At 35.8% G+C, this 144179-nt stretch overlaps 11 protein-coding genes and 3 long non-coding RNA genes across 19 annotated transcripts; 8 read left to right on the forward strand and 6 right to left on the reverse strand.

Moving 5' to 3' along the window:
* Nucleotides 1–7963: 7963 nt before the first annotated feature.
* LOC124452137 lies at nucleotides 7964–8671 on the reverse strand. Its single transcript, XM_047002726.1, has one exon. It carries the CDS (start codon nucleotides 8669–8671, stop codon nucleotides 7964–7966), a length of 708 nt encoding a protein of 235 aa, XP_046858682.1.
* A 3026-nt stretch (nucleotides 8672–11697) lies between these two features.
* LOC124451154 lies at nucleotides 11698–16617 on the forward strand. Its single transcript, XM_047001783.1, has 2 exons — nucleotides 11698–11795; nucleotides 14145–16617. The coding sequence occupies exon 2, from the start codon at nucleotides 14160–14162 to the stop codon at nucleotides 15465–15467; it is 1308 nt and encodes a 435-aa protein (XP_046857739.1). The 5' UTR covers nucleotides 11698–11795; nucleotides 14145–14159; the 3' UTR covers nucleotides 15468–16617.
* Nucleotides 16618–17070: 453 nt separating this feature from the next.
* Nucleotides 17071–24480, forward strand: LOC124451155. The gene is made up of 2 exons (XM_047001784.1): nucleotides 17071–17452; nucleotides 22018–24480. The coding sequence occupies exon 2, from the start codon at nucleotides 22033–22035 to the stop codon at nucleotides 23338–23340; it is 1308 nt and encodes a 435-aa protein (XP_046857740.1). The 5' UTR covers nucleotides 17071–17452; nucleotides 22018–22032; the 3' UTR covers nucleotides 23341–24480.
* An 8299-nt stretch (nucleotides 24481–32779) lies between these two features.
* LOC124451124 lies at nucleotides 32780–42476 on the forward strand. Of its 3 annotated transcripts, none has more exons than XM_047001757.1 (2): nucleotides 32780–34027; nucleotides 40637–42476. In XM_047001757.1, exon 2 carries the CDS (start codon nucleotides 40652–40654, stop codon nucleotides 41957–41959), a length of 1308 nt encoding a protein of 435 aa, XP_046857713.1. In that variant the 5' UTR covers nucleotides 32780–34027; nucleotides 40637–40651; the 3' UTR covers nucleotides 41960–42476. The 3 variants fall into 3 exon arrangements, with proteins under 3 accessions (XP_046857713.1, XP_046857711.1, XP_046857712.1); XM_047001755.1 differs by lacking the exon at nucleotides 32780–34027 and adding an exon at nucleotides 36818–39371; XM_047001756.1 differs by lacking the exon at nucleotides 32780–34027 and adding an exon at nucleotides 36818–39342.
* Nucleotides 42477–43650: 1174 nt separating this feature from the next.
* Nucleotides 43651–75032, forward strand: LOC124450710 (laminin subunit alpha-3-like). 4 transcript variants are annotated; one of them, XM_047001349.1, is made up of 35 exons: nucleotides 43651–43954; nucleotides 44911–45032; nucleotides 46422–46637; nucleotides 46752–46847; nucleotides 47924–47957; nucleotides 48615–48665; nucleotides 49336–49473; nucleotides 49609–49749; nucleotides 50712–50852; nucleotides 51165–51299; nucleotides 51925–52136; nucleotides 53074–53332; nucleotides 54125–54224; nucleotides 54514–54673; nucleotides 55194–55320; nucleotides 55480–55652; nucleotides 56534–56815; nucleotides 57063–57329; nucleotides 57924–58112; nucleotides 58837–59115; nucleotides 59810–60137; nucleotides 61058–61192; nucleotides 61422–61630; nucleotides 62121–62379; nucleotides 62773–62872; nucleotides 63437–63596; nucleotides 63694–63817; nucleotides 64085–64269; nucleotides 65056–65286; nucleotides 66007–66161; nucleotides 66247–66364; nucleotides 67780–68013; nucleotides 68422–68697; nucleotides 69542–69872; nucleotides 70298–70824. In XM_047001349.1, exons 1-34 carry the CDS (start codon nucleotides 43786–43788, stop codon nucleotides 69869–69871), a joined length of 6135 nt encoding a protein of 2044 aa, XP_046857305.1. In that variant the 5' UTR covers nucleotides 43651–43785; the 3' UTR covers nucleotide 69872; nucleotides 70298–70824. The 4 variants fall into 4 exon arrangements, with proteins under 4 accessions (XP_046857305.1, XP_046857304.1, XP_046857306.1 ...); XM_047001348.1 differs by lacking the exon at nucleotides 70298–70824 and adding an exon at nucleotides 74824–75032 and having other exon boundaries at nucleotides 43652–43954; XM_047001350.1 differs by lacking the exon at nucleotides 70298–70824 and having other exon boundaries at nucleotides 43652–43954; nucleotides 67780–67992; nucleotides 69542–70188.
* On the reverse strand, nucleotides 70051–71718 carry LOC124452138 (tetratricopeptide repeat protein 28-like). Its single transcript, XM_047002727.1, has 2 exons — nucleotides 71268–71718; nucleotides 70051–70931 (listed from the first exon to the last, which is right to left on the reverse strand). Exons 1-2 carry the CDS (start codon nucleotides 71716–71718, stop codon nucleotides 70861–70863), a joined length of 522 nt encoding a protein of 173 aa, XP_046858683.1. The 3' UTR covers nucleotides 70051–70860.
* LOC124450712 lies at nucleotides 72359–74193 on the reverse strand. Its single transcript, XR_006950180.1, has 2 exons — nucleotides 74025–74193; nucleotides 72359–72845 (listed from the first exon to the last, which is right to left on the reverse strand). It is a non-coding gene; the product is annotated as an uncharacterized LOC124450712 (long non-coding RNA).
* A 6157-nt stretch (nucleotides 75033–81189) lies between the features above and the next one.
* On the reverse strand, nucleotides 81190–89215 carry LOC124450414 (ras-related protein Rab-10-like). The gene is made up of 8 exons (XM_047001072.1): nucleotides 88946–89215; nucleotides 88371–88428; nucleotides 88233–88293; nucleotides 87256–87339; nucleotides 82448–82537; nucleotides 81995–82066; nucleotides 81850–81915; nucleotides 81190–81423 (listed from the first exon to the last, which is right to left on the reverse strand). Exons 1-8 carry the CDS (start codon nucleotides 89061–89063, stop codon nucleotides 81361–81363), a joined length of 612 nt encoding a protein of 203 aa, XP_046857028.1. The 5' UTR covers nucleotides 89064–89215; the 3' UTR covers nucleotides 81190–81360.
* Nucleotides 89216–89443: 228 nt separating this feature from the next.
* Nucleotides 89444–91866, reverse strand: LOC124450413 (ras-related protein Rab-8A-like). Its single transcript, XM_047001070.1, has 7 exons — nucleotides 91586–91866; nucleotides 91386–91446; nucleotides 90885–90945; nucleotides 90397–90474; nucleotides 90215–90304; nucleotides 90019–90135; nucleotides 89444–89858 (listed from the first exon to the last, which is right to left on the reverse strand). The coding sequence occupies exons 1-7, from the start codon at nucleotides 91707–91709 to the stop codon at nucleotides 89769–89771; spliced, it is 621 nt and encodes a 206-aa protein (XP_046857026.1). The 5' UTR covers nucleotides 91710–91866; the 3' UTR covers nucleotides 89444–89768.
* Nucleotides 91867–92944: 1078 nt separating this feature from the next.
* LOC124452139 lies at nucleotides 92945–99962 on the forward strand. Its single transcript, XM_047002728.1, has 4 exons — nucleotides 92945–93297; nucleotides 99373–99585; nucleotides 99748–99786; nucleotides 99938–99962. The coding sequence occupies exons 1-4, from the start codon at nucleotides 93020–93022 to the stop codon at nucleotides 99960–99962; spliced, it is 555 nt and encodes a 184-aa protein (XP_046858684.1). The 5' UTR covers nucleotides 92945–93019.
* LOC124450415 lies at nucleotides 93444–96717 on the forward strand. The gene is made up of 4 exons (XR_006949970.1): nucleotides 93444–93553; nucleotides 93787–93895; nucleotides 94582–94663; nucleotides 95304–96717. It is a non-coding gene; the product is annotated as an uncharacterized LOC124450415 (long non-coding RNA).
* An 8933-nt stretch (nucleotides 99963–108895) lies between the features above and the next one.
* Nucleotides 108896–109506, reverse strand: LOC124450416. Its single transcript, XR_006949971.1, has 2 exons — nucleotides 109474–109506; nucleotides 108896–109321 (listed from the first exon to the last, which is right to left on the reverse strand). It is a non-coding gene; the product is annotated as an uncharacterized LOC124450416 (long non-coding RNA).
* Nucleotides 109507–112956: 3450 nt separating this feature from the next.
* Nucleotides 112957–117516, forward strand: LOC124451289 (protein FAM189A1-like). Its single transcript, XM_047001911.1, has 4 exons — nucleotides 112957–113295; nucleotides 114339–114395; nucleotides 114720–115049; nucleotides 116150–117516. The coding sequence occupies exons 1-4, from the start codon at nucleotides 113116–113118 to the stop codon at nucleotides 117005–117007; spliced, it is 1425 nt and encodes a 474-aa protein (XP_046857867.1). The 5' UTR covers nucleotides 112957–113115; the 3' UTR covers nucleotides 117008–117516.
* Nucleotides 117517–121804: 4288 nt separating this feature from the next.
* On the forward strand, nucleotides 121805–137537 carry LOC124452141 (glutamyl aminopeptidase-like). Its single transcript, XM_047002729.1, has 22 exons — nucleotides 121805–122301; nucleotides 124868–125176; nucleotides 125613–125793; nucleotides 126530–126809; nucleotides 127471–127591; nucleotides 128003–128157; nucleotides 128631–128744; nucleotides 129053–129187; nucleotides 129574–129639; nucleotides 129800–129865; nucleotides 130531–130599; nucleotides 130630–130709; nucleotides 131237–131340; nucleotides 131651–131793; nucleotides 132780–132835; nucleotides 133225–133375; nucleotides 133472–133545; nucleotides 133722–133826; nucleotides 134356–134526; nucleotides 135921–136064; nucleotides 136401–136485; nucleotides 136821–137537. The coding sequence occupies exons 1-22, from the start codon at nucleotides 122073–122075 to the stop codon at nucleotides 136968–136970; spliced, it is 2988 nt and encodes a 995-aa protein (XP_046858685.1). The 5' UTR covers nucleotides 121805–122072; the 3' UTR covers nucleotides 136971–137537.
* Nucleotides 137538–144179: the final 6642 nt, after the last annotated feature.

A 144179-nucleotide genomic window follows, 5' to 3' on the forward strand; every position in this document is an offset into this window, starting at 1 on the left:
GCTCTATCAGAGCTTTAATTAGTCTGGTTCACTTGAAGTAAAATTGCTGACAAGTTAATTGTTTCTCTCTGTAGCTAGAGTAAAAAATCGGGCTGGCCACGCTACTGCACCCAAGGCAAGCATTTACCCAGCAGAACTGTAGCTTGATCGACTATTTTGGCTGTAATCGAAAAACACTAATTTCACCCGCCATTTTCTTGTGGTTATCTCGACCCAACATGAAAAGCAAACCACTTCTGAGCTTTTACGTTTATTCAATATTCTGCACATTATCAACTGCTATGTTACTTAGGTACACTAGATATGATATTTTGGACAGAATAGCTGATGTTATAAGATTAAAATGATGATAATGCAGAGTACCACTTTCTTTTTCTTTGTATGCAAACTCAACCTCCCGTATTTTATTTTTTAAAGTAAAATGCAAACAATTTTATCATAACTTAACAAGCAAATAAAAGATATTAAAGTCAATTCAATCTAAAAAAATTGAAAACCTTAAAACAATTAGCAAACTTAAAGTGGTTATATCACGAATTTTAGCCCCCCTTTTTTATGAGCTTAATTGAAAATTTGGATTATTTGAAGAACTATGACATGTCGCTGGACTTAAACAGATAAATATAAGTTGCTTAATTTTGCCTCCAAAGTCGGGTACTATTTGCGAATTTTTTACGACGCCATATTGATACTTGTGACGTAGATAGTTGAACACGTCTGTTTCCGTCAATATAATATTATATTATTGAAGGTGATTTTGTTGTCGTTTTTCTTGTCTTAAAAACAAATAATGACAGTATTTTCAATAAAATATTAAAAAACAAGTTGTCCGGAAAGTATGGCCTCAAATCAGTGCTCAGATAATTCGAATTCGATGTCTGAATGCGTATCTGATTCGAGCTCGGAATCCGTGGGTTATGTCGAGCATTTAAACGACTTCGCATATGACGATGAACCGCTAGCAGAAGATGGTGATGAAGTGCATACTCCAGATGATCCCGATGGAATTCTCCCTGCGACATTAGAACAACGAAGTGATAGCGTAATTCCACTTGGTGAATGGTAAGTTGTTGTTTTCTCCTGTTTGTAATATACATAAAGTTACTTTATAAACCAGAATGCTCCCACTTTTCAGGTGTAATTGTCAATGCTGTCATACCGATTTGTTAGAAGGCGCTTTAGAGTACAGATGCTGTAAGGAAATAGGACCAGCTTTGCAGAAAATGACATTCGATGGCAGCATTGAGAAAATATCATGCATAACACAGCATGCCAAATTTGGGCCTTTAGTTCATGAGGCTGTCCTTGAAAACGTCGGGCCACTATTGAGAGATAGGAATGGACGTGCTTATCGCCGCCAAGCATCACAATCATTAAATATGTAAGATTGTAAATTGTATGAGAAACAATGTTATAATCAACATTGTTTCATCAACAATAATTAGTCCAACCTTTTTATTTACTTCAGGTACTTGAGAGCTGTGGCATACAGATGGTTGATGCGATGGTTTTGTGGGTCTATGGGATGGGAGAATACTCGGCCTTTACCTGCTTGTGTTTACCACTTTATTCGGAAAGCATATCCAAGTGGCAACACAAAAGGTTACATACCATCAGAGGGGCGATGATGGAATAGTCTTTTAACTTGTGCACTGTAGAGACTGTTGACCTTCTTTGCTTAGTTTGGAATGGTCAGGAAATATGCCTAGATGAAAACCAAATAGGAGATACCTGGATGCACTATATAAGTTGACATGCAGTTTAATGGTTTAAACAAGAGTAAACAATAAAAACAAATTGGTGCAACTACTGAGAGGTTAAGCTGAAAGAATTAAATGAAAGAATATCTTTTCTTCAATGTCAGTCTGGGAAAAAAGACAAAAGAAAAAATATATGGAATTAAATCATAGCATAAATGTAAAAATGGAAAATAGCAAGCCGTTCAAATGGCGAATCGTTTGCTTCCCCAGTGCATACTTAAACATGCTCAGCTTCATCACTAGTAGATGGTACTTCCTCATTGAGAGAACATGTTTCCTTCAGCGATGGCTTATGGAGAGTATGTCGAATAATCTACAAAACTTATATCGAATTTACATATGACAAAAGAAAAATTAACATAAACAAGCGTAAACTTACTTGTCTTCGCTTTCGATCGGTTATTTCGTCCTGTAATGGTTCAGGAATCCCAGCCACGTCAATGGTTGGGATAGCATCTTTCTTCAACCTTTTGAGCTTGACTTGCACGCTCAAAGTAAGGTCAAAACAAGAATCTTCAAAATGCGCAGAACACAGACACGAGGTAGAGGAAGCCTTAAAACCCGGTCTATGTTTACGCACAAAATTTACCCATTTTCTAAGTCTTTGCGGCTCTGTTTCTTTTTTAGGAAACAGATACATCGACATTCCTTCGGTTTTTGAATCATTGGCGCAACTAATTTGATTAGGTCCGCCAGCAACACAGCGTTTTCCTCCGCGTTTCTTATTAAGATTACTAGTAGAATACGCCATGTTGATATATGTGTTCAACTTTCTACGTCACAAGTCATTAGCATACCGATCAAAAAGTTCGCCAAAAAAATGCTGAAAATCGTGACTTTGAACGTCCGTAAAATCACTTTCACCAATCCAATTTCAATTATAATTGCAGATTTAAAATCACTGAAACAAGGTCTTTCAATTTAGCAAATAAAAAAGGGGGGAGGCTAAAATTCGTGATATAACCACTTTAAGCATACTGTGACATGTTCACGTAAAATCATCTTGAAGAAATGTAACTATCAAATCAATTTATGTTGAAGGAATATACTTTTATCATTGCATGCGCAGCGCAAGATCGAAATAATTTTGATAATTATTCGCATAATAATCCATCATACAAGTTAAAGCGAATATTGCAGGTGTTTCTGTGAAGAACAGATGGATGCAGCCATCTACCCGAGATCTCGTTTCAAAATGAGTGCCAGTACAAAAGCCCTAGGTCAACCAGCTAATAAGAACTCTTCACGAGCTTTAAGTTAGGTTCTCTAAGAGCTATAAGTTACGTTGTCCACAAGCTATGAGTTACGTTCTCCACAAGCTATAAGTTACGTTCTCCACAAGCTATAAGGCTCTCGATTTGGTTCTTTTGAGAACTCTAAGAACTTTCTGAGTAGTTATATTTCTTTTGATAAGTGTCCATCGTATATTTCTTTTGATATTTCTAACCTTGCATCATAGTCTGACTCGTGTGCCCAGCGGAATTTTAACGCCAGACATAATTCTTGCTATTAGTTTCCTACAAATGCAGCAGACCGTTAAAAATTATGGATGGAGAAAATATAAATCATTTGTTCAGGTTGTGTTTCGATGATTCGATCTACAGCCTGAAATACAAAATATTTTGAACATTGGAAAATATATATGTATTCTTGTATGAAGTATTATCATGACAAAGTACATACGCCAGAACTAGTTACAGAGATTACACATTGTTACTAAAAGTTTACATGTATTGTTAATATGTTATTTACCCACTTGAGGAGGTTAATACTTCGACCAGCAATATTCTTTCGTTTTTTGAGTGAATATCTCTGTCGAGTTGTTGTGAGCTTGCCTTCACTTTCAATGCACACACAGAGGAGGTCGTTATAGTCACGACGAAATATATTAAACATGTTGAATACTTGCGCTACAATTTGCAAATGACGAAAAACTCGCAAATGTTTACCGCACTGTTCGCACACTAGAGCTTGCTGCTTAAATGCACTCTGCCACGAATGATATTTTACTACATATGCTAAAACAGGCTAAATGATCAAAGCTAATAAGATAGAAGTTTAATTTCTATAAACAGCTGTCATATTGAACGTGTGCGTTTTTTTCACACACACACAGTGAAGAATAAAAGTGCATGTTAAGACACGTTTACAATTATACCTAAGCATTTTCCTCTTGCTGAAGATGCTTTACTTGACGATAGAAATGTTCTTGTAAACTACGGTTCTTGTGCTCACGACAATTGCAAACAGCACAACCTTTGTATATCATTCACCAGAAATACTTCGAAAACGAGTTAAAAATGGAATTGGTTTTTAACTAATCTCATGCATGCTTGCAGGCATCAAAGTTTTGTTTACAACCAATCAGATGTCTTGAATTTATGTCTGGCAAGAATCATGAACATGCACAATGGGTCACGTCTGCAATTAGAGTACCTTTTTCTTTATTTTTGTAATACTTATACGTCTACTTTGTCTAATTTTAAGTCCACCTTTATGTCTCCTTTCATATCTATTTTTTGCTTTCCTTCATGTCTATCTTTGCACGCAATTTTCGTTTACTTGTTTGTCTACCCTTTAGTCTACTACTTTGTCTACCTTTGTGTCTACGATCTTGTCTATTTGTCCACCTACATGTCTTTTTTTACCTTTTTGTCTTTATTTTTCTTTTATGTTCACCTTTATGTCTACATTAATGTATCCTTTTTATGCCCATCTTTATGTGTGTAGATAAAATTTTAATTTTGTCATACCTTTATTTCTAACTTTATGTCTACCTTAGTGTCTACCTTTATGTCTACCTTCATGTCTACCTTTCTCTTTATCTTTATATCTACCTTTTTTCTATGTTTGTGTTTAATTTTATATCTACTTTTTTTCTGTCTTTGTGCGTACTTTTTGTTTATCTTTATGTCTACATTCTTGTCTACTTATGATCTTTTGGTCTTTTGATTTATCTTTGTGTCTACATTCTTGTCTCTTAATGTCCTTATTCTTGTCTACATGATACCTTTATGTCTACATTTATGTCTAACATGTTGAAGTAAGAGTTTGACTTCAAGTATACACAAAGAACAACCTTTCGAAATAAGGCTTTACTCAACACTAAATAAAAAAACTACTTAATGTCTCTTTATAAATAATTATCTCAGACTAGGCGCGGTTACTAAGGTGGGTGTAATAATCATGTAATGATTACTTCATGTAATAATCACTACAATCACCCTCTCCTATTTGAAATAACTATAATCCAAATTAAATAATCTAAATAAGACTGGTCCTGCCCGATTGTCCTTTTTTTTTATATATCATGTATATGTCAGGCGGTCGGGTTGTTTCTTTTCTCTCTGCGAGCGGCGTAACGGTAGTGTCTGTTGTGAAGACGACTGATCAGGTAGAGCGGGATCCTCTAGTAGTGAGTTCCCTTCTCTTTCCTTCTTTGGCGAACTATTATTTAGTTTCCTAGCGTCTTTTGTGGCCAAAGGAGGTGGACGTGGGTCGTCTACAGTATTATCTTTATAAGGCGATAGTGGTAGCGGTTTCTCGCATAACTTCTCTTTTTCCTCAGCTTGTGGAGCGAGGAACTTAGTGGCTACGGTATCTTCTCTTCCATCAGGAAATTTTACATGCGCATACTGAGGATTTGCTTCGATTAGCTCTACTTCATCGACAGATGGGTCATACTTAGATTGTTTTACTTGACGCTTCAACAGTACCAGTCCAGGTTTGGATAGCCACGTTGGTATGGAAGTTCCACTCGTCGATCTTCGTTGGTGGATAAAGAGGCGTTCATGCGGTGTTACATTAGTAGCGGTGCACAACAGAGATCTGATGGAATGAAGAGCATCATGCAAAACTTCTTGCCAGCAGCTGGTCGGTAGTCCTCGCGTCTTCATCGCGAGGAAATAGTCTTCCATAGAGTGCCGTTCAAACGTTCTACTTGGCCGTTCCCTTCTGGGTTATATGGTGTGGTTCGGCTTGACGAGATTCCTTTCTGGAGGAGAAAGTCTTTAACTTTTGCACTCATAAAGCCAGAACCTCTATCCGAATGTATGTAAGCAGGCATACCGAAAATTGAAAACAATTCGCAGAGACAATTTATAATTGACTCCGCGCTAACGTCTTTACAAGCGAAAGCAAAAGGAAATCTTGAATATTCATCTATTATAGTAAGAAGAAACTTATTATGATTAGTTGTCGGCAATGGTCCTTTGAAGTCCAAACTAAGTCTCTCGAAGGGTTGAGTCGCTTTTACTAAATGGAAATTTTCTGTTTTGTAATATTGAGGCTTACTTTCCCTGCATATCTTGCAGGACTGTGTCATGAGCTTAATTTCATCCATAGAGAACGGGAGATTACGGTTTTTTACAAAATGTGCCATCCGCGTTATTCCTGGGTGACACAAGGATTCATGAAGCTCTATCAGCTTATCGGAGGTCATGCTCATTGCTCTTATCCTAGAAAATGTATCCGCTGGTACATTCTCTTCTCCTGCTCTGTAGATTATATCAAAATCGTAAGTGGATAGTTCCATCCTCCATCTCATTATCTTATCGTTCTTAATTTTGCTCTTTTGCTTGGTGTCAAACATGTAAGCTACTGACTTCTGATCGGTAATTAACATAAAATGCTTACCCGTAAGGTAGTGTCTCCACTTCCTCACGGCTTCTACGATAGCCGCTGCTTCTTTCTCCACTGAAGCGTGCTTAAGTTCTGATCCGCTTAACATCCTCGAAAAGAACGCAACTGGGCGACCGTTTTGGTTGAGAGTGGCTGAAAGAGCAAACTCGGAAGCGTCTGTTTCCACCTGAAAGGGCTGTGCTTCGTCAACAGCTTGGACCACAGATTTTTCGACATCGGACTTAAGTAGATTAAATGAAGTAAGAGCATTTCCTACCATTGGGAATACAGTATTCTGTGTCAGTGGTCTTACTTTTGCTGCAAAGTCTTTGATCCATTGAGAATAGTAAGAAAAGAGACCCACAATCCGTTTCTGTTCTTTTAAATCACGGGGGACAGGTAACTCTCGCAGAGGTCTCAATCGTGCCGGGTCCGGCTTTATTTCTCCATTAGCGATTATACTACCGAGGATGCAAATACTGGTTGTTGAGAAGGAGCATTTGTCTTGATTAAACGTCAAATTTCGCTTTCTAGCTGCTTGAAGGAACTTTTCGAGATTTATGTCATGCTGGGCTTGGTCCCGGCCACAAATCGTGATGTTGTCAAGATACACAAACGTGTCTTCTAGACATTCTTTAGCGATAAAGTTGTCCATCATTCTTTGGAAAGCTGCTGCTCCATTCGTTACTCCAAATGGTACTCGACGGAATTGGTACAAACGCTGGTTAGCTTCGAAAGCAGTATATTTCTTTTCTTCTTTTTGAATTGGGACTTGATGATACGCACTTTTCAAATCAACGGTGCTGAAAACTTTGTACTGAGCGATTTTAGAGACGATATCATCTATTCTAGGCAAAGGATAAGCATTCAGGTGTGTGAATCTATTTATAGTTTGCGAGTAGTCAATCACTAATCTTTTTTTTTGTCGATCGTTTCTAGTTACGACCACTTGTGCTCTCCACGGTGATTCACTCGGTTCAATTATACCTTCATCTAGAAGCCTTTGTACTTCAGTTGTAATAAATTCTTTGTCTTCTCGGCTATATTTCCTTGATTTAATAGCTATCGGTTTACAACCCTCTGTTAAATGTTGGAACAAAAGTGGGGGGTCTAGGTTCAAAGCTGTTAAACTGCAAAGTTTCAAAGGAGGGGCAGAACCCCCGTACTGGATAGTGACACTTTCGTGCTGGGCTTGCCAAGTTTGCCCTAGAATAACATGAGTACACAGATTGGGCAGAATATATAGCTTAACCTGAGAATACAACCGGCCTTTTAACGTGATATCACTAAGACAATATCCTTGCATTTTTGTGGAATAATTACTTGTAGCCATCGTAACTTTTTCTTTGGTCTGATGAACTGTCAATGAAAGTTGCTCAACCAAATCAGGATGTATGAAGCAATGAGTACTTTCTGAATCTACCAGAGCTGTAACAGTTCTTTCTTTTAAACGAATGTCAATACATGAACTTAGTAATGACTCCCCCATTGCAGCTAGAGTTATGTGAGCTGATTGCGTTAAATTAGAGACTACTGCTGAAGAACGGCAAACTCTTTGGTAGTGCCCTCTTTTTTTACATTTATTACAAATAGCTTCTTTCGCAGGGCATAATGACCGGGGTGTTGCTTATTACCACAAAGAAGCACTTAGCGGAACGTGAAGTGGAGGCTAAATACCTCTCGCTTAGTCCTTCTTCATTATTTTCGTCATGTCCGTTAGATGCCGTAACAGCAGCGCTTGTGAAGGGATTCGAATTGTATGTCTCCGATGATTTTTGTGCCAAATCCCAAGCTCGAGCTTGATCAACTGCCGTTTGTAAATCCAACTGTTTATTCTCCAGTAAACGTTGTCGAATGCTTCCCGACAATAGACCACTAATGAAAGCATCCCGAATTGCTTCATCCCGATATTGAGCAGCAGAGACTTGACGAAAATTGCAGTCTTTACTTAGGTGTTTCAGTTCTTGTAGGTATTCGTCAAGGGTTTCGCCTGCTTGTTGTTTCCGTGTTGCAAATTTATGCCGAGCAAAAATCTCGTTCGGAGGCTTGACATATAAGGTTTTCAGCGTAGTGATGGCTTCATCGTAGGTTTCAGTATCACAGAACAGTTGATAAACATCAGAGGTGACATAATTCGCCAGAATGTGTAGTTTATTTATTCGGGTATCAGGAATGGACGGTATTGCATCGATGAAGTTCTCAAATGTCGCGAGCCAGTGCGTCCGGCGTTTTGCAGCGCCTTGGGCGTTCGGAATAACATCAAACCGTTCAGGTCTCAAAACTTTATCCATAGGTATAAGGAGTAGTGTTGAGTAAATTGAAGTAAGAGTTTGACTTCAAGTATACACAAAGAACAACCTTTCGAAATAAGGCTTTACTCAACACTAAATAAAAAAACTACTTAATGTCTCTTTATAAATAATTATCTCAGACTAGGCGCGGTTACTAAGGTGGGTGTAATAATCATGTAATGATTACTTCATGTAATAATCACTACACATGTCCGCCTTCATGTCTAATTTTTTGATACTTTTCTTTCTTTCTTTGGGCCTATACATTTGTCTACGTTTGAGTAGACCTTTGTGTTCACATTTATTGTCTACTTTTACGTCTACCTTTTTGTCTACCTTTGTGATACCTACATGTGTACTGCCTCTACCTTAAGTCTGTCTTTGTGTCGGCTTTTGTGTTTTCTATTTGTTTACATTTTTGTTTACCTTTGTGTCTATCTGATATCTATATACATTGAATTTAAATTTTAGTAAACGGTAAAGTTTGAATGGCGTATTGAGAGGTCATTGTGAAAGAACACGTTATTAAGTGCGCATGAGTTAGCCTTAATACTTCAACAAAACCGAACTTTGGGATCAAAATTACGTGGAATAGCCAGTCAAATGACATCATTCACCATAAGAACGTTCTTTCCAATTGGTATAGCAAACATTCAAATCTCTAAAGGCTATTCATGCTTGAAAAGTATATTAAACCATCTCAAGCTTTATAAGTGCATCAACAGTAATTCTACTTCATCATTGGTCTGTTCACTAAGAAGTCACGTGATACAGAGCGAGGGAAATCAGAGTGCTCAGTCCGTGTGTTTGGTTTCTAAAAATAATTCCGTCAGAAAATAGCAGGAACTGAAAAAAATACTAATATCGTTCTCTCAGATGAGGAAGACGAATCTTCAATGAATGTGAATAATGAAATAGTCTCTGGTATTTCTCTGCTGAATACAAAGATTGATGTATGCGAATCGCTGTCTACGGCAGAACCTGCCAAAAAAAGACACCCAACAGTAGACGATTATGAATTGACTAGTCAAGAATGTGGTCAAGAATCAGATGCCGATGAACTGCTGTACCAGCTGACGAATAAACGATAAAAAGTTGTTAATAACGACAACAACGAAGGGAACGTCTCTGAACATATCGATCAATCCGAAGACTCTCTGCAAGAGGAAATTGCACAGGCTATCATGAACGACGATGAAAAAGCTGCTGCAGAATTCTCAGAACAATTGGTCAAATTTATAAATTCTCGTTGATTGACTAAGCTGGAGTTTAGCGAGAAACTTGATTCTTCACTTACGTCCGGTTAACTGCGAGCGATTCATCACCACCAAAGTGAACCCAGAAATCCGGGTATTTATTTATTACTGAACACTTACACCATTTTTAGTACTGTTCTATTTACACTACAAGGTGCAGTTAATAAAAGGCGTACAACGTTAAAACTTAAGTACATTAACATAACTCTATATTGAGAAATGCGTAACTTCCTAAGTGTGTAACAGTCCGACTGAAAATCTGGTGTCTAATATCTGTAATCTTCATACACATGACATTAAGTTCCGTAGTTTTGAGGTGCTTGATCAAATATGGCCATTTAAATTTCCGACAACCATCCAAAATTTTCTGACAGACACATATCCAAGCGTAGCCTCCCAACCCCCTCTTTAGTTACGATACTCTTGACTGGTCAGAAAAGTGAGGGAGGACAAGGCCACTGGTCTGATTGTTGTTCCATTTTGTCCCATAAAAATTTTATGGCCCTCCTTATTGAACATGCTTATGCAATATCCAGTGCTTTTACCAAAGGCAACAGAGCACATTGATTCAGCACAGCGATCCACAAGCAAGACACCCATTGATTAATGAACTGGATTTATTATGTTGTCACTTGTCAGGAGTCACCTCCTCAACCAAGGCATTTCTGAAAGGGCTTCAGGGATTATCTTAGCGACATGGCGCTACGGCAAACAAAAACAATATCACACATACTTACGTTTGGAAAAGTTCTGCTGTTGGAGGAAAATGATCCAGTTTGTGCAACTTTGGAATGGCATTGAATTCCTTTCAACTGAATGTCAACGAGGTTTACCATACACTGCTTTAAATACCATTAAAAGTCTAATTTCTATAGTCAGTTTTCCTCATGATCAATCATTCGGCAGCCATCCATTAGATTCAAGATATCTAAGAGGTGTTTTTTTAACTCCGACCTTCTCTTCCGAAACATCGAGTGACATGGAATGTTTTTGCTGTATTAAACTATTTCGGAACAAAGAAGTTGAAAGCTTTATCACTCAAGACTGTTATGTTAGTTGTTTTATTAAGTGGCCGAAGATGCCGAACAAAACAGGCACTCACATTTAGTGGAATGCACAATTGAATGACAAATTTTACGTTTGAGGTTAATGAGACGTTAAAGATCTCTAAACCTGGAAAGCATATTCAACCATTAGTTTTTAAAACATACCCAGGTGATGAGCTGCTGTATGTGGTGACCTGTCTCAAAGAATATTTACTTATGACAAACCTGGTGAGAGACAACAATGAGAAACTTTGGCTTAGTTTTAACAAACCATACAAACCAGTAAAGGAAAACACTGTCGCACGATGGCTTGAACATGTTATTAGCTGTAACGGGGAATGCTGGAATTGATAAAACCTGTTTCAGTGCACATAGCACTCGTTTTACATTTACATCTGCAGCAGCAGGTACAAATCTCTCTGATATTATAATGTATTCAGCCGGATGGGCCAATGAAACTACTTTCAGTAGATTTTTTAAGAAACGTATCGAACAAGCTGAACAACCTCACTTTGAAGAACATTTGTTATCTTCTCAGATTATGAAAAAGTAAAAAGTATGCATGCCACATTTTTATTGTATGAGTTGATTCACTCCTTTCAAAAATCCTTGTTGAAAAGTGAATGCTCTATATCCGGCGCTTTATCGTAAGTGACTTTTTTGTTCCTGACCAATGACTCGTAGAATGCAAATCAAACTTCACCTTAAAGGCATACACGTAAGCCTTGCTTCATTTTTAAATTATCCGTCACGGCGTCAGAGGCTATGTGAAGATATGGAATGAATATATCCTGAGAAGTTTCTGGGCCAGTTGTGTCACAGGTGTGCTAAGAGTTTTTTGAAACTTTTGTGTTATTTGCATTCTACCTATGTTTAGTGTGAGCAAGATTATTGCAATAATATTATAGCTTACAATATCATTGCTCGTTAAAGCCATTGGCTTGGAACGCTCAAAATTCAACAACAAAACATTGAACTTAAAACTCTTTTGATGCTTGCTCTTTTAGCAACTGTTATAACAATTTTGATAACAATTGCAGCCGGGTGTGATAAGATTTCTATTTAAGTTTACTCAGTCTATGATGAAATTTAGGCAGAGGCGTAAGTAGAACGTTAGTTGGGGTGTGTATATTCATATATTCAATTGTGCCCTACTGATTTCTTTCGAAATTTGAATTGCATTCAAAAGAAAACAGCAGGGCACAACGAAATATATGAATATGCACCCCAAATTAACATTCTAGTTACACCTCTGAATTTAGTATATCCATCAAAAATTTCACACATCTTAAGCTACATAGTTATATTTCCAACAGTAAAGAATATATTTCGGCATATTGTATGCCATCTTTAATGCAAAGTGAATAGGAAGTTTACATTGATACAAGATAATATATATCGTGTGTTGTCTGACAAGAGTGGACAAGAATAGATTACTTATTCATAATTATTTACAACACCTTATTCACTTGTAAACAGCTGTGCATAACTAGTCTCTATACTTCCGTTTCTATCACGAACGGAACTCATTAAATAACTTTTTAACTACAGGTTTACAAAAAATGTTTTTACTGACACCCCTCCCCCCCGAAATAAACAACTCAGATCTATCAAATTCTATTTACAAGATATAATATAGCATAACTTTAATAAAAATAACTCTCTTTTTCTCCCAATTAAGCGTCGCACTAAAGTTACTCAGATGCGGGGAAGTGGTGCGTAATAACTTTTCTGGATTATGAGTGCGGCGCTTAAACGATTATATATTATTCAGCTATATATTTTAACACCAATCTAGAGGACATACAAGCTTTTTACACACAAACAAAACCAAGATGTCGATGTCTGAAAACGTCTTCACTTCAATCAGTAAATGTACCGTTTGGATATCTAAATGTTTTGCCTTCTTGTTCAAATGTCCGTGCTGAATTAAACATTTTTCTGGGTAACTCGGCCTTATGTTTCACAAGAGCACGAAAAAAGACTGAAATAGAAACGTCTCTTGCTTGGGGCAAGTTTAATCGTCATTCGCATTTTCCAAACCTGAAAGAAAAGCAGTTTGAAAACTCGTCTAAAAAATTTTAGGTGAAGTCAATATAGTTATCGATGGATTTGTTTACTGATTGCTTGAATGCGCAACATTACACATATAGTAAAACATGTGTATACAGTAAGCGAGTTACGAATGACGTTCATGTGCTCTTCTCTTCTCTGACTTTTTGAGACGACACAGCTTTTCACTGCTGCTGTATAATTGCCGCATTGTTGCAACAAGATTTCAGCACACTGTAAAAATGATTGGTTAAAATAACCATATGATTGGTTAAAATAAACATAAAAATATTGGTTGAAGTGGTTAAATGCATCTGAGGTAGCCAATTTTAATGGTCCTTTTAACCAGTCAGTTTTTAGAGTACATGATTGCTGGGCATTGTGGCCACTGTGGAGCAGTAATCAGCACAGATCAACGTATTTTTATAATTAATTATTCATATAGGGTCACACTGTTGCTCGGGTGCGATATTGAAATGATTTAGATATTTGCTTGCGGTATCGTTGCCACATGAGTCTTGTATGTAAACATAATATAACTTATTATGTTATTCCTGATGGCGTTTGAATGCTCATACAGCCGGATGATTCAACCTTCAAAAGGTGAACTGGAACCAGAAACACTATAATATATGAGCTGTTTTTGTCATTCGGTTGTTTGAACATAGTAATTAAACTTGGTTGGTTTTAAGGTCATACTTCCTCTACTACATATTGCGATGAAAGATTGTTTATCTACCTAGAGAATGTTTATCATTTTGGATACTACTATTGATTTTTCTCTAAAGAAAGCACACTCGCACTCGCTGCGACAGTAGTGTAGAATTTTAGTGAGAATGTTCGTTATTCCCAGAGTTTGAAACAATTTGCAATTATCAGATTAAATATGGGTTTACTTGAACGCTTCCATAGAGGTGGAACAAAGTTCAGTCTACTATGTATGGTGTTTATTTTGATTGCGTATGCACCATGTTTCTGATGTAAGCACTATCTTAAGAGCACCTTATTTTTGTCTATTTAAACAAAAAATTCAGTGCACTTGACACGTTGATAAAGTCTTGTCTGACCGTTTTGGTATTCGCTTTCACTCTTATGAATTACTTTAACAATTTGTTACAGGGATCTCTATACATTATGTTCAAAGCTGGATGGATGCACCTCTCCCCGATTGTGTTTGTTTTTGCTCGATCTTTCATAGACGGATGTGAAATATACTTGATATTACCGACAGCTTGGTATTACATGAAGTCAATAGGTCAAACAGAGAGATATTTGGCAGTCGTTTTAATCTCGTTCAATGTCGCTGCTGTTGTCATGACTCCGCTGTTTGGGCTCGTCGGTGATCGCCTTGGTCACGTGAAACTTTTGATCATTACTAGTTTTATGATGAAGGTTTTGGGCAATCTGTTTTATTGCATTAGAGAATTTCCCGTATTTCCACTTCTAGGGCGAGTTTTGGCCGGAATGGGTGAAGGCTCAAACGGTCTTGTATTCCGCTACGTTGCGTTAAACACATCTAAAGATGAACGAGTTAAAATGTTTGTTCTTCTTGATGGCGCATATTGCCTAGGGAGCTCATTTGGCCCTGCTATCGGGAGCGTCATAACCTTTAAGGCAACTTTCATGGGATTGAAAATCGATGCAGGAAATTCACCAGGCATTATTTTGTTCTGCGTCTGGTCTGTTTTCCTGGTATGGTCCTTCTTTTTGCCTGGCAATTTAGACGAGAAAGTGGTATCTGACCACGTTGATTCTTTAGCTTCGAGTGATTGTGCAAAACATGACGAAACAATAACGGAAAAATACATGACACAAAATCGAGAAGTTACCAATAAAGAATGGCAGCACTGCAACTCGGAAGTGATTTGCTTGTTTTACTTGATATTTTGCAGCGAGTTCTTTTCCAGTACGGCTTCTTTTTCAACACCACTTCTTGCCGAAGAAGTGTTAAAACTCAAACTTATTCATGTAAAATTATACTTCCTCAATAGCTCACTTCTGAATTTTGTTTTCTATGCTGCAACATACATCGCTTCGAATCGTTTCGATGAAAGGAGAATCGTCACGTTTTTTATAACGATTCAAATAATCGCCTTGTCGTTGCTGACATCACTTGCATTAACGTGGACCCATTTCTCGTACATTCAATATTATATTCTTTTGTTTTACGTAACGCTCGGCTCTCCATACATTATATTTGTTCTTAGTTGCTCGTTACTGTCTAAAATCACCGATCTGAAGAACGCTGGGTTATTTCAAGATATATCGCTTGCGACCGTTCATTCTTCAATCGTCATTAGTCGAATATTAGCAAGCTTTGTCTTTACACAACCTGGAATGGTGTATTTCAGTGTTTGTCTTGTTGTTTTGTGGCTCTTTGGTGCTGTATGGTATGCTTTGGCGTTTGAAAACTCAAGCAAAAAAATGCGCATGCTACGTTGATCCTTTAAGATTCTTAATTACCAAATAAATGCATCGCCGGAGGACCTGGTTTTTTATGCACATTCGTAATTGTTGTGCAAGGAAATGTGAACTAAATGAAATTGGAAAACCTCTCTTGGTGACTAGCATACTTTTCCCGGAAACAATTCGTCACTCTTTCAAAAGACATTTCTTTGGAATATGTTTGACATTTTTAACATTAGAGCACTTTTTTAGTTAGTCGATGCAACCCATGTCAAATTACAGACCCATGAATGATAGGCAACTCATGATTTGGACACAAGAGTTTTAAGCGCACAACGACTGAATTTAAGACATGGACTTTTGTAGCTGATGATGCAAAGTCGTTTATGATGAATATATGGACGACGTGAGGAACTCAAAGTTTCAACATTAGATCATTTTTCATGAATGAAAAGCACAAAAAGGAAGTATGTTTGACAATAATTTTTCGTCACTGCAATCTGTTGATAAAGAATAAAATAGCATTTGTAATGTTCTGATAAATCATTAAACGGATGAGTAATCACAAAAATCAAAGTATAGCTGCAAGAAAAATCTCGTCATTGATGCTTAGGAGACGCCGGTTTTCTGCCAAGTTGTCTAAAAGCAAGCTCCCTCCTGTTTTCCCAGAAAGTGACCAATCGCCTTAGAAAAACATTGCACAGACATAGCAAATCAAATAGTCGTTACAACGTCAATATGAGTGAAAAAACAAAGATCGTTTTTACTTGCATTTTCATACATTGATTATTGTCAAGTGACGTCATATAGAAAGCTGATCGATGACATTTTGTCGCTGGATTTATCTCATACAATCAATTGTGTGAACTTTTCATAGTTTTCTTATTCGGTTTATGTTTTTCAGTAACAGTGAATGCAGCTCAAAGACTTAACTTTTTAAACAAATCAGTGATATGAATGCAGACTAGCTTGAAATATCATCCCAACTGCCGAAAATGCTACATTCAGTTTTTTTGGTAATTCCAACAGAAAGATTTGAAAACTCTCAATAAAAGTACATTTTCTATGATGAAAATAACGAGAGATAGAACGATCTCTTTACGTAGACGGCTTTTGTATTTCTGGCATTTGTGAATCGTGTAACCTTACCTAGCAAATTTTAGTAAACACGTGCCTTGAATATTAATACAGCAATGTGCTGTTCGTCCCTATTCATTATGGTTGCATCCAATTTAAGCTGTCTGTGTTGATTACTTTCATACTACACTATCGGGTCTTCGAGTTAGATAGCCCTTCAAAGTAATTTTATAGGTTGTTATTGTCAATTTACTTTGACTGTGCCATGATGTGTGAGAGTAATACAGTCAACTTTATTATAGTAGATTATTTTTTTAGATAGCGCATGCTTTGTTGCAGTATTGTAACATGATATTTTACGTGTGAGATACGCCAGCTTGCTGCGAATGTCTATTCCAAAAGCATAATCAATTGCATCGATATCTTTTTATTATTGTTTCTCCTGTTGTTTTATGTTGTCACAGTCGTAAACAAAAACACTTCGTGACAGAACATGGCGCTTTGTAAAGGCCGAACTACTCTCATCCCTTTTCTCGTACGGGTTGAAGAATACTTGAAATATAAAAACTCTTCCTAAATTTGCGCTTGTCAACATCATTATAAGTGCGCTCCATTCATATTCCCATTAATTACGCACATTCCGTTCTATGGAAATTAGACAAGAGGTCAATCCTTCATCATTTCCTGACTAAATATTGCGCGCGTCGGGAGTGCCTGCATAACCGCATGAAGAACTGGCTATACTTTCAATAAACGTCGTTGAACCTCGAAAGATTTACTCTACCAAGTCAACATAAAGAGCTGATCATGTTTGCGCTACGTGTATTGCGCAGCCTCGTCGCAATTTATTCCATTGAAGCGCTCGCGTCGATTACGTGTGCCGAATCCCATTTGAAAAGTGGTAAAAACATTTGAAACATTTCATGCAAGTTGTAAATTAAACAGTAAGTGATTACATTATACGATGTTTTACGTTTCATCTTTTCCCTTTGAATTCTGTTGTTGATTGCGCATTGCACGATGGTGTATAGTCATCTGTGTTTATATCTTAGCACCTGACATATCTTTCAATGCGGAAATGTAACAACAAAGTGAAGTTTGCTTAATATACTTTTCAAGTTTTTTTAAAGGTCAGCAAATTTTTCATATAAAACAGTGCAGTTTGAATTTCGTTCATTAAATGTCTCCAGTTGATGTGAGAACACCAGAAAACAGTTTATAAAACAAGGCTTGTTTTATACACATTGTTTCGTTGTGTAAATTAATTTTGACCAAATAGACAAACCGTTTAATCTACTCCTAATTCACTGCTCAATAGACCTTTTCAAGGTTATCGCAGCCATATTGCAGGGGGTGCAAAAACATTGGGCCGAGCGCGCGGTCACGCATGGCGTCCATATAAATTACTAATAAATGCGCAAAAATTACCCTTATACATATTGGCCATTTCTTTCAAAAATATTTCTCAAACTCGTCCATTTGAATAGTTAAATTATTATTTGCGATTTTTATACACGTGAGTCCAATTTTGTGGTAATCAAAAAGCGGAAAGTTAAAGAAAACATTTGTTTTCTTTGAACAACGTGACCGTCGTTTGAGCGATGTTCTTGAGTTCGTAACACACGCACATGTCTACAGCAAAGTCAGCAAGTATCACGAGGAACTATTCTACGGCAAACTCTTATTAGTATTTCCAATTATTTGTAAAGTGACATTGCTATTTTTATTATTATGTATGGCGACTTAACAGCCAGAAGAAGAAACAGCCAAGTATTCAAATGCACACTTAAAACTGTTAGTCGATGGCAGGCCGGTGTGAAACCTTACATCATACTCTCTCGTCAACTGTTCAAATTCCAAATGGACCAGGAGTAAAGATGCCTCAGATTTTGCTGGATTTCCATCAAAACTTGAATCAGAATACTCGGTGTCATAGGATTGATGAGGACGCTTTGATGTCGTCCATGTTTCTCCTCCTTTACGTTTAAGCGGAGTCCTCGATTGCTCGTACTCTGATAGCGTAATAAAAACCGAAGGATAATCCGTTCCGCGGTTATTTGGGATTCTTCTTACCAAGGGAAAATAATTTGAGCAAACTAAAGTACCTTGTGCACCAGGCTTTGGGTTAAACTCATCGGCTCTGCTGTTGGCAATTTGTTTTCGCCAAATTTCAGCAAGTACTTGATCTTTGGGCCACTAATGAAAAACTGAATTTTCTACGTGAGACCTCTTAACTTAATAATAGGGATAGCGTTTATCATTATCGCAATATCCAACTGCACAAAGCGCATATTTTACCATTTCGGCTATGACTGCTCACGGCTACTCGGCTAGTTTAGGTTTTAGTTTGACTTGGCTTATGAGATCCGCACATTTGCGAACTCAAGAACATATCGCTCAAACGACGGTCAAGTTGTCCAAAAAAAACAAATGTTTTCTTTAACTTTCCGCTTTTTGATTACCACAAAATTACCACAAAAGCTAATAAGATAGAAGTTTAATTTCTATAAACAGCTGTCATATTGAACGTGTGCGTTTTTTTCCCACACACACAGTGAAGAATAAAAGGGCATGTTAAGACAAGTTTACAATTATACCTAAGCATTTTCCTCTTGCTGATGATGCTTTACTTGACGATAGAAATGTTCTTGTAAACTACGGTTCTTGTGCTCACGACAATTGCAAACAGCACAACCTTTGTACATCATTCACCAGCAATACTTCGAAAACGAGCATAAAGTGGAAATGGTTTTTAACTAATCGCATGCATGCTTGCAGGCATTCAAAAGTTTTGTTTACAACCAATCAGATGTCTTGAATTTATGTCTGGCAAGAATCATGAACATGCACAATGGGTCACGTCTGCAATTAGATTACCTTTTTCTTTATTTTTGTGATACTTATACGTCTACTTTGTCTAGTTTTAAGTCCACCTTCATGTCTACTTTCATATCTATTTTTTCTATACGCATATGTTTAGCTACGTTTTTACTTTCCTTCATGTCTATCTCTGCATGCAATTTTCGCTTACTTTTTCGTCTACCCTTTAGTCTACTATTTTGTCTACCTTTGTGTCTACAATCTTGTCTATTTGTCCACCTATATGTCTTCTTTTTTTTACCTTTTTGTCTTTATTTTTCTTTTATGTTCACCATTATGTCTACATTAATGTCTGCTTTTTATGCCCATTTTTATGTGTGTAGACAAAATTTTAATTTTGTGATACCTTTATTTCTAACTTTATGTCTACCTTAGTGTCTACCTTTATGTCTACCTTCATATCTACCTTTCTCTTTATCTTTATATCTACCTTTTTTGTATCTTTGTGTTTACTTTTATATCTACTGTATCTGTCTTTGTGCGTACTTTTTGTATATCTTTATGTCTACATTCTTGTCTCTTAATGTCTTTATTCTTGTCTACATGATATCTTTATGTCTACATTTATAACATTTTTTATACTTTTCTTTCTTTTTTTGTATACTTTTGTTTTTGTGTTTACTTTTATTGTCTATCTGTCTTTTTATGCCCACCTTTTTGTCCACCTTAGTGATACCTATATGTGTACTGTCTCTACCTTAAGTCTGTCATGAAGGTAACGCATGCGCACTGAATAACGTGTTCTTTCACAATGACCTCTCAATACGCCATTCAGACTTTACCGTTTGCTAAAATTTAAATTCAATGTATATAGATATCAGATAGACACAAAGGTGGACAAAAAGGTGGGCATAAAAAGACAGATAGACAATAAAAGTAAACACAAAAGTCTACACAAACGTAGACAAAAGTATACGCACAAAGAAAGAAAGAAAAGTATCAAAAAATTAGACATGAAGGCGGCTATGTTAGACATAAATGTAGATATCACGAACGGAACTCATTAAATAAATTTTTAACTACAGGTTTACAAAGAATGTTTTACTGACCCCCCCTGAAATAAACAACTCAGATCTATCAAATTCTATTAACAAGATATAATATAGCATAACTTTAATAAAAATAACTCTCTTTTTCTCCCAATTAAGCGTCGCACTAAAGTTACTCAGATGCGGGGAAGTGGTGCGTAATAACTTTTCTGGATGAGTGCGGCGCTTAAATGATTATATATTATTCAGCTATATATTTTAACACCAATCTAGAGGACATACAAGCTTTTTACACACAAACAAAACCAAGATGTCGATGTCTGAAAACGTCTTCACTTCAATCAGTAAATGTACCATTTGGAAATCTAAATGTTTTGCCTTCTTGTTCAAATGTCCGTGCTGAATTAAACATTTTTCTGGGTAACTCGGCCTTATGTTTCACAAGAGCACGAAAAAAGACTGAAATAGAAACGTCTCTTGCTTGGGGCAAGTTTAATCGTCATTCGCATTTTCCAAACCTGAAAGAAAAGCAGTTTGAAAACTCGTCTAAAAAATTTTAGGTGAAGTCAATATAGTTATCGATGGATTTGTTTACTGATTGCTTGAATGCGCAACATTACACATATAGTAAAACATGTGTATACAGTAAGCGAGTTACGAATGACGTTCATGTGCTCTTCTCTTCTCTGACTTTTTGAGACGACACAGCTTTTCACTGCTGCTGTATAATTGCCGCATTGTTGCAACAAGATTTCAGCACACTGTAAAAATGATTGGTTAAAATAACCATATGATTGGTTAAAATAAACATAAAAATATTGGTTGAAGTGGTTAAATGCATCTGAGGTAGCCAATTTTAATGGTACTTTTAACCAGTCAGTTTTTAGAGTACATGATTGCTGGGCATTGTGGCCACTGTGGAGCAGTAATCAGCACAGATCAACGTATTTTTATAATTAATTATTCATATAGGGTCACACTGTTGCTCGGGTGCGATATTGAAATGATTTAGATATTTGCTTGCGGTATCGTTGCCACATGAGTCTTGTATGTAAACATAATATAACTTATTATGTTATTCCTGATGGCGTTTGAATGCTCATACAGCCGGATGATTCAACCTTCAAAAGGTGAACTGGAACCAGAAACACTATAACATATTAGCTGTGTTTGTCATTCGGTTGTTTGAACATAGTAATTAAACTTGGTTGGTTTTAAGGTCATACTTCCTCTACTGCATATTGCCATGAAAGATTGTTTATCTACCTAGAGAATGTTTATCATTTTGGATACTACTATTGATTTTTCTCTAAAGAAAGCACACTCGCTGCGACAGTAGTGTAGAATTTTAGTGAGAATGTTCGTTATTCCCAGAGTTTGAAACAATTTGCAATTATCAGATTAAATATGGGTTTACTTGAACGCTTCCATAGAGGTGGAACAAAGTTCAGTCTACTATGTATGGTGTTTATTTTGATTGCGTATGCACCATGTTACTGATGTAAGCACTATCTTAAGAGCACCTTATTTTTGTCTATTTAAACAAAAAATTCAGTGCACTTGACACGTTGATAAAGTCTTGTCTGACCGTTTTGGTATTCGCTTTCACTCTTATGAATTACTTTAACAATTTGTTACAGGGATCTCTATACATTATGTTCAAAGCTGGATGGATGCACCTCTCCCCGATTGTGTTTGTTTTTGCTCGATCTTTCATAGACGGATGTGAAATATACTTGATATTACCGACAGCTTGGTATTACATGAAGTCAATAGGTCAAACAGAGAGATATTTGGCAGTCGTTTTAATCGCGTTCAATGTTGCTGCTGTTGTCATGACTCCGCTGTTTGGGCTCGTCGGTGATCGCCTTGGTCACGTGAAACTTTTGATCATTACTAGTTTTATGATGAAGGTTTTGGGCAATATGTTCTATTGCATTAGAGAATTTCCCGTGTTTCCACTTCTAGGGCGAGTTTTGGCCGGAATGGGTGATGGCTCAAACGGTCTTGTATTCCGCTACGTTGCGTTAAACACATCTAAAGATGAACGAGTTAAAATGTTTGTTCTTCTTGATGGCGCGTATTGCCTAGGGAGCTCATTTGGCCCTGCTATCGGGAGCGTAATAACCTTTAAGGCAACTTTCATGGGATTGAAAATCGATGCAGGAAATTCACCAGGTATTATTTTGTTCTGCGTCTGGTCTGTTTTCCTGGTATGGTCCTTCTTTTTGCCTGGCAATTTAGACGAGAAAGTGGTATCTGACCACGTTGATTCTTTAGTTTCGAGTGATTGTGCAAAACATGACGAAACAATAACGGAAAAATACATGACACAAAATCGAGAAGTTACCAATAAAAAATGGCAGCACTGCAACTCGGAGGTGGTTTGCTTGTTTTACTTGATATTTTGCAGCGAGTTCTTTTCCAGTACGGCTTTTTTTTCAACACCACTTCTTGCCGAAGAAGTGTTAAAACTCAAACTTATTCATATAAAATTATACTTCCTCAATAGCTCACTTCTGAACTTTGTTTTCTTTACTGCAACATACATCGCTTCGAATCGTTTCGATGAAAGGAGAATCGTCACGTTTTTTATAACGATTCAAATAATCGCCTTGTCGTTGCTGACATCACTTGCATTAACGTGGACCCATTTCTCGTACATTCAATATTATATTCTTTTGTTTTACGTAACGCTCGGCTCTCCATACATTATATTTGTTCTTAGTTGCTCGTTACTGTCTAAATTCACCGATCCGAAGAACGCTGGGTTATTTCAAGGTATATCGCTTGCGACCGTTCATTCTTCAATCGTCATTAGTCAAATATTAGCAAGCTTTGTCTTTACACAAACTGGAATGGTGTATTTCAGTGTTTGTCTTATTTTTTTGTGGCTCTTTGGGGCTGTATGGTATGCTTTTGCGTTTGAAAACTCAAGCAAAAAAATGCGCATGCTACGTTGATCCTTTAAGATTCTTAATTACCAAATAAATGCATCGCCGGAGGACCTGGTTTTCTATGCACATTCGTAACTGTTTTGCAAGGAAATGTGAACTAAATGAAATTTGAAAACCTCTCTTGGTTTTCCCGGAAACAATTCGTCACTCCTTCAAAAGACATTTGTTTGGAAAATGTCTGACATTTTTAACATTAGAGCACTTTTTTAGTTAGTCGATGCAACCCATGTCAAATTACAGACCCATGAATGATAGGCAACTCATGATTTGGACGCAAGAGTTTTAAGCGCACAACGACTGAATTTAAGACATGGACTTTTGTAGCTGATGATGCAAAGTCGTTTATGATGAATATATGGACGACGTGAGGAACTCAAAGTTTCAACATTAGATCATTTTTCATGAATGAAAAGCACAAAAAGGAACTATGTTTGACAATTATTTTTCGTCACTGCAATCTGTTGATAAAGAATAAAATAGCATTTGTAATGTTCTGATAAATCATTAAACGGATGAGTAATCACAAAAATCAAAGTATAGCTGCAAGAAAAATCTCGTCATTGATGCTTAGGAGACGCCGGTTTTCTGCCAAGTTGTCTAAAAGTAAGCTCCCTCCTGTTTTCCCAGAAAGTGACCAATCGCCTTAGAAAAACATTGCACAGACATAGCAAATCAAATAGTCGTTACAACGTCAATATGAGTGAAAAAAACAAACATCGTTTTTACTTGAATTTTCATACATTGATTATTGTCAAGTGACGTCATATAGAAAGCTGATCGATGACATTTTGTCGCTGGATTTATCTCATACAATCAATTGTGTGAACTTTTCATAGTTTTCTTATTTGGTTTATGTTTTTCAGTAACAGTGAATGCAGCTCAAAGACTTAACTTTTTAAACAAATCAGTGATATGAATACAGACTAGCTTGAAATATCATCCCAACTGCCGAAAATGCTACATTCAGTTTTTTTGGTAATTCCAACAGAAAGATTTAAAAACTCTCAATAAAAGTACATTTTCTATGATGAAAATAACGAGAGATAGAACGATCTCTTTAACGTAGACGGCTTTTGTATTTCTGGCATTTGTGAATCATGTAACCTTACCTAGCAAATTTTAGTAAACATGTGCCTTGAATATTAATACAACAATGTGCTGTTAGTCCCTATTCATTATGGTTGCATCAAATAGACCTTTTCAAGGTTATCGCAGCCATATTGCAGGGGGTGCAAAAACATTGGGCCGAGCGCGCGGTCACGCATGGCGTCTATATAAATTACTAATAAATGCGCAAAAATTACCCTTATACATATTGGCCATTTCTTTCAAAAATATTTCTCAAACTCGTTCATTTTAATAGTTAAATTATTATTTGCGATTTTTTATACACGTGAGTCCAATTTTGTGGTAATCAAAAAGCGGAAAGTTAAAGAAAACATTTGTTTTCTTTGAACAACTTGATCGTCGTTTGAGCGATGTTCTTGAGTTCGTAACACACGCACATGTCTACAGCAAAGTCAGCAAGTATCACGAGGAACTATTCTACGGCAAACTCTTATTAGTATTTCCAATTATTTGTAAAGTGACATTGCTATTTTTATTATTATGTATGGCGGACTTAACAGCCAGAAGAAGAAACAGCCAAGTATTCAAATACACACTTAAAACTGTTAGTCGATGGCAGGCCGGTGTGAAACCTTACATCATACTCTCTCGTCAACTGTTCAAATTCCAAATGGACAAGGAATAAAGATGCCTCAGATTTTGCTGGATTTCCATCAAAACTTGAATCAGAATACTCGGTGTCATAGGATTGATGAGGACGCTTTGATGTCGTCCATGTTTCTCCTCCTTTACGTTTAAGCGGAGTCCTCGATTGCTCGTACTCTGATAGCGTAATAAAAACCGAAGGATAATCCGTTCCGCGGTTATTTGGGATTCTTCTTACCAAGGGAAAATAATTTGAGCAAACTAAAGTACCTTGTGCACTAGGCTTTGGGTTAAAGTCATCGGCTCTGCTGTTTGCAATTTGTTTTCGCCAAATTTCAGCAAGTGCTTGATCTTTGGGCCACTAATGAAAAACTGAATTTTCTACGTGAGACCTCTTAACTTAATAATAGGGATAGCGTTTATCATTATCGCAATATCCAACTGCACAACGCGCATTTTTTACCATTTCGGCTATGACTGCTCACGGCTACTCGGCTAGTTTAGGTTTTAGTTTGACTTGGCTTATGAGATCCGCACATTTGCGAACTCAAGAACATCGCTCAAACGACGATCAAGTTGTCCAAAAAAAACAAATGTTTTCTTTACCTTTCCGCTTTTTGATTACCACAAAATTACCACAAAAGCTAATAAGATAGAAGTTTAATTTCTATAAACAGCTGTCATATTGAACGTGTGCGTTTTTTTCCCACACACACAGTGAAGAATAAAAGGGCATGTTAAGACAAGTTTACAATTATACCTAAGCATTTTCCTCTTGCTGATGATGCTTTACTTGACGATAGAAATGTTCTTGTAAACTACGGTTCTTGTGCTCACGACAATTGCAAACAGCACAACCTTTGTACATCATTCACCAGCAATACTTCGAAAACGAGCATAAAGTGGAAATGGTTTTTTAACTAATCGCATGCATGCTTGCAGGCATTCAAAAGTTTTGTTTACAACCAATCAGATGTCTTGAATTTATGTCTGGCAAGAATCATGAACATGCACAATGGGTCACGTCTGCAATTAGATTACCTTTTTCTTTATTTTTGTGATACTTATACGTCTACTTTGTCTAGTTTTAAGTCCACCTTCATGTCTACTTTCATATCTATTTTTTTCTATACGCATATGTTTAGCTACGTTTTTGCTTTCCTTCATGTCTATCTCTGCATGCAATTTTCGCTTACTTTTTCGTCTACCCTTTAGTCTACTATTTTGTCTACCTTTGTGTCTACGATCTTGTCTATTTGTCCACCTATATGTCTTCTTTTTTGTCTTTATTTTTCTTTTATGTTCACCTTTATGTCTACATTAATGTCTGCTTTTTATGCCCATCTTTATGTGTGTAGACAAAATTTTAATTTTGTGATACCTTTATTTCTAACTTTATGTCTACCTTAGTGTCTACCTTTATGTCTACCTTCATATCTACCTTTCTCTTTATCTTTATATCTACCTTTTTTGTATCTTTGTGTTTACTTTTATATCTACTGTATCTGTCTTTGTGCGTACTTTTTGTATATCTTTATGTCTACATTCTTGTCTCTTAATGTCTTTATTCTTGTCTACATGATATCTTTATGTCTACATTTATGTCTAACATAGCCGCCTTCATGTCTAATTTTTTGATACTTTTCTTTCTTTCTTTGTGCGTATACTTTTGTCTACGTTTGTGTAGGCCTTTGTGTTTACTTTTATTGTATACTTTTATGCCTACCTTTTTGTCCACCTTAGTGATACCTATATGCGTACTGTCTCTACCTTAAGTCTGTCTTTGTGTCGGCTTTTGTGTTTTCTATTTGTTTACTTTTTTGTTTACCTTTGTGTCTATCTGATATCTATATACATTGAATTTAAATTTTAGTGAACGGTAAAGTCTGAATGGCGTATTGAGAGGTCATTGTGAAAGAACACGTTATTCAGTGCGCATGCGTTACCTTCATACTTGAACAAAACCGAACTTTGGGATCAAAATTACGTGGAATAGCCAGTCAAATGACATCATTCACCATAAGAACGTTCTTTCCAATTGGTATAGCAAACATTCAAAACTCCAAAGGCTACTCATGCTTGAAATGTATATTAAAACATCTCAAGCTTTATAAGTGCATCAACAGTAATTCTACTTCATCATTGGTCAGTTCACTAAGAAGTCACGTGATAAAGAGCGAGGGAAATCAGAGCGCTCAGTCCGTGTGTTTGGTTTGCAAAAAAAAAATTCTGTCAAAAAATGGCTGGAACTGAAAAAATACTAATATCGCTCTCTCAGAAGAGGAAGACGAATCTTCAATGAATGTGAACAATGAAATACTCTCTGGTATTTCTCTGCTGAATGCAAATAAGATTGATGTATGCGAATCGCTTTCTACGGCAGAACCTGTCAGAAAGAGACAACTAGCAGTAGACGATGATGAATTGACTAGTCAAAAATGTGGTCAAGAAGCAGATGCAGATGAACTGCTGTACCAGCTGACGAATAAACGATGAAAAGTTGTTAATAACGACAACAACGAAGGGAACGTCTCTGAACATATCGATCAACCCGAAGACTCTCTGCAAGAGGAAATTGCACAGGCTATCATGAACGACGATGAAAAAGCTGCTGCAGAATTCTTAGAACAATTGGTCAAATTTATAAATTCTCGTTGATTGACTAAGCTGGAATTTTGCGAGAAACTTGATTCTTCACTTACGTCCGGTTAACTGCGAGCGATTCATCACCACCAAAGTCAACCCAGAAATCCGGGTATTTATTTATTACTGAACACTTAAACCATTTTTTAGTACTGTTCGATTTACACTACAAGCTGCAGTTAATGAAAGATGTACAACGTTAAAACTTAAGTACATTAACGTAACTCTATATTGAGAAATGCGTAACTTCCGAAATGTTTAACAGTCCGACAGAAAATCTCGTGTCGAATATCTGTAATCTTCAAACACATAACATTAAAATCCGTAGTTTTGAGGTGCTTGCATCAACTATGGCCATTTAAATTTCCGACCACCATCCAAAATTTTCCGACAGACACATATCCAAGCGTGGCCTCCCAACCCCACCTTTAGTTACGATACTCTTGACTGGTCAGAAAAGTGAGGGAGGACAAAGCCACTGGTCTGATTGTTGTTCCATTTTGACCCACAAAAATTTTGTGGCCCTCCTTATTGAACATGCTTATGCAATATCCAGTGCTTTTACCAAAGGCAACAGAACACATTGATTCAGCACAGCGATCCACAAGCAAGACACCCATTGATTAACAAACTGGATTTATTATGTTGCCACTTGTCAGGAGTCACCTCCTCAACCGATTAATTTCTGAAGGGGCTACAGGGATTATCTTAGCGTCATGGCGCCACGGCACACAAAAACAGTATTACACATACTTACAACGATTGGAAAAGTTCTGCTGTTGGAGGAAAATAATCCAGTTTGTGCAACTTTGGAATGGCATTGAATTCCTTTTAACTGAATGTCAACGAGGTTTATCACACAGTGCTTTAAATACCATTAGAATTCCAATTCCTACAGTCAGTTTTCCTCATGATCAATCATTTGGCAGCCATCCATTAGATTCAAGATATCTAAGAGGTGTTTTTTAACTCCGATCTTCTCTTCTAAAACATCGAATGACATGGAATGTTTTTGCTGTATTAAACTATTTAGGAACAATGGGCCCAACAATGCACTCACATTAAAAGTGGAATGCAACAACTGAATGACGAAATTTTACGCTTGAGGTTAATAAGATATTAAAGATCTCTAAATCTGGAAAGCATATTCAACCATTAGTTTTTAAAACATACTCAGCTGATGAAGAATATTTACTTATGACAAACCTGGTGAGAGACAGTAATGAGAAACTTCGGCTTAGTTTCAACAAACCATACAAACCTGTAAAGAAAAACACTGTCGCACGATGGCTTGAACTTGTTAGCTGTAATGAGGAATGCTGGAATTGATAAAACCTGTTTCAGTACACATAGCACTCGTTTTACATTTACATCTGCAGCAGCAGGTACAAATCGATGGATGGGCCAATGAAACTACTTTCAGTAGATTTTATAAGAAACGTATAGAACAAGATGAACAACCTGATTTTGAAAACGTTTGTTATCTTCTCGGATTATGAAAAAGTATATATCCCACATTATTATTGTATGAGCTGATTCATTCCTTTCAAAAATCCGAAAAGTGAATGCTCTATATCTCGCGCTTTATCGCACGTGACTTCTTTGTTCCTGACTACTGACTCGTGGAATTCAAATCAAACTTCACCTTAAAGGCATACACGTGAGCCTTGTTTAAATTATAAATTATCCGTCACGGAGTCACAGGCTATGTGAAGATATGGAATGAATATATTCTGAGAAGTTTCTGGGCCATTTGTGTCACAGGTGTGCTAAGAGTTTTTTGCAACTTTTGGGTGAGCAAGATTATTGCAATAATATTATAGCTCACAATATCATTGCTAGTTAAAGCCATTGACTCGGAACGCTCAAAAATCAACAACAAAACATTGAACTTAAAATTCTTTTCATGCTTGCTCCTTTAGCAATTGTTACAACAATTTTGATAACAATTGCAGCCAGGTATGATAAGAATCGTTTACGAAGGTGTGATAAGATGGATTCGTTTACTGATTGCTTGAATGCGCAACATTACACATATAGTAAAATATGTGTATACAGTAAGCGAGTTGCGAATGACGTTCATGTGCTCTTCTCTTCTCTGACTTTTTGAGACGACACAGCTTTTCACTGCTGCTGTATGATTGCCGCATTGTTGCAACAAGATTTCAGCACACTGTAAAAATGATTGGTTAAAATAAACATATGATTGGTTAAAGTAAACATAAAAATATTGGTTGAAGTGGTTAAATGCATCTGAGGTAGCCAATTTTAATGGTTATTTTAACCAGTCAGTTTTTACAGTACATGATTGCTGGGCAGTGTGGCCACTGTGGAGCAGTAATCAGCACAGATCAACGTATTTTTATAATTAATTATTCATATAGGGTCACACTGTTGCTCGGGTGCGATATTGAAATGATTTAGATATTTGCTTGCGGTATCGTTGCCACATGAGTCTTGTATGTAAACATAATATAACTTATTATGTTATTCCTGATGGCGTTTGAATGCTCATACAGCCGGATGATTCAACCTTCAAAAGGTGAACTGGAACCAGAAACACTATAACATATGAGCTGTTTTTGTCATTCGGTTGTTTGAACATAGTAATTAAACTTGGTTGGTTTTAAGGTCATACTTCCTCTACTGCATATTGCCATGAAAGATTGTTTATCTACCTAGAGAATGTTTATCATTTTGGATACTACTATTGATTTTTCTCTAAAGAAAGCACACTCGCACTCGCTGCGACAGTAGTGTAGAATTTTAGTGAGAATGTTCGTTATTCCCAGAGTTTGAAACAATTTGCCATTATCAGATTAAATATGGGTTTACTTGAACGCTTCCATAGAGGTGGAACAAAGTTCAGTCTACTATGTATGGTTTTTATTTTGATTGCGTATGCACCATGTTTCTGATGTAAGCACTATCTTAAGAGCACCTTATTTTTGTCTATTTAAACAAAAAATTCAGTGCAGTTGACACTTTGATAAAGTCTTGTCTGACCGTTTTGGTATTCGCTTTCACTCTTATGAATTACTTTAACAATTTGTTACAGGGATCTCTATACATTATGTTCAAAGCTGGATGGATGCACCTCTTCCCGATTGTGTTTGTTTTTGCTCGATCTTTCATAGACGGATGTGAAATATACTTCATATTACCGACAGCTTGGTATTACATGAAGTCATTAGGTCAAACAGAGAGATTTGGCAGTCGTTTTAATCTCGTTCAATGTCGCTGCTGTTGTCATGACTCCGCTGTTTGGGCTCGTCGGTGATCGCCTTGGTCACGTGAAACTTTTGATCATTACTAGTTTTATGATGAAGGTTTTGGGTAATCTGTTCTATTGCATTAGAGAATTTCCCGTGTTTCCACTTCTAGGGCGAGTTTTGGCCGGAATGGGCGATGGTTCAAACGGTCTTCTATTCCGCTACATTGCGTTAAACACATCTAAAGATAAACGAGTTAAAATGTTTGTTCTTCTTGATGGCGCGTATTGCCTAGGGAGCTCATTTGGCCCTGCTATCGGGAGCGTCATAACCTTTAAGGCAACTTTCATGGGATTGAAAATCGATGCAGGAAATTCACCAGGCATTATTTTGTTCTGCATCTGGTCTGTTTTCCTGGTGTGGTCCTTCTTTTTGCCTGGCAATTTAGACGAGAAAGTGGTATCTGACCACGTTGATTCTTTCGCTTCGAGTGACAGTGCACAACACGACGATACAATCACGGAAAGTTACGTGGCACAAAATCGAGAAGTTACCAATAATGAATGGCAGCACTGCAACTCCAAGGTGATTTGCTTGTTTTACTTGATATTTTGCAGCGAGTTCTTTTCCAGTACGGCTTCTTTTCAACACCACTTCTTGCCGAAGAAGTGTTAAAACTCAAACTTATTCATGTAAAATTATACTTCCTCAATAGCTCATTTCTGAACTTTGTTTTCTTTACTGCAACATACATCGCTTCGAATCGTTTCGATGAAAGGAGAATCGTCACGTTTTTTATAACGATTCAAATAATCGCCTTGTCGTTGCTGACATCACTTGCATTAACGTGGACCCATTTCTCGTACATTCAATATTATATTCTTTTGTTTTACGTAACGCTCGGCTCTCCACACATAATATTTGTTCTTGGTTGCTCGTTACTGTCTAAAATCACCGATCCGAAGAACGCTGGGTTATTTCAAGGTATATCGCTTGCGACCGTTCATTCTTCAATCGTCATTAGTCGAATATTAGCAAGCTTTGTCTTTACACAAACTGGAATGGTGTATTTCAGTGTTTGTCTTGTTGTTTTGTGGCTCTTTGGTGCTGTATGGTATGTTTTTGCGTTTGAAAACTCAAGCAAAAATGCGCATGCCACGTTGATCCTTTAAGATTCTTAATTACCAAATCGATGGAGGACCTGGTTTTCTATGCACATTCGTAACTGTTTTGCAAGGAAATGTGAACTAAATGAAATTTGAAAACCTCTCTTGGTTTTCCCGGAAACAATTCGTCACTCCTTCAAAAGACATTTTTATTTGGAAAATGTTTGACATTTTTAACATTAGAGCACTTTTTTAGTTAGTCGATGCAACCCATGTCAAATTACAGACCCATGAATGATAGACAACTCATGGTTTGGACACAAGAGTTTTAAGCGCACAACGACTGAATTTAAGACATGGACTTTTGTAGCTGATGATGCAAAGTCGTTTATGATGAATATATGGACGACGCGAGGAACTCAAAGTTTCAACATTAGATCATTTTTCATGAATGAAAAGCACAAAAAGGAAGTATGTTTGACAATAATTTTTCGCCACTGCAATCTGTTGATAAAGAATAAAATAGCATTTGTAATGTTCTGATAAATCATTAAACGGATGAGTAATCACAAAAATCAAAGTATAGCTGCAAGAAAAATCTCGTCATTGATGCTTAGGAGACGCCGGTTTTCTGCCAAGTTGTCTAAAAGCAAGCTCCCTCCTGTTTTCCCAGAAAGTGACCAATCGCCTTAGAAAACATTGCACAGACATAGCAAATCAAATAGTCGTTACAACGTCAATATGAGTGAAAAACAAAGATCGTTTTACTTGCATTTTCATACATTGATTATTGTCAAGTGACGTCATATAGAAAGCTGATCGATGACATTTTGTCGCTGGATTTATCTCATACAATCAATTGTGTGAACTTTTCATAGTTTTCTTATTCGGTTTATGTTTTTCAGTAACAGTGAATGCAGCTCAAAGACTTAACTTTTTAAACAAATCAGTGATATGAATGCAGACTAGCTTGAAATATCATCCCAACTGCCGAAAATGCTACATTCAGTTTTTTTGGTAATTCCAACAGAAAGATTTAAAAACTCTCAATAAAAGTACATTTTCTATGATGAAAATAACGAGAGATAGAACGATCTCTTTACGTAGACGGCTTTTGTATTTCTGGCATTTGTGAATCGTGTAACATTACTTAGCAAATTTTAGTAAACAAGTGCCTTGAATATTAATACAGCAATGTGCTGTTCGTCCCTATTCATTATGGTTGCATCTAATTTAAGCTGTCTGTGTTGATTACTTTCATACTACACTATCGGGTCTTCGAGTTAGATAGCCCTTCAAAGTAATTTTATAGGTTGTTATTGTCAATTTACTTTGACTGTGCCATGATGTGTGAGAGTAATACAGTCAACTTTATCATAGTAGATTATTTTTTTCGATAGCGCATGCTTTGTTGCAGTATTGTAACATGAGATTTTACGTGTGAGATACGCCAGCTTGCTGCGAATGTCTATTCCAAAAGCATAATCAATTGCATCGATATCTTTTTATTATTGTTTCTCCTGTTGTTTTATGTTGTCACAGTCGTAAACAAAAACACTTCGTGACAGAACATGGCGCTTTGTAAAGGCCGAACTACTCTCATCACTTTTCTCGTACGGGTTGAAGAATACTTGAAATATAAAAACTCTTTCTAAATTTGCGCTCGTCAGCGTCATTATAAGTGCGCTCCATTCATATTTCCATTAATTACGCACATTCCGTTCTATGGAAATTAGACCAGAGGTCAATCCTTCATCATTTCCTGACTAAATATTGCGCGTCGGGAGTGCCTGCATAACCGCATGAAGAACTGGCTATACCTTCAATAAACGTCGTTGAACCTCGAAAGATTACTCTACCAAGTCAACATAAAGAGCTGATCATGTTTGCGCTACGGGTATTGCGCAGGCTCGTCGCAATTTATTCCATTGAAGCGCTTGCGTCGATTACGTGTGCCGAATCCCATTTGAAAAGTGGTAAAAACATTTGAAACATTTCATGCAAGTTGTAAATTAAACAGTAAGTGATTACATTATACGATGTCTTACGTTTCATCTTTTTCCTTTGAATTCTGTTGTTGATTGCGCATTGCTTGATGGTGTAAGTCATCTCTGTTTATATCTGAGCACCTGACATATCTTTCAATGCGGAAATGTAACAACAAAGCGAAGTTTGCTTAATATACTTTTCAAGTTTTTTAAAGGTCAGCAAATTTTTCATGTAAAACAGTGCAGTTTGAGTTTCGTTCATTAAATGTCTCCAGTTGATGTGAGAACACCAGAAAACAGTTTATAAAACAAGGCTTGTTTTATACACATTGTTTCGTTGTGTAAATTAATTTTGACCAAATAGACAAACCGTTTAATCTACTCCTAATTCACTGCTCAATAGACCTTTTCAAGGTTATCGCAACCATATTGCAGGGGGTGCAAAAACATTGGGCCGAGCGCGCGGTCACGCATGGCGTCCATATAAATTACTAATAAATGCGTAAAAATTACCCTGATACATATTGGCCATTTCTTTCAAAAATATTTCTCAAACTTGTCCATTTGAATAGTTAAATTATTATTTGCGATTTTTTATACACGTGAGTCCAATTTTGTGGTAATCAAAAAGCGGAAAGTTAAAGAAAACATTTGTTTTCTTTGAACAACTTGACCGTCGTTTGAGCGATGTTCTTGAGTTCGTAACACACGCACATGTCTACAGCAAAGTCAGCAAGTATCACGAGGAACTATTCTACGGCAAACTCCTATTAGTATTTCCAATTATTTGTAAAGTGACATTGCTATTTTTATTATTATGTATGGCGACTTAACAGCCAGAAGAAGAAACAGCCAAGTATTCAAATGCACACTTAAAACTGTTAGTCGATGGCAGGCCGGTGTGAAACCTTACATCATACTCTCTCGTCAACTGTTCAAATTCCAAATGGACAAGGAGTAAAGATGCCTCAGATTTTGCTGGATTTCCATAAAAACTTGAATCAGAATACTCGGTGTCATAGGATTGATGAGGACGCTTTGATGTCGTCCATGTTTCTCCTCCTTTACGTTTAAGCGGAGTCCTCGATTGCTCGTAATAAAAACCGAAGGATAATCCGTTCCGCGGTTATTTGGGATTCTTCTTACCAAGGGAAAATAATTTGAGCAAACTAAAGTACCTTGTGCACCAGGCTTTGGGTTAAAGTCATCGGATCTGCTGTTGGCAATTTGTTTTCGCCAAATTTCAGCAAGTGCTTGATCTTTGGGCCACTAATGAAAAACTGAATTTTCTACGTGAGACCTCTTAACTTAATAATAGAGATAGCGTTTATCATTATCGCAATATCCAACTGCACAAAGCGCATTTTTTACCATTTCGGCTATGACTGCTCACGGCTACTCGGCTAGTTTAGGTTTTAGTTTGACTTGGCTTATGAGATCCGCACATTTGCGAACTCAAGAACATATCGCTCAAACGACGGTCAAGTTGTTCAAAAAAAACAAATGTTTTCTTTAACTTTCCGCTTTTTGATTACCACAAAATTACCACAAAAGCTAATAAGATAGAAGTTTAATTTCTATAAACAGCTGTCATATTGAACGTGTGCGTTTTTTTCCCACACACACAGTGAAGAATAAAAGTGCATGTTAAGACAAGTTTACAATTATACCTAAGCATTTTCCTCTTGCTGATGATGCTTTACTTGACGATAGAAATGTTCTTGTAAACTACGGTTCTTGTGCTCACGACAATTGCAAACAGCACAACCTTTGTACATCATTCACCAGCAATACTTCGAAAACGAGCATAAAGTGGAAATGGTTTTTAACTAATCGCATGCATGCTTGCAGGCATTCAAAAGTTTTGTTTACAACCAATCAGATGTCTTGAATTTATGTCTGGCAAGAATCATGAACATGCACAATGGGTCACGTCTGCAATTAGATTACCTTTTTCTTTATTTTTGTGATACTTATACGTCTACTTTGTCTAGTTTTAAGTCCACTTTCATGTCTACTTTCATATCTATTTTTTTCTATACGCATATGTTTAGCTACGTTTTTGCTTTCCTTCATGTCTATCTCTGCATGCAATTTTCGCTTACTTTTTCGTCTACCCTTTAGTCTACTATTTTGTCTACATTTGTGTCTACGATCTTGTCTATTTGTCCACCTATATGTCTTCTTTTTTTTACCTTTTTGTCTTTATTTTTCTTTTATGTTCACCTTTATGTCTACATTAATGTCTGCTTTTTATGCCCATCTTTATGTGTGTAGACAAAATTTTAATTTTGTGATACCTTTATTTCTAACTTTATGTCTACCTTAGTGTCTACCTTTATGTCTACCTTCATATCTACCTTCATATCTACCTTTCTCTTTATCTTTATATCTACCTTTTTTGTATCTTTGTGTTTACTTTTATATCTACTGTATCTGTCTTTGTGCGTACTTTTTGTTTATCTTTATGTCTACATTCTTGTCTCTTAATGTCTTTATTCTTGTCTACATGATATCTTTATGTCTACATTTATGTCTAACATAGCCGCCTTCTTGTCTAATTTTTTGATACTTTTCTTTCTTTCTTTGGGCGTATACTTTTGTCTACGTTTGTGTAGACCTTTGTGTTTACTTTTATTGTCTACTTTTATGCCTACCTTTTTGTCCACCTTAGTGATACCTATATGCGTACTGTCTCTACCTTAAGTCTGTCTTTGTGTCGGCTTTTGTGTTTTCTATTTGTTTACTTTTTTGTTTACCTTTTTGTCTATCTTATATCTATATACATTGAATTTAAATTTTAGTACGGTAAGGCAAACGGTAAAGTCTGAATGGCGTATTGAGAGGTCATTGTGAAAGAACACGTTATTCAGTGCGCATGCGTTACCTTCATACTTGAATAAAACCGAACTTTGGGATCAAAATTACGTGGAATAGCCAGTCAAATGACATCATTCACCATAAGAACGTTCTTTCCAATTGGTATAGCAAACATTCAAAACTCCAAAGGCTACTCATGCTTGAAATGTATATTAAAACATCTCAAGCTTTATAAGTGCATCAACGGTAATTCTACTTCATCATTGGTCAGTTCACTAAGAAGTCACGTGATAAAGAGCGAGGGAAATCAGAGCGCTCAGTCCGTGTGTTTGGTTTGCAAAAAAAAAATTCTGTCAAAAAATGGCTGGAACTGAAAAAATACTAATATCGCTCTCTCAGAAGAGGAAGACGAATCTTCAATGAATGTGAACAATGAAATACTCTCTGGTATTTCTCTGCTGAATGCAAATAAGATTGATGTATGCGAATCGCTTTCTACGGCAGAACCTGTCAGAAAAAGACAACTAGCAGTAGACGATGATGAATTGACTAGTCAAAAATGTGGTCAAGAAGCAGATGCCGATGAACTGCTGTACCAGCTGACGAATAAACGATGAAAAGTTGTTAATAACGACAACAACGAAGGGAACGTCTCTGAACATATCGATCAACCCGAAGACTCTCTGCAAGAGGAAATTGCACAGGCTATCATGAACGACGATGAAAAAGCTGCTGCAGAATTCTCAGAACAATTGGTCAAATTTATAAATTCTCGTTGATTGACTAAGCTGGAATTTTGCGAGAAACTTGATTCTTCACTTACGTCCGGTTAACTGCGAACGATTCATCACCACCAAAGTGAACCCAGAAATCCGGGTATTTATTTATTACTGAACACTTAAACCGTTTTTTAGTACTGTTCGATTTACACTACAAGCTGCAGTTAATGAAAGATGTACAACGTTGAAACTTAAGTACATTAACGTAACTCTATATTGCGAAATGCGTAACTTCCGAAATGTTTAACAGTCCGACAGAAAATCTCGTGTCGAATATCTGTAATATTCAAACACATGACATTAAAATCCGTAGTTTTGAGGTGCTTGCATCAACTATGGCCATTTAAATTTCCGACCACCATCCAAAATTTTCCGACAGACACATATCCAAGCGTGGCCTCCCAACCCCACCTTTAGTTACGATACTCTTGACTGGTCAGAAAAGTGAGGGAGGACAAAGCCACTGGTCTGATTGTTGTTCCATTTTGACCCACAAAAATTTTGTGGCCCTCCTTATTGAACATGCTTATGCAATATCCAGTGCTTTTACCAAAGGCAACAGAACACATTGATTCTGCACAGCGATCCACAAGCAAGACACCCATTGATTAACAAACTGGATTTATTATGTTGCCACTTGTCAGGAGTCACCTCCTCAACCGATTAATTTCTGAAGGGGCTACAGGGATTATCTTAGCGTCATGGCGCCACGGCACACAAAAACAATATCGCACATACTTACAACGATTGGAAAAGTTCTGCTGTTGGAGGAAAATAATCCAGTTTGTGCAACTTTGGAATGGCATTAAATTCCTTTTAACTGAATGTCAACGAGGTTTATCACACAGTGCTTTAAATACCATTAGAATTCCAATTCCTACAGTCAGTTTTCCTCATGATCAATCATTTGGCAGCCATCCATTAGATTCAAGATATCTAAGAGGTGTTTTTTAACTCCGACCTTCTCTTCTAAAACATCGAATGACATGGAATGTTTTTGCTGTATTAAACTATTTAGGAACAATGGGCCCAACAATGCACTCACATTAAGTGGAATGCAACAATTGAATGACGAAATTTTACGCTTGAGGTTAATAAGATATTAAAGATCTCTAAATCTGGAAAGCATATTCAACCATTAGTTTTTAAAACATACTCAGCTGATGAAGAATACTTACTTATGACAAACCTGGTGAGAGACAGTAATGAGAAACTTCGGCTTAGTTTCAACAAACCATACAAACCTGTAAAGAAAAACACTGTCGCACGATGGCTTGAACTTGTTAGCTGTAATGAGGAATGCTGGAATTGATAAAACCTGTTTCAGTACACATAGCACTCGTTTTACATTTACATCTGCAGCAGCAGGTACAAATCGATGGATGGGCCAATGAAACTACTTTCAGTAGATTTTATAAGAAACGTATAGAACAAGATGAACAACCTGATTTTGAAAACGTTTGTTATCTTCTCGGATTATGAAAAAGTATATATCCCACATTATTATTGTATGAGCTGATTCATTCCTTTCAAAAATCCGAAAAGTGAATGCTCTATATCTCGCGCTTTATCGCACGTGACTTCTTTGTTCCTGACTACTGACTCGTGGAATTCAAATCAAACTTCACCTTAAAGGCATACACGTGAGCCTTGTTTAAATTATAAATTATCCGTCACGGAGTCACAGGCTATGTGAAGATATGGAATGAATATATTCTGAGAAGTTTCTGGGCCATTTGTGTCACAGGTGTGCTAAGAGTTTTTTGCAACTTTTGGGTGAGCAAGATTATTGCAATAATATTATAGCTCACAATATCATTGCTAGTTAAAGCCATTGACTCGGAACGCTCAAAAATCAACAACAAAACATTGAACTTAAAATTCTTTTCATGCTTGCTCCTTTAGCAATTGTTACAACAATTTTGATAACAATTGCAGCCAGGTATGATAAGAATCGTTTACGAAGGTGTGATAAGATGGATTCGTTTACTGATTGCTTGAATGCGCAACATTACACATATAGTAAAATATGTGTATACAGTAAGCGAGTTGCGAATGACGTTCATGTGCTCTTCTCTTCTCTGACTTTTTGAGACGACACAGCTTTTCACTGCTGCTGTATGATTGCCGCATTGTTGCAACAAGATTTCAGCACACTGTAAAAATGATTGGTTAAAATAAACATATGATTGGTTAAAGTAAACATAAAAATATTGGTTGAAGTGGTTAAATGCATCTGAGGTAGCCAATTTTAATGGTTATTTTAACCAGTCAGTTTTTACAGTACATGATTGCTGGGCAGTGTGGCCACTGTGGAGCAGTAATCAGCACAGATCAACGTATTTTTATAATTAATTATTCATATAGGGTCACACTGTTGCTCGGGTGCGATATTGAAATGATTTAGATATTTGCTTGCGGTATCGTTGCCACATGAGTCTTGTATGTAAACATAATATAACTTATTATGTTATTCCTGATGGCGTTTGAATGCTCATACAGCCGGATGATTCAACCTTCAAAAGGTGAACTGGAACCAGAAACACTATAACATATGAGCTGTTTTTGTCATTCGGTTGTTTGAACATAGTAATTAAACTTGGTTGGTTTTAAGGTCATACTTCCTCTACTGCATATTGCCATGAAAGATTGTTTATCTACCTAGAGAATGTTTATCATTTTGGATACTACTATTGATTTTTCTCTAAAGAAAGCACACTCGCACTCGCTGCGACAGTAGTGTAGAATTTTAGTGAGAATGTTCGTTATTCCCAGATTTTGAAACAATTTGCAATTATCAGATTAAATATGGGTTTACTTGAACGCTTCCATAGAGGTGGAACAAAGTTCAGTCTACTATGTATGGTTTTTATTTTGATTGCGTATGCACCATGTTTCTGATGTAAGCACTATCTTAAGAGCACCTTATTTTTGTCTATTTAAACAAAAAATTCAGTGCAGTTGACACTTTGATAAAGTCTTGTCTGACCGTTTTGGTATTCGCTTTCACTCTTATGAATTACTTTAACAATTTGTTACAGGGATCTCTATACATTATGTTCAAAGCTGGATGGATGCACCTCTTCCCGATTGTGTTTGTTTTTGCTCGATCTTTCATAGACGGATGTGAAATATACTTCATATTACCGACAGCTTGGTATTACATGAAGTCATTAGGTCAAACAGAGAGATATTTGGCAGTCGTTTTAATCTCGTTCAATGTCGCTGCTGTTGTCATGACTCCGCTGTTTGGGCTCGTCGGTGATCGCCTTGGTCACGTGAAACTTTTGATCATTACTAGTTTTATGATGAAGGTTTTGGGTAATCTGTTCTATTGCATTAGAGAATTTCCCGTGTTTCCACTTCTAGGGCGAGTTTTGGCCGGAATGGGCGATGGTTCAAACGGTCTTCTATTCCGCTACATTGCGTTAAACACATCTAAAGATAAACGAGTTAAAATGTTTGTTCTTCTTGATGGTGCGTATTGCCTAGGGAGCTCATTTGGCCCTGCTATCGGGAGCGTCATAACCTTTAAGGCAACTTTCATGGGATTGAAAATCGATGCAGGAAATTCACCAGGCATTATTTTGTTCTGCATCTGGTCTGTTTTCCTGGTGTGGTCCTTCTTTTTGCCTGGCAATTTAGACGAGAAAGTGGTATCTGACCACGTTGATTCTTTCGCTTCGAGTGACAGTGCACAACACGACGATACAATCACGGAAAGTTACGTGGCACAAAATCGAGAAGTTACCAATAATGAATGGCAGCACTGCAACTCCAAGGTGATTTGCTTGTTTTACTTGATATTTTGCAGCGAGTTCTTTTCCAGTACGGCTTCTTTTTCAACACCACTTCTTGCCGAAGAAGTGTTAAAACTCAAACTTATTCATGTAAAATTATACTTCCTCAATAGCTCATTTCTGAACTTTGTTTTCTTTACTGCAACATACATCGCTTCGAATCGTTTCGATGAAAGGAGAATCGTCACGTTTTTTATAACGATTCAAATAATCGCCTTGTCGTTGCTGACATCACTTGCATTAACGTGGACCCATTTCTCGTACATTCAATATTATATTCTTTTGTTTTACGTAACGCTCGGCTCTCCACACATAATATTTGTTCTTGGTTGCTCGTTACTGTCTAAAATCACCGATCCGAAGAACGCTGGGTTATTTCAAGGTATATCGCTTGCGACCGTTCATTCTTCAATCGTCATTAGTCGAATATTAGCAAGCTTTGTCTTTACACAAACTGGAATGGTGTATTTCAGTGTTTGTCTTGTTGTTTTGTGGCTCTTTGGTGCTGTATGGTATGTTTTTGCGTTTGAAAACTCAAGCAAAAAAATGCGCATGCCACGTTGATCCTTTAAGATTCTTAATTACCAAATCGATGGAGGACCTGGTTTTCTATGCACATTCGTAACTGTTTTGCAAGGAAATGTGAACTAAATGAAATTTGAAAACCTCTCTTGGTTTTCCCGGAAACAATTCGTCACTCCTTCAAAAGACATTTTTATTTGGAAAATGTTTGACATTTTTAACATTAGAGCACTTTTTTAGTTAGTCGATGCAACCCATGTCAAATTACAGACCCATGAATGATAGACAACTCATGGTTTGGACACAAGAGTTTTAAGCGCACAACGACTGAATTTAAGACATGGACTTTTGTAGCTGATGATGCAAAGTCGTTTATGATGAATATATGGACGACGTGAGGAACTCAAAGTTTCAACATTAGATCATTTTTCATGAATGAAAAGCACAAAACGGAATTATGTTTGACAATTATTTTTCGTCACTGCAATCTGTTGATAAAGAATAAAATAGCATTAATTATGTTCTGACAAATCATTAAAAGAATGAGTAATCACAAAAATCAAAGTATAGCTGCATAAAAAACTCGTCACTGAAGCTTAGGAGTCGCCGGTTTTCTGCCAAGTTGTCTAAGAGCAAGCTCCCCCTGTTTCTCCAGAAAGTGACCAATCACCCTAGAAAACATCGCACAGACATAGCAAATCAAATAGTCGTTACAACGTCAATATGAGTGAAAAAAACAAACATCGTTTTTACTTGCATTTTCATACATTGATTATTGTCAAGTGACGTCATATAGAAAGCTGATCGATGACATTTTGTAGCTGGATTTATTTCATACAATCAATTGTGTGAACTTTTCATAGTTTTCTTATTTGGTTTATGTTTTTCAGTAACAGTGAATGCAGCTCAAAGACTTAACTTTTTAAACAAATCAATGATATGAATACAGACTAGCTTGAAATATCATCCCAACTTCCGAAAATGCTCCATTCAGTTTTTTTGGTAATCCCAACAGAAAGATTTAAGAACTCTCAATAAAAGTACATTTCCTATAATGAAAATAACGAGAGATAGAACGATCTCTTTAACGTAGACGGCTTTTGTATTTCTGGCATTTGTGAATCGTGTAACCTTACCTAGCAAATTTTAGTAAACACGTGCCTTCAATATTAATACAACAATGTGCTGTTCGTCCCTATTCATTATGGTTGCATCTAATTTATGCTGTCTGTGTTGATTACTTTCATACTACACTATCGGGTCTTGGAGTTAGACAGCCCTTCAGAGTAATTTTCTAGGTTGTTATTGTCAATTTACTTTGACTGTGCCATGATGTGTGAGAGTAATACAGTCAACTTTATCATAGTAGATTATTTTTCTCGATAGCGCATGCTTTGTTGCAGTATTGTAACATGAGATTTTACGTGTGAGATACGCCAGCTTGCTGCGAATGTCTATTCCAAAAGCATACTCAATTGCATCGATATCTTTTTATTATTGTTTCTCCTGTTGTTTTATGTTGTCACAGTCGTAAACAAAAACACTTCGTGACAGAACATGGCGCTTTGTAAAGGCCAACTACTCTCATCACTTTTCTCGTACGGGTTGAAGAATACTTGAAATATAAAAATTCTTCCTAAATTTGCGCTCGTCAGCGTCATTATAAGTGCGCTCCATTCATATTTCCATTAATTACGCACATTCCGTTCTATGGAAATTAGACCAGAGGTCAATCCTTCATCATTTCCTGACTAAATATTGCGCGTCGGGAGTGCCTGCATAACCGCATGAAGAACTGGCTATACCTTCAATAAACGTCGTTGAACCTCGAAAGATTTACTCTACCAAGTCAACATAAAGAGCTGATCATGTTTGCGCTATGGGTTTTGCGCAGCCTCGTCGCAATTTATTCCATTGAAGCGCTTGCGTCAATTACGTGTGCCGAATCCCATTTGAAAAGTGGTAAAAACGCATTTTTAACGCCGCTAATATCAAAGTTAACCTGTGAAACATTTCATGCAAGTTGTAAATTAAACAGTAAGTGATTACATTATGCAATGTTTTACGTTTCATCTTTTCCCCCTTTGAATTCTGTTGTTGATTGCGCATTGCTTGATGGTGTATAGTCATCTGTGTTTATATCTGAGCACCTGACATATCTTTCAATGCGGAAATGTAACAACAAAGTGAAGTTTGCTTAATATACTTTTCAAGTTTTTTTAAAGGTCAGCAAATTTTTCATATAAAACAGTGTAGTTTGAGTTTCGTTCATTAAATGTCTCCAAATGATATGAGAACACCAGAAAACAGTTTATAAAACAAGGCTTGTTTTATACACATTGTTTCGTTGTGTAAATTAATTTTGACCAAATAAACAAACCGTTTAATCTACTCCTAATTCATTACTCAATTCTTATTTGTTCAGCGTTAACAACCATTTATCATTAGCAAGTTTTCACCCTGTCTGGCTGAGTTTCGGAATATTAAGAATATTCGGGAGTTGTTATGCTGTAAAATAAAATAGTCCATTTCGATATCAATCTGGTGTAGTGTACCCATTATGATTTTAAAAACGCATCTTGAGATTATAATCTAAATCATCTTGAGTGATCGTTGTTGAAAATGGACTCCAGTCATGTTGGAGCGCCTCTTCAGTCTTCACACATGCAACCTCAATTTTTTCAAACGTTTCTTAGAATGATATTACCATAGGCTTGTGCGAAACATTTGTAAGTTCTCGAATTTCGAGGAGACCGAGACGACTAGCTAGGGACGACTGAAAACTGCAGTGACTCAGGCGATCATATCATATACAGCCCTCCCTAAGGCCAGATTATGAGCTTATATTGCGAAGCACTTAAAAATGTTTTTAACTGGAGCAAATAAAAATGATGTAAAAAATGCCATAAATAATACCATGAAAAAAAAATTGGCTTTATGTCTGATGCATGGCCAACAATACGCGGATATGAAATTAGTTTTACTCATTTCAGACGGCACACAGCATGACTGCGGGGTATGTGCCAATGATTCGAGTCGTCCCTCTTGGAAGTCATTAGTATACCCAAAAGGATCAGCCGAACAACATGTGGATATTGTCATCAATCTGGAACAGGTGCTTTGTGTACACTGAAACTTAAAGTGCCCCTTTCACCAAAAATTTTTTCACCAATATAAAATCTGTCTATGATTTTAAGTCTCTCTGAGGAAATATTTTCGAATTTGGTCAAATCAACAAGCTTCTATGGCGTCTTGAATTTTTGCATTTTTGGCCCATCGCCGTCTTTTCTACAATACAAAAGAAACTGGCACTAAAAGGTATTTTGACGTCATCCAAGGTAGTCGGCATTCTGGCATATTTAGCTTATATTAAACATACACGTTCTTTCACGCTGTTTTATTACAATATTCGAGAAAATTATGTCTTGCAAAGAAAGCTATAAATCGGTTCATTCAGATAAGACACAAATTCAATTTCCTCTTTTTTAAGCCTTGGAAAATTAGCGTTCTTTTGATTCGGCAAACTACTAAATTGACGCTTCAATCCTCTGGTCTGAAGTGAGCCGAACAAGGTGTTGAGCACTGGAAGGCTCAAATTCGCGCTTCGCTTAGCTTCGGACCTTTTATCATCATAAGGCATAGTCACAGTGTGAAGACTCATACGAGAGCTAAGGCTTGATTTATTCGTACAATTGGCTGCAAACCAACTATTTACCATTTTTCTGCTTTTACTAGTGCAAAGGTAATGCTTTTAGACGCTTGTAGACTATAGCTGTGCTTCTTCGTTACTGACTTGATAGCTATTGAATACACGACTCGTGTGACACGAGTACCTTGGATGACGTCAGAAAATTGGCTAGTTTCAGCCTCCTCATTATCACTGACATGGTCCACAAGAATATACGATTTTAGAGAATTTAACGCTTTACAAAAATCAAACGATTTTACCAAATTCAAAAACTTTCTCTCAAAGAGGTTTAAAATCATAGACAGATTTGATATTGCTAAAAAATTTTTTTGGTGCAAGGGGCACTTTAAACCCTAGATACCTAGTAACTTTTATTTCGTATGTTTAACACGGAGATTTCAAATCATTTCCTGCGGATATGACAGAATTCGATTTGCTCTTTTAGCTTCTGAGAAATGCTGTTTTAAACAGTTAAGGAACGGAAGTTAGTTTGGCAAGTCCAATTACTGTTTTATAATGTTTTCAAAACCACGAGGGACGAGTGCTATACGACGAGACCAGCAAATATTATTTCTAGAATGGAAATTCTCACCTGCGTTGGTGCCTCATTTCTTTATGATATAAATATTGGAAACTAAACAAGTAAACTTAACTCTGAAAGTGATTTGAAATCTCCGTGTCAAAGATATAGTACGCCATAAAAGTTATTTACATATGTATTGTACGGTATTCATTGTTAACCTTATGTCAAGCGAAGTGAACCGTGTAGTGCTCGTTCGATCCAAGTGATAATCTAGGCATTTTTACTCATTTTAGGCGACGTATCTCAACAAAATTACTCTGAACACTGCATTCACTCCTTTACCTTCATTTTGGGCAATTGAGAAATATTCAAGCGATGAAACTCGCTACAGAACCTTGGCAGTGTTTGTGTCCGATGTCTTTGAATCAGTTTGCGACGAAGGTTTTAATGAAACGTCTGAATACCAATGCATTGTACAGCAACCTATCAAGACTGGATCAAGTCATAAAGTAATGACTAAAGAACACATTTACTTTGCATCACCAATTGAATTTCGAATAAAAATTGTGTCAATTTATTCAAAATAATATTTCATAAAGTGACAATTGGTGCTTTATTTTAAGGTCGTGGTACCTTTCCTCTCTGGCAGAGTGAACATCAAGAAACTGCGTTTGAGATTTTTCAGGCTACCAAAGTCAAATACTCCTCATGAATTTGAGGTGAGTACGAACTACTTCTTTAATTTTGTAAAGTGAAAATTGACGCGAAATTTATTTTTGCTGTCGATGATCACTATGAAGACATATTGATCATCAATGACTACAATAATGGCTCCAATAATGGCTCCATAATAATGGAACAATAATGGCTTCTTGACAGTTCTTGTTACATCCTGGTGTAAGTACAAATAGTAGCTGGTCACCATGTGATAAGTTTCTGTGGTAGAGAAGGGCAAAAGGGGTGGGTGTCCATAACTTGAAATGAACATCCGCAGTAAACATCAGTGGTTTGGGTAAAGAAGGGCAAAAGGTGGGTGGCCATAACTTGAAATGAACATCCGCAGTAAACATCAGTGGTTTGGGTAGAGAAGGGCAAAAAGGGGGGTGGCCATAACTTGAAATGAACATCCGCAGTAAACATCAGTGGTTTGGGTAGAGAAGGGCAAAAAGGTGGGTGGCCATAACTTGAAATGAACATCCGAGTAAACATCAGTGGTTTGGGTAGAGAAGGGCAAAAAGGTGGGTGGCCATAACTTGAAATGAACATCCGCAGTAAACATCAGTGGTTTGGGTAGAGAGGGCAAAAGGTGGGTGGCCATAACTTGAAATGAACATCCGTAAACATCAGTGGTTTGGGTAGAGAAGGGCAAAAAGGGGGGTGGCCATAACTTGAAATGAACATCTGCAGTAAACATCAGTGGTTTGGGTAGAGAAGGGCAAAAAGGGGGGTGGCCATAACTTGAAATGAACATCTGCAGTAAACATCAGTGATGTGATGCTAGTATCTACACTAGCCAAGTTGCTATTATAGACAAAATCATAAAGAAGACTAGACCTTATTTGGGAATAAAATTAAAATAAACATAAATCGCCCAAGAGAAATCAAACCCTCTGATGTCCAGTTCGTTTTTACACCAAAAAATTTACATATAAAGCTAGTTTTCCGATTAGTTATTAGCGGATTAGGTCATGGGACCCAGGAAATTATTACTAAATGGTGAAGGCAGCATGATTTCTTGCGAGAAAATTCATATAACTAATGCAATGATTGATTTAGTATTAATATTGTGTTTTAGAGATTTTACTCAATTAAGGAGATCACTATTGAAGGTAAATGCACGTTGTTGAGCTTTAGTGTACGTAATTTCACATTTGTAGTCTGTTTTCCACTAGCAATAAGTTACGTTCTCCACGAGCTATTAGAATCCGTTCTCTGCAGCCTCAAAGCTTGTTTTGAACCAACGTTCTACTAAAGTATCTTCAAGAGCTTTACGTCACGTCACGTTTTTCACGATCGTTGCTTTGCGGTCTCCACAAGCCCTAAGTCAACCAGCTAATGAGAACTCTTCACGAGCTTTAAGTTAGGTTCTGTAAGAGCTATAATTTACGTTTTCCTCGAGGTATAAGTTACGTTCTCCACAAGTGATAAGTTACGTTCTCCACAAGTGATAAGTTACGTTCGCCAAGAGCTGTAAGTGGTCTTCGCGAGCCAACAAGTCGCTAAGTCACGGTCTCTATGACCAATGGCCTATAACCACAAGCTATAAATTACTTTCTCCACAAGCTATAAGTCTCGTTCTCTAAAAGCTACATATCCGGTCTCCTCAAGCTATAACTCACGTTCTCCTCGCTGCCCTGTTTTCTAGCTTTCCCACTTTCTTGAATAAATAGTGTTTTTGGTGTGAACATTGGAACGCTGCAATAAAGTACTGTGTTGTTTTCGCGTTCGTTGCATTGTTCAGATTAATACCTTGGAATTTTTCTTAGGATTTCAAGTCCATGGTGATCACAAGATTTCGTTACGATCGAAAAGACAAGGTAGGATAGTTATGGATATTAAGACTTGGTAGGATTTCTTTATGAGACAAGGTAGGATTATTTAATTATTATTCAGACAGGATAGGATTTCTTTATGGTGAAAGAGTCAAAGCAGAATTATATAGTGATCTTTGAGACAGGGTAGGAGTTCTTTATTATCCAAGAGACAAGGCCCAAGAATTTTTATTTTAGTATCCGCTCTTTAAATGAAAATTTCGACTAATGTGTTTTGTCACAAATTAAGTACAAATATTACAAAAGAGCCGAATCGATTTTTCATAGCAGGTATCTGGCGCTGTTGTACTTGACCTATATTTTTTACAACGTGACGTGTAGATTACAAACAAATGTTGCCAAACTTGCTCTCTTGCACAACAAACTGGGTACATCATTTTGCAAACTGCATTGACATTAGGTACAGGAAACTAGAAGGGCAAAACATAGGGGTCTGAATTTATTATCGCTATTAGTCGTGCGTGGTCAACAATCAGTTACTTTGCTTGGGCAATCTCAACCGCAATTGCCAATGTTGAATTTGGTGGGTTTTCAGCCATTTTAGCCGAACCTTGAGATCACTACATTATTTTTACTATTGCATTAGTTAACCACATGTTTGGCGAGCTATCTAAATGTTTTTCACGCTGCAAAAGCTCTACAAATTTCTTTTTAGCTTGTATTTGCTCGAGATACGGTACATCTGGCTTCGTTTGTAACCCTCTCAACGGTAACTGTCCATGCAAGAGAGGCTATAGTAGTAAACGGTGTACCAAGTGCTCCAAAGGGTACTACAATTATCCCAGATGTACCAGTAAGTCATAATAACTTTTCCTAAAGTTCAGAAATTCTGTGTGAATGCTTTGTTCTTCAGTCCTTTTTATACCACAGCATATTTCATGAAATGTGTCTTGTGGGACTAATGATGGTTTCAATTCTCTATTTTGAGGATGTGAATGCTCGACGCTTGGGGCTATCTCGCCAACGAGTTGCAGGCGCAGGGGAGGTCAGTGTCGTTGTAGACCATTAATCACTGGAAGAAAATGCGACAAGTGTCAAAAGGGTTATTACGGCTTTCCGAAGTGCAAATGTAAGTATTTACAGTAATCTCTAACTTTGTTCATAGTACTGTACTGTACTATCTCTAATCTTATACACAATACTGGACTGTACTATCTCTAATCTTGTACACAATACTGTACTTTACTGTCTCTAATCTTGTACACAATACTGTACTGTTCTATCCCTAATCTCGTACACAATACTGTACTGTACTATCCCTAATCTCGTACACAATACTGTCCTGTACTATCTCTAATCTTGTACACAATACTGTACTTTACTGTCTCTAATCTTGTACACAATACTGTACTTTACTGTCTCTAATCTCGTAGCTACATACGACTGAACTGCGCTATCTTTAATCTCGTTCATAAGACTGAACTGTTTTTCTCTAATCTGAGATTTCGTTCACAAGACTGAGCTGTTCTATCTCCCATATCGTACATGAGACTGAACGTTGCTATTTCTAATCTCCTAAAGTAGGCAACAATGTGTGATTTAAAGTAAATGGTTTGAATCCGGGAGTATCGTTACATGTTTGTAAATGTAGATCGTCCAGTTTAGTAGAGTCCTGAGAAGGACTGTTTTTGTTGTTGTTGACTGACGTTTCGACAACCTTAGCGGTAGTCATCTTCAGAGTCAAGTTTTGTCATTTGACTCTGAAGATGACTACCGCTAAGGTTGTCGAAACGTCAGTCAACATCAACAACAACAGTCCTTTTAAGGACTCTACTAACCTGGACGATCTACATCCACAAACATGTAATGTGTTATTTCTTATCTCCCAATGTGGACTGGGCTGTAACATCTCAAACTTTGTAGATACGTAAGACTGGATTGTGTTATCTCTTCATCTTGTTCTTATGTCTCATTCTAGCCAGTAGACTTTATATTAAAACCAAATCCATGTACAATTTATGTTCTTTGTAAAGTTTGTGCTCATTGCAACATGATAAAAATCATGCGTATTTTGTAATTCTCCAACTTCAGGGTGTAACTGCCATGTGAGACATACGACTTCTGAGGGATGTGATTCGACCGGAAAGTGCTTATGTAAAGAAAATTATGATGGCGTGGGGTGCGGCGAATGCAAGCTGGGATACGTCAATTATCCTACATGTACAAAACTAAGTAAGTGATTCCTTCTGATGTACGAATATGAATACTCAATTTCCTTTCAATACTACTTGAGATATCTCGTGTCATTTTGTGTTATTGCTTATTTTGTACATCGACCGTCCTCTTTGGTTTATTTTGAAAAGTTTAAAAAACCAAACTTAGACTATCAATTCTGTAGCTTTATATAAACGCAGACGAAGCAGATTCTAGTGGTAAATATCGTCAGTTGTGCCATTTTATTAAGAGGGCGGCTTGCCCAACTCGTATCTAGTAAATTGGGCTCTAGATCATTCAACTGTATGCATTGCTCCCATTGTATTTCAGCATGCACATGTCCCTTGGCTGGCTCTACGAAAATTGCATGTAACGCCGCTGGCCGCTGTGACTGTAAGGAGGGTTATATTGGCTGGAAGTGTGACCGCTGCAAGTCTGGTTTTTATGGTTATCCCAACTGCAAAGGTAAAGCTTGCTTTCATAAGAGATGACAAATATGTTCATATAAAAAGATGGATTCAGATGTGTCTGTGGGGAGGGTTGTTCTAGTATGGCGTTCTAGGTGTTAGCCTTGTCCCCATGTTGTTCCTCTGGGAATTGCTCACTGGCGCCGGCTGGGTTTTATTTTGGGGATAGAACAGCCCCAAAATGTCAATAACGTATTTGCGCACTTTTTTATATATTGACATTTTAAGTTACAAATATAAATACCTTAATATGAAAGATATTGCAGGGACAGTCGTCCCCTTCCCTCCTCTTGCTGACGCCTTTGTAATTGCTGTACATGTGACTTTCAGTCATGCGCATTACGTAGATAATATATAATACTTGTTCTAAAAGAATCTCTCTGTTGAGAATCGTAACGTTAAAATTAAATCCGATTTGTTGCTTTCTTCTAGATCGTAATTTTCTCGCTTTTTGATGACATTATGCGTTTGTTATCTTTATCCGATAAAAATTGTTTCGAAATTTGTTCCTACACGTATAGCCAACATATACTTTCGTTGTTCCTCGTTAACTTAAAGGTTTTCTTCGACCTGCATGAGAAAGGGTTTATCATTTGATGTCGATATATTTTTTTCTACTGTAGCCTGCGAATGTCACAACAAAGGTTCGTCGTCGTCTTCAAGATGTAACTACATCACCGGTCAATGCAGTTGTGTGCAAAATGTTGGAGGTCGAAAGTGCGATCGTTGCGTGTCAGGATACTTCGGATTTCCCCGCTGTCGGCCGTGTGTTTGTAATCCGATTGGTACTTTGACAAATATAACGAGGAATGTTTGCGCCTCTGGCAACGATGAGGTAAAATGTGTAGTACTCTCTCTTCGAGTACGCTACCAACAAGATAATAAATTAGCTATATCCACCCTGACGAAGACAAGCTCTTTGTTTGCTTTTGACAATATTAGCTATTGTGAAATCATCATTTGTAACGAGCAATATCTGAACTAATTATAAGAATTTTCATGGGCGTTACGTCGTCATTTGATTTGCAAGTTTGATAGTATCTTATACGTCATTTGATTTGCACCATAAACCGTTGCTTGTTGATTTCTCAAATCATGTTCGACATCAGTAAACAAAAATCTTTTCTGCTTTTGCTCGAACTGTTTGATTCGAACGTATCTGTTTTATTTTCTAAGTTAAAAAAGCGCAGTTCAGCACTATCTAGTCATGCGCCATGCTATAAACTTAAGCCATAAACCAATCTTACAGTTGAACGCTCTGGTTTTATTCATACTCAACATTTTCGATTGTACATGGTACTTTTATTTAGTTTTACACTTCAGGTTAAATTATACACTTTGGTGTATATAAAACACTTAAATTTTATTTGTACTCTGATCCAGTTTCAAACATGCAACTCCAGTTTCTGGTATACACCTCAGTTTCAATTACACACTCTAGTCTCTGATCCAGTTTCAAACATGCAACTCCAATTTCTGTTATACACCTCAGTTTCAATTACACACTCTAGTCTCTGATCCAGTTTCAAACATGCAACTCCAATTTCTGTTATACACCTCAGTTTCAATTACACACTCTAGTCTCTGATCCAGTTTCAAACATGCAACTCCAATTTCTGTTATACATCTCAGTTTCAATTACACACTCTAGTCTCTGATCCAGTTTCAAACATGCAATTCCAATTTCTGTTATACACCTCAGTTTCAATGACATAACTCTAGTTTGAACTATATGCTCCCGTGTTAATATTCTCCAATTTTATGTACTCCAGTTTCAATGTGTTTGCAAGAAAAACGTTGGAGGTGAAACATGCAACCGATGCAAGGATCTCTACTACGATTTCTCTCCACGTAACAGGCTTGGCTGTAGGTCATGCGGGTGCTTTAAGAGCGCCACGATTGGTGGCCTTGAATCATGTGATGACAGACTTGGAAAATGCTCGTGCAAGCCATTCATGCAGGGAACAAAATGCTACGAATGCAAGCGAGGTTATCACTCGTTTCAGTCGTTAAATATCTTTGGATGTCAAGGTAGCTAACAACTTGAACAATACGTACGTGATGTTGAATTCTCGTATTCTTATTCAATTGTTTCTTGACTTCTTCAGGAGTAATCTGATGTTAAAACTTATGTAATCCAGTCTAGTGTCTTCATCAAGAGTAATCTAATATTGAAACTTGAGTTCTTATATACTCCAGTCTATTGTCTTTATATATAAGGAGTGATCTGATGTTGAAACTTGAGTTTTTATATACTCCAGTCTATTGTCTTTATCTGGAGTGATCTGATGTTGAAACTTGAGTCTTTATTTACCTCAGTTTACTCCCGATAAAGACACATAGCCAGGATTGTATAAGTTCTTTAATACTTCAGTCGGTATTTAAATAATAAGTTATCAGTTGTAAAATATCTGTCACTTTGAAGTACCCTTGTTCTAAGTCTAATTTACTCACAAAGTTAAATGAAGATATGATCTTCGCACACCGCACTGCATAAAACTCTTTCATATACATTACTCAAGAAGTTTTAGTTTGGATTTTTTATTTCAACTCACTACATCGCACTTTTCTTGCTTCACGCCCAAGATGAATCTCATTATAATATAGATTCACGTGACCTCTTTACAACAAAATTAATCTAACATAACGTTTCTTAACAATTTCTTTAACACTTCAGTCGGTATTTAAATAGTAAGTTATCAGTTGTAAAATATCTGTCACTTTGAAATGATTTTTTAGTGAAACTTTACCTGTTATAACCTGGAATTACTAGTAGCATAAGTGATATGTTGCAACATTTAAGTATACAAAAATATGTTTCAGCATGTCAATGCAATCCTGGTGGATCATTGTATGGAAACTGTGACAAACGGAATGGCAAGTGTCGATGTCGTCAGCACATCACTGGTGAACAATGCGACAGGTATTATGAACCAATTTTTTTTACGCGCGATGTGCCTCAGCCACGGTTGTTAATGGGATTCGGCTCTTATTATTTGTTAGTTACGTTATAATCAATTAATTTCACTGATATGATTAAGCTTAATTATTCTTGATCAGTTGTGAATAAGTTAGTTATTATTAATTGGTCATTGATTAGCTTGCTAAATTATTTATTTAGTAAGAAAAATGTTTAGGATATTTGAAGAAGATCGTCCAAGGGTGCAGTTAAATTACCTTTTGATTATTACATGACGTATTCCTATTCCTAGGTTGGAGAGTCGAACTGTATACTTCCCTTCCTTGCATCACATAAAGTTTGAAGTGGAGAATGGCATTGCTTCAAATGGTAAACCTGTGAAGTATGAATTTGATTCTAATATTTTCCCTTCGTATTCGTGGAAAGGATACGTGAAATTTTCACCGGAACAGGTAAGCGTGATATGGTGTCAAGGTATTGGTGGTTCTCCAATGTTGATTTCACAAGAGAAAATTTCGACAAAGTTTACAAAATATTGATCTGATGAGTCTAATGTAATTCGATCTTATACCTTCCCCATAAGTAGTTTCTTTTACTAAGAAATCGATTTTGTCAAAATTATTACGCAAATTTCGAGTTTATATCGAATGAACGATTTGAATTCTAAAGATCACACAGAATTATTTACTTTACTACAGCGACAACAGGTAACCAGCGCTAGGTACAACAGCGTCCAAAGTATCAACATCAAAACAGTATTAGTTATGGTTTGCCTCCAATTAGGAGCACTTATCGTTTCGTGTGTAGTGTTTTAGTAAAAGATCTTTTCATCTCAAGCTAGTGTTGCTTTACGATTGTTCATAGTGCTGTCAGTATTTGACCCCATAAAATCTCCTAAGTTACAAAGTGGTTTATAGACATTTGCTTTTAAGATACATGCACGCTTAGCGTTTCTATTTTATTATTTTTCAGTCTGGTGTCGTGCTCACGGTTCAAATTCCTCGGCGTAGTCTTTATCGCATCCTATTTCGTTGTATATTCGAACCCGTTGGCTATCCATGGACGACTGACGTCAGATTTACTGTCAGTCCGACTGAAGGTTAGAGTTCAGACGTTCGTTTGCATCAAATTAATTTGTCGTCAACAAATCTGTGTACGACAAAATTTGCGATCTTTAAGTAAAAAGCAAATGTCAATTATGATCTCTATTTGCCAACTTAATCCTAAACTACTGTTCTGTTTATTTTGTCAACCCCAGGCGTTGCAGGCTTCGCTCGAAGCTTCTCCATGACGATGTCCTCGACAAGAAACGAGAACAGAGAACGCAGTGCTTTACTTTCTGTGTCAAAGAGCAATGTACCGTACGAGGTACTCATGTTTAAAGGAGCCTGGAAGCTGACCATTTTCTGCGAAAGCAAGTACTTTTACATGGTAAGTGCTGCTATCGGTGACCACGGTTTTTTTGCGGTTCTTGGTGGTGTATTTGAGCATTTAAAAAAAACATGTTCGTATGAATTGTTTTGCAGCCAAAACTTTGCACAAATAAAATATCGATGCAAAAAGTTTGGATTCGTAACAATCTAAATGCAAATATGGAACCGAGTCAAATTTTGTAGGATTGAGTCCAATTTTGACGTCATGTATACAACACAAGCCATTATCAAAGCATACAACTCTTTATAGGTTTTGGTGCGAAATACTTTGAACATTGATTTTTTCATTAATTGAGCTTTATTTGTGAAAGTTTTTGTCTGTATCTGGAGCGTGCAATTTAATGTATATGAATGATTTTTAAAAAAAATCTCACACAGTACAGATGAGAACTGATCTGAGTGGTGTCAACCTGTTCATTATTTTTTTTCGGTGATTGTTATTTAATGATTTAACTATAGTTAAAGATTATTATGATGCACATATAATCACATATACTCACAATACACCGCTCAGGCTTCGTTCAGTCAAAATAGATGATAATAGTCATCATCGACGCCAAAGATCAGTTTAATCTATAAGCAAGCTTGTCTATCCGATGCAAACCGGTAAATAAAGCAAGAGGAGGAACCATTAAACATTGAATATACTATAATGCCCGTGAGCAGTTCTTTTTTTATCGAGTGTAAAATCACGCCGAGCTTCTCTACCAGTCTTGTCATCTTTTAATTTTTATATTGCGTATCACTCAGCTGCTTCACGCAAAAACGACCGATGACTCGCTGTTAAAGAACTTCTTCTTTTGACAAGAGACTTGATAGCTTAGGCTCAGTAGAAGTCAATGTTTACATGCTGTATGAAATTTAATTGCTTTTGTTTAGGATAGCGTTGTTTTTCTACCAGAAGAATACTACACCGGGCGAATATTGAAAACAGAGCGTTTCGAACCGTGTGCTGTCAACAGTTCGAGAGACAGGATTTGTGATATGTATAGTTATCCGGAAGTTTCCGATAAAAATGCAGTGAAACATGAAGCCGAAAATGGTTATTTTGCGAAAGAGGCCTGGGGACAAACCGATAAACTGGGCTTGAAGTATTACAGCAGTACCAAAGTGTTGAACGAAGTGCGTGGCAATCGGCTGGTTTTAATGAATCATGAGCAGGTAAAAAGACGAATAAAGACATAAATGACATAATATAGACCAAGACAAATGAAGACATGAATAACGTAAAAATAAGAACAAGGCAAGTAAAGACATGAATTACGTAAGAAGAACAAGACAAGTGAAGACATGAATGACATAAGAATGAAAACAAGACAACTTAACACATGAATGACATGAGAATTAGAATTAGACAAACGAGGACATGATTGCTGATGTAATATTTACCGATTTTGCTACATTTCAGCATCGTTTCTCCATTGACATTACAATCCCATCATCTGGTTTCTACGCCTTCATCATTCATTACATTAGTAATGGGAACAGTCATCACAAGATTGATATTTACATTCATCGTGACTTTGGCGCCATATATATTGTTCCTTGTAAATACCGCTTTGGTTGTCGTCAAGTTGCAATGAAAGCCGACGCTAAGGTCGTGAAATTCTTTGATCTCGATAAAGGGCGAACTCCAGTTAAGCTGTTTACATCAAGAGAGGCGCATGTTGCTGTCGTATGTACTTTCAAATTAATGTCATCATTAGTTGAAGGGAAACAGGGCCCCCAAAATTCTTTTCTTATTTTGCTATCATACAAATCGTACTTAATTAACTGACGAAATTAACCCATATGTATAATAACAATTTCCCAAGGGCAAAATTTTATAGCCTTACAAGTAATTTTGTTGTTATTTTACCTATCACATGTGGGTGATGTAGACCTGGTTACACAGCACTTTAGTCCTCTCTAGAAGTGCAGGCCTGTTTATTCAAAACGAATCCCTTTCTTTTTGTTTCCCACCACATATTTTTGGTAGAAAATTTTTATTATTTGAAATGAAGATTTGTTTCAAGATGCAAGGAAAGGCTATAATTACGATGAGACGTATAAAAATATTTCTTTGTTGAATATTTTACTTTTCTACTCGGTGAAAATAACAGTTTTTTAAATGAATGAATAGTGATTGGCATTTGAATTATCTATAGCTGAACTGAAACCTCTAGGATGTTGACCGATTTGAATACTTCATACATTTTGTGGAGCATTTTCAGTTTTCAGCTATTGGTGACGTTTCATTATGTTAACTATGATGTTTCATATGTTTTAGGATTACGTATCAGCAATACCGAGAAGCTCGTGGCATCCAGGCTACATCAAACCTGCTTTCTTATGCCGATCTTTGCAACATCAATGTACTCAATCAACGTACGAAAGACCAACGACGTTTGAACAGCATCGAACGATGTCAAAATCTGTTGTACAAAGGGTAGGCAGTGTTTCTGGGAGCAGGGAAAAGGTTTATCAGTTTCAACAAAGTATTATCACATGTTATAGATATTTGATTGGAATATAAAAGTCTAAAAGCTTTAGTTTTGTGATGACCAGAGAATGTAAGGACTAAAGTTTCAACATAACATCATTCCATAGGAGCAAAGCTGCGGGAAAGTTGATTATTTGGGATTGGGGTCATATTGGTATATGCATGCTACTAACCGTAGAAAACAATACAATACAAAGAAACTTAATGCGGCATATCATGCATTTATGAATATGAGTCCCTTATTTGTCGATTGTTCTACCACCCTATGGAGCAGTATTCTAGACTGGTGTACATATGGCTAAATTTTCAATGTAAGATCACTCCTGAAGAATACACTACACTGGAGTATATAAGAACTCAAGTTTTAACATCAAATCATTTCTGATGAAGACTCTCGTCTGGAGTGTATTTATAAGGACTCAGGTTTCGACATCAGATCATTCGTGATGAATACATTAGACTAGAGAAGTGACGCAAGTTTTAACATCAGATCAGTCTTATTAATGAAGACACTAGACTGGAATATATAAGTACTCAAATGTCAACATCAGATCACTTCTGGTAAAGACACTTGACTGGAGTGTATTAGGGTTAAAATTTCCCCATCAAATCACCCTTAATTAAGACAGTAGTGAGTGGGACGAACATGGAATCATGGGGTTAATATAATTTCAAGCGTGACTGTCTCAATTTTTTACAGGATGCATTGGTTCAATTCAGAGAATTCTTCAACAGAAAACTTGACAATTTTGTCATCATCATTCAATATCAGCAAACTAAGAACATCGCAGTCATTGGTCGGATTTCAATAACAACTTTTAGTACAGAGTTGCGCGGTGTTGCTGAATTCAAATATTGTCCAAATACCGAGTTTTGTCGTATTGAAGTTAAATCTAGTGATGGAAGAGGTTATTTTCGTATAAGACAGGGAACGACTCGAATTCAAGTTCGTTATCCATTAGCAAGCCAAGTGAAACTGGTAAGAAATGCGTCATTAGAAACTTGCTAAGAGTAAAATATTTCCATATTGACGTAGAAGCACAATTGAAATAATACAATGAATATAGAGAACAAACTTTTTAATACAGACATGTTTCGACAAACTTATGCCATCATCAGTTTGAATGAATATGTTACAAAATGTGATACTTAAATATATAGATAGAGATAAACGACTTACAGTTGATTAAGATGAGGATAGTATTGCAAATATTTACAATTAATTCACATATGAAAGTTAGAGAATACATTAAACGGAAGAAAAATGAACATAAAAATTATTTACAACTAAAAATGGTATTTACGTGCTGAACTTGCTTATTGAGATCGGGCTTAAGTAAAATATTACAGACCCAGTTATCATTTTATCTCATTACATTAATTTCACTGAGTGTTATTCATGTGTTTTTCATTCATTACTTATATCTGTTGTTTTACTTGTATCTGTTCGTTCATTCATTACTTATATCTGTTGTTTTACTTGTATCTGTTGTCTTAATTGTATCTGTTGTCTTGTTTGTTTTTGTTGTCTTGTATGTGTTGTTTTACTTGAATCTGTTGTCTTACTTGTATCTGTTGTCTTACTTGTAGTTGTTGTTTTATTTTTATCTGTTGTCTTACTTGTATCTGTTGTCTTAGTTTACCTATTTTCTTACTTGTTTGTTTTTTTGCAGTCGTGGGTCTACAGAATACCTTTGGCGAGCTATTCCAATAGAGTTTTATCATTCACTCCTGCTGACGGTTCAAACACCTGGGTAGAGAGATGCAGTCGCAACAATTACCTAATTGATCCCAGTGAAGCGAACTATTGCCGCAATACGAGTTTTGCACTTGTTACCAGTTTCAATAATGGCGCGTTCCGTTGTCGATGCAGCTTCTTTGGAGCTTCGTCTCCCTACTGTAACAAGATTCACGGGCAGTGCACCTGTCGTAGACCTAATATAATCGGGCGGCAGTGCACCGAATGTCGTTCGGGATACTATGGATTTCCATACTGTCGAGGTAAACACGCATGTCTTTCATTTAACCCGGAGTTTTATAGGATCAGAGTTGTCAACAATAGATTATTTTTCGACATTCAATCAAAGGAAACAAGAATTGTTAATTAAAATGTTCGAACATTTCTTGAAATTCTTTTATATAAATAATGTTATGGTTACCACTAAGCTTTGCACCGCTAAAAATAATGGGAAAGCGTCGACTATTGCTCATGCTCTTCATACAAGCTCATGATCCAAATATCTTTAAACAGGGATTTTCCGATTTCGAAAATACATTTTCAACTCAAGAAACTTCAAACTGACCTTTTTATTTTCGAGGTTTTCTTATCCATGACCGATTTGAGCAACAAGAAAAGAAGAAAGATCTTAGCATCTTCATTTTGATTTCACCTTTTAGCTGCACTTTTTTCTCTTGAATGCCCGAACGTTTTATCTTAGATAAATAGAATGTATCCTATTTATCTTTCACAAAAGGAAAACACGAACTCCATGTATTATTTAGACTGCTGAAATTTGAGAGCAAAGCGCAACTCGAGCAAAAGTATCGCAACATATCAGTACATCCTAAGAGCGACGTTTATGACTGTAACTTCATCCCGATTATTAGTTTTTATGTTCAATTTATTTAAAATGTTTTTTAGAAAATGTTTGTCGTAGACGCTATTTTTCACTATGTACCTGCCACTTTTCATACAACGTTTGGCTTGAAGACAAGAATAACTCTCTATTTTATTGCATTGATGTTATGTCAACCACCAGACATTACATTGCCACTAACATTTCTCGCGTTACAACAATGCAATGCGTAGTTGTCATTGTTTTTTATAACTATCAATTTGAAATGCCATCATCAATGATACAAATTGTAACCACTTGCGTTGATATATCAATATTTAACATCTATTATTGTTGTTTTTTCAGCATGTACCTGTGATCCTCGAGGAGTTGAACGTGTTAACTGTGATCGTCGTGGAAGATGTAAATGTAAACCGAACTTCTCCGGTCGAAGCTGCAATCGCTGTAAATCTGGGTACTTCATGTTTCCCACTTGTAAACGTATGTATTTATAGTTACTTTAGTTATAAGATAGTCTGGAAGAAGTCAGATTTCGTACGTTAGATATCATGCGACATAAGCTTTTCATCTCTACCGTAAGTGTCCTTTTAACCTGTTTTCTTATGACCAATTTACGACTAATGCTGCGACCTAAGTGCAGTCATATTGCCTTATCATACCTGTAACAGATAATAAACTGTCAAACATGTTTGCTTTTTTTTTCGCTTAGCGTGTAATTGCGACATACAAGGCTCACTGAGCATGTTCTGTGGCTCAACCTCTGGACAATGTCAATGTCGGAGAGCCTATGGTGGGAAAAAGTGCGACAGATGTCGAGTTGGATTCTTTGGTTTTCCTGAATGCAAAGAATGTAACTGTGATGTTTCTGGTATAAAACCTGTCGAGGGGTCAGTCTCGGGATGCAATTCCACGCAAGCGGTGAGAATTTCATATTTTGAAGTAGTCGAATAAAGTTTCAAAAAACATGTTGCAATAAACAAAAATCTTTCTTGCGAGTAATTTAGTGAAAAATTTCACAATAAGTTTATTTCTAAAGGTCTTGTTTTTTATTCACAACTCGCAGATTTTTTTGGATTTACTTAGTGAATGTTTTAAATTTCTCTGTATTTGCTTGGTGAATGCAATAAATTTGTTTGTGCTGGCTCAATAAATGCTATAGAATCTTTTATGACCTGTGAATGCAATAGATTTCTTTTTGCTAGCTCAGTGAATGCAAAAGATTTCTTTGTGCTATCTCAATAAATACAATACTTTTCTTTGTGCTAGTTCAGTGAATGCAATAAAAATTTTAGTGGATAGCAATAACGTCGCAAACGTTTATTCCCAGGGGGGGAGTAAACACGTGGCGGTTGTGTAACTAATTTTAAAACGTTTATTTTCGGTGACAAATCTTCTGGTATACTTTCAGATCGTATGTAAATGCAAAGAAAACGTCCGCGGTGAATACTGTGACACTTGTAAAGATTTCTATTACAATCTACGCTTCAGCAATCCAAAAGGTTGTCAGAAATGCTCGTGTAGCGATCTCGGTACGAACAGTAAACTTAAGAATTGCGATAAAGTCTCTGGACAGTGCTCGTGTAAGCCACGCGTGGCGCGTCTCTCGTGTTCAGTATGTAAAGATGGTTCAACTTCCTTAAGAGATTACAGTGTATTTGGTTGCAAAGGTACTATGTATAAATATTGATGGCTTAATTTCAGCTCTTTCGAGTGCTACAGGCAGGAGTTATGTAATACATTAAAACTTTAATAGCTTTTGTAAGCAATGACTTGATGTTGAAACTTGTGTCTTTTAATTCTCCTGTGACCAGTCTAATATCTTAATCAGGATTGATTTAACTTGCTTTGCTTTATACTCCAGTCTTCGTCTAGAAGTGACCTTATAAAAATAAATTTATATAGAAATAAATTATATCAATAATTGAAAATTTTTATTCCAACATATTACATTAAGTTATTTCAGTAAACCCTTAAATGTGTATCTACATAGTGACTATAAAGTTAAACTTAAGGGCTTTGTGCAGTGGTGTTGTTTGTGAAATTTTGGAATTTTTTTACAGGCTGTGGTTGTAACTACGGTGGCTCATTGGACAATATATGTGACAAGAACACTGGGAATTGCTCCTGCAAAAGCAATGTTGGTGGGAAAAAATGTGATCAGTAAGTGCTTTACTATTAAGATTTTTATGCATTTTATTAAAAATGACACCACACATGGGGGCCACAGGCAAAATTATTCAGAAAGTCCCCCTGATTTTTTTGTCTAGCATTTAAATTTTACTTTTATGGAGGAGACCACTCTGCAAATGATTCTCATACTGTACAATCAAGATCGAAAATCCCTTGTCCTCTATGTTGCCGCAACTCGCAAGGATAAATGCATAGTACTCTCCAAATTTTTGACAATTAATGACTTTTTGCTCGACAAAACAGCGCACGCAAGCCGAGCTGGTTATTTACTATTGTTTAACTGGCCCTCATCGAGTAATCGTAAATACTATCAAATGCTCCTAACGTAGCCCTGTAAAAGAAACAATGACGTTCTTCATCATATGAATTCTTTTAAATGACTCTTCGTTGAGGCTTTTTCTTTCTTTTCTAAATCAAAATCCTGCCCCCTTATCCCGTCATCAAGCTTCTCTGTAGTTAAGAAAAACGAAAAAATTAAACCAATCATGGGACTCGGACTATTTTTTTACATAAATTTAAATTGATCATTTTTAGATTAAAATCAAGTAGGTACTACGAGCGAGACTTGCACCACATCCGTGCCGAGTTCGAGGATGGGATAACGGACTCATCGCGGCCATTGCGTTTTCGCTACAACCAATCAGAATTCCCAGATTTCTTCGGTCGTGGTTATGTTCCCACGCTGAACAACCAGGTGACGAAATCTTAAGACTTGAAACTTTTCAAGGACAACCCCTCTCTGTGTATTTTAAAAAGTCTCTAAATTTATCCTCAGTTTTATTTTCCTTCAGAACTCGTTCGATATAATCGTAGCCATTCCTAGACCGACCAAATATCGTCTTTTGATTCGATATTCTTTGGATTCCTACTGGTCAACCCGTGGTCAGGTGACAATCTCACCGACGCGAAATGTTGGTAAGCTCATTATAACAATAACGTTGGAAGGGACAGTTAAGCCCTTCTCACAGGATACCGCAACTTTCGACAGCGTTTAATCTCATCAAGTGGGTTTACATATATAATTCACAAAGAAATTATTGTTGTAATTTCTATGTCACCAGACTGTCTGGTCGGTTGAGTTTAAATATAGAACAAATGCTACTTAATGATGAAATTACATGGTTTATCCCAATTCCGAACCCTCTTAAACCTTTCTTACTACGTGCCTGTGTTTCTCGATAGATGCTCTGCCTCAAGGCTACAAGAGCGTTGTAGTCGTCTCGCTGCAATTCAAACCCACGTCAACGCGACGGAAAGTCTACGCCGAATTTCTGACTGTGAAGGAAGGCGCCCGTGAGACAGAGTTTTTCCTTAGTCGAGGAAAATGGCGAATCTCCTTGTTTGTAGCACCGTCAAAATTGCTTCTGGTTAGTTCTATTGACAATAGTAAAAAAAGATGACTTAACAATGTGAGTTAACCAATGATTTAGAACCCAATCCCCTACTGCCGTGTCAAGGTGAGGCAAGAACGAGACTCTTAATGAAACATAACTATATATCTACGCTGAATAAGCTAATTTTAGTCGTACGTATCGCTCGTTTTGCCACCTTTCAAGATGGCGACCTGCGTCACTCGCAACCATAGGATTTTGGTGGAGTCAGGTATCCAGTAGATTGGGTTATAGGTCATTGGTTTTCATCTGCATCCTCCTTGGTCGAAATTATTTTGTTCTCTCAGCTTCTTTGTGTGAACACAATAGTATAGCTTTAGCATCTTTGATGCACTCATAAAAATGAATTGTGACCGCATGAAGAAATTCTGTTTGTTGAAGGATGAGGTGAAATTGAACGCCGCAATATTTTATGACGTCCTTTGTAAATCAAAGGGCATCATTAAGTCTCTAAACCCTACCATAGTTATTTAGCATGAAAGTTTACAGATTTTCTTGGTCTACTCTAGGCCACGTGAATACGCAAAAATAGAGGTGGATTTTATGATTATTTATTCTCAGCCAATTATTAATATTTATTATTACTATTACTATTGTGTTCTACGAATTTGTATTTTATCGTGGATTCCTATTTTCTCAACCATTGTAGCGTTACGTATTATGGTAATTTATTCTGTATGCAGAGTATGATATTTGTATCACTTGCGGTTTTGTTTTGATCTCACTCCTTAAAAACGACACAACATTCTTGTTTGCTTTCAGGATTACCTTGTCATGCTTCCGGAGGACTATTACAAGGCGACGCATGTAAGACGTCGTGTCGAAGAGCCGTGCGTCGTCAATACGCAAACAGAGTTCTGTGTTGACTATAAGTATTTGTCCGTCGTGCGAGCCGATGCGGTTACTGTACGTGCTAAAATGGGAGTATTGTCTGGTGCTCCTAGCATACTTCCCTATACACCATTTACCAGTTATCACGTTCTAAACAACAGGGTGAGCAGTCGTACAGTCAAAGCTTAAATTTCTTAAAATGCTGAACCAGTGCAGTGTTTAGGAAGAAATATTTTAACGTAAGTTCATTGTCGGTGAAGACAGTGAACTAGGGATCTCTAGAAATATAGTTTTAGTATGAGATCAATGCTTTTAAAGACTGAATGAAAAATCTATACTTTCAAGTTTTAACTTTAAATCACTGCCTATGATTTTGTTGTATGCAAGACCTTAGTATTAAAAGACTTCAATAGACAAGACCTTAGCATGCAAGACCTTGGTATACTAAGACACTCATGTGCAACATTTTGCGATGTGTAACTTTAAAATAAAAGATCTTGTTATATAATGAGATTAGTATCAAGACCTTAGTATGCAAGACCTTTCTATACAAGACCTTTGTATGCAAGACCTTACTATGCCAGACCTTAGTTTTCATCCCTTAATTAGTATGCAAGAGCTTAGTATGCTAGACCCGAATATTACAAGACCTTAGTATGCAAGACCTTAGTATTCAAGACTATAGCATGAAAGATCTTAGTATGCTAGACTTGAATATTACAAGACCTTAGTATGAAAGACTTCAGTATGATAGACCTTAGTATTCAAGACCTAAGTATGCTAGGCCTATATGTATCCAAGATCTTATTACAGAGACCTTCATATGCAAGAATCCTTGCTTCAAACATATGGAATTTTCATAAGGTTTTTCTTTTTTTTTAGAACCAGTTGTATCTACCGCTGCCTACGACGAAGTATGGTTCTTATGTTTTGATGGTAACCTACTACCAGGAAACAAAAGCTGTCAGCAGTTTGTTCATTGATGTAAGGGCTGGGTTCGGTCACCAAGTTGGTCAAATACGAACATTTTATTGCAAGTAAGATCACTGTGCTTTGTTGTCAAAATTTAGAGTTGTGTAGTGGTCGTGTAAGAATAATTTTCTTCTGTGTTCAATTGCATAGATACACGTTTGGATGTCGTCAGGTTGCTACAGACTACCAGAACAAAGTGAAAGCCTTCGGTCTTTTATCGAACTCGAAGAACCATTTGACTATTAGTGCAAATACCGTGGTTTCGTTGGTATGTATGTTGTAATCTACCGCACAAATAATTATGTGCTCGCTGAAATTATTATGCATAATAATATAACTAGCATTCACAACAGCTTATTGCACTTGACAGTTCTGTGCCACTGGGATTTCATAGGGTTTGTATGGTATTAGTCAAAGCAAACCAAGTTAAAAGTAGTATCATAAACGGATTTTGGTCTCAAATTAATTACGGAAGAGCTTTGTAAAATGAAAGCGACATTATCTAAGTTAGAGCAGCCACAAAAACGTAATCATATTTTCCATAAGTTGCAACGAACATTGACAAACTAGTGAGTAACTTAAATAAGCAGGTGGAACAAATAGCTATTGCAGAATGAAGTATCTTATGCAGATTTTCTGAAGTATCTTATGCAGATTTTCTTTTAATGCTTATATAATTATATATTATATAAGCATTAAAAGAAAATCTGCATAAGATACTTCATTCTGCAATAGCTACTTGTTCGCCAAACGTGGGTCCCGTTTTTTTCTGAGGACACCCTGTAAAATGCTGAGAATATCCTGTAAGATGCTGAGATAATGGAGAGTTATTAAATGGTCGATTGGACCGAAAATAAGGCACTGACATGTAGTATAAATCACGGGTTTGAATTAAAGATTTCAGCTCTTTTCATTGATTAATCTTTTCGAAGTACGCAAAATGTTAATTTCAGACAAGCAAAAATCACTCAAAAGTAGATTGAGAAAGTATACTACTTCAAAATCTATTTTCAAACTGCTCATGCTCAACGATACGCTACGGTATTATAAGGGCGATGTGGAAATCGGCTTAAAGTTGGAATTATTGTGACCGAATATAGGGCAGTGGTGTAAGTCGTCAGCTATTTCTCTCCCTCCCCCCCCCATCCTCTAAAACAATTATATACGATATTCGAAATTGATATTACCACTCAGCCCATTCAGAAATCATTGTCTGGTACCCTTGGCTTTGGGACGATTGGATTCTTAGCATTAATCACTGAGTGACAGTTATATCTACGCTCAGTTTTCTTAATTTTAACTTCAGCGATACTTTAATAACCCGGGGGATGTCAGTTTGGCCTAAAAAGGCCGAATTTCTTGATTTTTGCTTTATTTCAGTGAAACTCATAAATTATTGGTGAAATAGTTATAGAAAATACAAAATAAAGATGTACGCTAAATCTCGATTTTTGCTTCATTTTGGCCAAATTGCATGGCTACTTTTTATCCGCTCTTTAGCTATTTCATCCCCAGACCACCTGGCAACCCTGTAATAACCTTCTAAAGTGATATAACCTGTAATAACCTTTCCCTTTCTAAAAATCTTTCCGCTTTCGTATCCAGCAAACTTGCCTCCCAAAAAGCAGGCCTTGCACGTACAACCTAATTCTTACCGTCATACTTTTGTTGTTATCTTGTTAGGAATCCGTGATCATTATCCCGATAAAGAAATGGAGCATGGAGTACATTCAGCCTGGGGAATACTGCGTTAAATCAAACGGTACTTGCTTATTGACTACTTATCCCATTCCTAGCAGAGCCATTAAGGTGGAAGCGGAGACTAGTGGCGGTGGGATGCGACCGAGTTTGGCACTCGATTCCTCAGTTCGAGCTGCTTATCTTGCTGGAGACGGAGTACGTAAATTATCTTCGCCGGTAAATAATGTAAACGGCCTGAAAGCTGCGTTCTACTCATTAAACGCATTTTGTATCGTGACGTGTCGTATTGTATCGTGTCATATTGTATCGTATCGTTTCGTAATCGGCTTACGTGTAAGAATGTTTATTCGTTTGGCAAATCAAGTCTTCGATGTTTTTTTTCTCATGAACTTGCGCAGTAATACATGAAAAAAAATCAAAGTAAACATCAATAAATTTGATCTTGTCTACGCTTATAACATACAACATAAGACGTTGATGTAGCTACTTCATCTCCATAATGCTCGGGTTTTATTAGGAGGACGGTACATATGATATTAATTTTCTTGATTTCTTTTACGTATTATATCACATTCCCACTGCCTCATCTCCCAGTGTCCCTAACTATCAATAAATCTTCTCCAGGTATCCCTTCGTATTAGGAGTACGATTGCTCCAGGCCGTTACATAGTCATCGTGCATTATTATCAGCCGTCCTACGGTGATTACAAAGGAAAGATCATTCTCGAGAGTGGTCGCGTCACAGCTTTATACCTCAAGTTCCAACATTGCCCGAACGTGGGCGGTTGCCGAGCGCTTGCCCGAGATAAAACTACCGACATGCCTCGATCGCTGTACATCAGCGCGAATTTAGATATCACTATTTTGAATAAAGATGCTCCCGATAGAGAAGTGTGGATTGTAAGTATACCTTACACTTTTTGTTAACAACCATGGAACTTGATTTTTTGAATAGTATATAAAAAGGTAGAGTACGACTACAAAGCTTAGTAAAAAAATATTTCGATCTTTCAATTTACTTTATCTAAGTCAGTGTGAATAAAAAAAGCAATCCTACATCTGCACAAGTTTCACAGTTTAGCTGCGAGATACCTCTCCTCTGCTTTTATTTTTACCCTTCCACTCATTTGATTTTTTGACCCTCTTTTTTAATTCTATTCTGCCATCGTTTTGATTTGCTGTCTCTCAAAAAAACCGATTTTTTAATATGAATCGCATCCTCACTCTTAATTTTTGAATTAATAAATGAGCGCTTTCGTGCTCTTAACAGCGATAGTGTTGAGAAAGAATTTTTTTTATTAATTTGACCATGTGTGGTAAGACTCATTCGTGACACTTTCTTTCTTTGGCGCATGCCCAGTATATGAACAGTGAGCATTCAGTGTTTAGGGAACAACAGATCTAATACTGCTTATTTGAGATTGTGCAGGGGATTTGGGTAAGGCTTAGCTCAACGTTCCTGCACTTCATGTAATATCAAACCTAGGAACCTACGTGAACTAAACATATGATCGTTTTGTAGAATAGCAGTAGCCGAAGAATCAAGCGAACTAGCTAATAGTGTCTTTATCAGATTCCTCATTGAAAATGAAAGCGGGGTTTGTTTTTCCAGTGATACATCATTTGACATGTGCATGTATTAGTAATTTAGAAGAAGAATGACACTGGAATTTTTTCGAAAATGTCCTTAGAAAGTTGCTTGCTAAAGCTCACTGACGTCAAATCCATAACCCATTTTTTCTAGGACTATGTTCTGTTTGTGCCAAACCGTCATTTTACAAACGACATGGAAAAACAACTGCCGGTAAACTTGGCAACGAGGTTCATCAAACAATGTGGCAGGAACCATCTCGTCATCAACAGCTCCGACGAGTTTTGTAAGCAGTCCGTATTCAAAATGACAACGATGTTCAATGGCGATTTGGCTGCGTGTGATTGCAACGGGCGCGGCTCGATGTCGTCCTCATGTGAGCAATTTGGTGGGCAATGCACGTGCAAAGCCAATATTGTCGGACGAAAATGCGACAAATGTAGAGGTGGTTACACTGGCTTCCCGAACTGCAGGCGTAGATAAGGTTTGAAAGTTTCATATAATCGACCATATTTTTGCTATTAATTTTTAGGTTATGTTACGCAGCATGCACTGAGAGTTTCAGTCGTAGTGCATATTTCTATTCATAGACAAGGCATGATGAGCTTGCAGGGATGTATATGTAATGAGATAAATATGTTGTCAACAATAAGATCGGCGTCTAAGAGTTTATCACAAACCTTTATTATCTCTTAATAAATGTTTTCTCATTTTGTAAAAAGCAGAAAATACTCGTTTGTAAACCATTAAAAAAAAATTTAAGTCAATTTCGCGGAATAGAACAACAGCAAAACTCGTCACTTGTATTCACGTGTTTTTTCTTTATCAAATTTCTTTTGATATGACAACCTTTTTTCTTGTGCATTTTGTCCACGTTTACTTTGACTTCAGTTCAAAACTCCTTTACAGGATCTTGACAAACCTTGCAGCAAAGAAAGTCACTTTACAGAAATTTTCATAGCAAAGTTTTCTGCTACATGGCCAAAATGCTAGCTGTATGCATTCCGACAATACCACAGACTTCCAATTTCATGTATATACAGTCCAATACATATATATATATATAATTTATAGTTTGATTATTTTAACAAGTATTTTTGCTGATTTCGATCCTTTATATAATACTTTTTACTTACTAGTTTTTACACACTTTCATTTCATGCAGCATTACCCAAAGTATTCCACTTGGAATGTGTTTCTGGGTGCACTCTGTTAAGTACAATAGTTGTTTTTAATAAGAGTTTTTCCTAGTGAAACTTGAACTTATTGATGCATAGCGCAACACTTTCAAAACACTTGGAGTAAAAGAGTGTAATACTGCCATTGTTTTGCATATATCTCCTTGATGTGTTCTTTCAGCGACTGTTTGCTTGATAAAAACAGACAAACAGCAACTGAAAGAAGACATCGTAGAAATTAAACTTTATATTTGTTCATTTCTTTGGTTTGAATCTGAAGTTGTTACCTCGTCTTTATGATCGCTCATCTAGGCTATTGTTTGATTCGCTATGTTGCCATGCTGTTGCTTGCTGATTGTTTGTAACTGTAAATTAAGGAAAGTTATGTTTCATTGCACGGACCGATCCTGGAGTATGTAAAGACTCAGGTATTGTTATCAGATCACTTCTGACAAAGGCACTTGACTGGACTATATAAGGACTCAAGTTCCAACATCAGATCACTCCTAATGAAGACACTACACTGGAGTTTATAAGAACTCAAGTTTTAACATCAGATCACTCTTATAAAGGCACAAGACTGGAGTATATTACGATACCAGTTTCAACAACAGATCACTTCTGATGAAGGCACCAAGTTCCCAAATCAAATCACTCCTAATAAAGAAACTTTTCATGTGAAAATGTTCACGTGATCTTACCTATTTTCAGTTTGATGCAAACCGCAGCACGTTCAAAATATTTGATACTTTCCCGGATGTTTCCTGAGACGTGCAAAACATTGCCAATGCTTGCGTAGCATTTAGTTTCTGCGATTTTATTGCGTACAGACACCGCCAACTTCAATCGCATCTCGTAGTATTTAATGGCTTTCTCGAAATCCGCCATACACTCGTAGGCACGCGCTAAGTTGTTCAGGAATTTGCCTTCGGCCTTTTTGTCGTTTTCTATCTTCGCCAACTCCAGTCCTTCTTCAAAGCAGTCAAGCGCGCGGCCATAGTCTTGAGCTTGTCTTGAAGCGCATCCCAGGTTGCAAAGCGCTCGTCGTTTAATTCGTCTGTCATTCTGAATAGTTGACAAAGCCAGTTGACGTTCGAAGCAAGCGATGGCTTGTTTGTTGCGACCGACTTTGTGATAGACTATTCCTAACATATTAAAATATTGACTACATTCCCTCTGATTTGTTTGTAAAAACTCAAGTTTAATCTTTAAATTTAAGTCGTCGTATTTCTTACGTTAATGCTCTTATATCAGTGGAGAACTCTCATACCTTTGTGATGTTCGAATTTTAGCTGTTTTGCTACGTCTTATGATGCTTTTAATTGAATTAATCTAAGGTTGAAGCACTAGTCTTATGCACGTACTTGTGTTTAGTGTTTTGTCCAGAGTGTTATTATATTGAAATTCGAGTCCTTTTATGTTTCAGTCTAGTGTTTTCATCAGGGGTGATTTGTTATTAAAACTCGAGTTCTTATAAAGTCCAGTCTAGTATCCTCTTCGGGAGTGATTTAAAGGTAAACTGGAATTCTAAAATACTTAATCTATTTTGTTTAATATGCGTAATTTTATATTGAGACTCGAGTCCTTATATTCTTCAGTCTAGTGTTTCACAAGGAGTGATCTAATGTTGAAATTTGAGTTGTATTTCAGCCTAGTGTCTTCTTCAGAAAACGTTGAAACAGGATTTTTTATATACTCCAGTCAATTATGTTCACCAGGAGTGACTTAATTTAAAACGTTGGGGCTTTATCATTCTGTTATAGTGTCTTCATCTGGTATTGAAACTTTGATGTTTTTATGCTCTAATCTTAAATCGAATTTATTCTTACACGAAACCTTATTCCCTCAATTCTTAAACGAGACACTGGCTTTTAATTATGCATATCATACCTAAATCATTTTGAGCATTGGCTTCATCAATCCATTTCTTTGCTTTCTTGGCTTTCTCAATAATCATTTTATAATTAGATATCTGACTCTGAAGGTTATCCCTTTCAATATCTACCGTATCCCTTTCATTCTCTACCGTTTCTTTATCTATTTCAGTTGAGTCGGACAATTCAACATTACTGCCGTTATGTCTTTCTTTTGTCGCCATTATTCCCATTTTCTGCGCATTCCCGATCTCATTATTAATTTAACAAAGAGCAGGTAAAGCGATATTGTGATCCTGTAATTGGTCGTTCAAACTTGTGTAGCTTGTGGCGACTTTTACTTGGAAACTGCATATTAAGTACTGCCTTTCCCCCTTAGGTAAGTCAATCTCCAATCATCATTGGCTATATTCAACAAAAACATGATCAACTTCGCAGTTCGTATTCTGAGAAATCGTAGAATTTTATAGATATAAGAGTGGCGTGGTTTTTACCAGCATAAATTAGTTTTTGCTGAAGTTCTTACTTTTTTATTTCGCACTAAACTTCGAATGCTGCAATTGGCGTTGTGAGCCTGAAACGTATTTGTGTCCTCAAACGTCTAATTATTTCTAAGTGCGGATCCCACTTTATAGCCTATAGGAGAGCAATACCAATACTATATCTACATTATTATTGCGACGTTCTCTGCACATACAATTTTTAAAAGCCCAACTTACCTAGATTCGGCGAGAAGCTCTTAAATGATTTTGGGAAATTGAAGCAATCCAGTATTTATCACAAGACAAATTTACTTAAAGGTTTTCGCAGTATTCATAGTATGTTGATACATAGCTTACTAAATATCAATAATCGTCTTGCATCAACTTGAAAATTACTTCAGAGAAAACTATCACAATAGAGAAAGTTCAATTAAAAATGCTCTAAAAGCTTTATAATTTAAGTGGGGACTCCTTTCCGTGCAGTGACGTATATAGAAGCCACTGTGGTCGCTCACCCTCGTCATATTTAAACACCCATATTTAGTTATGCCAACACAAAACGAACCAAGTGCAAAGAAATTTCGTTGCGTCGTCTAGGTTTTACAGCCATTTCTTGGAAAATCCGACTGACACAAATAACGGAAAATTTTGTCGTTTGCCCAAGAAATGTAATATAATAATTAGAATTGTCGTCGTTCGAAATGAATTCACCCCCCAAATGCGTAAGTTTCCGTCGTATAGATTCTTTATGAAATCAGACTAATAGTTTGAAACTATACTATTGGTATTCAAATCATTGCATCCGAATAAAAACTAGTTTTTTGCTACTGATCTATAATACACTTACACAGTCTTTAAAATATTTGTAACAAGATGGCTGGGGCTAACGCACTGAAACATATCGAGTTGCACATCAAACTGTAAGATGAGTGCAAAGATCTTGTCGTTTTTATCGGACTTAAAGAATATTAGAAAACGTTTATCTGAACTCAATTTTCCGTGTATACAGAAGTGTTGAAACGGCCAATTGTTTTGTCATATAGTTGACGAAATCGAAACTGACATTCATGAGACTTGATTTATCTTTCTTGGTAAAACCTACCTTCAAAAATGTGTTTTTGTCTAATGTTTAGCGAGATTTTAACTTCTTCCTTTGATTAAAACTTTATGCTTTCGCTGCAAATATAGTTTTAGATCTTCGTTCCATGAACACACCTCCATTCCAGTAGCGTAGCTGTTATATCGTCAATATCTTCCATCGTGAGAGAGCCTTTGTTGTGTATGTTACGCACTGTAAACACGACTAACATACGCTACGTAACGTCGAAACATTTAACTTGACTTTATTCTCGATGTTTTGACTTGTTACCAAGGATTCAGAAATTTTTTCAATTATTGAACATCAAGACACCTGTTTTATCACAATCGTTATTCATTATTTCGAGTAAGTCGTTGCTTTAAAACACTTTATAAAATGCTGCGTAGTTGATTGTTTCGTTGAAATGCTCAATTAAGTTTATAATTTCGTGTATAATACAAGTTCAATATCTTTATAGAATTGTAAAACTTCTTTAGTTTTCGTTGAGTCATTGCCATTTTCAAAACTTGTTCGGCTGAACAACTTCTCAAGTCTCTCAGCTCACTAAAGCAATGGAAAACAGAGCGTACTTTTTAAATTTCAATTGCTACGTTATTTTCATGCCCACACATGTTATTTAAAGTATTTTAGAAAATTTGAAAAGAATGGAGTGCGTTATAATTGCTATAATTTGCATAACCCCCACTTGGAATCATTTAAACGTACTTGAAACGACCTATTTGTTCGTAGAATTTTAAAACATGAGTTATACATACGTATATTTTACACGTCTTTATGATTAAAAGATGACTTTAATTTTCAGGTGTCGCCTCCTATCGAATGGCAACTTTAGAAAATGTTGTTAATGTCGTCTCTTATCAAAGGACGACTTTTTGAAATGTTGTATAATGTCTACTCTTATGAAACAGTGAGTCACTATGTAATGACAATGTAGCGAAAATGTAGTAGTTATCATCTAGTCACAATGTAATTGGATGAAATAATTTTCAAATAAATTTACTCTCTTTTAAACAGGGGCATAATTTGAACCCTGGTTGGGGTCAGAATGCCCTGAAGATATGCGACACCGCTTATCGATAAAAAATATTTATCAAGATGAGCCACGACGAGACTCTATCACATCTCAATATTTTTCTCTTTTGTTTTCCCACCCGATTCAAACGTTATAACTTGTAACCAATAAGTTTTTTTGTTATCAATAAATTATTGGAATTGTCGAGGGTTAGCGGGGAGGGCCTAGGGTTTGGATCGAGTTCATTGTGTATTCAAAAACAATGATCTTAATATCTGTTCGAAATTATCAAGCATTATATACAATAGCTTTACTGGGTTAGAACCATTTAAAACATTCGGATCTGCTGCGTTTTCATTTGAATTAGCATTGTTGTGTATAATTTGTACATGAAACTTCATTAAAATCAAAAGCCAATATTGTTTGATAACTAAGCTGACGGGAATTTAAGGCCAAACAAAGTTGTTCAAGCAAATCTTTCCAGAAAAATCACGTTGTATTTTCTTGTATAGTATCTATAACTGTTGAAATGTATCAGAGTATTTTGTTTTGCACTTTTTCCTGCGAACTCAATCTTATCTAAATGGGGGAGGTTAGTTGCCCTTGCATACCCTTCTAAAAGTTTTCGTCAATTTCACTTTTGGGACGCCATATTAAAGTCATGACTGATGTAAAACGTGGTCAAACGATCATACATTCATCAATTCATCAAGTTCTGATTTTTATTTGGGTAATGTAAAAGGTATTATGTCTTTGGCACGGTTGACCGAAGATATTTAAGCATAGATGAAATGCATGTTACGTCACCATCGCCATGTTGGTAATCTTATACAAAAGAACATTTTATTTATGCTGTTGTGGCCACCAGCCGTCGTGGGTGAACCACATTTTTTTATAAGTTCGTGAATATTGGTTGCAATTAAAGAATGTGATCTTTTTTGCAATCATTTTCCACCTTATAAGCATTTGTTTTTCTCGCTGTTAATCCCCAGTGTTTCTTGTATTGTTTTCTAATCCTTTTGAACAAAAGCGTTCAATTTTTTAGTGTGTTGTGCCTTCATGTTGAAAATAATGAGCATAAGTTAAGAAACTCCATTCTAATACCAGGCAAACGAAGTTTCTTGGACTACTCGAATTTTTAATCGAACGCAAAATCTGCGAAATTGGTTAAACGAACTTTCAACATTTATGGGAAGACTGCGTGTGGAGGAAAGGTTCTATTGCTTATTTTGAAAGTATGAGGAGATGGGAAAATTCTCAAGAAAATGGCTATGCACACAAGCCTATGGACGTTGAAGTGAGTAGCTAACTCAATACTACAATATTTACGAATATTAGCATGCTAGTGAATTTTGATGACTTGTTTAACGTATCTTTTGAGGGCGTAAGGGTATATGCATGACTTAGAATGCCAAAATAACCAAGTTTATATACTTTAATTAGCACTGTGTACGATATAAAGTGAGCATGTCAACTATTATAGATGTTGAAGACATATGTATATATCACCAGCCAAAAGTACTTTACGTTTAATCGAGTAGGGCTTTATCGAATAATGTTACCGATATACCGATGCAAGGATTTACCTTCAGTCTGTAGATTTTAGCGCTTTGTGTATGCATAAATCATTATCATTTCCTTTTTATCGATTGCTTTTATTTGGGAAGTTGGCAGTTGGCTTGAATTCAGACTTGTTAAGCCAAGAAGTTTTAGATACAAGAAAGGTCTTTTCATATTCGCTATTATATCGCAGTTTTACTTATACCGTATCTGCAATGTAAATAGGAGACTTAGTGAAAATGGTAGACCCATGTGATGGGAGTTACCTCTTTATTACCTGTACAAGCAAATCCAAAAAATAAACAAGTATACGCAACAAATTTTACGTCAGAAGTCGCGCCAATTTCGGTGCAAATTTTTGCAAACTCAAATGACAAAAGCATTACTGTCATTTGAATGATAAGAAATATAGAATAGAATATATTTTGGTTCTTTTTCCAAAGGACACATATTTTCATTTACAAGGACACATTTCTGAATGACACAGTGTGCAAATAATGCACTTATTTTATTGCCTGTCTCAATCAATAAAGTTTTATTGTTTAATTTAATCCGAAGGTCTTCATTGCATTTCAATGAATTACTTTTACTGTACTCATCAGAAAATATTGTTCCAACAGCGAAGACACCTTCGCAAATGTTGTCTCATTTATGACAGGCGATACAGCTGACGTTTACAAATATTAACTTTGGAAGTAAGATGTCATGGAGATGATCGGAACGTCAAAACAGGATTATGTAAATAATTCTGCAGTATTTTGAACACCTGCCTAAAGAACTTCGAAATTAAAGAACATTCAGACTTCAAAAATGCTTTTATTTGGCTATTTGGAAGTATAGGATTTAGTTTTCATATTAAATTTAAAAAGACTAATCCCATTTCTTCCCCCGTTTTTAATTTGCCCGTGCAGGTCACACAAGCAATAACCCATAAGTGAACAATCAAGGTCTCCTGTACAGTACAGTGAATATAGAGTAGAGCCACTCCACTGAATTTTTTCGTGCTACGCATGTATTATTACGCATGTGATTACCATAGTGGCAGGCAGTCAATTGCTTTTTTTGACCAATGGGAATGATGAAATGGCTAACTACAGCCAGTAATCTAATTAAAAATACAGCAGCCAGTTGCACAGCGAAGTGGACCTACTGTATATATACTCCCTTTACTGTGCCTATGTCTTCTTCACTCAACAAACAGTAAATATAAAACACGTATTCTTAGACCTGTTTCAAAAGCTCTGTTTTCCTGAATGCAATCAAGAAACTTTTGGAAAACTAGATTGTTGCCATGAATCAATTGTTTCTTCCTTCATGACAAAACTAATTCGAGTTTTTCTTTTTAACATACCTTGGTGTTGTTGACATGTATGCAATGAGGCCATTGCTTTCTATATAATGTGAAGTTCCGCAAGAACAAGGCAACAAAACATGAATGACCGCTAGCTAATATACCATCAACGATTATATAAATTGTTAATCAAACCACACTTTCAGCAAATTTCAATCTTTCTTTAGCCTCATTTACATGGCAACATTAGTTACACAAATAAACTTTTACTAAACAAATTACTGAATTATTCAATAAATTGCAACCTTTTGCAGAAGTTGTCTTTGAAAACCATGGTTATATAATGGTTTCATATTGAGGAGAAATCCGTCAAGGAGGAAAGGAAATTTTAAAAGCATACTTCAATTCAACTCCCTAAAAATCCTTCATATCCACATTTAAAACGTGTTGCATGATTTCGACTAACTTTAATTAGATTTCAATGAAATATTAATCACTGTACTTCGAGAAATATACATGCAAGTAATTGCGGCATTTAAGAACAAGCAGCGACAAGGCTAGACAGGATATGCATAAAAAATCTTCAATGAACATTTTGGAAAGATTGCGATTGGCTATCAAATCCTTTCGTGTTTCTTGCAATAGCTATACATTCGCTTTTTAATATTAAAAATGCTTGGCTGTAGAGATTGATCAATAAACTTGAAAGGTAAAACTAATCTTGAAAGAGGGCATAAAAGAAAGTTTCTGTTAATGCCACAAAGAGAGACTAAGACTAGTTAGAGACGTAGTGCTACTTCTTTGTTCAAGATTGTAGACTTTTTAAGGACCTTCCAAGAGCAAAAACATAAATTTTGAGTGATTGAAATTTAAATTTTTGTAATGTGTTCCTGTGGTACTCAGCATGAGTATTGAGTAAGGTGTGTTTTCAGATACAATTACTGTAAAAGCGACGCGTTTTTGTACAAAAAATAAAGAATTACAAACTCATTACCGTAATGAACTAGACATTTTGTATTTTTCCAGAGGCAAAAAATTTCACTTGAAAAGAAAATATTGCAGTCAAAATTTAAGAAGTTCGTAAGGAGTTGTCATGTTGCCTATTTTCAAGCGCTTTTCAGGTGCACTTAAAATTGAGTTTGTGATTTAAGGGCTTTTCAAGGAGCTCAAACAGTAGCAAAAACTCTGTATAATACAGTGCTACAAACACAAAACACAGAAACTTGACAATTTTGAAAAGAATTGTACGAAACTCGTCCACCAAAAAAGGTTTGCAGAAGTTTGTTATTTTGTTGACTATATAGACAAAAACAAGTAGAAAGCCTCTTTATCGTCACTCGTCGACAGATGCCGATGCTCGTCGATGTTTAATTGGAGATTTTGGTGAAATACATAGGATAGAAGCGGAAGCGGTCCGTCTATCTTTTGACCACTGTTGCAAAATCTTAGATGTATCACTCGACAAGAGTTTAATGGCTAAAAAGTATGGCTTCTCATGCATGGATATGAGAAATTATGCAAATCTTTCTGATGCCTTGAAAGCTTTATTTTGGCTGAAACGAACTGATTGAAAGAAAGCTTAATAATTGTAAAAATATTGAATGCAAATACCGTCCAAGCCTCTCATAAATCTTTTTATCTCTGCAAAGAGCAAACGACGAACTAAACGCATGAAAACACTTCAAGCAGTCTTTGCACACTACCAGCAGTCAAACATCTCGGAGTTAGTGAGAAGTCTTGGGCAGCTGCAATCCTCGACCTTCGGTCTCGGGCTTGCACTGGTCAAGTCTTGAGTTCTCCCAATGGTCTCCTTGGGTTGCAAAGCCTGCGCTAACACAGTAAACATCTTTTAATTCTTAATTGAGAACAAGGCAATATTTTTTGTGATTCAAATCATATTTGTTCATCCCAAATACTTCGTGCAAATCAGCTACGTTTGACGGGGACAGAGTGTACATGAAAATAAATTCTCCATTTCTCGGGAGAGGTCTTGACTTTGTAGCAAATCTATATTTACGAATGTGTATCGACCAAGATGCATTGCGCACTTTCGTTTATGTTTACATAATTGTGTTTTGTGCTTGCATCCTGCTAATTTATCCGAGAACTATATACAGTGGCAAAAAAGCTTTAGTTAGAGTGGCGTTTTATTTTTTAAAAAAATATTCAAATATCAAAAATATGTTTTTATGATTATTTACATTTGTTGCTGATATTATAAATTTACTAACGTCCGCTCAGTCAAACATCAAAAATCGTTCTCGAGGGGGAGTGGGTGGGTCAAATATTGCAAACAAATGCCAGCCATGTATGAATAATTGAATGGTCGGTAATTCTTGTCAAGTAAATATCGGCAGTGGCGTGGCTATCCCGCAAGTTTTAGTCCAGCTATGTAAATTCATTATCTTTATCGAATTCTTTAGCAATTTATCGATTTTACCCCATGCGATTCGAGAAAAACGTGCATAGCTGAACTAAATAAGTGGGTTGGCCACTGCACTGAATACCGGGGAGCCATTTGCTGAGAGGAATAAAAACAACGATTTAGAACACAATCCCCTAGATGTCTAACTAATGTGTCAAGGTGAGGCAAAAATTAAGACGCCATCTTGAAAGGTGGCTAAAACAAAACTCAAAATGAATATCCATGATAGTTTTCAATTAGTTGCCAATGTGGGTTTGGCTTAAATCGTTCGACGCCATTTTAAAACAATTATTTATAAAACAGCCTTTTTAAAACACGCGCGCTGATTGCCTGAATGCTCAAAAAAACCTGTATTTCTATAATCGAGAGCGAGTAATCTAATTGTTTCAATAGAATCATACTAGTATTCATAAAGAAAAGGGTTTTGCTATAGTTTTCTTAGTTCGTTGTTTTATGCATTTGTTGTTGTTTGCATCGTATTGTATTAAAAAGCAAACGATTCTTGCTCAATGCCTGTTTCGTTATTTTAATTGAATACTTGTTTATTTTACCTATCAAAGTTAACACATCGTATTTAGTGGCAAATTTAGTCGTCTCTATAATTGCCTCTTGAAGTATACAATCAAGTTGGTCGTCAGAAACCTGAATAAAACGCGATACGGCCGGGTCGGCAGCCCTGTTTTTCTGCTACTCGCTATCTATTGCTTTTTACTCGCTATCTGAACTGTTCTGAACTGTTCAATAGATATTGAACATTGAGATATCCAGTAAAGTGGCCAATCAAATTAAAGCATTTGCAGTGGAATACTAGTATGATTTTACTAAAACCTATAGATACACGGAAATTTTAAAAGCAAGAATATAAACAATTAACAAAAAGTAATTAAAACAAATGAATCAATTTTTTTATATGTGAGTTGTGAAAAGGTTATTTTATAGAAACACTTGTGAAAGTAATTTTTCGTTTCACCCAAACTTTCCCGCGTGTTTCTATACAACTCAATGAAGAAACGGAAAATGTATTCTATTTCTGTAAGGGAACGATCAACGCCTACAGTATAATGCATTTCTTATGCCAACGTTCTTGGGGCGTGCCTTGGAAGTTTTCCATAGACTGTAAGAAGAAAAAGACAGATTTTCAACAAGCTGTAAATATTATCGAATTTGTGGCATATGCTAACAGGGTTCCCACTGCAAAACTTTTAATGTCCTTGAATTTAAATCAATAATCTCAGATGTTTTTGCACTTGATGCGCATATTGTTTCGAGCTTGCTTAGCAGTTGTATTTTTGGGTGGTGATGGGCTTTAGGAAAAAAGTTCTTCATTCGAAATAGCATGAGCTTGTAAACGTGCAGGATGGACTATTAATAATTGAGGGGGCATATTGACATGCATGCATGTTTTATTTTATTGGTGTCTATATTGAAACCAATTGTGATGACGGAATATAGCATATGAATATATGAATATGAGCCCCAATTCTCAATGTTCCACAACCCTTGACTGAAGCAAAACCGTAAATTCAGAGCTACTACATACATTACTTCCAGAAACAATCAATCCTGAGTTCTTTCCAACTACATCTTCTACTATGTTTTGAAAGATCTAAAGAACGGTGAAAAATTGTCGCATTCGTGCTTAGTATAATGATAATTTTACCAAGACTTCGAAAATGATAACAAACCTGACTAAAATGATCCACGCTATCTTCTCTAGCACTGGTTTCATAGTACAGAGAATGTTTCTGCAAAGCTTTCTGAAAAGTAATCATATGGAAAACATGAATGAATTTAGGACTTTCAAAGAGGACAGCAATATCAATTCATGTAAGGTAAGGAACCAGATTTTGGCATTACGACCATATTAGCTACTTCAAATTGTACTTTTTTTACATTAAAGGACAACTAAAATAACAAAATTTTCGGTTCGTAAATACCGAGTTTACGGATTAGGAATCTATAAGTGGATTCTCGATTTTAGAGTCTCATTTAGGCTTTCACTTCGGAATCTTTCCTCAATTTTTTTATGCGATTTCAACTCTAAATTCAGGACAATATATGCAAACGATTGAATTCCCATGCAACAACTAATGACGTTCACTTCTTTTGGAATGCGATGCGGATACATTCGCGCTTACATGTTTAGCTTCCTCTGTGCTTATACAACGCTGTTGCACTTTGTCTCTTTTGTTTCCAATAATATAGCTTGGTATCTCTTGACTGGCACTCTAACATAAAAAAAGATGTAATTACTACCTTATGAACATATATATACACATACAGTACGCTGAAATGCACTTTACTGTCACAGGAGGAAAGGCCTTCTTTTCTGTAGTAGTAAAAAAGTTGTGCTACAGTCGTGTAAACATCAGAACATCGTTAATAATTGTTTCTCCAGAATTCTACCGTCTTTGCAGAGCGTGAACGCAGAAATTTTAGCAGAATGCAGCAGTAATAGTCCAGCTGTTAATGACAAAATTCTTCACTTTGATGATACAAGTATGAAACTTTCTCACATTCTTACTATGCCTAGTAACACAAAATTTTGATATAGGGCCAGCCCATATTTTACATTTATAACGAGTTCTGCGAATGTCGTGTTTGATGACGTCATCGGTAGTAAAAAAATAAAGTTCAGAGAAATCTGCAATTTCCCTGTATATTCTTATACAACAGCTAAAGACGATAAAAAAACTATATTACAACTTTTGCTTTTGAGCAATAAATTCTGAAATATTCTGCATTAAAAGTGTTTTAAAAGTGCTGACTCAGCACTCTTGTTTTGTGCTATTGCTCTTTCTTAAATACATTGGAAAAGCGCCTAACGAAGAACAGTAATATTAAAATAATTTTAATGCCCTCATGTTATTGAAAATCACCCCCACAATTACTCAAACGAGTACCAACTAAGTGTGCTTTGACGCATTTACAACGAATAAGTTCATAACAGGCATCTTTAACTTGAGGGAGATTTGTCTACTTTGGTAACCAAGAATTTTCATCACGGTACCAGCCCCAACCTGACGGAGTTGGTATAACCTGCTCTTTCAAGCAGCACTGCCCCCAGAAAAATCCACCTTGCAACAATGCACGCTTAGTGTGCTGGAGCAACGCTTCTTGGGTTGGTGGAATGTTATCCAGTGTTCTGGACTTTTTCGCAAACAACTCTTGTCTAGCTTCATTGACTCTGGTGAGATTACTTGTACGATCGTATAAGAGGACAACATATCGCTCAATCACCTGCAAAACATTATATGAATCATAATAGAGACCTTCTTTCATAGATAATACATGCCTTTGGCGGTTTCTGAATTACCTGCAAGGACGAACAATCAATCCTTTCTGGCAACAAATTTAGCTCTTGTAACGCTAATGTTAGCTCTGGAAATACATTCCATACATCCCATGCAGTTTTCTTTCCTCGATCTCCAAAAAAGGAAACAGTATCACACCCCGTAAAAGCGTGAAACAACGGTAGAACAGATGCCTTGTCAGGTCCGATAGTCGATGCAATTGTATGCGCGGGAATATAACGCGAGTGCTTTCCTGTGCCATAAAGAATCCATAATTCTTCTCTTTGATGTTTTTCACAATTGAAATGGCCAGTATCAATACGTCAGTATCATTTGTTCTTACAACAATCCTCTGGTGGCCGCAGTCACTTGCATCTAACACGTGCACCATCAATCGTGTGTCAGCCTCTTCATGATTACATGGTTCCAACATTGATACTTCGGTTCTTTTAGGGAAGCACAAGACCTTTTCTTCAAATGTACTGTAAATTTCTCTTCCTTCTGGAATCTGCTGGGAAATAACTTTCTGCGCTAAGAAATTGAATAGATCCATTTTATTGGCATCTACACGCAGGAAGCCCTTCCAGTCAGTAGGGATACGTGCTGTCGATGAAACCTTGCGGCGTTGACCAAAGCCTCTCTTCTCCCGTGCGTTTTTTTTCAGCGAATCCTCTTTGTATACATCCCACACTAAATCAATTCTTTTAGCTGATTGAAATTGCTTTAACACATAAGGAATGAAAGCAAACTGAGCGTACTCTTCGAACGTTTCCCAAGTTCCAGGTGAAATCATTTGAACAACAACAGCCCCGTCTAAAATAATAACATCGGGAGTTGGTGACTGAACTTTGGTAATGGGCTCGATACACTTTGTCAAGTCTGCTTTATTAACAGTACGCAAACTTCCTGCTTGTGAGAGAGATGGTGGCCATGGTTGGTTCTCATATTTAAAGAAATCATCGAGATCACCACTTCGATTTTGACTGGCTATATACAATCTTGAAAATAAGCACAGTCTAGTTTCAGAGTTTGTATATTTACTTTATCTTTTGACGAAAGTCTTTTTCTTCCTGTTTTAAACGTTGGCAGATTATTTTTTCTAAACGTTTCAGTAATACTCTTGCTTCTCTGAACAAATCTTTCTTTAACAAATGCTTGATATTGTTCTTCTCCAAGGGTTACAACATTCTTCACCGTGTCAACAACGGAACTGTTCATCACGTCATTTGTGTGGATAGCAAATAGGTCTTCGCTCTCTTCTACAAAAGGATTCCCCATCGCTTGAAAATTGGAGACGACATTTGAGACATCTTTATAAAATTCTCTTTGAATGGATGGAGTTTGCTCATCGTGTAGCTGACTGTCTAGATGTGTACTCATCTCGAATTCCCTAATTATTCATGCAATTTCTGGACCTGCAATCATCCATCTCCTTAAAGCTGAAAGGTTTTCGGTTAGTCCCACAGCACCACCTTCTCCCTTTACCACTGCATTAACTTGCTCGTGAGCATGATTTAATGCTATAGCTGAAAACTGTTTCTTATGCACCACAAACGAGCCCTTGGAGAACTGGTTAAAGACGTCAGGGTGTTTGAATGGAAGCTCCGACATATCACGGATATGGACAGAAAGCCATCTTGCATAATTAACATTGTCCAAAGCAAACATCCAAGGGACAAGTTGCTTTATTGACTGGAAGTATAAGGAGAAATTAGCTTCTCTAAATGATCGCACCAGTTGTAAACAGAGCAATTCTAGTTCCAAAACTCTGGTCCAATACAGAAACTGAGGATGATCCTTTGACATGTCTTCTTTCCAAATGTGGAATTCTTTAGCTTTACGTCATTGTAATTACCTATGTAATTACCTGAAGATATGATCGTCGCACTTTGCTGGACAATTTAAGCAATCGTCTCAGGACCTGAAAAAATCAGGTGACTCAAAATATGTGAAAATGCGAATGTCGTATGTTCGAAGGAATGTCGTATGTTCATGGGTTCGAATCCCGTTGAGTCACCTGATTTTTTCAGGTCCTGAGACGATTGCTTAAATTGTCCAGCAAAGTGCGACGATCATATCTTCATTTAATTTCAAACACCGCACTGCATAAAACATTCATACTATATCAAAATTTTGTGTTACTAGGCATAGTAAGAATGTGAGAAAGTTTCATACTTGTATCATCAAAGTGAAGGGTTAGGTGTTTTTTTGTCGTTAACAGCTGGACTATAACATTACTGGGAGGTTCAAAGTGTCAAGTGCGTGGAGGCCCTCGAGTTTTAACCTGCTCCTCCCGCACAAAAATACCAAAAAAAGTTATATAAATAAAAGCATTTACGTGAGATCAAATTACGAGCTGCAGGCAGCGTTATGTGGGCACCCAATGCTATAGTGGAACAACTTGGCAAATGTAGTATAAAAAATATTATTTGCGCTAAGGAATGTTTGGAAGCGTACTCTCAACAAATCAATATAGCTTATTCTCCAATCAAATATGTAAGCAAAAGTTGTTCTATGTAAACTTACCTCGCAAGTTGCAAAAATACAAATGAATATAAATGCGGTCATTCAGCTTATTTTTAGTGGAGCAAGCAGGGGCAGGCCTGCAATAAACGGTTGACTGGCAGAGGGCCTCTAGCTGTTGCGTTTGGTCGTGCAGAGATTGAATACAAGTGAATAAATTGTCGCTAGCAATTTCACTGATCACCAAGAACCAATTTCAATGTTTTGCTATTAGCTTTAAGACACGTTAACACAATCCGATTTTTTTATTCTAAAAACAGATCATGAGAACACATATAAAGTGTTCCTCCGACAGTCGGATCCGTCAGTCTGAAACCTTGAATTTGGAAAACAAGACCAAAAATACGCAAAATATATCGATAAATGTTCTGGAAATCACAAATGGCTGCTCTCACAACTAAATATATCTCCTAAAATACACCTCTGGATAGATTTTCAGTACAATCTCCTGTCAATCATTTTGCATATAGCGTTTACAGTCACTGACGTAGTGAGATGGCAGCATTACCATCGAGGCAGTGGCGGATTACCCTGTAGGCTGAACCCTACTGGCCCGCTCTTTCGAGACGCCGTTGTATCTGGACATAATTAGTTTTTCCTTTTGGCATGTATTCCGGACAAACTGAATGTTCTTAATTTAGTCTTAATGTTAATTATATGCTTTTGCATATAAACCGTGCACAGTGCTCAGAAGCTATGAAGCAGTGGGTTTTCTCAGTTTGAGCTTTAAATTCATTTCCTGCATTCTAAGGCTTACAACACTGTCTTAGTTCTCTCTTCACCACAGTATACTCCCACTTCCTGTAGGTAGCATCCATTCTTTTACCATTTAAGAAAAGCCACATGGTTAACTCTTTTTGGAATGGCGCTTATTGGCGCATGCTGGAAATCATCGCCTTAAAATTCAAGATCAGTCCGGAGGTACAAACTCTTGATACTGCCCAAAGACAGGGACCACTTCGGTCTTACACCCATTTTCACCCGTTTCTTTCACCGGAGAGGGCCGAAAGAATGAACAAGTACAGGCCCGTAATTAGTAACCCGCCACTGCATCGAGGTACAATTAGCTAATTCTATGTGAGTGCATGGCTGGAAGTTCTGGTATTTTGTCCTGTACTGACAGTAATCACCTGTTGCTTTGGAATAAAGTTCAACCAATTGCTTATATTTTCGTAACTGCGACGATTTGTAAGATCAAAGAAAGCAATCACTGCCTATAAAAATTAAAGTGATGAAAAATGACATCAGATCAGAGTCAGACACAACCCTTCCCCATGTGCTAAACAATATCCAGCTTAATTTACAGACATAACGAATGATTGCGTTACGAGGGTAAAAAGGGGTGGAATTGAACTCAAGATCATTTCAACTCCCCAAATAAAATGCTCTGCAGTTCCTAAGGAAGGCTGAGAATACAAACAACAGTTATTGAAACAGCTTGTGCATTATATTAATTCCAAATTATATAAATGTCTGTTTAATATTTAATATAATGATCAAAAATTTGGACACCTGGTGGACCTATAGGTGTAGTAGTCTAATGGGGAAATTTGAAACAGGGTTCAATGCTGCAAGTTTTGATTAAAAGTTGTCTCAAGCTGAGATTTGATTGTTCTTCCACACCAATCAAGAGTCTTAGATCTGATTCAAAACATGGGTTTGTATATCTTCCAATCTAGTATCTTTATCTTAATTTGAAATTTAAGAACTAAAATACTCCATTCTAGTGTTTTCATAATGTGTGATCTGAAGTTCAAATTTGAGTCCTCATATACACAAGTTTAATGTCTTCATCATGAGGGATCTTATGTTGAAACTTCAGTCCTTATATACTCCAGTGAAACTTGATTATCTATCTACTTAAATGTAGTATCTTTGTCAGTGACCTAATATTGAAACTTTGGTTATTTTATCATTTCTACATACTCCGACCAGTATAGAGTCTTGGTCGGATGTTATCAGATGTCAGCACCTACTATACACTGTACATTATTAGCAAGAGCTCACATTCAACACATAAATCCATTCAAATGATTGCATCAAAAACTGACAAATAGATGTTTCTATGCATTTTTTTTATATAATCACAATGTGTAATTGGGATAACCTTAGTGTTCTTCATGTAGTAAGCAACTTCTGTTCGAAAATTTTCAAACCCAGGCGCATCCCTAAAAGGTAGACATATGTTGAAAAAGCAATCAGCAGAACAAAGACACAAAATAAGACTATCAGTTGTCCTGCTGACCATATTTCCAATACCACTTGATTCTTTTTTACTGTGAAATGTTTGTACTTCAATGTTTCTACAAGATCAAAAAAATTATGAATAGCAAAGACTTAACAAAATCAATAGTGGCCTTTGTATGAAAGAAGCAGCAATAAAATAAAACATCAGGTTAGGCGAGAATTTGTTGTTGACCTATAGAAACAACAGCAAATACACTTAAAACTATGGCAAGGAAAAAGATTCTGCTAGATATTTTGGGAATTCAGTTTGATGATTAGCACTAAGCAGCAGTTTTTGTCAAGCAACACTAAGCAGCAGTTGTTACATAAATGTCAAGATTTGTTAGGACTTGAGTGTCAAAAAGTGGTGAGCAACATTGCACTCTGTAACACTTCAATCATGGTAAAAACTAACAATCATGGTTAAAATAACTGACTTTGATAGCAATGTCATATGGGTACACAAATGGATTGAAAAACTCCCATAACCATTAAACGTGTTCGACCACGGATCGGAATAACAATAGAACGATTAAAGTAGACCCGCGTCTGGTATACCGCGCTTTTGTACAGTAATCTGCAAGCTTTACCTACCTCTTGCGGTAGTCATTATAAATGTCGGGTCGAAAGCTTCCCCTAGAAGGCGACGAAGTACCGAGGTCTTTCCAACCTTTGTGTCACCGATAAATACGACCTTAAGTGTCAAAGGCATAATCGGTTTGACTTGATTTACAGAAAACAAACTTTGCTGTGAGTCAGGTTGGCAATATTCAGCAGACTCGCGATTTTGTATAAACACATTCTGAGAAGACCATATTCATGTAAATTGTCCGAGAAGTGCAAGCTGCACATCCGGAATGGCTTACGTCTGCATTCCTCACTTCAAAAAACAAACTTTTTAAAAATTAACCACTTGTTGATATTTAACAGGGAACTGCTAAATAAAATTTGCACACGAGTCACAATCAATACTCTAGGCCTACAAATATCCTTTTATTTCAATTCACTTTTTCCGTAGGGGCAAATTTTTAGCAACATTAACAACACAAAAAACTGTTGGGTTTGATTTTCTAGTAACTACAAAGATAAGTATACATATGCATGTTTTTAATACCAATTAAATACATTCATTGTTAACCATTACATGAAAGTCATTAAGGTATCTTCTTTTTAATGTATGATAAATCAATAAAATAATTGCCAAAATTATCACTGTAAAATAGTATTGTAAATAAATTCAAAAAAAAACACACATGAATTAATAGGGAAAATATGCGAACACCACACAATGGAAGGAAGTTCAATTTCACTGACAAGACTCCAATCTGTTCTGTATTTAAGCTATTCCTAAACAGCATATATGATATTTCATAATTGTCTTAATATCACAAAAGCTAGTTAACATACAATCACACTACTATAATAGCGTGCATCTCCAACCACTATTCGACTTTTTATTGGGTTGATTTGTAATCTTAACACTGCCAGTTGCTCTGTTTTGATCCTCCTGTAAGATTGAAACAAGTATTGTAGATATTCTGACACGGCAACCACTCATACAACAACTCCCATGGACAAGAGGCAACATGTGTTTTTACCAAATAATATCAATATTTATACAACAACAAAAGGAAAGTGATCGCTCTAAAATGATGCAACAAACTCACCAACTTCTTATCCATTTTTGCTTTGATGTCACGAGCCAAAGCAAAGAAAGCTTCTTCCACGTTGATGCTTGCTTTTGCACTTGTTTCCATAAATTTAATACCATATTCCAGGGCAAGCTAAACACACAATAAATTTGAACATGAGCAAAGTAGATTTTGAAAAAAACCATCTTTTAATTATGTCATTCATACGTACTTGTTCGCCTCTTGTCTTGGAAACTTGACGTCTATCATCCATATCACATTTATTGCCCAGGACCATTTTTTCAACATCCGAAGATGCATGCTTTATGTAAAAACAGAAATGATTAAATATTCCATTAACTGTTCCATGGGTGGCAGCTCTTTTTGAAAGGGGAAAAACTATTTAGGACATACCTCTTCAATATTTCTGATCCAATTTTTAATATTATCAAAGGATTTCTCATTGGTAATATCATACACCAACATGATGCCCTTAGGAAAGAAGGAACGATTTTTGAATGATGAACTGGCAAATCATAGAAATACCACGAGTTCATCAAGTAGATCTCAACTACATATCTCTACTGTTTTCATCCGGAATGACTTTATGTTAAAATTTTAGTCTTTGCACATTCAAATTTGGCACTTTCATCTGGGGGAAATATGATTTTAAACAAAGCTCATACAAAGTTCAGTGTAGTATCTTCATCAAAAGTGATCAGATGTTGAAACTCATGTTCTTACAAAATCTAGTCTAGTGTCTTCATTACAAGTGATCTGATGTTCAAAATGAGTTTTTGCTTATTATCTTAACTATGAACAACATACTATAGTCAAACATTTTCATTAAAATTGACTAAGATATAGAGCACTAAAGTGACCACTTGACAAGCAACTCTAACCATTGCACCACGATAATATGCTGTTGTGATTGTTCTGAATCGCTCTTGACCTGCTGTATCCCTGAAAAAATAGATGAACATTTAGAAAGTCTCTTGCAAGCATAGTAAGGGCAATATGAAGAAAGGAAATGGCTCTTCTGTAAGTTCATGTCAATTTCTTCACATAACTCAACTCATTATCACAAAATAAGAAATAATTACGTTGATCTCATATAATGTTAGCATTCTCAAAATGAACAAGATAACAAGTCAACACTTAGAGGTGACAGGGGCAACTGTTATTAAAAGGACGCATTAAAATGCAATTTTATTGAAAGAAAAATTGAGCTTTGTACTTAGAAAATTCGTTTACGCCTGGTTTATCATACACCGTTAACGCTTCAGGTAAGAAATCCGTACAAAATACAATGTCTACCATTAATGATAATTACATAATGAGAAGATGAGCGGCTAATTCCGATTTAAAGGTATTAAATATAAAATATTCAAACGTCACCTTACCATATCTGAAGCTTGATTTTCTTTCCGTCTAATTCAATTGTTCGTATCTTGAAGTCGATACCTTAATATTGGGAAACAAACATATCAGTTGCTACGCTTTTCTTACGCCCACCAAAACACAAGATAAACGAGGCTACTCGATAGACATTTTCGGTTTGAATTTTTGAAGTAGAGGACAATTCATACGAGAAAATCATTACCAATTGTCGAGATGAATGTCGAATTGAAGGCATCCTCGGAAAATCTAAACAGCACACAGGTTTTTCCAACACCGGAATCGCCGATCAGAAGCAACTTAAATAAGAAATCGTAGGTTTTTGCCATCCAAACGCCGGATGAATATTTACAGTGTTCTTCTTGACTTAGCCATCAGGTGTGGTAGAGACATCGCAGTGCGCATGCGCCAGTTAAGACAAAGTGAAATTATTATACATGAAGTATTTGTGTCTAACACATCGTCGACACGTGTCAAATATCAACAACATGTCAACAATTACACTAGGAGTATGCCATGCATTTTCACGTAATGTTCTGCAGGTTGACTGGAGTGATTGCAAAACAATTTGAAAGAAAGAGCGTAGATAAACCAATAATTGCCCGGATGTTTGATAAATTCTAACCAGTCTAGGGTGGTGGTGGTGGGAGGACGACGATGCGTGTACTTTTTATATTTGCAAATTTTAAAAGTAAACCTCCGATGTTAGATTTTCTAAAAAGAATATTAGTCAAACTTATAGAAAAACAAAAAAATGGCCAAAAGTTACAGTAATGCAAAGACAAAAATTAAGAAAAGTCTGCTCGGTTTTCGTCATGCTTTTTCTTGGTGTAAATGCACAAAAATCCAGAACAGAATCTGTATCTTTGTGCTATCTGTGTACAGCATATAAAAAGAAAAGGAAATAAACACATTGCATATCACCGACGGCCTGATAAGTTTCATGTATATCTATTGTTAAAAACAAAGGAAAAGTAAAGAAGGGAAAATTGTTTGTCATCAAGCAAAATATATCAATAAAACATTTTTAAGGTAGACATAAACACAAAGTTAGACATAAAGGTAGCACAATTTACACAAAGGCAGACATAAAGGTATACATAAAGGTATAAACACAAAGGTAGTCGTACGTAAAGGTAGACATGAAGGTATAGACACAAAGGTAGTCGTACGTAAAGGGTAGACATAAAGGTAGACGTGTTCATAAAGATAGACATGAAGGGACACAAAACTTTTAAGATTAGATTCAATAGATATCGGGTTGTTTCTTCAAGTACGAATATATTAATGTTAAATAATCATGTGGAACAAATACATAATTACATGCATAGCATCATACATAAAGATATTATTCACTTTAAAGTGCACATTCAGCTTTCCAAATTCGATGAACTTTTAAAGTTTAGACTGTGGAAAATATGATTTCGAAGAGAATTTCGTAAAAAAATAAAAACAAAGTTTTTTTTGCGGTTTGAATTAGCTTGCTTTTGAGAAATTTCCGCGCCTCTGAGGGGACTTAAAACGAGAGGTTTGTGACGTCTTTAAGGAACCTATGAATGCGCTGCATACAAAACAACACAGTGTGAAATAACAATTCTTTATATATGGCTTTAAAATTAATATAAAAATTGTACGAAACATGTCGACATCCGATTCTGAGTCAAGTACAGCAACAACAGCGGAAAATATTGAATTGAACAGTCGGGAATTCGATTTAGAAGACGAAGATCAATCGTCATCAAATGCGCTCCGAAACACCGATGGCGATTTTGAGTACGGCCAAGCTGCAGCGTATGAAAACGAGCCACTTGCTGATGATGAGTGGTTAGAAAACTATAATAGAGAGACAGAAGAAGAAAGACGCCAAACAGAAGAGCTCGAACGCAGAATGCAAAATGAAGTTCCTCTTGATTCTTGGTAAGAAAAGTTGGAAAATTTGTTTATTTGTTGCCGAAGCTTTTGACAGATAACGTTCTGATGGAGTTTCTTCGGCCATATTTAATTATGGAGTTTAATATTGACCGCGCGAACATAGAAGTAGCCTGGGCCGAGAGTCAATAATACAGAGTGATAAAGAGATGTCAGCAAATGGTAGAAAACGATAACACAAAAATCTAGCTTGTACTATTAATTCTTACGAATAACTATGACATCTACAGATACTATAATACTGGTATGTTTCATCTTATAGATAATTCTAACATTAGTTGCAGAAATATGAAATATATTTTGACTCAAGCAAGTGCAATATTTTACTTGGCAACAGGGCAGTATCAACTATTATTGTCGAGCAAGATTTTACAGGCACCTACAAAACGTGTATTTGCAAGGTTTGCAGAAGCACGGAGGTGATCCGGTTTTGACTATGTAAAACCATCAAGCTCATTTCCGTTTACCACATTTCAGCCTACGACAAATGATAATTTTGGCGGTCGTAACAACATCATCTCAGTAAAGAAATCAGATTTCGAAAAGATGGAAGCGTTAGACAACGATGACTGACAATCTGGCTCAGGTATCACTGTCTCATCCCCCCCAGGGTCATATGCTCAGTTAATACCCTCGCACCATAACTTCTAGTGGAAATTGTTTTCAGCTTTCAGCAATTAATTAGCTAAACTTTTGAATAATATAAACGTGCATTAACATAAAAACAGCTTGATCATTATGATTGGATTATGCAATCTTAGTGTTTCCAATATCAACAGTAAAACTACTGCACTGTCCTCAATATATTAGGTTAAACAATGCCAAAATACATCCGATTGACTGCAATGGTCAGAAACTGGAAGTAGTTATATTTTATTCCTGTGCATGGCATGCATTGATACAATATGGCACTTTTTGGCAACTATCACACTTTTTATATGTAGCTAATTTATCCACAAGTTATGTTTTTATTTTTTAACCTTATTTCTCGTTTTTAGTATTTATAGAAGTACTTTTACATGGTTTTATTCATGCTATTGGTCATTATGCCATAAATTGCTTTCGTGAAGAAATTATGCATATTTACAAAATCCAACAATATAGACTACCTAAAAACATCGTATAATATTTACTACGTAATTGCTTTAATTTTCGAAAGACACATCGACTGTACAATGAAAGCAGTGGCAGATTTAGATCCTACTGTGGACACATCTATTGATGCTGCCACCAAAATGAAGAAACCTAATATATCTTCTGATGATGTTGTAGAGGATGACGACGAATTCTTTGAGAAGAATTTTCTTGACGAAGACTACGGTATTCGAGATGATGTTCGTAAATTATTAAAAAGGTTTGTGTCAAAGATATTTACCCCACTTCCTCTATAAATGTTGTCTTAAAGAGCATGTTTAAAACGGTCAACGCCACTATAACCTATGTAATTTCAAAAATGAAAAAAACTGTAAAATAGTTTATACATGACACAATAGTTACGCTTTTTGCGAACAAACTGAACAGTGTCAAATATTTGTGCGAACCAGTTACTTGCGTTAAACTTTTACTAACCATTCATCATGGCGAACACTCTCATCAATACAATATTTAGATATTTTGCCATACAAAGCTCTCTTCTCTTTTACATAGTTAAAGTTGGACTTTTTAGCACTCTAGCAAAAAAAACAGGTTGCATTGAAAGGATGCTCAATAAATACGCTAAATAAAATCACGCGTAATTTAAATCTTTCTGTGTTCACTGTTTTTGACTTTTTTCCTGTGAACTAAAAATCAAGTTGCAAATTTCAGTCGGTAATAACATTAAAAACAACATGATTTGGTGCTACGTTCACCTCTGAACAACTTTCTTTTATTGTATCATTAATTTGATTTTAGCATTTTCTATGAATGAGAGAAAAATTGTTAAACATAATTCTAATTAACACATGTTGTTTTTGTTGTACTTAATTTATTGAATATCATTATATATTGTGTAGATTACCTTGGATTTGTGGTGGATATGGTGTAAGATGGGAACCCCGTCTATCTTTGTATGTGACTGTGGCAACTGAAAGACAAGATGATGAAGATGCATTAAGAAAGGAAATTGATGAAAAATTTGGATGGAAAGCTTCTCCTTACTTTAAATTTGAAACCAGAACCAAAAGAAAAATCACAGTTTCGATTTTTGTCAGACCTTAAAGTAGTAAAAAGAGAAAACGGTCCTAATCCAATGCGTAAAAAGAAGGACAAAAAAAAGATTCATGAAACAATGGCAAAAGGTTCTGTCACAATGTTTTGTGACACAGACAAGAAACACTACGCTTTGACCCCTTTTCACAATTCATGCATCACTGACCGACAAGCCGCTGGTAACGAATTCAATTTTTCCCACATCTGGGAAGATATAAAACAATTATGCGAGAGAATTTCTAGAAGAGAAATCCAAGATGAAAATAGATGTTATTACGTTCCTCTTATGGGTAAAGAAATAAAACTTGGAGCTCCTTGTTTTCGATCATTTAATGAAAACACTGACATCATGGCCATTGAAGTGATTGATCGTAAAAAGATTACTCGCAACCCTTTCGTAATCACGGAGACTGATTGGAAAACAGTTAAAAATCAACTAAAGAAAGGAAATGCTAAGGTTCAGAAACGTGTTGGAGGCGCTGTAGGAAAAATTTTAGACATTAGCTAAAATTTTTCACACATATGCAAAGAAACCGGACGTGACATCTTCAGCAAAGTTATCACCATTGAATGCGAACGTCCTTTTCTTAAAGATGGAGATTCTGGAGTGTTAATAGATTTCTACAATGAGGACACAGAAGAACACATACCTCTGGGTTACGGAGTCTGCGAACATAAAAAAAATGATGGAAAAATTGTCTATGTAGCCTTTAGATTAGACGTCGCATTGAAAAATCTAAACTTAAAAAACTGTCGTTGGTACTTGCAGGCATAAAGAGTGATCTTGGTCTTATTTAATGAAGTTTGGGGTGAGAAAAGTTTATACTGATGTTTTATTCAAATGCGAAAGTACTTTTTCGTATTCATATACATCGATTTAGGTTTATTGTGTTTATCAATTACTTATTTTACTTTATTTTTATCATCATTTTGGTGTCATTGGTGATATGTTCATTTTCACTGTCACTTGTATTCACTATTTACACATTTGCTGCACAATTCTTGTCATTATAATTTTTATTTTTCTTCCAAAATCCATACTTTTCTCTGTAAGTTTATGATTGGAGTTGAAATTACGAAATTTACCAGACTTTGACAAATATATTTACCACCTCAACACTATATCTTCAATATGTAAGTATTTTCTGCATGGCTATTGTTGTAGTTAAGCAAATCATTTTTAAACAAATAATCATTATGTACTCGCCAGTAAAATAACCCAGTCAAACTAAAGACAACATAAGTTTACTGAAACAAATTAAAAATTAAAACTATTGTCGTTTGTCTGAATTCTGGAATGTCTTAAGTTATACTAACAAATGAATAAAATATAAACTAAAATTAACAACCACAGGACTTTCTGCACGTAACGCCGTTTAGTTTAGCACAAAATACAACAAAAATGCTCGTATAACATCAATCATTTCTTTAACGCTCAACTGGTGGCGGTGTTCAAATTCATTTTTAACCACAATGTTTCCATGGGAGAATACGTTCCAAAAAAATAACGGATTTTGCCAGTATTGAGCGACATATCTTATGAATCATCGTTAGAGTACCAGATACAAAATCTTTACACATGTAGATATTATTTATTCCATGTCATTAACTCAAAAACGCTGGTTTACAAAGAAAAGGTCTGATTTCAATTCTTGGTGTGCAAGTTAAGCCTCTTTCAAACGTCGAACTTGACATGCACCGAACGCATTAAAAACAAAAGAAAATGAGATGAGCTTCCTCATTGTCTTTTGTTTTAAATGCGTTCGGTTCATATATGCTATCTTAAGTTCTACCGGAAATTGGTATTTTTGTGTGGACTTAAATCATCCTCTATTCTATGCACTATACGAGTAAAAAACTACCTTTGCTTCAATATTGTTCAAAAACAGTTAAATTGAGTGCAACATTGAACGTGCTTATGTAAAAAAAGTTCTAAGTTTCTTTTTATAGTAGCTCCACAGTTTAGTTGATGTTTATCATATATTCATTTCATTACTCTTTTTAAAATATAATTGCTCATTTTTACATGATATTAATAAATTGACATATATGTGGCTACTAACTTTATGTAAAATAAGAAAATTTAAGCAATTATCTTAGTTTGCCACCTGCAAACACCGTTTTCAATTGTTTAGTTCGTTACATTGCTAATTCATTTTTTTAAAAGAAGTTTTTGTACATTAAACACGTAGCAACATGATTTTAAGTGTATGGAAACTTTCCTTTTCAAGGATGACAGCAAACATCAGAAAATCTTATGTTTACATCTTGATATAAATTATCTGAATGATTTTTTATGTGAAATAAATTATGGCTAAGTCTGTTGACATGCAGTTTTTAAAAAAGAATTGTAAGGAACGGCAGTGGTCAAAAAATTTAAACTGCCAATAATATTGTCTACACATTATTTGAATTTAAACTTCCAGCTTTTAGCTAACTTCAAGCTAATAAAGACACCTGCAAAATAAACGGAGTTAAATACATGGACGGCAACATAAATTTGAGAGAAATATTTTTACATTTTCAAAATGATCACACTTTGTTTGACATCAAATTTACAAATCAATGAAAACTTATTTGTGTTGCTGACGACTCTGCATACCCATAAATTAATTCTTATTCGAATTTCAAAATTAACTCTACTTTCACCGTTTTTCTTTAAAGGCAATATTTATTATTCGTATTTTTGTTACGTTGGATGTAAACTTCTTGATCAGGAAAAATCTTTGTTCATTGTTATCTTACACCAATATTTATGATTATTTGAGCTTTCACTTTTACAGAAAAATATTCTGAAAAGATAAGCAGAATATGCAACATTCATCTATGTGACAAATTAAATCAAACTTTAATTCATAATATATAGTATTATTTAACTTGGCATATGAAAATTCAAACAAGTAAATTATTTGCTTAGTAACTTCTACTCAATATCCTTGTCTTGACAATGAATGTCAAATTCGGGGCTTGTAACTGAATGAAAATTATTTAAATAACGAGACCATATGAGTAACTAGCTTTTAATCATGAAACTTTCAGCAATATCAAATATGAATATAATATTAGCCTTGCAGTTTTCTTTCTGGAAATATTCAACCTATTTTACTGTTTATATACCATAACATTTTTTTCACTAAAAATGTGTTGTCGAAAATCTTTAAAAGAAGTTTTTGCTTCATCACAACAATAGTCAACATCAAGATCCAGCTAGGGTTGTAATGAAATATATACACAACAACCGGAGAGCTCGAAGCTTCCAATGTATTTATTGCCAATACTATATGCTAATTATATACAGGTGACTAATTAATATTCGACTATTACATCTACCTTTCCTGGGAGATTTTTTTTTTCATGAAGTTTAACTAAATTATTATAGCCATATCATTAATATAATAACATTTCTTTAACTATTTTAAAGTATTTGACTGTTCAAAAAAAATATACAACCTAAATCTACTTGAATGTTTTCGTTAACTTCAAAGGTTTAAACGATCTGAGGATTTACTTATCGTTCCAGATTTTGTTCTGATTTATTCTGAGCTGTTTGAACTTGCTGCAGAAGTCGTCACTTCTTCTCGAATTTGCGTTTCACTATAGTTCTGGGTTGGTTGTGCGTCGCTAGCAGAGTGACTTAATTTCTGGGTTATTTTTTTATTTTCTTCGTTATTACTTTTTCTCTCTCTCGTTTTCTGTAACGTGGAATAAGTGTCTTCTATTTCTTTTGAAAACGCCCAGTATTAGTTTGCATAGTGTATGATCTAGGAGTGTTAGCTGCACCAACAACAACCACGTACTGTGCCCACAATGTTCAAGTGGGAGAATGGGGGAAACATTGTTTATCTTTCTGGGAGCTTTAATGCCCATAGACAGGTGCAATTGTGGTAACTGCCGTGTTCCTCTGTTCGTTAATCTAAAAGAATGTAGATGTTGCCACAAAATTATCAATTGCATGATTGAAATGCAAGATCATATGGTGGTATACGAATTAGGAAAACAGCCAAAATGCATCACAGAGCATCCAGGATTTGATGCCATTTGCCTCAATCGATGGGCATTAAATTTAGCTGCCAATCTTTACCAAAGGTGAGATGGAGTTAGATATCGCAAAGGTTCTTGGAGCAAAGGTTTGTAACAATTAATAGTTAAATGCTTCTGTCTGGGTTATCTATGAATGCACACTTGCAAAATTTGTATTTTATGGACTCCTACCTCTTTTAATGGACCTTGTGTATTATGCCTTTTCAGGTTTTTCGAGTTGTTGCATATAGACAATTTACAAGAATGGTACATGGCATTCTTCGAGACAAAAGAATTCCACTTCCACCTTGTGCATACCATGTTATTTGAACAACTTTTAATTTAAAAAAAAATGAACACTTTGCAGGGTATGAAAAGGACAATTTGTAAAATAACATAACATTCTATATTATTTTAGGTGTTGTGTGCATGAGCCCAGCTAGTAGGGATTCAGTGAAGTGTTGAATGATTTTAGCCACTCTTGATGTATTGCATCTTCGATTCACACTTATTCTTGTTATACAAAACGTACAAAATTACAATTCCTTTTCTTTTTATTCTTTCTATGCAGTCATTTCATACTTCACTGAATCCCAACTAACTGGGCTCATACCACCAGCTCCTAAAAAAGTGGTTACTTCTGGTTTTTTGGACAGTTAATTATATTTCTATGGCCTTTCATCCAATTCTTGCACACAGTGCATCAAGGTGCTGCCCTCTCATTTCTATGATCAGTGATTTTTTCTTGGGCAGGTGATACTTCAGCTATATCAAACAATAAAGTGAGTCAGTTCCAAAAATATGATTCAAATTAACTCAAAGCAAAAAAATGCCTTTTTGTAAAACTGGCTTAGTTGGGGGGGAAATGTACAGCTGGCATGCTTTGTCTTCTTGCTTTTTTTGAGATAGCTTCACTTTTTGATTGCTTGTCCAATATGAAATTCATTGGCAATGGAGTCATTCGTAAAAGATCACCTTTGGGTTTTCTCAATGTTTCCTCATCAATGAGTGCAGAGCACAACACTTGATATATATCTTCAGCATACCCTGGAGGAGCAATGTGCAAATTATTCAAAATTTTATTTTATAGTAATCATTTCTTATTAAGGCTTTGATTGTTATGGCATTTAACACAAGAAATCAGGCAGTAGGAGAAAGATATTAAATAACCTTACCAAAATCCAGAGCAACTTTTACATTTCTTACAACAGCTTCACCATTTATAAATTTTGGATAATGCACTTTAACCTGGGGAACTCCATTATCCTCTTGATTATCCCGGTCCAAATTGCTTTCGAAGTGAGTTACAACAAGGATATGCCTTCATGAAATATAAAATTGCATTCAATTTCTTGAAAGAGTTTAAATTGGCACAAGGGAATAAAAACTGTAATGATACATAGGTGTTTCATCACACATGTTTCATAGAATACCTGCAGAACATTCCAGGAAAAGAGTAGCTGATCATTCTGATAATACAGGCTCATCACAAGTTGTTTTTTCTATTTGCTCTTGAGGTTCGCTACTTGTACTGGGAATATTTTCTGATTCAACCTCTCTTTTATAATCAGACATCCACTTTCTTTTCATCTAAAATGGCATATATTTATGAAATATACTCTCACACAGATTCCAGGTAAAATGTAGATATGCATATGCATAATTTTTAACGTACTCACCATTCTGCGATCTCTTGTTGTAAGTTCATTGTCATCTTTTCGAGGATAAATGCCTGGGTAAGCAACGATTCCGAATTCGTCTCGAATGAGTCGAGGTGCAAAATTACTTTCTGATTCAGAAAGCGAGTCGAATTGCCGAGAAAACGAATCTTTCGTGAAGTGTTCCGAGCAAACTGCGGAATTCATTTAGGGGAACTACCGTGAAATTGGCACCACATTGGGCACAACATTCAACACAACATTCATCACAACATTCAACACCACATTCAACTAAAATTTGTCATTCAAAATGATAAATCGAAAATCGTCTTTAAAACACGTTTTCCATCAAATAAAATAGTAAAACAATTTTAACTGTTTATTATTATTTTACTGTCCTTAACCATCACAAAATGTATAAAAGTCAAGAAATTGAAGAAAACACTAAGATTTAGGTTTTATTCCTTTCTCTCAATTAGCAAACTTAAAAACTACACGGTAGAATTTTTTAAACTTGGCCAGAATATAGATAATTATATTGCCTAAAATATATCCAAAATCTGGAGAGTGCACAAAAATAAATGATAGAAAACATCTACAAGTCGGATGACACGAATACGCGTAATATAATATTATATAATTAACTTCCTATATCCAGGTATCTTTGCAAACAAAGGCCTCAAATAAAAAACTACACGGTAGAATTTTTAAACTTGGCCATATTGTAGATATTTTTATTGTCTATAACATATCCAAAATCTGAGAGTGCACAAAATATAAAAAGAATAGTATTGCTTGAGAATAAACCGTGAAGTTGGCACCACATTCGACAAACAGCTCTATAGCTAAAAACTACACGGTAGAATTTTAAACTCAAGTATATTATAGAATTTTATATTGTCTAAAATATATCCAAAATTTGGAAAGTGCACAAAAATATAAATGACAGAAAACATCGGCAAAGTTGGATGACTCAAATGCGCGTAATATAATCTTGCATAAATAAGTTAAGAATTCCGGTTCTTTAACAAACAAAGACCTATAAATAAAAACTACACGGTAGAATTTTTTAAACTCAAGTATATTATAGAATTTTATATTGTCTAAAATATATCCAAAATTTGGAAAGTGCACAAAAATATAAATGATAGAAAAACATCGGCAAAGTTGGATGACTCAAATGCGCGTAATATAATCTTGCATAAATAAGTTAAGAATTCCGGTTCTTTAACAAACAAAGACCTATAAATAAAAACTACACAGAATTAAACTTGGCTATACTGTTGATATGTTTATTCTCTATAATATATCCAAAATCTGGAGAGTGCACAAAAATAAGTTGTAGAAAATTTACTAACAAGTCATTTACTTCATTCACTAAATTTTGAAAAATTAAATGAGCAACTAGAACAAATTTTCAAAAAATAACCAGCACTGTTACGTCACTGCATAATTAATTTGGTACTAACAACCAAACAGAGTTTACTATTTTAAACAATTTAGTAAAAAGTGAATTGTACTAATAAATTTTTTGTGCACTCTCCAGATTTTGGATATATTTTATACAATAAGAATATCTACAATATGGCAAAGTTTAAAAAAATTCTACCGTGTAGTTTTTTATTTATAGGTCTTTGTTTGTTAAAGAACCGGAATTGTTAACTTAAATATGCAATGTCATGCACGTTGCATACAAAATCGTTATTTTTACAACGAAGTCGTCAAAGAAAACACTACGTTATTCAACAACAACAACATCTCGAATTCTTTTTATTTTCAACAACAACTCCCCTTCTGTGATAATCCCAAATTTCAATCACGTGAAATGCACGCACGTCACAACAAAGCAAAATAAAACAACTGTTCATCACATGCAAGATTATATTACGCGTATTCGTGTCATCCAATTTGCCGATGATTTTCTAGCATTTATATTTTTGTGCACTTTCCAAATTTTGATATATTTTAGACAATATAAAATTCTATAATATACTTGAGTTTAAAAATTCTACCGTGTAGTTTTTATTTATAGGTCTTTGTTTGTTAAAGAACCGGAATTCTTAACTTATTTATGCAAGATTATATTACATTTGAGTCATCCAACTTTGCCGATGTTTTTCTGTCATTTATATTTTTGTGCACTTTCCAAATTTTATATATTTAGAAAATATAAAATTCTATAATATACTTGAGTTTAAAAATTCTACCGTGTAGTTTTTATTTACAGGCCTTTGTTTGCAAAGATACCTTGATATAGGAAGTTAATTATTAAATATTATATTACGCGTATTCGTGTCATCCGACTTTGCCGATGATTTTCTACAACTTATTTTTGTGCACTCTCCAGATTTTGGATATTATAGAGAATAAACACATCAACAGTATGGCCAAGTTTAAAAATTCTACCGTGTAGTTTTATTTATAGGTCTTTAATTGTTAAAGAATCGGAATTTAACTTATTTATGCAAGATTATATAATATTATATTACGCGTATTCGTGTCATCCGACTTTACCGATGATTTTCTACAACTTATTTTTGTGCACTCTCCAGATTTTGGATATGTTATAGACAATAAAATATCTACAATATGGCCAAGTTTAAAAAATTCTACCGTGTAGTTTTTATTTATAGGCCTTTGTTTGCAAAGTTACCTGGATATGGAAGTTAATTATATAATATTATATTACGTATTCGTGTCATCCGACTTTGCCGATGATTTTCTACAACTTATTTTTGTGCACTCTCCAGATTTTGGTTATATTTTAGAGAATAAACATATCAACAATATGGCCAAGTTTAAAAAATTCTACCGTGTAGTTTTTATTTATAGGCCTTTGTTTGCAAAGATACCTGGATATAGGAAGTTAATTATATAATATTATATTACGCGTATTCGTGTCATCCGACTTTGTAGATGTTTTTCTATCATTTATTTTTGTGCACTCTCCAGATTTTGGATATATTTTAGGCAATATAATTATCTATATTCTGGCCAAGTTTAAAAATTCTACCGTGTAGTTTTAAGTCATACGCTAATTAAGAGAAATGGAAGTACACTGTAATATAAATCTTAGTGTTTTCTTCAATTTCTTGACTTTTATACATTTTTGTGATGGTTAAGACAGTAAAATAATAATAAACAGTTAAGAATTGTTTTTTACTATTTTATTTGATGGAAAACGTGTTTTAAAGACGATTTTTCGATTTATCATTTTGAATGATAAATTTTAGTTGAATGTGGTGTTGAATGTTGTGATGAATGTTGTGTTGAATGTTGTGCCCATTGAGTTCAATAATAACTGGAGCGGCTATCTCAAGCGCGGCCTTAGATATCTGATGACGCCAAAAAAATGGCGGATTTCGTCCTTTGCCGCTGAGATTTACCGAAATTGACCGCTTTTCCGAAAATTTCACAATTTCCCACTCCTGAGGAAAAGTGAGGAAAATGTACGTGTGTATTTGGGATTTGGCAAGCAATTTTTTGATGAAAATCACGTTAAAAACCTACAATTCGTAACAGCGAGTCAACCTAGCTTTCCAGTTATCGGCTCCTACGAGGATGTATTTATAACTATCGACGAAAGAGCTATATGTCGGCTACACATCTATGAATGCAGATATGCGTCGTTTTCTTACCAGCGTCAAACTTGTTTGATCGATTAAACTCTTTAGTCTATACAAAAAAGTATATCATAGTTCATCTCCACGGTTCACGAGAGAAGTTAGCTTATTTGTTATCATTGCTATTTTCTTCTTTTCATGCAATGGGCAATGGCTTTTCGCCACAATTGTAGGATTTTTACTTGTTTCTTTAAAAAAGTACATATAAAATCTCTGGATATTTACGGATTTTCTGTAATTGAGTTTCACATGAAATTTCAAAAAGACTCAAGTCTGCATAGGTTTGGTAAATGAAAACAAACAATATTGTATAGAAATTACTTTAAGTAACCTTTTGTGATGTTCTGAAGTGCAACTGCATCAAATACTTGTAAAGTTGTAGCACATTTTGATATACAGTACAGTAATTTTAAAGGTTTCATCACTGAATCTTTAATGCTTTAGTATAGTGCATTAGATATTAGTAACATTTAAACAACACTCAACTAAAATATTTTGATAAAGATATGACATGATTTAAACATTATGTTATATAAAACCCAATGGCTTATTCAGTTTAATGCTTCACATCTGCATCAAGTCATCATCAATCTCAGTACAAATGTTTACATAGACACAAACTTTATGGCCTTTCCATTTTATATGTTGTGAATTGACATTTAATTAAGCATCAAAAACAAACAACCTTCTTGCCATCTTTTTTTGGTTCATGAACTTTTACTTCAAAGCATTCAAGGCATCATTAGTGAATCCATTGTCTCCATCCATAGAATTTGACCATGATCAAATTAAATAACTATGGATAAGGCAGACAATAAATCAATTATCTTTACAGCATTATCACTTTTTTAAGACTCTGCCTGGTCAATAACATCTTCCAGTCATCTTTACTTCTTGGTCTTCCCTGCATGTTGTCAGCAAATAGAACATAACAAGCTCTGCTCCAAATCATGGGTACTGTTGGGGCTGATCATTTCTTCTTGATACTTTTCACAGAGCAAAATGTGCAGGGTCTTTTTTGCTTTAGGGAAACTATTTTGCAAATAGATAGGTAAATTTTACGATTTCATGCATTAACAAATGACAGAAAAGTATGCAGAATTTTATAGACAAAAACAGGAAAACATCAGTATATTTGGCGTTCAAGTCAGTCTTAAAAATTACGATCTATGGAATGATGATAAATTATGATCAAAAATGTATTTTATGGCTTTTCAAGTGCATGTATAATTGCTTTTCAATCGTTGACGGACTAACAAAACAAACAACTACCTCACCTGTGAGAAGCGATATGTTCCTTTTGTGGAAACTACGACATCCAACAATTGAACGATTGAAGTGTTGGCATTATAAAGAAATGCCAAAAAGATATCGTCACAGAATATGGAACTAACGATATCGTGTTGGTTTTGAAAATTCTTTATAATTTACTATATACACCAGGGGAGGTCGAGAATATTATTTTTCTGCAAAGCGATCATTTCAGCGGAAATACGTCCGTTGGCCGCCATTTTTGGCGACCTCGCCCCAGTAAAGATAGCCGCTCAGTTATTATAGAACTCAATGGTTGTGCCCAATATGGTGCCAATTTCACGTAGTTTTAGGGAGCCACTTATCGCGAGTAGCTTTCACAAAGTTGACCCATCGCTTTCTCCTACGCTTAGCTTCGCTTCTTTCGTCGTTAAAAAATGGTATGCGATGAAGTGAAATGACTTTCTCCGAACTGGCTACGTTAGAACAACCAAAAACTACACATCGATCTGGCATTTTTGTGTTTGTTTACATGCATAAACTGTGTAGTTGTTTTGGCAGTCAGTCTGTGTTCCTTAAATGACGTCACAAGTAAGTCCTGCCACGGCATGGGACTACTTTATATTCGACATTTTTTACAAAACGTTGAAATTCAGGTTTTATTCGCATCTTTGCCGAGAGATAACTCAAAAACGAGAAAAGTTATTCAAATTCTGTAAACGGCATTTGTATTGTTTATCCAAAATCTATTTGAGAATAGAAAACTAAAAATAGTTGTATGTGCATTTTAAGTTTTTGGGCTTAAAACTACGAGGCGTCATGGTAAACAGTTCTCATTTATACGAAGTTGTCAAGTTGAACAAGACTACACGAAGCCAACAAGAATGACGAAATTAAAAATTGTGTTTGTGAAAATCAAAGTAAATTTGGTGCCAGCATCAACTGGTGAAGACGAAAAGTATTGTTAAGTTTTTGTCGTTACCTAAAGACTTCTCATTGATTGCAGATGTACTTGGACGTGTTGATAAACAGTCAAAGTCGTTATCTATGACTACTATACAACAAGAAATGGAACTATGACCGTGGAGAAATTTTTGAAAATGTTCTCACTCGCGTTCAAGACAGCTAAAATGAATAGTTGTTCCAGGGGTTTTTATTGCTAACAAATCATCAAGGGGAAGTCAACCAAAATGTAAAAATTCATATGATCGAAAGCGATGGTGATTTTCTAAGGTGTTGTAGATGATAGAACCAGAAACTGATAATTTTATGGTTATTTTCATTTTAAACATCATTTAAAAATCGTATAACAATGAAAATCGTTTTATAAATATCAGTGTAATTGATTACACAATTACACATGTAATCTAAGATCCGGGCTCTTGTAATCAGACCCTAAGTCTCAACACTACTAAAACTTTCTTAATCTTGATTGGCGTTTTTAGTGTTTGTTTAACTCAATCGTAATAGTTTTAACAGTGATAGCACGTCTTGGCCCTACTTCATCCTCACCCTTCTTACAATTCTCTGACCCAGACCAGGAATTGAATCAAGCATCACCTTGGTGACAGACATTAATTACACCACTTGACCACTCAAGAGTAGATGCATACTAAGAATTTGCTCATTGTATATAATACTGTTAACCTAACTCTTACTCCCACCAACAAAATTCAAGTGCATTTACCTAGTCTATTTGCACATCAACTTAATCAACTCGAACAACCTCCATTGTGTATTGTTCCTAAAGATCAAGTAAGGATCATTTCTCTCTTACATTTTTAGAAATTTCTTGTTTTCCCATCTTGTCCTAATCATGGCGACTAACACCACGATTAGGACAAGATCTAGCCATAAAGCAGACCGTATTTCTAACTAATTAAATCAGAATACATTGAAAAGGGCAGATCACAATTTGTAATTATATTTAGTGTTTTGCTATTCAATCAGGTAGTATTTTTAAACATTCTTAAAAATTAGTAGCATTTTAAAATTTTCTGTAATACTTTTGAAAATTTTAAACCAAAACTGTGAATAGGAAAGACCTTTTGACTTATGAGACAAAACTATCAGCCCTATACTGATTTGCTGAAATAAATAAAGAAGTTTTAACTGACAGGAAATGAGTTTTGTATCATATTTGATATGTAACATATTTTACAGTGCCTATGTTGATACATGACAATCTACAATGCACATTGAAATACATTCTTAATATGAACCCTCAATAAACTTTATACTGCATATTGGCAGTAACAACAGCCTGATTTGTACAAGAAAACATGCTGTATTCCTACTGCATGACTGTATATTTTAAAATTATGTCAAGCACATGCTTTCTTAGTTCATCTTCCTTGAAAGAGAACTTCACAACCATCTTCCTTGCCATATAGAAAACTTCTTTTGACTGATTAGCTTCACAATCCTATTCTTTACCTTAGAAGCCATTTCTTCACAACTGGTAAATCTAGTTTAAACTTCATATCTCTAGCTTAAGCTTCATAACTCAATTTTCAATTCCTACAAAACTGTTTATAATTTATATTCCCTAAACTGTATTATATGCAAAACTTCATTTCCAACACATACATAAACCCTACTCCAAACCACTTTTAACCTAACTACTAATCCTCATGACTGACACAATTCCTAACCTTGATCTTGACTTGTCTTCAGTCTTTCAGCATTTTTATTGAACCTAATGAAATCATGAAATATTTCTTAGCAGGAAAAAATGGAAATCTCTTACACATAGTCAACTATTTGCATGGTTCATTGGAGACAGAATAGATTTGAAGGGTGGTTAAAAATCATTTGGTGATTTGACCTTGCATCACAATGTATGGTAAATTGTCATGGAATAGTTTTAGAATACCCCACCATAAACCTATTAACCTGCATGCCAGACCCGAACCTTTTTCTAATCATAGCTAGCCTGATTATTGTTGGATATCTTTGTGGCAGAGTAATCTAAAAGAGTGCGTAAATACCTACATCGGGTCATTGTATTGACCCAAGACTTTTCCAATGTTAACTCATACGTTTATTGATTTGTGTCTGAATAAATGAATGTTGGCAAACATGTAAATCAACACAAATATTGAGAAGTATTTTCATGAAATGGTCAAGCTTTAAGTTTATCATAAATAACCTGTTAATGTTTATTCCTTATCTTTATCAAACCATACTATTTTAAAGCCTTGTTTGGACAATGGAAGATTCTGCAGTGGCTATTAAAACTCTTCGATAGTCGCCTACATCTTTGCTGAGCTTCAAAATAAATCACTTATTAGGCAAGTAAAACTCGCTGCAAGGCCATAAATCTTATTAAATCGACATAATATACAATATTTTTAATAATAATTTCAGCAACAGCAAGAAACTTTTTTTAAACATGGCGCGGAAGGGTAAAAGCCACTGACCTTACAAAAGACAGTGAGAGAACTGCTGTACCATTGAGTTCTATAAGACCTGGAGGAAACGTCAACCAAATTACTATAAATTATTAGCGTCCAGGCCCCTTTTCCCTCCAGGTCTTATAGAGCTCAATGTGTACACACAGATCATTGAACTAAATATAACTGGAAGGCTACCTTCGCCCGGAAATTTGAAGCCTAAGTCGACAGTATCGTTCCCAGTCTTTCCACGCTTGTGATAAACACGACCAAAACAAAATATGTCAGTGTTTTAGTCATTTTGACAGCGGATTTTGCAAAAACTATGAAAAAAAACTGGAAGTAAATTGCAAAAAATGTAAATTTTCCAGGTCATTTATAGTAAGTTTGATTACGGTAATAGATCAATCAAGCAATCGTGCCTTTTTTGAAAAAAAAAACAAACTTAACAAGCCTCGACAAATGCGATTTTGACATCTTGCAAATTTGCATGGTATTGTTTTAAAAATTTCTTAAAAAACGTTAAACCAATAATGACATTAACATAACAGAACGTTAGCAAAATTATGTTTTAAAGTAATATTTACGAAGAAAAACAAGTATAGCTTCTTCTCACCCCAGTCCTTTTTTTAACGTTAGAGCGTATATTTCCTTGATTTTGCAAACAAAAGTTATTTTTCACTGCATAATTGTCGTCTTTAGGACAAAGATAAGTATTCAGGATTGTTCAGTAAACATGCCACTTACATGTGTGATAATTGGGTGCAGGAACAGGGTTATTTCTCACCACATAGGTGCAGAAACTGTTGCTTTTCACAGGTAAAATTCCAATACATAAGTTGAAAAATGACATCAAACAAAACTGCAATTTGGAAAGATTAAACATGCTTCAACTACAAAATGAAATTTTAATAAAATTCAGTTAAATACTAACATATATAAATTCTATATTTTGACAGTTTAGTCATATACAGTATTTATTTGTTTCAGCTGGTCACAATTGCAATAAAATAATACTTTTCACAGTAAAAGTGTAAAGTAGATATAACTGGTATCATATTGTTAGTACAGGGCTTACAACTTTATTTAACTGGACAAGGATTTGTAGTGAAATTACTGGAAGTATAATATTTAAAATACTAGATCATGAATATTTATATGTATTACAGATTTCCCATGAAAACAAGGCAGCCATAAAATTATGGGAGCATTTTGTTCAACAAGTAAACCATCTTGAAGTACCATGGACAGCAAAAGTGCACATCGATATGCAGTGACCATTTTCAACTAACTGACTACATTGTCCCCCCCTCACAAAATGGCAAATGCCGACTAAAAAAGTATGCCATACCATCCATGTCCAATAGCTTGCATGTTCAAAATGTTTCAACTTCTACAACCCACTCAAACGCACTGCTGAATAGACTCGAGCTTTCAAATAAAAGACCTTTTGCAGCTACCTCTGATTCCGTTGATGAAACTTCTCCACCCAAAAAAATCTCCAAAACATCTACAGAAGAAAAAAGAGATTTGTTTAAAAATAAGCTTCAACAAAAATTGAAACTTGCAACAACAACTGAGACGCACAAAACAAAAGGTTGAAACCATGGGTGAAGTTGTCAAGATTTTAAAAGATAAGTTGGTGATCAATTCAAAAGAGGCAGAAAGTCTTTTGTCCACTTTCAATGATACTCAGTTGGGATTTTATACAATATTAGAGATAATTTAAAATGTCCTCGTTCAGGCAGAAGATACTCTGATGAAATCAAAGAATTTGCACTTACTTTATATTTTATTCTCCAAAAGCTTATAAATATGTTCGATCCATTGTTCCACTACCCAATCCATCTTTGATGAAAAATGGTCTGTCCATGAAATGTGACCCTGGTTTCATTAAAGATGCATTCCAATCACTATCAAATGAAGTTGCTGCTTCCCAAATTCCAGAGACTGCTGTTTGGTTATTGATGCAATGTCAATACGAAAACAAACAATATGGAATCCAGAAGATGACCAGTATTCAGGGTTTGTTAATCTTGGAGATACACTCCTAATCATAAAACAGAGAAATTGGCTTCTGAGGCACTAGTATTTTTATTAGTTGGCACCAGAAGTCATTGGAAATGCCCGTTGGGTACTTTTTGTTGACAAAATCAATGGTAAAGACCAAGCATCATTGGTAATACAATGTCTTGAAAAGGCATCAAAGGCAGGTTTAAAGGTATGGTCTGTAACAGCTGATGGTACTGCTGTAAATCTTCATACATTTGAAAGTCTTGGTTGCAACTTTAACGGTACATATGATGAAATGCGGTCTTCATTTACCCATCCAACTACTGGCGAAGATGTGTTTGTAATTCTTGACCCTTGCCATATGTTAAAGCTTGCACGCAATGCACTGGCCCAACTTGGTTCTTGAAAACATTCACCCACATTACATAATCAGTCACAAGAAACTGCTGCCCAAGACACTGACAATAAAATTAATGCAATGGTGCAACATCTCCAAGAAGGCAACAGCGAATTTATTTCGAACGTTATATTTTATATTGCAGGATACATAGTTTCGAAGTTAGTCAACAATTTATCTTGCCCAGAATGCAAACGATGCCTTTGTCCTTTACCAAAATCGTTATCCGTAGATGACCATGATTATACTGCCACAAAATATCATGAAGCTGGAAAAGCGTCAGCTTTCGTCAACTTCGTGAACAACGGTGGTTTACAGATTCCATCCACAGCGGTGTATCGTTGTATAGAGTTCTACGAACACGTTTTCAAAGCAACGGTGACAGGCAACGACAATCAGCATATTAGTAACAGGGCAAAGTTGAAGAACAGTATGATTATTGCAGTTTGCCAACATTTTAATCTGGAATCGACCTTTCCTCTATTCAGAGATCACGAAGATGGTGTTAACGAGGCTGTTATTGAAGACGATCACAGCACTCAACTGACAAAGCATATCGCAGACAAATATTTCACACTGCGTCTTTTCAACTACGGTAAAAAATATACGAGGGAGATCGTAAATAAAGGCAAAACAAGCGACAGGCACCGACTCAATAAGCTAATCTTGTTTAACAATGAATATATTTAATGTGTAAACACTTTATGAATACAATGAATAAACACTTACCCATTGGGATTTTTACATTTGAAAGTTTTCGCCAATATCCGAGCACAATCCTTTGCCATCGGTAAGCCTTCTGGGTAAAAAATTATTTGGTCGGCAAGAAACTTAAATTTCCTGTATTAATATCAAAAGAAAACGCAGCAAAACTAAATAAATTCAGTAATTTTCCTTTCTAAAGCTTGGCCAAAACATGTAGTTTATTCGTTCAGACTCTTTACTCACTCCTTCCAATCACGCATCGCGAGGCCGAACTCGCGTGATTTGACTACCAGAAACGCGTGTCTGGAGGTCAGATCACGCAAAATTTTGGCTTCATTTCGTGTGTTACCGATATATCAGAAGGTAGCCTTCCAGTTATATTTAATTCGACACAGATCGCCATCAAGGATCTGCGTGTGACTGGAGTGATAGCCAAAACAAATAAGTTACAGAGCAATGATTCTGCCTTAGTGCCACACACTAAAAAACAAAGTTTAGATTGAAATTTAAACAGAAAAATAATTTATTTTGCATTCGTAACTTTTAGCTGTAATATGGAGGATGAAACGACAGATACGGCACCAAGAGAGCGTAAAATTCGTCGCGGCATCGTCCTACTGAGCTCCTTTCAAGTCGGTCTTGGCGCTGTCATAATCGGGATGTCATTTACCGCGTTTGCATCGACTTCTTCTTCAAAAATACGTAGTTCCTCGCCTTATTGGGCAGGATTTATGGTAAGCTTTCATATTACGGGTCCATTGTACTTTTATTATGTTTTCAAACATTGTTATTAATACGTGTATAAACTAACACTGACTCATTGATTAGCATTGACGATATTGGATGTTGCAATTCAAGAATCGGTAAAATTTCCCGTCTTGCTGATCATTTCGATTCCTCCACGTCGAAAGTCATTTAAAATAATTGCGACCTTTCTTTACATATCGTGATTTCTGTTTGGCTTCATCTCTCAATTTCTCAAATGCAATTAATTTGCTCATATGTATACAAAAGCAAATACTGAAAACGTCACGAGTTTTCATTGTAAAGTTTTTATTGATATTTCAAATATGCATCATATACGTGCTGGCCAAAATGGCTTAAAATTACCATTGTGTGCTTAATCTATTACATTTTGTATGACTCATGTTTTAATTTGAAGCAGTCCTAAGTTCAGATTGGCACATTGCCATAATTTTGGTGTAGGCCACATTGTCTTCTTTTGTCATCTGCCTATCATTACATTACTGTCTGCTTGTAATCATTTTATTTATAAGATTCCAGCAGTTTATTAATCAAAAACTTCCTTAGAAGGGACTTGGGATGAGTTAGGCATACTTTAAGATTATTTTGCCATAAAGACTTTCAACAATAATCAGGCTAACTTGGTTATTAATTAGTAATAAGGTTATGATTCGGGTCAGGCATGCTGGTAAGTAAGGATTTGGAGGGGCAGTCTTAAACTATTTCGTAAAATAGATTTAAATAAAACCAACATTAGTTGTTTACATTCACAAGCCAAGGAGGTTGTTTCAAATAGACAAATTACAGGTTATATAATTATATGCCAATAAACAGAACACAGCTCTATTGCACCTGTTGTGTAATGGCACTCCTTGCTGTGAATATTTTAATACATTTTTTTGCCTGCTGCTTGTGTCATGAAACCTTTTTGTTGTCCTCCAGTTTTCATTTAAAATTACTGCAGACATAGGAACATAAATTTCTAAAACATGCATCATTAATTTAGCTTTTCTTCAATCTTTCTAAACTACAGGCTCTTTTTACTGGATCAGTTGGCTTTTTGACTTGGAAGCAGTTATCTATTGTGTCGGTAAGCATGTTTATCTATGTAAGATGGGGAAAAGGACATCTTTCTCCTAAAATTGAGAAAGTTATCATTTTGACTTCTAAGATTAGCCATATGTAAAGTAACAGGTAGCTTCATATAAAATGATATCATAGGCCCATAATGAGAAAATTGCATGGCAATCTTTCTAAGCTATGCATTGGCAAGTCAATATTAAAAACAACTCATGATCAATATATTTTCTGTTGCATTGTAGTAAATTCTATAACCGATGACTTTATCTGTTTTGTGAAACAATAATACGACGTAGTTTCCTGAATGAATGATTGTTTTTGTCTACTTCTATAGATCGGTATATACACATTTTTGTCCACTGCATGCGTGGTCATTTGCCTGGTGGCAACTGTCTTAACTGGGGATGCAGCGACTTTCCTAAAGGCCATCACATATTGCCAGGAAGTTAAATTTGAACATGCATGTCAGTGCTGCATTGGGAACGATACCTGCGACGACCCTAGGTATAAGTTCCCAAGTGTACGGAATTGTGATGCCCTAAACGGTTTTCTCATAGACATAATGTACTGTCTCTGCATTTCGAATGTCTTGTGTTGCCTGATGTGTTTAGTGGTCACGTTGGTCGGTTGTACATTGGGTGCACAATATAGTCGTTATAGCCAGGTAAGACTTATTAACTACGTACTGTACATCGCTATGAAAAAACCTGAACAGTTTAGAAAACGTCGATAAAGTCATCAGCGCGCAAGATTTTCATAAGCTTTTGGTGGAAATAGGTAGTTAGACTTCCATTGGTTTAAATGACGGTAGAATTGTCGCAAAAAAATTTTTGCAATGTGAATTGTGTTACCGAGAAGCACTTTTGAATAGCTTACGCAAGAAAACGATGCAGCTAAAAAGAAATTAGAACACATTGGATAAAAATATGACACATGTTGTTTAAGCTAACAAAGTTCTAGGAAATTTCGCGGGTGCGAATTATTTCAAATTGCGAATTATTAGGAATTTTTCGTCTTTAAATTCCGTCTTGTTATAATCTTCATAAATTATGCGTAAATTTTCAATCGGAATATGAATAATTGATGAAGGTTTTAATGAAAAATGGCGTTTAAAAGAGAAAAACACGAAACAATCCGCAATTTGGATGCCTAGCGTTTATGCACGGTTTGGCCAAATTTCTGGAAGTTCGTAGGCTTGAAAATTGTGTGCCATATTTTAACCCTATGTGTTCCAATTTCTTGTTAGCTTTGTCATTTTATGCACAAGCTATTTTAATAGTGCTTCATGATAACACAATTCTTACTCTAAAAATTGCTCCTTTTGCGACATTTTTTCTGTCATGTGATTCATTGAAGTCCAACTAGCTATTGCATCGAAGGTTCTTGCAGATCTTGCGCGCTGCAAACTTTAGCGATGTTTTCCTATCTGTTCAGTTTTTTTTTATACACCCTGTAGTATAGATAAGTTAAATGTTAGACTTTGGAAATGTTTGAAGACATAATGCGTAATTTTAAATAATTGTATATGCACCATATTGTAATTTAGCTCAGTACGTACGGTAGCTACTTGATGTGTAAAACCCATTTTTACGTTGCTACAACAATATAAGTAAAATGATTTTAATATTGTAAATACTTACGTCCCATTCAGAAAACATATACAGAAGAATAAATCTAATAGTTTCGTCATGGCACTCGATCTGGTTGTCAGTTTTCAAAAGTGTTTCGTCTGCTTTTTTAACTTGACACGCTTTCTTCGTTTAGAATTGTGCTTTTCGATTGGCGCAGTCCCCTCATTCCAATTACGACCATCGTTATGACTGGTCGCCTTTTCTATCGACGCTTCAGACAACTTCCCGCCTTGTGCACCTCCTGTATTGTCCTGCATCCCGAGGTGCGAGTAGCAACAACCGAAATGGACTTCCGAAGCTTTTTGATTCCGTGGATTTTCCACCTCCATATACTTCACGTGAGCCGTCGATTGCAGATCGTCGTGATCTGCTAAACGCCGACTTCAGTATTGGCAATCGCGGCATATCGTGGGAAAGGTTAGGACCTACTGCGTTTCGCTTTTCTTATCAGACTCAGACGGCTACTGTTTCCGATGAAAGCGTTGATTATATTGAACGAACAATTTTTCGAGGACGTGCATCAACATCAGGCTCCAGTGAGGCTGAAGAGAGTTCTCAATTCGGGAGGAACACTGACATGCAAGGTGCGAATGTAGTCAGTCAATCAGTTCGCAACACTTGTGTCAGTGAGACAATCTCTTCTATTTCGACTGAATCGGAGTTGGAGACTACAGGCCTCGAGTCTGCACGCGTTTCCTCGCTTCCTATGACAGGTGTCACTACTGATGCTGTTGTGTCTCATTGCTACGAGCAAATGAGACGCCATTCGTGGGTACAGCTTGTCGAATCTATGCATTCGGAGAGTGCCTTTTGTCTGCATGACGAGAGTTCTCGAGCACACAACACCCCTCTTATTTATCCTTGGATCCGAAACGTGAGTGGAGTCATTGGAACTGTTACCATTGATTCCTACAATGCTGCCTTGTGGACAAAACCACGTGCAAATAGCAGCCCAGTTTGCCCCAAGTCACACGACAAAGCTTGCGATTGACGCACCACTCTGTGATGAAGAGCGTCCGCCAATACAAGGGGAGATCTCGTTATTTTCCCGTATCGATCAAGCTACTTTGACGACTGTTGGGTGTGAAGCGCACGATGATGTCGAGTTGCCAAGAGGTTTTGGTCATGCTAGCACTAATAACGTTCATGTGAAGCCAAGAACGTTCACAAATAGTCCAAATTGTAATTCATTGCAAATCAACTCATCCACAGTCTCTGAGGATGTTTCTCAAGTCGCCCCTGTTGGGAATAACGAATCAAATTCGGCTTTCTCAAGGGAAACTGCGTTGTAGGGTGGCCGTGATGTGCGAAAAGAAAACGTAGTACTCTCGTATGTGTTGTGTGTAACCTCTACGTGATTGCGTGTATTTTAAATTTATAGGGAAGGTGTGCAGAAAGTACTGAGAGAATTTTGAATAACGTTTTTTAATTTAAATCTTATATATATATAGGTTAGGTTAGGTTAGGTTATGTGTTGCGAAATTAAATATAATAAGATTATCTTTTTTTAATGTTTTTGAATCCTTGCTAAGACGTAGATTTCGGAAACTAATGGCTGTATTTGAAAAGCTCACTCAACACTTAAAAATCATGCACGCTCTCTGTGTACTTATTGGCAAAGTAATTTCTTCAGCGATGGCAAGAATTTTGCTAAAATATATGAAATCATGATTTTAGCAAAATACCCTGTTAATACCCTGCATGAAAATAGAAAATTTTCCAACCTTAATCAAGGCTGATTTGGAGATATTTCAGAAATAAGTAATTAAAGCAAACTCGAAGTAATCAGCAAACGGCAATATCCATAAGACCGTTAATAAGGAGATAAGAAGCTTCCTCCATTATATGAGAGAGCTCCATGCCGCAACAAATGGGCAATGAAAAAGGATAAATGGATGACAAAATGGTTTTTCAAATTCCCGATGAACACACAGACTTGACTAATCTTTTCCAAATAGTTTTACAGTCATGACATTGTCAGGATTCCACCATCATTTCTCTTTGACTACGCCACACTCTGCTATTGTCTCATTAGGGCAACAACCTCTCTGAAATTTTTGACCTTTTTGTGACTGTATCATAGAGCATTCTCTGATTGAATTTTAGTCGATAAAAATGGGCTTCACAATGCCGTGCACAAGTCTGCAAAGACCCCGACAAATTCCCTAGCTGGCCAACTACTTTTATCAAGAATTCAGAACTGAGTTGAAGGCTCCTTGAAGTCCATATATCTCCTAGTATTTTTAAATTAAAATATTTGAATATGGACTTCAACATACTTTTCCAAATGTCTACTGATTAATAGCAACAAAGGTCATTAGTCGGCCCTGACTCTTTACGAGGATTGATATCAAAGAGCTTTTTATAGTCGTGATGTCGATAGAAAAGCGCTTCGGATCGGATCATATCGAAGTTAGCATTGACAGAATCAGTCATCAGCATACTTGCTGTGTAGTTGAAGAACGCCATTCGTACCATATATTTACCTTTTTACATGCAAGTACATTGTTTACATCCGAAAGTTCACGGACAATGTAGCTTAATCCGACAGAATGCTGACATTTGTAGTAATTATTCTAAAACAAGTACATCCACATCGGGGATCGGGTTTCATATTATTGGACATTCCAAAATTTCAAACTTTCGATATTGTGTGACGAAAGAATTGTTTCCATTCTCATTTCATGAAATTTTTTGGAACGTTTGAATTTCTTGATAGCCCCTTACTGTCCATATGGTGCGATTTCTCAGATCGATTTGCTGTTTTTAAGTACGTCCATTTCAAAGTTGCGCGAAGGAACTGCTGAAATAGGTTTGCTTGTATCTGAAGTATTTGTTTTAAAGTAAAGGTAAAATTCACACTTAGTTAGCAAGCGTTTTTCATTCAATAAATCCTCATCTCGCTTACTGCGTACAAATTGTACTTCCTAGTTGTCAATTCTTCCTTGGTCTTGTACATTATACCCCATTCATTCTTTGTGAGAGATCGCTAAATCTATGTTGCAATGGAGATTTTAGCAAATATAATTTCTCGGGACTTCGATTAATTCCAACCAGACCACCATTTTAAAGTCAAGGTCGTTTTTTCCAAAGCAATAAACCCCTTTCAGTTGTTCAAAACCAGTTTCAGCCCGACACTGACTTTGTTTTTAATGAGGATTGACACATTTTAAGACCTCAGACGTAAGCGCTTTTGAAAACATTGAGCATGCATGCATCAAAACTGGTTTCTGATCACCAAAGTAAACGTGTCTATGCTCAAATCTATGTGCTCTATGCTTGTGTTGAAGAAAATTACTCATCGTAGGTCAAGCCCCAACACCGATTAACGTATAATCAACAGCAACGAAAAATATACTGCGACATGGGTTTTCGTCAAATTTTCACCGATGAATGTTTTCGCATTTCGGCTCACGGTGTGTTTGCGTTGTAAAATTGCTCTAGGTGAGGACTTGCAGTTATCAAAACGTCATTTTGATTTCCCTTATCAACGAAAATGTCGTATGAAAACCCTACTTACGATAATGAAGAAGGTCTTAAGACATTTGTGAGCATTGAGATGGAACAACCCGGATTGTTTCAGTCAGAGAAGACGAAGAAGCGAGAAGTGCTGTTGCTTTTAGCTGTCTTGGTGTTACTCATTTTAGTGATCACGTTCATAGCTTTATACGCCACGGCAAGAAACCATGCAGATGAGACAGACGGCTATGCAGCTAAACAAGGTAAGTGGCAGAAAGATCTTACATGTGTAAAAGGTTGTTTTCTTTGAAATGTAAACCTAATCATGCGCTGATATTGTATTTCTATCAATGGGGAATGTTGGGGATGACAGTTATTTTATCGCTGGTCAAACTAAACCATTCCAGTGATAATGTGATTTAATTAGCTTGATCGACAGGACAAGTAGGAAACGCGATATAAATGTAGGTTCACGAGAGTGAACTAAGATTCCGATCATACCAGTGAGTGTTGCACATATGAAAAATATGCAACTACATGCACTACAGGCGGAGACATTCCGTTGTGAGTTACAATGATAACTTGCTCTTCGATTCTGGTTAAAAATAGTCGCAAATTTTACGCGTTTTAAATAGTTTATAACAGAAAGTATTGTATATAGTGTGCTTATATTCGGGCCACGTGACGAAGAGCGAGCTGCTTCAATTTAAGCTCTTGTCCCCAAATCCTAGTTTCACGTGCTAGTAAAATATAATATTTTATTATCTTGTTTTATTGCGACATTCCCAAAGATTAATTGAAAGAACGAGTCACTGATCAGTTAATTAGTTGTTTACAGTTCACAATTGGTAAAACTGCCAGACTTGTTTCAAACTTGAAAAGTCTTATTAGACCTTCTTTTGTGGTCTTGGCTTTGACATTCATAACCTCGACCATAGTTTGAAATTTTCCCACAGATGCATATCCCGTTATCTTGTTTTGTCATTAACTTTGTTTGCTCACCTGCTAAATTGTTCTTGATGTAATCAATACGTTTGCAAAAATTTGTGCCATGCAGTGCAAAATTCCGTTTTAACATTAACACAAACTTCATACATATATAGAGCTCATGTATGTGTCTGATGTATTTCGTCTACACACGGGGTGAAGTACTTCTTCCATTCAACATCTAAGAACTTCATATCGATTTGTAAAATAACATTAAAGCATAAATGGTGTTATTGATTTGTTAATAATGTTGCATACATTAACCTTAGGCAAAAACAGCACATAGTTACTACTATAGGCATAAACAATTTCAACACGTACGTTTTTTCATTTGTCTTATATTTTGCAAAAAATGTAAACATGTAGTCAACGTTTGCACTCGCATGCAAGTGTATTAGTCACGTTTGCTTAAGTTGAGCATGTATGAAATACAGCTCACGAATTAAGTCTAACTAAAATTTCAGATTTTCGGATAAAAATTCTGACGTTCGAAGGGAACACTTTTGAGTGAAATCCAATCTAGCTATCAAACTTAATTTAAAGTCGATTTTAAGGCAAATTAGGGGCATTCCTTGCAATAATTTCTGTCACCTGTTTTGTTTATGAATGGCTTAAAGTTAAAAATAGCCCCAAGAAGATTCCTGTTTTCCAATTCGAGAGTGCATTTGCCAACAGTGCAGTGACAAAAAATCAACCATACAAAGATTGTTTAATGTTTCATTTTGAGGTTAGAATAGGTAAAAGGAATTAAAGCTAATAGAAATATGGCCATAGCGAATGCAAGTTATGAAAATCAGCTGATATTGTAGACAGCCAATGCTCGATTAGAACAAACGAGTCAACAAATTCACCAGCTTAACTGCAGAGCGATGGCAGATCGCGTGTGATAGCAAAGAATATACGAGTTGTATAAACTTATGTTACAAGTTCGTAATTGGGTACTCCGATTTCCAAACTTGACACGCCTATTTTAGCACATGCCTGGTAGCTGATATTTGTAGTAACTTCGCGTGTGAACCCTGATTGACTCTCAGGAATAAAGAGTCTTTACAGCACTTCTTCAATCTTTTGTGTTAGTTAAGTAAGGCCACTTACAGCTTGAAGCAAAAGAGAGCTATGCCAGGAGTCGAATGAATGAAACTTGAAAACAATTAGGTCTCGGATGTTGAAGGTTTGATGTGTCATAGCAAATTTGGTAGTTAATTTTGTCACTTTGAGAGATAAAGAGCAGAGTACAAGCAACAAGCTGGCCCATCACCACAAGAGATTGATGCAAATGTCAGCGTGAACTATCACAGATGGGAGCCAATAATTACGTATCGTGACATGAAATTATTTTGCAAAACAAAGACGACGGATTCAAATTATCATTTGATAATTTGACTCGAATTATTTAATCATAATTTCTCTCATCTTGTGAACATTTCCGGCTTCTCGGTCGTGTGTCAACTGCTACAACATTTACAACTCATTATAAATTCTTAATGTAATAGAGCATTCGTGCTCAATTTTGTCAAGCTTTTGATATTCTGTTGTAATTGCTGTTAATTATAACAAACGGACGTAAATTATTCTGAGTTCACTTGTCGTATAATCCAAAGAAACTAATCATGCCAGAGCACAGTGTTAAATACACGAAACCTTTCCAAAACGATCAAGACGAAGGAGACGGCGCTGCAGTCGCCGTAATTGGGTCGAATCACGGCTCTGCTACTCGATCAAGACGCGTTAAATTTGTGGCTTTTGTCGTGGTCATTCTTCTTATTCTGAATGTTATATTCCTTGCCCTCTTTTTAAACGATCGACATCGTTACAACGAGTGCAAGAAAAGTTTGCAAGGTTTGTCAAGAGTTTGTAGGATGCGAATGTGTTTCGTGACGAGCAAGCAGTTAGATTTATTTTTTTTGAATACAAATGTGTCGGTTGGTTGCTCGTCGATTGCTTTAGCCGGAAAATGAAGTCCCACGATTTTGTACTTGTTGTAAGTGGCAGCAATCAATTTTGACGTATTTTAAATTCACCGCCACCGGAGACGATGTCCCATAGTTAAAGCAGCCGTGGCAGTATGATGCTTTTAAATACAGCAAAATAAATTCTGTTTATGTCAATAGTTTGCATATTTTACACGGGCTGTGACCGACAGCCGTTATTATAAAATCATAAATAAACGTGAGTCATTGAAAGAGCCAGTGTATTTAAGAGCACTTGTTAAGCGGTATAAGTGATTTCTGTAGCAATTTGATGTGTTAAATGTTTATATAAAATCGAAGTATTGCATTGATGCTTAAGTGAATTATGTATATTCATACGCCATAGATATTTATAGCTAATGGATCGTTCTAATTTGCCAAGATAATTTGGCGCTTTACTGAAATCGTCTCATCCGAATCGGAGTTATACTAAACGAGTTTCTGTTCAAATATGACGAACATCTATAATCACGCTGCAAAAGTCGGGCTTTCGATATCGAAGATTTTTGCCTGATATGTATAATATATTGCAAACCACCTGCTCGACTACGTACATGGTATTAAGAACGTCGAAAGAATACCAAGTTTGGACCGGTCTCTGCAATTGTTTGCATTTTTGGCAATAATGGTGAAAGAGCTGATTTTTCACAGCGTTCAATTGCTTGATTCAAAACAAAATTTCGCCATGGGAAAATCTAATAACGCCTTGTCCGATTTTGACGAACTGCCAAATTCCTTGGGACAAAGGGCATATAGCTCTTATTGACAAGCTCTTCCTTTTACCGGCAAGGCTTCGTGAAATACATCTTAATAATCTAATTAGTAGCTTGTGGCATGTCTGTTGAGGATTTTTAAGGCGCCAGCTATTTATCTTGCAACAAAACATAGTATGTGGTCCACTTTGCGACCTTCCTAAATACGAACGCTCTTACTCTCAAGGCATTTAAAGGCCATGTGAATTGACTTAAAGTAACCAAAGAATTTTTGTGTTTTGAAGCGGTATTTTTCGATGAAGGACGATGATCAAGATGATCTGTTGTTAGGTGGAGCCAACAAATATCAGTCATCAAAACACTGTATCAGGCAAATGGACATTTGGGCGTGATTGTCACAACTGTCCCCCATTTTTGCACTTGTAAGAAAAATATATCTTCACTGTTATTTAAGGCACAGACTGTGCTGTTTTTCAACGTCTTCCCTTGTCTCGTTAAAGATGTTAGTGTTTTCGCCCTTTCTCTTAGAATTAGTTAAAAAGGATGAGGCGTTATAAAGAGTAAGAGAAAACAGGCCCTTATAAGGAGGACGTATTGATTCGGATTGCCTTGGCAAACATATAAGCAAGTTTATCTATTTGATTTGATCCGTTATCTAATTTTAAGATGATTAAGGTGATACGCCGCTGAGCAATCCATTAGTGGTAAAAATGTTTATATTGAACGTAATTCCATCTCTTTGTCGTTGCAAACTGTGCAAAAGATCCGTCCGTGGATAAAACAGTAGATAAATAGTTTAAAAAATGATACAAAAAACAAGTAGGATAAGAAATATCGAGCCAAAGGTCAACTTGCATGCTGGCTTCATTTCAACTTCCCCTCATAAGGGAGTTCAAAAAAATATCGTATTTAATTGGCTTGAGAGAGTAAAATTTCAATGTCAAATGCTGGTGAAACGATTTCTTTGACTCGAACAGTGTCCAACATCATCTATCATATTTTTTAGAATGGTAATACGATGTCAACGTTTGCACAGTTATGACGTTGTTTGAAGACTATGTTTCTCGTCTGATCAATTCGCCCACGCAATTTAATTAGGACTAAGCGACAATCCTTGACCAGACGACAATTTGTGGTGAAGTCATGAAACAATTTAATAAACATTTGTTTTATTTAAAAACTGAAATATCACAGTTTTGTAATATTACATGTACATCATTTTGTCTGATGATGGTTTTGAAAAACCGAAATGTTGCAGTTTGAATCGTCTTGTTTTTATACTTTAACTTCAGTCAGTTACAAGACGCCCTTTTCGGATTGTATTTTATTTCATACCAAGCATCAAACTTTCGTCTATTGCCCAGTGCGAATGTTGTCAAATGGCTTAAGGATATGCTGAGAATTATTTCTAATACCATATAAACTAAGCTATTCATACAAATTGAAAGATAATTCATTCTGGTTGAGTCAAGTATAATTTTTTCCATGGAAAATCTTTTTCTACGATTTTAGTAATACAGCACATTTATGAGTTCATCAAATGAAAATTAAATATTCAGATTTCTCTTGTTCCTACACTCTCGATTACGTAATAACAAATATGGTATGGTATGTGCCCGTTGCTTTTGGCAATTGATTTGAACATGTATCAATTGTAAGTGACAAGATATCACAATAAGTATGAACCATTCACTCTTTGACTTCTATTTTCTTTTCATTTAGATGGGGTGAAGACAACTCCATCTTCATCTACACACCCTCAGTCTGGCAAGCCTACACAAACTCACACCAATGTTACTTCCACGATTCCTACGCCCACCAAACCAGACTATGGACCCGGTCCTTGGAAGAAGATTCGCCTTCCCTCTTACTTTAAGCCACGTCACTATGACGTTGAGCTGGTCGTAGAGCTGGATAAGCTGATCTTCAGTGGATATGTGGTTGTGACACTCAATCTGACTCAAGAAACACCTTACATGTATTTGCATTCCAATAAACTGAAAATCTCATCTCGATGCATAAAAAAGAACGGTATGTGAGTTTGTACACTACTTAACAATCCAACAGGACCAACACTTGGCATTATATCAGAATAAATTATATGATAAGTACACTACCAGGAGGGCAAAAACATCGTGGAGCTGCACATCTAACATCTAATTCCATTTGTCCTGTTCACTTATTCTTTGTTTCAATTTTAGTTGCTATTTTAACTTTACCAAGAAATTTGGTTTATTTAAAATTAACGTATTATAACTAAAAGGTTTCGTCAATTTTTAGTCCCTTTGCACTCTATTGTCAAAGTCTACGCTCTCATGTAGTATATATAGCTACGCACATTTAAATGAAAACAATGAAACGCTAATTTTAGAGATTCTGTATGAAACATTTGACCCAGCATTCTTGGCTTAGGGTTAGCTGGAGAGAAGTTCTTAAAATAAGACTCTCTTTTCGCTTTGCATTGCAGGCAAGTCGTTAGATCTGAAAAGATATTTCTGGTATTCAACGAACCAATTCTACGTGATGGAGACCAAAGAGAAGCTAGCTCCAGGCGAGTACAAAGTTCGACTGGAGTTTACTGGAATTTTGGCCGATGATCTCGTCGGACTTTACAGGAGTACGTACAAGAATAAGGATAACAAAGAAATGTAAGACGCTTGTTGAAAGTGCCTTTCCCCTGTTTCTCAAGGATACGAAATGGTGTATTTTAAACACTGCATGTATCCAATACGTGTCCCAATCTAATAAACGCCCCCCTTTCTACCTAACAAGATCAAACGCCCCTCATCAATAAATACTTCTTATAAAATTCATAAACGGCCTATATCTTGTATAGAATAATAATTACTATTACTATTCTGAAATTAATAACTGAATTTAAGAATGAACGTTTGAATTAAACGCTCCTCTCTAAAACGCCCTCTCAAAGAATCGCCCTCTCTAGTGATGTAAAATATATAGATACCCGAGGTCAAATCTAAATACGTGAAGTCAAATAAGATATGAGAAGTCAAACATAGATATGTGAAGTCAAATATAGATACGGAAGTCCAATATAGATGCGTGAGGTCAAATATAGATACGTGAAGTCAAATAATATATGAAAGTCAAACATAGATACGTGAAGTCAAATATAGATACGGAAGTCAAATATAGATATGAGAAGTCAAACATAGATGCGTGAGGTCAAATATAGATACGTGAAGTCAAATAATATATGAGAAGTCAAACATAGATAAGTGAAGTCAAACATAGATACGTAAAGTCAAATAGGATATGAGAAGTCAAACATAGATACGTGAAGTCAAATATAGATATGTGAATTAAATTTTAGTGACTTTACTTGCTCTGTTGACACTTCTAAGCTTAAGCTTGCTCTTCTAGAACTATTGCAGCGACTCAATTGCAAGCGACGGATGCTCGTAAAGTGTTTCCCTGTTTTGATGAGCCCGCTTTGAAAGCAACCTTTAACGTGACGCTTGTGCGAGCAAAAGACATGATTTCCTTAACCAACATGCCTAGAATGAGAAGTGAAAATCGTTCTGACACAATGGTCGCCGACTATTACTATAAAACTGTTATCATGCCAACATATCTCTTGGCATTTGTCGTATGTGATTTTGGTTATCTGCATGCTACGGCTGGTAAACAGAACCAAACCTCGGTATGAAAATCTCTGTCAACTATATGCATAACTTTTATAAAAGAATGCGTGCAATGAACGAGCATTTTTCTAGCCTTGTCAAAAAATTTGGGCCAAACTCGTCAAATGGAAAGTCTGTAAATAGTTTATTCGGAAGGAGTTTGTAAGGACGCAATATAATTAATTGAACGTATAAATCGGATTCGAGCTTAAAAAGTTGGTGCATGTTGTCTTACTTGTTCAGAAAATGCCTAAATCCAAATTACTTAACAATTAAATCCGAATAAGGAAGAATTAACAGTATAACGCTTTAAGAGGAGTGGGGCAAAGAGTAGGGTGGATTTGTTTGATCCTGCGTAGAGAAAATGTTCATTTGTCAAAAATGTGTTTTTCAACAAATTAGAACTCATGTAAGTGAAAAAAGGGTATTGGCTGATGAAGGGTTAGAGGTGTCTAATCTTGTAAAGAAAATGTTTTTTTCAGCGTGAGAATTGCAGTTTTTGCATTTAACTTAGTTTGAGCAACGGATCAAATTTAGCATTTCTGTTTCACGTTAACATTTATAATTATGTGGAAACAAACCAAAAAGATAAAAGCTTCGTATGTTATAGCTAGATATATGCATTAACATTGGCTTTCGTGAAAATAGACTGAATTCAAAAATATTGCGTGTATCTTTTAGATGAAGTATTATACGTCGAAAGGTCAAATAGATCAAGCCGAGTTAGCAAGAAGCGTTGGTGGAAAAATACTCGATTATTTCGAAGGCTTTTTTAACATCTCGTATCCCTTACCAAAAGCAGGTAAGTTGTGCTTATCCTATTGGAAGAGTTTAGGAATCTTGAATTGTGTTGGTGTTGTTTTGAATGAGAAAAGTCTCGGGGACACCCGCGTACTTTACAGTGCATCAAATTTTATTATGCACAGGTTTCTCTCTCGTTTTATGGTGTTGTGAGATATGATTGGTAAATAGTTGGTCATAGATGTTAAATTTGGAAAATATGTTGAGCTCAACTTACCCAAGAAACTGGGTTACTCGTTTCTGGGTTACTCGTTTGAATCTTAACAAGTCCCTAAAAACATAATAGTATTTATAGTCCGAGACTCTATAGCATTTGACAAGGTTTTTGCACGACTTTTCTCCTCGAAATATGCATGCAGTGAAAGCCACTACGATGCCAAATTCTTACAGCTTCGTTGAATTCCATTTTCAGACATGATTGCCGTGCCTGACTTTCAGGCCGGTGCAATGGAGAATTGGGGACTTATCTTGTACCGTGAAACTGCGATGTTGTTCAAAGAAGGTCAGTCGTCCGAATCCAATCGAGAAAGGATTGTTCAAGTGATCTCTCACGAGTTGGCACACATGGTAACGTATTCTACGCGATTCAAAATCAATATCTTATACTAAAACATCAGCAAACTGGAGTGCATGTATAATTTTTTTACTATCAAACATCCCTGATGAAGACCAACTTCAGATCACTTCCCATTCTAGAGGGACACAAGTTTCAACATCAGATCACTACTGATGAAGAAACAAGACCGGAGTATATAAGGATTGTAGTTTCAACATCAGATCACTTCTAATGTAGAAACTAGACTGAAATATATAAGCACTCCAGTTTTAGCATCAGATCACTTCTGATGAAGACACTAGACAGGAGTATCCATATAAAGACTCAAGTTTTAACATATCTCATCGCTCTTGATGAAAACGGTAAAGTGGACCATCTAAAAATAATTTTCAAAATTAGACCTCCTAATATTGATTTATAAGAGTGGAAAACGTTTAATTATTTATCGACCATCTCTGTGTCGTAAACAATGTTCTTTTTCTAGTGGTTTGGTAATCTCGTCACTCCATTGTGGTGGGATGATCTATGGTTAAACGAGGGTTTTGCAAGTTTTGTTGAATACATAGGAGTGGACTATATTTATCCAGATTGGAACATGGTAAGATTAGAACTATTGTAGCAATTGATATTTGGAAAATTTTTTGTTTGCAAGTCAAGATAGTTTTTAAGGTAATCTGGTGTTTTAAATAAAACTATCAATTTCTTAAAGTTTTTTTAAAGTTTTGCTTTCAGACGTTAAAAACTGTATTTTCTGCTATGATTTAGTTATTTGCCATCTGTACTCAAACGATAGTCATTACATTTTATTAAAATGTTTGCGAATAGGACTGGAATTTTGACGTTTCATTTTTAAATTACATATGCTAGGAGTATCATTATCTTCTCGTTTTTTCTTTCTCATTCAAGAACGATGCATTCATCAACAACGACATGTTTTACGCGCTTACTTTAGATGCTTTAGTCACGTCGCATCCCATTTTACTACCTGTGAATCATCCAGATGAAATCAACGAAATCTTTGACAGCATAACGTACAACAAAGTATGCTAGCATTACATAACTTAAAATAGCATGACATAACTTAAAATGGCGTTACGTAACTTGGAAATGTAACTCGTCATGTTCTGTTTACCAGTGTCTTTATTGTTATAATGTTGAAACAAGTCTTCTTATTTTCTGTTGACCAGCGGGTCTTTTTGTTGTAATATTAAAACGACTCTCCATGTTTTCTTTATCACTGCCCTTTGTTCTTTGTTGCTGTCATGTTGGAACGTGACGTATGTTCTGGTCTACCAGTGTTTTGAAAAGTTCTTTTTGAAAAGTGCAGCTATCAAAATGTTTCTTTGACTATTGTTTTCTTTTATAACTTACTCTAAAAGTATCACAGATGAAACTGCCAGTATTATATTGAAATGTTTATCTTTCAGGGAGCGTCTGTCATTAGAATGTTAGAATATTTCTTGACACGAAACACCTTTACCAAGGGATTGACTGTGAGTATTTGATGATGATGACGACGTTGCGAATTTTTCTTTGGAATTCATCGCAAGATGTTTTTGAATGAGGAGCTCATCAATTAAGGCAGTTGTGCATTTGCTTGTGAATGCGTTTGTTTGGTTTAATAGTCATTTTTTCATTTGTGCTTATTTCAAGAACTATTTAAACGCCTATGCTTATGGGAACGCACAGACTAAAGATCTATGGAATCATCTCACACAAGTAAGTTGCTATTTTATGTCAATTCTTGGTTATCATTAAATGCACAATGAAAGCGAACCAACATGTGTCTTTGAGCATTAATAAGGAAAACAAATATGTTCGAAAGGTTGTGTCAATACATGCGGTCAAATTTTCCCTGTCTTGACGAGGGTTGTAATAGTCTGCTCACATTAAGGGGTCAAGGAATAATGCAGTAGCTAAAAGAAATGTTGACTGTGGAGGAAATACCAAGGAAAAATTTATGGTACATTAATTTACGAGTCAAGGACAGCTGTATACTTTTGATGATATTATTTTTAGCACGAACAAATATGTTTAAACTTGTTCTAACTCTGGCGATGATACTTGAAAAATGAAACCGAGTCTTTTGGCGGCTTCGTTTAGAATTGGGATTTTGACCAGGTCTTGCTGTGATTGTTTCGGCTTTTAAATATAAATCGAGATCTTTCAGCTAATTTGGAAAGTCCGTGAAAACCGTATGCATGTTTTGCTTTTCCAAAGGTTTTCATTCAAATTTCTCGAATCATTTCAAATTAAAGAAGTTTGATATGGAGTGTCGGCAAACACGCGTTTGTTTTAGTGCAAAAGCTTGTTTTATCACTAGGGGCGCAGAAAATTTATTGGTCTATTGCTACGTAGACTTTGATAGTTGTTGCCTTTAACAGGCATGCAAATCTGAAGGTAAAGACATCGATGTTGCTGAAATCATGGATACCTGGACTCTACAAATGGGATTTCCTGGTTAATGTGAGTGAAGATAATGGCAAGATCGTTTTAACGCAGCAGCGTTTCCTGGACGATCAGATGCAGACCAAAATAACACAAAATTCACTTCAAAATTTGAGTATGTGAGAAAGAAATTTCGCCTAGTACTTAAGATTTTAAAGCGAATTTCTGAAACCTGGGAGTATCGTCGAATGTTTGTAGATAAAGATCGTCCAGGTTAGTTTAGTCTAAAGACTGTTGGTTTTGGAGTTGACTCAACTGACTCTGAAGATTACCATGGCAAAGGTTGAGGAAACGCTATTCAACACCAACACCGTGTCAGTCCTCTAGATTCCACTAACCTGGACTTGTTAGTAAGATTTTGACTTTGAAGAGGAACTTTTCTATGGGTTGCTGAATGTTTCGTTTTATTCATTGATTACCATTTTGTTGATCGTACGAGAACGACGTCCTGCGTAGTTTCAACTCCCTCAAACATATATTATTAATGAGGGCGAAACTGGGCTCGAGAAGGCGTTCTATAGGAAAAGAAAATGACTTTTTGCAAGCATTGACGTGAAGTAAGCTATCCTTTATCTTTATTGCAATTAGAACCTTGCTCATCCGTTGTTTCCAAAAATTCAACTACATCTTTTTCTTTATTAGATATAAATGGAACATTCCGTTTTCGGTGGCAGTAGGCAATGAAAGTGCTAACAAAAAAGTGGAAGTAGCCGGCAGAAAAATCACGTGGATGAACAAAACAGCAGGTGAACATGAAAAAATGGTATAGAATCTATTGTATCCTAAGGTTAGTTTCAGCTCACACCCAGATAAATTTCAATATATCTGGTAAGTTATCTGTCCTTCTTTCTTCTATAATATCAATAATAATTAAAACAATTTAGTTGTGTGTTTCGATATACCATTTCATCACAACTTTACATACACGGAATTGTGGGTTATGTTTTATTCAATTGTTCAAACTTCAAAGTTATGGTAACATAGTATTTAATGCTAGTTTCTTCTGTAGCCGAGGGCTATCTCAATTTAAACAGTTACTATTCAAACTTCATATAGTTAAAACAACGGTGGCTTACGAGCGTTGGGATTCAAGCAATCAATGGATAAAAGGAAATATTGGACAGAAGGGTTTTTATCGCGTAAACTATCCAACCAAAAACTGGGATTTACTGGCCCAGCAGTTGCAGTATAATCATTCGGTTTGTAACAAATATGTTGTTCAGTTTTCAAAAACTATATTTATCAATATTTACCTTTACATAAGCAGCCATAGAATGGATGCAAGTACGACGTCAAAACAAAGTCAACCTAAGCACAATTAGTTATAAATACAATAGGTTTATACAATACAGGAAGTATTATTAAATGTTTTACAGATATGGTTCGTCCAGGTAGTGGAGTACTGAGAAAGATTGTTGGTGTTGATGTTGATTGACGTTTCTACAACCTTAGATGATTACTGCTAAGTTATCGAAACGTCAGTCAACATCAAAACCGATAGTTTTCTTCAGGACTCTACCTAACTTGGACGAAATACATCTACTCACATCTGTACTCAGGTTTGAACCATAGGTTATCGATATAAAAGACCCCAAGCCACACTTTGATGTAAAAATGGTTAAAATGTACAAACAACCAATCTATTTAAAATAACATTGTTATACAGTAGCAAAGCCCGCCCGACTTTTTCCTCCGGTTATGGGAAATATTTCGGTGTCTACTAACTATAAAGTGAATAATGATTACATGCTAATATCGCGAAAATAAATTTTCAGGTTGTTTATATGCTACTGCTATCATGTCGCCCTGTATGTGCCAAAGTCAACTTCTCTGTAATTAGTATAATTATAGTAAGATAGTTTCGAGTGAGATTTTTAAAAAGTGCAGCGAAATAGCTTGCAGTCTTTGAAAAATCCACGAGTGCATATTTAGCGGTAATTACACGAAAAACTATACTATTACTTAATAATTTATTTTGAGATCTTTCGTGACTGCACCGTCTGGCTATGTCTCACTTTGTTACTCTCTATCGCTTCAGAATAGCCTCGTTACGCGACGTATCTGTTAAAAACATTTACCCAAAACAGCAATTGCTGCTTTGTTTCTATTCTTTGCATTCTTTTGTTTTAAAATAATTGCAATTGTGGAAAGCTTTGTTGACTTACAACTGCCCTTCTTTACTTAGGTGTTTTCATTTGGTGACAAAGCTGGTTTGATTCATGATGCATTCGCTTTAGCCAAGTAAGATACACTTCACGTTTTATAGACGATTCATCCGACACATATGTGTCATTTAAACTGTAATTCTGTAGCTCCAAGTATAGGCAATAATTAAAACCTTACAAAATATAGAGTATTTTTTTGTCCTAAGGGATGTAAATATCAAAATATATACTGTTAAAGTTTTTCACTGTTTTCAGAGATTCAAAGGCAAATGTACCGTTTTACGTGTATGACCCAAAAATTAACATTTCCTAAGGCCCTTTTGAGTCACACTTGGTCAATATTGATCATGCAAAGTAGTGAAACTGCATGCATTTCTACATCCAATATTGCTAAATTAAACTGAATTGACTTATTAACATAATAAAACACATCATTACATGTAGTTGTAAAATGTTCCATTGTAGTGCCGGCTTACTAGAGTTCAAATATGCTCTAAATATAACGAGATACCTTAAAGATGAGAGAAACTACATTCCATGGGACGCTGCCATGACCTATTTTACGTCCCTTGCGCGCATCGTGCCAAAGACGGAAAAGGCGTACCAAGGAATAAGGGTGCGCCAATCATCGTGTAGTTCGCAACATTGCTCATAATTTTTGAATTTAATGTCAAAAGATTTCATTTTTCATATTGAGATTTCTTCATTGTAGAAATACCGCTTCAAATTAATAAAATCGAACTTTGAAAGACTTGGCTTTTTTGATAATGGAACTCACTTGGACAAGTAAGGAAAAATATTAAAGATTAACGTTCATATAGACTGGGATTCAAATTCCAACACTTAAGATAGCTAGGTTTCGACATCAGATGAGTGATGATGACAATATTAGAGTTGAATGTAGCTATGAAGCATGAATGCGAGAAATAAAGATGCCGTTTGAAGTAGGACGATTATCTTAGGTACCTGCGAATTGAAGGTGTATATGCTGCATGCTTGGCACGTGACGAAGTCTGTTTGAAAAAGACTAAGGAGCTATTCGATAAATGGATCAACAATGAATCTTAGTAAGTTGATTTTTAGGTTTGCGAGAAATTAACTTAATTTAAATGGTGTTTTTCGCCTTAAATTTTGTATTGTACACAAAATCTCGCATAAATTATGGACGAAACATTTTGATGGAATTACAAATATAACTGGGCATGAAAATGAGCAAATAGCGATAGTAATGAACATCGCATAAGCTCAAACAGTAAGATAATACAGTCATGCAGACATGAAGTATCATTGACAACAAGACAAATGAGGACGTAAATAACACAAGAGAAGAAAAGTGACGACATGAATGACATAAAAATAGGAACAAGACAAGTGTAGATATGAATGACATATGAATAAGAACAAGACAATTGAAGACATGAATGACGTAACAATGATAGCAAGACAAGTAAAGACATGATCTATGGGGGTTTACGAACAAGAAATGTTAGAACATTAAACATGAATCACTTATTGACACAAAGATATCACTAAACATTGCTAGTATATAGTATTCAGTGGTTCATGAACTTAGTAAAGACAATTTACGTTTTGCAGTCCACTGCCACCTGACTTAAGATTCCTGGTGTATTTCTATGGAATGTCTCAGAGTGGCGAAAAGGAATGGGACAAAACGTTTGAACGACTTCTGAAAACAAACGTTGCGTCAGAACGAATTAAGCTGATGTATGGACTAGCAGGCATAGCAGAACCTTGGATTCTTAACAGGTATTTAAGTTGCAGGATAAACACATGTATCGAATGGATTCACTTTCGATTACGATGTGAAAGCTGGTTTAAAAGTGTTCATTGTTTCGGTCTTTGTTTTTAGGGATGTCCTTCATTGTTTATTTGTAGAGATTCCTGTTGTAGAGAGGTGTTTTATGTACGTAACGTTCATGTCTTCACTTCTCTTTTTCTTATTCTTGTCATTCATGTCCTCAGTTGTCTTGTTCTTATTCTTATGTCATTCATGTCTTCACTTGTCTTGTTCTTATTCTTATGCCATTAATGTCTTCACTTGTTTTGTTCTTATTCTTATGCCATTAATGTCTTCACTTGTCTTGTTCTTATTCTTATGTCATTCATGTCTTCACTTGTCTTGTTCTTATTCTGCCATTAATGTCTTCACTTGTTTGTTCTTATTCTTATGTCATTCATGTCTTCCTTTTCATTGTTCTTATTCTTATGTCATTAATGTCTTCACTTTGTCTTGTTCTTATTCTTATGTTATTCATGTCTTCCATTTGTCTTGTTCTTATTCTTGTGTCATTCATGTCTTCACTTGTCTTGTTCTTATTCTTGTGTCATTCATGTCTTCACTTGTCTTGTTCTTATTCTTATGTCTTCACTTGTCTTGTTCTTATTTTTATGTCATTCATGTCTTCACTTGTCTTGTTCTTATTCTTATGTGATTAATGTCTTCACTTGTCTTGTTCTTATTCTTGTGTCATTAATATCTTCACTTGTTTTGTTCTTATTCTTATGTCATTCATGTCTTCACTTGTCTTGTTCTTATTCTATTGAAATTTATGTCTTCATTTGTCCTGTTCTTATTCTTACGTCATTCATGTCTTCACTTGTCTTGTTCTTATTTTATGTCATTCATGTCTTCACTTGTCTTGTGCTTATTTTATGTCATTCATGTCTTCACTTGTCTTGTTCTTATTCATATGTCATTCATGTCTTCACTTGTCTTGTTTTATTTTTATGTCATTCATGTCTTCACTTGTCTTGTTCTTATTCATATGTCGTTCATGTCTTCACTTGTTTTGTGCTTATTCTTGTGTCATTAATTTCTTCACTTGTCTTATTCTTGTTCTTGTGTCATATCTTCACTTGTCTTGTTCTTATTCAAATGTCATTTATCATTTTACTTGTCTTGTTTTTATGGTTGTTCAGACAACCTTGTTGTGTTGTATCCTTTGTTTAGAAAAGACATTTAACAAAATTTCCGTTGTTTACTGAGTTTTCAAAATACAGAAATGCGTATAAGGATATTTTCTTTGTTTAGGATATCTGTTAATAAGTGTGCGTGTTTGTGGACTTTTCCATTGTTCATGGAGCTCTTTATCGGAGATTCAATATTTATGCAAATTCCATTCTTATGATTCTTACGTTAGATATCTACAGTATTCATTTCTTGAAAACAAAATCAAGTCGCAAGACTCAAGTTACGTCATCAGCTATGTTGCAAACGCCAATCCCATTGGACGACAATTTGCATGGAATTTCCTCAAGGAGAGCTGGTCGACAATTTTGAAAAAGTAATTCTTGATTCTACTTTTACTTTTTGTGTTTGTTGCCTACTGCAAATTGCGGTTGTTGTCAAACAGTAAATATTTTCAGAAGACTATACGCAGATAATTCGATTTTTAATGATGGAGTTTTACAAAGGATTTTATAGAGGACTTTATCATTCAAACGCGATTTGATTTTAGCATATGACCTATATAGCCAAATTTTCGTTGTTTTGTTTCACCAAAAGTAAAACAGTGACTTAACACCCATAAAAATCATAAGCTGTCAGATGATGAATGTTTGTAGCAACTTGTAAACTGCTTCTATTTAAAAGAATGAGTCCATTCTGCTTTAAATTTTAGATACGGCAGTGCTTTTGGTTTTGCAAGCAGTACTTTCGTGAATAGCGTTGCAAGGTTTTTTAGCACCAAGTGGGAACTAGAAGAGGTAAGATAAGATCTGTCGTTTACTTCGCCAAGATTCGGTAACGTTAGTTCGTACTTCGTTCATTTAAACATGGGGATATATTTCTAAGTGTTCAATTCTTCCTTGCTATTAGGAACAAAAAAGGAATAAAACGACCTGCATAGCTGTCTTTAAAGATGGCGTCAAAGCTATCGTTTAAGATACATTACATTTCACTGATTTATCCTCTCACCAACACCGTTCTAGCTTGAAAAGAATTCATGAATTTTATGCAACCGCAAGCTTTACTGAGGGTTTTTCAATTTGGAAGCTTTTGTTTGCGAGTTCGTTTCGAGTTTTAATTTCGCGCATTTCAGGTCGAGAAACTTTTCAAGAAATATCCGGAGTCCGGTTCCGCCACCCGAACTCGTGATCAAATCTTGGAAACAATTCGCTCTAATATCCAATGGCGGAAGAAGAATGAAAAGCAAATTGAGGAATGGTTGTCATCATTTGGTTTGGCATAAGAAATATCCTTCTTGTTTGCTACGAACAACGATAACGGTCGTTTTATTTGCTCGTGAATATTTAGTTAGGAGTATTTGGCCGTTAATTCTTTCTCTATTTGGCCAGTCAATCTTGCTTGATATCCTATCGATCATTGGGCAAAATAAATTAAAACAGCTCATTCTTGGTTATCCTAACATTTCAATAAATCTAAAATTTGTTTGATTTATTTTTAAATGTTCGTAATCGTCATCGTGTTGTCATAAGGTATTTTTATTTTAAAATTGAGCTGCTATTATTTATTTTGTCAGCAGCGCTCATATTCGATTAGATTAAGATTACATTCTTCATATTTCCAATAGGTCACCAAAGGAATTATTGTTTTAGCTCTTTTCGTAACCTACTAACTTCACCAGTGATTGAAATTCAGTCCTGAAAGTTTGAGAGAAAGAGCGAGGAGGGAGGAGAGAAAAGGGGAGGAGGGAGCGTCGCATTAGACATTTTTTGATTTCTTAAAAACTTTGAATACTTTTGTAATGTTAGAGAATTCCTTGGCAATGCTAAAAAATTCCTCGATTTTCGACATATTTCCATGAATTGTTTAATTTACATGTTTTTAAGCATTAACTGAAATTTAGGATTGATGGTAACTTTCCAGTCTGTTCTAGAGTAAATATCACAAAAGTAGGTACATGACAAGAAAATAGCTTAAACACAATCAGGTTTTACTAGTGAATTTCCCGGTATAATTGTCTCATGCTACTAGCCTCATGCCCACGAGACTTCCGCCTCTGAAATTTAACAGTACGCAGACATTGTTCATACTGCACCATGTACGACGTGTTTACATTAATATTGTTTGTTAGTTTTACTGGATAACACTTGTTTGCAAGCAACGAATCGCGTTTGATGTCTGTTCAATGTCACGGGATGTCAATTTATGCTCGGCTGCCTCTCTTGTTTATACGCTTTTTAAGCATTCGCATGCTATGATACGTTATGTTATTGCCCGTGTAAAAAGAAAGATATGTATAGAGAGAGTAACTGTATGACATAATCACCACACAAGACCCTTTCTGACGATTCAGATATTTTGCAGTGCAGTACAATGGCGACTTCTGTTTTTGCTCATAATTACAATATTTTTGATAAAAATGGATCATTTTTATGAAAGTCAGTCGTTTTCCTAAAACTGCAACGGTTTTCTTTTCAACAATAATGTTTGCGTGCTTACGGTGTTTGACCAAACGACAATTTTATAAAGCATTTAAAAAAATTATTGGTGAGGTTGAGCATGATATCAAGAATTATTCAGACCGATGTCATTGTTATCTGCCGAAGCGAAGCTGAGGCGGATAACGACTGAGTCAATAATCTTGATATCATCAAAAACATTCATTAATGTTTTATTATCAAAGTATATCAAAACATATCAATATAAATTTTTCAAACCTACGCTAATTTGTTTGTGACGGTTTATTCAAGTTCGTCTCGTTTGGTGACATGAAGTGAATGTGTTCAATATTTTCAGTCATACAATATCGACCACCTCATCTAGTTGGTTTTCTTGCCTCCATTGTACCGCAATATTATGAGAAGCATGCAAACAAATTGACGTCACACTGTTCAAGTTACGCAATATTGGCCGCGTGTAAACGGGACAAACAGATTACATTTTACAACTGAATTTAAGCTAAAAATACAGTCGAAAACAAATTTTAGAGACTTTTACTTTTACAGACGATAAATTTCGATAATTTTTGCCAAAATTGATGTCGAAAGCAATTTGCTTCATGTCACCTTGAAGCCGTGTGACGTCAATTTGTTTGCACTTTAATAGCTGTTTGCATGCTTCTCATAATATTGCGGTATAATGGAGGCAAGAAAACCAACTAGACAAGGTGCTCGATTATGTATGACTAAAAATATTGAAAACTAAAATTCACTTCATGTCACCTTTAAATATGTTGCAAATGTGTTCAAAGCCAGCCTCGCCGCTTTTTTACTGTTTTCCGCATCCTTTTCCTTCAAAAGCTTTCACATCGTTTTAGAATCTGTGGCAAACATCGCTGTTGTTTGATTTGTTTTCAAAACCAGCTCTTAATGGCGTCCATATTTGTAGAAACTATTATCTGTAGATTATGACGTCATAACCATAGATTTAATTTTCTTATTTTCATAGAAAAAATCAAATGAGATGAAAAAGAACACATATCATGCATTATTTTAAAGCGATTGATATTATTTTGTTGACATACGATGCCCTATATTTTACCTACCTTTCTCTGAAACACGTTTTCAGGCATATTTTGCCGTCATGTATGCTTTTCGTCAAGTCTTGCAGGCATTCGTTGATTCTTGTACATTTTCATGATTATTTATGTGTCCCAGTTTCGTCAAGTTTGGACGCAGTGCGGTTTCTTTTATTTTAGATATTTTGTATGCGGACATTCTTTCAAGATTTCCGCCATTGCAAAGTGTCGTCGCTTCTCTGCTCGATAAATCACGCTTCTCGGATTCTCGGACTTCATATGTATTTGGATTGTAGTAACGCTCTAAAATATATTGTAGTTATGTCCCAATCGAAAAAGTGAAAAGATTAATAGTGATAGTAAGGGAAAAACCTTCCTACGCACATTCAGAATCGAAATTCACAACACAACATTAAAAACAACATGTACGTCGCGTGATCTTCGAGAAATACTCGCGTGAGTAAAAGACGGAACGACATGTATTTCAAAGGTCTGATCTCTTCAGTGCTGCCACTCGTAGGAAATCCCTACAGTAGGAAGATTTAGTGGTTTGTAGGCAGTAGGGGAAACCTACGGGAAAACAGTAAATTGTGGGGATTGTAGGAAGAAAAGAAAATTGTTTAAAAATGAGCTTCATTTTTGCCCAAAATACTCTTTTCTTCCTGTGTTCTCACCATTTAGCAAGTGATTGTAACAGAATCTTTCTTTTGGCACATTTTGTGACAGTATAATGCAATAGAAGATCAGCAACTTAGCATAAATCCAGTGTGTCATTTGGGCCACCTGCATGTCATTACTTCCTACGCCAAATTACTAACTTTGTCGTCTAGATGTTCTTAGTTTTCGATAAACCTTTTTTGTATGCATTTTTTAAAAACAGACAAAAAAATCAATGGTCCGACCGGACGTAGGTATATAATAGGGGGATGTGTTGCTGTGTAGGGGAAAAGTAGGGGAAAACAAGGAAAATTATCGTAGTGGGAGGTAGGGGGAAAATAAAGTTTTGGTAAGTGAAATGTGCATACACAGAGTGGCATCATTGGTTCTCTTGCTTCAAAAAATTAACACATAAACGTTTGTGGGTGTTAAACATTTTTAAAACTTCGCTTGTTTAGTTTATATCCATCATATTTTATGTGTGATAAACATTGAACATTTTGCAACATTTGCTTTGATTTACATTGGCATGAAAGCAGACGCTTCGTGAAAATGCATCCCCTGTAAAGTAGCTCACCATTATCTGCCATTATTCGTGACATTTTTTAGTGTGTTTTGAACCGAATCCCAAATGTGCTATGTGAGGTTTTTCCCTACTGTTATCACTAATCTTTTCTCTTTTCAATTGAGACTTAACTACAATGTATTGCTTCCTAACTTGACGAAACTGGGACAAAATGTTATTTTGTCGTCAATAATCATGAAAATGTACAAGAATTAACAAATTCTTGCAAGACTCGACAAAAAGCATGCAGACGGCAAAATATGGCGGAAAAGTGTTTTGGAGGTTAAGTTAAAAATTAAAGTGCATTCGTATATGTCAACAAAATAGTGTCCATCGCTTTCAAATAATTCATGATAAGTGCTGTTTTTGTTCTCATGTGATTCTATGAACATCAGAAAATTCAATCTCTGCCAAGAATATTGTTAATTTATGCAAAATTGAGATTTGATCAGAGATGGTGCATGGTAATTTTCTTAGTAAATAATGATACTATTCAAATTTTTCCCTCCTATGATCACCCCTAAAATGAATCTTTAAACACGTAAAGCATTTAAAATGCTATTTCTTTTGTTTTGAAGTCAGAACTATTTCGCACAGCCATTTAGGGGCGTCTCGGTATCCGAACTTTCGTCGTTCCTGATTAAGCAAGTGGCACACGTTCCTACAAAGTCTCATAACGGTCGTCCTTGACTACATATAGAGCTGTTCGTTTGATATTGGCGATAATGCATGCTAGTTACTACAATTAAAGCTTATATTACTAGCTATAATGAAGACAATAACAACGACCGTGAATTTTAAAGTTTACAAAGCATACCAAAAAAACGACGATAAAAAATGCAAACACTCTTGGTGAGAAGTTTGTGTCATGTAGACACTTTAGTACACCTCAAATTCACGTAGCTAAACACAATGAATAACTTCGTGAGGTTTTCGACAATAAAGTAATTTAGAAAACTCGACATTTCTTCCTCAAATTTTCGTAAGGAATTTGAGTCTAGGACATCATCACGTCCTTAAAAAATATGTGTCAAGTGTCAACCATGGTGAAATGTCCGTTAATCACAGCGTGACGGCCAGCTTATAGGTAAAGAAAATGGCGGATTTTGTTATCATAGTCCATTAAATTAGACAAACAATGATGAGTAATGTAAAATAGAGTTTTCAATCAATATTGCTAACATCTCATATAAATTAAACTATGTAGGGTTGAAATTGAATTCAGGGTGCAACAATATCAAAAAATGATGTAAACATAAACAAAAACGTCTATAGGTTGACACATTCTTTAACCCTTCATATTGTTGCAAATTATGTTAAAGATGTGTTGGGTTCAAGTGTACATTCAGGTACGTCGGGGACGATAAGGAATAATACAGAAAACATGGGTGGAGCGGAAGTAGAAAGGAGAGAACGGAAGTGAGAATGGCGAAATAAGCGAGATACCTTTGAGAGTGAGAATAAAAATTGTTTAACAAACCCAAAGTTGTGATTGTGATTATTCTTCGTGTTCCAAAGACATTGGGACGGAGGTCAATTTTCGGAATAATATCGCAAATGTTTTCTTCAATCGAGTTTTCTTTCTTCGCGCTATTGTTGCAAATTGGCCACTGTGCTAAAAAGGGTTAAGCATTTGTGATTTACCTGACCTCATTGGCTGACCTTAGGATGTCGTCAAAGAATAATATGAACAATTAAGTTTCTGGAATCCGTTATATAGCTTGACAACACACTTTGATTGGGCGAGTTTTCTACCTTTTTTTAGATTTAGATAGATTCGGGAAGGAGGAAAGAATGCTCTAAAGATTAGGGATATATAATGTTTCGAAAGTCAAAGCTTAAAGGCAACTGTCTCATTTCGAAACTCAAATTTGGCGAATATGATTTCGACGTGTCTGCAGCAAAAAATGATATCAAATTGGTAAAAGGTGAGGCTTGTTTCCGCGAAAACTTAACTCTTGCTTACTTTTACTATTTATTTCGTACAGATGGTTTTATTATTGGTATGCCGTTAACCAGTCGAACAAATTTATCAAACTGGAAATTTGATAGGTTTGATTTGAAGAACAGAATGCTCTACAAAAAATTAAATGTTTTTTCCTTGATCAAATATATGTAAGCATATTCAATATTTTAAGATGCAAATATGTATAGTTTTAGCTTCTTTTTTTTATGTCCTTATTTTTCTCCGAAAATTGAATTTGTATCTGCTCTTTTCGATAAGACGTCGAAGTGCTTAATCTGAATCCCTTTATCCACTTAAAAAGTTCCTTAACCTTTATCCCTTTATTTTAAACTTACATTTAATGCAACAAATACAAAGTTTTTCTTAACTCAGCTGAAAAGTTAATTTACCCTCATCCCTTTATTCATTCAGTTTTAAACATTTGTCGTTTTCTAAGCTTCTATAGATTTATAAGCCCGATACATACGACATGCCTCTAAAGGTTGATTTTTTGTATCACAGGTTTGACATAGGTTTAATTCAACCTGCCGCATGAGATGGGTTAAGTTGCACCATGTTAGGTTTGTGATGTAGCCATCTACCTTCCTTAGTATATATTGACTTACACCAACAAATATAGATATCACAGATAACTATACGATCACATTTAATGTTCAACATCAATGTCTACGGTCAACGATCTATTTTACAACGATTAAACTACTTCTATTCATACAAGATATTACGTTAAGGCTGAGACACACTGTCGCTGTCGCTATGTCGTTACAGCGCAGCGACGGGATTGCGCGGTTTACAAAGCCGTGTCGCTGTGTCGTTTCAACAGCCAGCGAATTCGCTGGAGCACATGAAATCGCTGTGTCGCTAGGACAAAATTTTCAAAATGGCGTCACTAGAAGCACTTATAAATTCTTTTCGCGCGTATCCTGTCTTTAAAGACTATAAAGATGAAAATTGAAGGCAAATATCTGGCAAAGATAGCCGAAGAAATGCGTGCAATCGGTTTTGATTTCTCAGGTAAATAGTCATTCCGCAAAACATGTTTTCTTATCTCACAATATTTTTGTCAGTATCGTCTGACCCAGTCAAATAAATATTTATTTTCTCTTATTAAGCAAACGAACTAAAAGGTAAAATGAAAAATTTGCGAGACACATATAGGCGATGCAAAGAAGCATGATGCAGCTATCAAATCTGGTGCTTCTGCCCTCAACACCAAACTGGGAGTGTTGGTCTATTTTGACCTGGCTGGATGATTTCGCAAAACGACGCCAGTATGTAATTTTTGAAATTACACTATGACTTTCTAATAACAATGTAGGCAAAAATAAGCTATTTCTATGAGTAATTGATCATTTTATTCATAGGACAATCTCGAATGTTGTTATCCCTGTGGAAGACCAACTTACGTCTTCTCAAATCCAGGAAGACTCTGAGGAGATAGCTGAGAGTGTGCTTGCTGACAGTCCATCAAGCCAATCAACAAATTTGTCCAGCACATCTGAAATTGTACGATGCAAGAAGAGGAAGGCTGAAGACATGTCACCATATCAAACAAAGTTGATTGGGTATCTAGAAACTCTTCACAAAAAACAAGTTAAAGAGCCAGAGAGTCAAGATGAATATGACTTTTCGGAAGAGTGTTGCTGAGCAAATTAGGAAGCTACCTACTCCATATGCTAGGGCTAAAGCCAAGAAGGAGATTCAGGATGTTCTTTTTAAGCTGGAGTTTCCAGAAAATTAGTTTGAGGTTTTTTAAGTGTTTCTGTTACAATCATTATTTTCAAATAAA

Source organism: Xenia sp. Carnegie-2017, unplaced genomic scaffold (assembly GCF_021976095.1).
Source record: "Xenia sp. Carnegie-2017 unplaced genomic scaffold, XeniaSp_v1 HiC_scaffold_24, whole genome shotgun sequence".
Taxonomy (NCBI): Eukaryota; Metazoa; Cnidaria; class Anthozoa; order Malacalcyonacea; family Xeniidae; genus Xenia; species Xenia sp. Carnegie-2017.

Coding starts and splice junctions, on each gene's coding strand:
- LOC124452137 (XM_047002726.1), bottom strand. CDS start 8,671: ATGGATAAAGTTTTGAGACCTGAACGGTTTGATGTTATTCCGAACGCC.
- LOC124451154 (XM_047001783.1), top strand. CDS start 14,160: ATGTTCAAAGCTGGATGGATGCACCTCTCCCCGATTGTGTTTGTTTTT.
- LOC124451155 (XM_047001784.1), top strand. CDS start 22,033: ATGTTCAAAGCTGGATGGATGCACCTCTCCCCGATTGTGTTTGTTTTT.
- LOC124451124 (XM_047001757.1), top strand. CDS start 40,652: ATGTTCAAAGCTGGATGGATGCACCTCTTCCCGATTGTGTTTGTTTTT.
- LOC124450710 (XM_047001349.1), top strand. CDS start 43,786: ATGTTTGCGCTATGGGTTTTGCGCAGCCTCGTCGCAATTTATTCCATT. Junction 45,033..46,421: donor TTGTCATCAATCTGGAACAG/GTGCTTTGTGTA, acceptor TACTCATTTTAG/GCGACGTATCTCAACAAAAT. Junction 55,321..55,479: donor TACTGTCAGTCCGACTGAAG/GTTAGAGTTCAG, acceptor TGTCAACCCCAG/GCGTTGCAGGCTTCGCTCGA.
- LOC124452138 (XM_047002727.1), bottom strand. CDS start 71,718: ATGTTAGGAATAGTCTATCACAAAGTCGGTCGCAACAAACAAGCCATC. Junction 70,932..71,267: donor TTGCATCAAACTGAAAATAG/GTAAGATCACGT, acceptor CTTAATTTACAG/TTACAAACAATCAGCAAGCA.
- LOC124450414 (XM_047001072.1), bottom strand. CDS start 89,063: ATGCCTTTGACACTTAAGGTCGTATTTATCGGTGACACAAAGGTTGGA. Junction 88,429..88,945: donor TATAATGACTACCGCAAGAG/GTAGGTAAAGCT, acceptor TTGATCTTGTAG/AAACATTGAAGTACAAACAT. Junction 87,340..88,232: donor ACTACATGAAGAACACTAAG/GTTATCCCAATT, acceptor TAATTTTTATAG/GCAGTGATTGCTTTCTTTGA.
- LOC124450413 (XM_047001070.1), bottom strand. CDS start 91,709: ATGGCAAAAACCTACGATTTCTTATTTAAGTTGCTTCTGATCGGCGAT. Junction 90,946..91,385: donor AAAATCAAGCTTCAGATATG/GTAAGGTGACGT, acceptor CTATTTTTTCAG/GGATACAGCAGGTCAAGAGC. Junction 90,305..90,396: donor GGATCAGAAATATTGAAGAG/GTATGTCCTAAA, acceptor TTTTACATAAAG/CATGCATCTTCGGATGTTGA.
- LOC124452139 (XM_047002728.1), top strand. CDS start 93,020: ATGTCGACATCCGATTCTGAGTCAAGTACAGCAACAACAGCGGAAAAT. Junction 99,586..99,747: donor GCTGCCAATCTTTACCAAAG/GTGAGATGGAGT, acceptor ATGCCTTTTCAG/GTTTTTCGAGTTGTTGCATA. Junction 99,787..99,937: donor ATAGACAATTTACAAGAATG/GTACATGGCATT, acceptor ATATTATTTTAG/GTGTTGTGTGCATGAGCCCA.
- LOC124451289 (XM_047001911.1), top strand. CDS start 113,116: ATGGAGGATGAAACGACAGATACGGCACCAAGAGAGCGTAAAATTCGT. Junction 114,396..114,719: donor AGCAGTTATCTATTGTGTCG/GTAAGCATGTTT, acceptor CTACTTCTATAG/ATCGGTATATACACATTTTT. Junction 115,050..116,149: donor AATATAGTCGTTATAGCCAG/GTAAGACTTATT, acceptor TTCTTCGTTTAG/AATTGTGCTTTTCGATTGGC.
- LOC124452141 (XM_047002729.1), top strand. CDS start 122,073: ATGCCAGAGCACAGTGTTAAATACACGAAACCTTTCCAAAACGATCAA. Junction 126,810..127,470: donor GTAAACAGAACCAAACCTCG/GTATGAAAATCT, acceptor TGTATCTTTTAG/ATGAAGTATTATACGTCGAA. Junction 136,486..136,820: donor CCAAGTGGGAACTAGAAGAG/GTAAGATAAGAT, acceptor CGCGCATTTCAG/GTCGAGAAACTTTTCAAGAA.